At 36.1% G+C, this 140808-nt stretch overlaps 13 protein-coding genes across 17 annotated transcripts; 4 read left to right on the top strand and 9 right to left on the bottom strand.

The window, feature by feature from the left end:
• The first annotated feature begins 12303 nt into the window (after positions 1-12303).
• Positions 12304-19338, top strand: LOC143470497 (aromatic-L-amino-acid decarboxylase-like). The gene is made up of 12 exons (XM_076968667.1): positions 12304-12387; positions 12469-12622; positions 12931-13139; positions 16392-16512; positions 16618-16776; positions 16940-17058; positions 17605-17671; positions 17812-17906; positions 18032-18099; positions 18174-18264; positions 18482-18703; positions 18926-19338. Exons 1-12 carry the CDS (start codon positions 12331-12333, stop codon positions 19151-19153), a joined length of 1590 nt encoding a protein of 529 aa, XP_076824782.1. The 5' UTR covers positions 12304-12330; the 3' UTR covers positions 19154-19338.
• Positions 19339-22938: 3600 nt separating this feature from the next.
• Positions 22939-25974, top strand: LOC143470783 (aromatic-L-amino-acid decarboxylase-like). The gene is made up of 10 exons (XM_076969052.1): positions 22939-23142; positions 23325-23445; positions 23598-23756; positions 24246-24364; positions 24523-24604; positions 24720-24814; positions 24915-24982; positions 25101-25191; positions 25385-25606; positions 25813-25974. Exons 1-9 carry the CDS (start codon positions 22939-22941, stop codon positions 25502-25504), a joined length of 1059 nt encoding a protein of 352 aa, XP_076825167.1. The 3' UTR covers positions 25505-25606; positions 25813-25974.
• A 3458-nt stretch (positions 25975-29432) lies between these two features.
• On the top strand, positions 29433-38629 carry LOC143470615 (potassium channel, subfamily K, member 16-like). Its single transcript, XM_076968868.1, has 7 exons — positions 29433-29450; positions 35190-35427; positions 36272-36392; positions 36503-36657; positions 36761-36941; positions 37119-37241; positions 37824-38629. The coding sequence occupies exons 2-7, from the start codon at positions 35227-35229 to the stop codon at positions 38051-38053; spliced, it is 1011 nt and encodes a 336-aa protein (XP_076824983.1). The 5' UTR covers positions 29433-29450; positions 35190-35226; the 3' UTR covers positions 38054-38629.
• Positions 38630-41409: 2780 nt separating this feature from the next.
• Positions 41410-45827, bottom strand: LOC143470561 (dopamine beta-hydroxylase-like). Its single transcript, XM_076968776.1, has 9 exons — positions 45648-45827; positions 44214-44398; positions 43739-43928; positions 43292-43560; positions 42980-43105; positions 42511-42780; positions 42092-42271; positions 41767-41954; positions 41410-41641 (listed from the first exon to the last, which is right to left on the bottom strand). The coding sequence occupies exons 1-9, from the start codon at positions 45727-45729 to the stop codon at positions 41410-41412; spliced, it is 1722 nt and encodes a 573-aa protein (XP_076824891.1). The 5' UTR covers positions 45730-45827.
• A 4925-nt stretch (positions 45828-50752) lies between these two features.
• LOC143471043 (agmatinase, mitochondrial-like) lies at positions 50753-56623 on the bottom strand. Its single transcript, XM_076969371.1, has 10 exons — positions 55770-56623; positions 55399-55548; positions 55093-55201; positions 54856-54943; positions 54408-54522; positions 53372-53420; positions 53080-53275; positions 52862-52962; positions 52472-52635; positions 50753-51332 (listed from the first exon to the last, which is right to left on the bottom strand). The coding sequence occupies exons 1-10, from the start codon at positions 55804-55806 to the stop codon at positions 51256-51258; spliced, it is 1086 nt and encodes a 361-aa protein (XP_076825486.1). The 5' UTR covers positions 55807-56623; the 3' UTR covers positions 50753-51255.
• Positions 56624-59436: 2813 nt separating this feature from the next.
• LOC143470914 (cadherin-8-like) lies at positions 59437-78134 on the bottom strand. The gene is made up of 17 exons (XM_076969207.1): positions 77951-78134; positions 66844-67154; positions 66438-66590; positions 65306-65444; positions 64871-65061; positions 64587-64719; positions 63929-64077; positions 63626-63797; positions 63467-63539; positions 63218-63345; positions 62724-62854; positions 62466-62589; positions 61306-61431; positions 61047-61163; positions 60695-60893; positions 60395-60581; positions 59437-60263 (listed from the first exon to the last, which is right to left on the bottom strand). The coding sequence occupies exons 2-17, from the start codon at positions 67051-67053 to the stop codon at positions 60006-60008; spliced, it is 2490 nt and encodes an 829-aa protein (XP_076825322.1). The 5' UTR covers positions 67054-67154; positions 77951-78134; the 3' UTR covers positions 59437-60005.
• A 1479-nt stretch (positions 78135-79613) lies between these two features.
• Positions 79614-90128, bottom strand: LOC143470373 (solute carrier family 23 member 2-like). Its single transcript, XM_076968471.1, has 13 exons — positions 89852-90128; positions 89356-89484; positions 87892-88058; positions 87591-87777; positions 86737-86918; positions 86068-86188; positions 85776-85912; positions 84430-84597; positions 82200-82320; positions 81912-82084; positions 80650-80831; positions 80206-80335; positions 79614-80076 (listed from the first exon to the last, which is right to left on the bottom strand). The coding sequence occupies exons 1-13, from the start codon at positions 89873-89875 to the stop codon at positions 79986-79988; spliced, it is 1812 nt and encodes a 603-aa protein (XP_076824586.1). The 5' UTR covers positions 89876-90128; the 3' UTR covers positions 79614-79985.
• Positions 90129-91952: 1824 nt separating this feature from the next.
• LOC143470553 (elastase-1-like) lies at positions 91953-95840 on the bottom strand. Of its 2 annotated transcripts, none has more exons than XM_076968767.1 (10): positions 95701-95840; positions 95511-95578; positions 95339-95372; positions 95181-95209; positions 94930-95007; positions 94659-94845; positions 94187-94345; positions 92912-93048; positions 92712-92833; positions 91953-92611 (listed from the first exon to the last, which is right to left on the bottom strand). In XM_076968767.1, exons 1-10 carry the CDS (start codon positions 95796-95798, stop codon positions 92387-92389), a joined length of 1137 nt encoding a protein of 378 aa, XP_076824882.1. In that variant the 5' UTR covers positions 95799-95840; the 3' UTR covers positions 91953-92386. The 2 variants fall into 2 exon arrangements, with proteins under 2 accessions (XP_076824882.1, XP_076824883.1); XM_076968768.1 differs by having other exon boundaries at positions 95523-95578.
• A 2460-nt stretch (positions 95841-98300) lies between these two features.
• LOC143470371 (solute carrier family 23 member 1-like) lies at positions 98301-109042 on the bottom strand. The gene is made up of 13 exons (XM_076968468.1): positions 108810-109042; positions 106810-106962; positions 106011-106177; positions 104061-104247; positions 102688-102869; positions 101931-102051; positions 101690-101826; positions 100800-100967; positions 100608-100728; positions 100322-100494; positions 99986-100167; positions 99043-99172; positions 98301-98910 (listed from the first exon to the last, which is right to left on the bottom strand). The coding sequence occupies exons 1-13, from the start codon at positions 108891-108893 to the stop codon at positions 98820-98822; spliced, it is 1896 nt and encodes a 631-aa protein (XP_076824583.1). The 5' UTR covers positions 108894-109042; the 3' UTR covers positions 98301-98819.
• A 2547-nt stretch (positions 109043-111589) lies between these two features.
• LOC143470372 (solute carrier family 23 member 1-like) lies at positions 111590-117678 on the bottom strand. Of its 2 annotated transcripts, XM_076968469.1 has the most exons (13): positions 117380-117674; positions 116519-116671; positions 116202-116368; positions 115810-115996; positions 115474-115655; positions 113909-114029; positions 113698-113834; positions 113451-113618; positions 113220-113340; positions 112968-113140; positions 112565-112746; positions 112179-112308; positions 111590-111968 (listed from the first exon to the last, which is right to left on the bottom strand). In XM_076968469.1, the coding sequence occupies exons 1-13, from the start codon at positions 117401-117403 to the stop codon at positions 111881-111883; spliced, it is 1833 nt and encodes a 610-aa protein (XP_076824584.1). In that variant the 5' UTR covers positions 117404-117674; the 3' UTR covers positions 111590-111880. The 2 variants fall into 2 exon arrangements, with proteins under 2 accessions (XP_076824584.1, XP_076824585.1); XM_076968470.1 differs by lacking the exon at positions 111590-111968 and having other exon boundaries at positions 112565-112730; positions 112969-113140; positions 117380-117678.
• A 4801-nt stretch (positions 117679-122479) lies between these two features.
• Positions 122480-133124, top strand: LOC143470508 (myeloperoxidase-like). Of its 2 annotated transcripts, none has more exons than XM_076968681.1 (24): positions 122480-122708; positions 123359-123530; positions 123964-124051; positions 124233-124398; positions 124639-124789; positions 125167-125269; positions 125357-125513; positions 125628-125682; positions 125884-125990; positions 126852-127013; positions 127177-127323; positions 127502-127603; positions 127807-127956; positions 128103-128230; positions 129624-129737; positions 129863-130026; positions 130163-130296; positions 130422-130590; positions 130705-130874; positions 131096-131311; positions 131467-131697; positions 132201-132325; positions 132550-132688; positions 132849-133124. In XM_076968681.1, the coding sequence occupies exons 1-23, from the start codon at positions 122636-122638 to the stop codon at positions 132679-132681; spliced, it is 3216 nt and encodes a 1071-aa protein (XP_076824796.1). In that variant the 5' UTR covers positions 122480-122635; the 3' UTR covers positions 132682-132688; positions 132849-133124. The 2 variants fall into 2 exon arrangements, with proteins under 2 accessions (XP_076824796.1, XP_076824795.1); XM_076968680.1 differs by having other exon boundaries at positions 122487-122708; positions 132550-132714.
• A 593-nt stretch (positions 133125-133717) lies between these two features.
• LOC143470509 (uncharacterized) lies at positions 133718-135713 on the bottom strand. Its single transcript, XM_076968683.1, has 3 exons — positions 135163-135713; positions 134519-134565; positions 133718-134419 (listed from the first exon to the last, which is right to left on the bottom strand). Exons 1-3 carry the CDS (start codon positions 135222-135224, stop codon positions 134226-134228), a joined length of 303 nt encoding a protein of 100 aa, XP_076824798.1. The 5' UTR covers positions 135225-135713; the 3' UTR covers positions 133718-134225.
• Positions 135714-137823: 2110 nt separating this feature from the next.
• Positions 137824-139467, bottom strand: LOC143471334 (perlucin-like protein). Of its 2 annotated transcripts, none has more exons than XM_076969785.1 (5): positions 139309-139467; positions 139141-139218; positions 139023-139070; positions 138734-138908; positions 137824-138352 (listed from the first exon to the last, which is right to left on the bottom strand). In XM_076969785.1, exons 1-5 carry the CDS (start codon positions 139403-139405, stop codon positions 138097-138099), a joined length of 654 nt encoding a protein of 217 aa, XP_076825900.1. In that variant the 5' UTR covers positions 139406-139467; the 3' UTR covers positions 137824-138096. The 2 variants fall into 2 exon arrangements, with proteins under 2 accessions (XP_076825900.1, XP_076825901.1); XM_076969786.1 differs by having other exon boundaries at positions 139165-139218; positions 139309-139466.
• Between the last annotated feature and the right edge of the window lie 1341 nt (positions 139468-140808).

The following is a 140808-nucleotide window of genomic DNA, read 5'->3' as shown; positions in this document are numbered from 1 at the left end:
GTACGAATCAAATAAAAGTACAATAATGTCATTAGAAAGTCATGCCTCTACACTCCCTTCGATTACAGTATTTGTGATAAATAGTGGAGGCACCAACTATGGCGTATACAGTATACACACTAGTGATTAGGATAACTATGTTACAATAACATATTACAATGCACAATAACCGTCAATGTCACCGTCAAAGTCAATTTTGCCCAAAGAACATATTGTAAGAGATCCCTGATTCAACAATATAGCCGTTATATGACATTTCAATTCCACAAAAATCCTGCGGTTCAATGTCATTTTTATTTTGTGACTTGCATCAGCAATTTTATTGCAAAAAGTGACAAACAAAGATAAAAGTCATTGTAACATATTATTCTATTTTATTCAGCACTTCTGCGGTATAGGAAGCCGGTGTGAGCGCAAAACGCTTTTAAGAGGGTGCGGATAAATTTTTTTCTGTGACGCATCCTGATGAAAATCGATATAATATGGATGGGAATTACATAAGCATTGTCGTTTTCCAGAACTCGCCGATCACAATCCAATTTTTATTGTATAACCAAACGCATTTAATAAAAATGCTTTTTGCCGCTGGTCACCTGTCAATAATGAAACAAATTAATAAGGTTCAGTCAAAAGCATATTTAAAGAATATCCAAAAATTATGTCTTCACATTTCAAGGAACCAAACTGGAGCAAAGATAGCTTAGCGTTTTACGTTTCGTATATGAGGTTTGACAAAATAAGACATTTAAGCTTGTGGCGCGTTGTGTTGTGGGGATGGCGGTGTGGCTTGCTTGTAGGTTGGCCTAAAGCCAAGACTAATAGTCTTACTGTTAGACTCCGAGATAATTGTCTTTGACTCCGTTGCGTTTACTGTCTCTAAAATGTTTCTTCAAATCAACACCAGCTTCATAAGGTCTAATTGTTATATTGTCCGAATAGGTTGTATCAATTAGAAACATTTATACCATCTTTCCACATTTAAACCAAGCTATAACTCGAATTCAGTAATCATTCCAATTCCGAATAATTCAGCAATAACTTCAATTCAGCAGAACAGAAGCAATAACTCCCAGAGAAGAGAGCGATTTAGACCAAACATTAGGTTTTATACTCCCATATTTTGACCAATGGGCGAGTGCCAAACTAGCCATACAATGACACGTATCTACGTCCATGTTACATTCTAAGCTTTTATCACAAAGAATTAAAATCGATTTTGCACCGGGTACAGAAAACCACTTGACACACTTAACTACGTCACATGTCGATTTGGAACTACGATTGAATACGGATTACTAGGATTAGATTACTAGGATTACTAGATTACTATACATTCAAATTTGTATAGAATTTAACCGGAGACACAAAAATTGCTTAACAAATGCCAATTATAGAACTTGTTTAATTTGCTTATATCCAAACGCCACAGTGTCACGTATGAAGTGCTCATATATAAGACTAAGGGTATTATTTCTTAGGAAAATGCCCTAAAATTATATAGAATGCTAATAATTATATGTGGTTAGTGGAAACTGCAGTGTCTTATGACCAGGGTTGCAAGCAAGTCACTTTTTTCTGACTCGAGTTGTGTTGTGTTGTTAAGTTGTGATTCAAATGAAGTCGAGTCAATTTGTGTTGTTGTGACTCGAGTCGAGTTGATTTAAACTGTGACTTGAGTAAAGTCGAGTCAATGCCTTTAACCTAAAAAATATTCTGAGATCACATTGTGCGTTGCATTCAACTGTTTAACAACTGCTTACGAAATTAGCCTAGTTGATACTTATCACAGAGAGTTGTAATTGCATAAAAAAATACCCAGTTTTATTATCTAAAGCTGTCTTTATCGCCATCACAATTGTCATAGCGCAGAGGTGGGCAAACTTGTTCAATGAAAGAGTCACTTGCGGAAAACTATAAACACCAGCGAGCCGCAAAATCAGTAATGATTGTCAATTTGGTTATTATATTATTAGTAGTTATTTTGGGATATTAGTTTTCAGCTAGTAGACCCATAAAGAACATGTCGGCGAGGCGCACTTTGACCACCTTTGCCATAGAGCAGGGGTCGGCAACCTTTTGCACTTAAAGAGCCATTTTAACCGATATTCCACAAAATAAAAATCACTGGGAGCCGCAAAACTATTTTCACAATAAAACGAAAACGACACTCTGTAACAAAACTGTCATGTGTCGCATTTATAAAAGCAGTTAATTCAGTAAGATTTAATTAATGTGATTACTATAATGTGCTCAGTGAGATAAAGACGCGAGTGTTCTTCTGTTTGTTTCTACTGCAGCAATAAAATTAATAAGAGCCGCATCAGAAGGATGAAAGAGCCGCATGCGGCTCCGGAGCCGCAGGTTGCCGACCCCTGCCATAGAGTATAGAATCTATACCTGAAAACGATGTCGGATTCTATGTCTATTGTTACGTCATAAACGAAATTCTGGCATAAATAGAAAAAATATACAGAAACGTTCATAAACGGTACTCTTGGTAGCCTTTACAATTTTTTTGGAATTTTACGATTCGACTAGAAGAGCCACAAAAAACATGCCGGAGAGCCGCAGTTTGCCCACCCCTGTCATAGCGTGACTCGAGTCATTACAGCACTGCTTATGACGTCACTATGCGGTACAGTAGTATAGCAACATATTTACTTAAAATATCACAGTAAAACATCTTATGGATAGGTTAAGAACCCCTGCTTTATAGCCGGATTATACTCGACAAGTTGCTGTCAACGATTTGTATTTTCCGACGGTACTCATATAATCATCAAAAGGGTACTGTAAAACAAATGTTCACAAACAGCCTAGCTCAAAAAGTGTCCGTCCTTTGTCACTGTCATACTGTCTCTGCCTCGCAGAAACGCACAAAAGTTGAGCTTAATTACTAGCAATCAGCGCAAGTCAGGCGCGTGGGCAGGAATTAGTGCACGCTTTAGGCCAGTGTTTCTCAAACTTTTTGCGATCGCGTACCACTCGTTCGTTTTTTTTGCTACACTGCGTACCACCTGGCTCCTGAATGACTTATTTTACTCAAATGTACCGGTATTTATTAGTTATTACCGTTATTACTATACCATAACACCAATGAATAGCAAGAAAACACAATTTAATTTGATAGAAGCAACTGTTTCTTCTGCACAAGCTTGTCTATCCGGGGCAACACATTACTCACAGCACATCGAAAATCATGTTCAGCGGTACGCGGTACCACTTAAAAAGCTCTCGCGTACCACTAGTGGTACGCGTACCACAGTTTGAGAACCACTGCTTTAGGCGATACAAATAAATACCATGCGCGCAATTAAAACGCATTTCGACTCCCAAACATTGCGATTGTCATTAATGTGAGTATTTTCTTACGAAATGTGAGGAAAATAATAAATCGAATGTGAAGACTACTTACGTTGAATGTAAAAGTATAAAACATAACTTGTATTTATCGGCTAAGTATGAGGTAAATGAAAAGACAAGCATTTAAACGTTTATTTATTTTCAAGGCACACTAATATTTTGCTTACTGTTCGACTCAGGTATGCTCTATCCGTATCTTTTGCAAAATAGTCTAGTGGGGTCTATTTACTGGAAAAGAGTCTTTCTCTCGCTATACTTTGAGTATCGTGTACTTTGTACTATGTCCCTGCTCGCTCAGTTTTTTCTTTGCTAAAATCAATACAAAATTTAGTTGCTGAAAATTTTATAGAAATCCGACAATCAGAAAGATTTGTGTTTGTGTGTTTACACGTAAAATTTATGTTTGATTCAGTGATTCATTCTCTTTTGCTTGTCCTTAAACCTTTGGTTTTGATCGTACTGTTCTTCTGGCTAGAAGACTCAAGCTGCAATAAGTTGTTATCGTGGACAACATATAGAAGGAAAAAATTGATTGTCCTATTTGAAATTATTAAAATCTACAACACTGTTGCACGTAAGCGGAATGAATGTACAATATATATCTTGAAGCTTTATTTTGATCCTTAGTAGCAATTGAGATGGTAATAAACTCATCTACAAGCAATCAAGAGTCATGACATATATCTAATGGTACAGAGTTAATTATTAACAGTTTTATCATTAGCAGCCTGTTGTATGAAAGTTTTAAATAAATTTTGTAACAAGTAATATACTGTAAATTAAAAAAAATTCAAACAAATTTAAATTAATGAATAAATGTTTTTAAAAAGTTATATTACTTTAACTGAACTCATAGAAATTAAAACAAACTCATATAAAGTAAACTAAATATGTATCAAATCGTCGAAAATAAATCAATAGGTCAAACACATTCATAAAAATTTATGTAAATTTGAAGAAAGCATTGTACAAAAACAAGCAATTGCATCAAATCAACATCAATTTATAAAAACTCCAAAAAATTCAAATAATTTGCATACAAACAACTGATGTGCAAAAAACTTGAAATACATGTATATTTCAAATAATCTTGTAGTTCAAATAAGCTTATGTAAATTTTAATAATTTCTTACTAACCGAAAATATTATAAAACTAAATTTAAATTAATTTAAATCAATTTATACAAATTCGAAAAAATAAATACCAAATAAAATCAATTGGAACACAGAACTAAATTTTAACTTGGGCGGAGAATACAATTGCATAATTTCTCAAACTCCTTTTCTAAAAATTAAAATTGAAGTTAAATTTAAATAAATTTTACATTTGAAGAAAAAAAAACTCATTCATGTATATACTAGTACATTTTTTACTTATGACGTTTTTGTATTTTTTTTAAGTTGTTACAAAAGTTTGTGAAATTATTTTACTTATCTCGCTGACAAGCTGAATATGCTCAAACGACTGCAGTAAAGTACGATAAATTAATTTTCTTCTTAACTGATACATTATTGATTATTTATTCATTACTAATTCAAATTAAGTAGATTTTTTATGGAATACAAACCTGTGTAATACCAATAGTACCAATTGCAAATGTCACGTGATAACTTTCTTAAGTTTTCCAATTTCATTAATTCCAATTCCAATTCCAAAAATGTTAGCTTTTTATACGCTTAAGTTTTTCAAAGATTGCAAAATATCTTTCAGAATGTATTTCCGGTTATATGCATTTTGTGTTTTATTGATTGTTCTCAATATTTCCGTTTTAATCCTGTCTTCATTTCAATTTTGTAAAAGTTTTGTAAATTCATTTGGACTTACAAAAAATCATTTAGTTCAAGAGTTCCCAACCTTTTTACGATCTCGTACCACTGGGGCGCCCTGTATTGTCAACACCTACCACTTCTTGCAGCACCATTAATTTGATCGAATCTTAGTTTATTCAGAAGAATAATATATCTTATTATCATTACCTGCATTATTTTACACCACATTACTTGCATGCCTGCATTTACGCTGCGCACCTACCTGCATTACTACCAGTGCTTTCATAGAAATACTATGAAGCTATTAGAGAAGTAACGCTTGTGAGCAATCATTTGACCTAATATCTATAACGCTTATGAGAAGTAACGCTCTCTGTTGCAATGACCTGTATTTTAGGATCGTATTGTTACGAATCCATAGGAATTCATAGAAAATAGGGTTTCAGGAAAACTTATTGATTTCGAAACAAAACCCGATAAGTAAATTAGAAAGCTGTGAATCTAGGTTTTTGTGAAAAAAATGGAACTTTTTCGCGTTCCAGCTGGAAGACCTTCGCGTACCACTATAGTAGTACGCGTACCAATGGTTGGGAATTCCTGATTTACTTGTTTTTTGAATTTGTTTAATTTTGTTTTATTTTGTCTGCCATTAATTCATTTATTTAAATTTTTACAAATTATTAAAAGTTTATGTAAATCAATTGCAATCTGCTTCAATTGTTTTAACGATAAATGAACTTATTTCAATTTTTATAAATGCATTATATTTTGATTTTTGTATAACTAACTTTTTATTATTTAAATTTATTTGAGTTTATATAAAATTATTTAAAGTAGATTCAAAATTATTTAGTTTTCTATGAATTTATTCAAATGTACGAAAATTGAAATGAAATCGTTTTTATTTTTATCATTTTTTTAGAACTTGTGATAAGTTTTTAAATTTACATGATTTGGTATAAATTTGCATGAATTTATCCAAATTAACTATACTTTGTATAAGTTTTTAAAATATATTTAAACTATGATACTGGATAAAATTTGATTTAACTAAAATATAAATTTGTTAAGTTTATATAAGAATTTGCATAAATTACTTTAAACCTTGACTTTTATGCCATTTTACCTGTTCTCATGTGGTTATTTATTCAGTTACTTATTCAAAACGAGAAGTTGGTTAACATTTGCCTGTTTACTTCTTTGCCAATAAATAAGTTAACTGTTATTTTACATGGTTGAAGAAGGTATCAAAAATGCACTAAATATGATAAAAATATTCCATTTAAGGTTCTAGGGAGTATGAATAAACCTAAATTTTTTATATTTCTTTTCTCCGCAAAAGCTAGACTTAATCAACAGTTTCGTTAACTAAGTTTGGGTTAAAAATAATATGTTTGCCACCAGGCATAATTTCAATAAGAAAAGGTGCTCAGCTGGTGAATTAATTCTTTCATGAACCAACTTTTCGCAAACCCATGCGGGTGAGCTTCGTCAGGGCAAATTACAATAATTGAGAATAAGAAATGTTTTTCAAAAACTACAAACATATAACATTACCTAGATACGAGCAATAATTAAGAAACCATTATGATGTATGGTATTATGACGTATAAGAAATGCAAAATTATATAATAAAGCAAAGCCAAAAAACTAGCAGTTAAAGGCAAACAAGCAAATACATATAACAGGTTTAAGTAAAGCATTGTGAGTATGTAGATCAGGGGTGACGAACCTATTCGATGACGCGGGCCACTTTGTCAGTTACGGCTGAGCAAGCGGGCCGCACAATTTTTTTAACATTTTGCATAATAATTAGCATTCAAGCACAACCGCTTCATTTGGCAGATTTTTAGCTGCTCCCGCGGCCGCAAAAAATACATCGATTGAGTGCGGCAATCTATTGAAGACATACTGCTGCGACTCGATTGTGCTATCAGCTTTTGATATCGCATTGCGCAAAGATTAGAAACAGGTGAAAGAAAGTTCAAGACTGCTGGTCTCACCGGACGCTTCGTTCAAGACTGCTGGTCTCCCGGACGCAAAATTTAACCCTAAATTCCGGACATGTCCGGAATTTTCCGGACGGTATGGCAACCCTTTTCCTATAAGTCCTATATGCCTTGCATGTATGGGCGTTTGTCAAATCGTTTGGTGGGCCGCACAAAATTGTTTGGCGGGCCGCATGCGGCCCGCGGGCCGCAGGTTCGTCACCTCTGATGTAGATGGCAATAGTGTGTCCTTTTTATCGTTTATTACATCTTGTTTCGAGTTAATATAAAATGGTTCGGTAAGTTTTCTTTTCCAGTAGTTTGATTCGAAATTAAGTACATTCTCCATTCTATTCTCCAAATCCCAATGTGATCTTTTTCCAAGGCATGTTTTCTCTTTTCGTATAGAAATTTTTTTTTGTCAGATTAATGTTCTTTCTTTCTCGTAGCAAAGGATCATTTTTTCAGCTATTTATGTACCATTGCAGCTTTTACAAAGAATTTCGTAAATGACACCTTGTTTACTTCCCTCTGGTATAGAATCTTTGGGAGAGGAAAGGATGTCAACAATCTTCAAAGCTGGTTTGAAAGCAGTCTTAATTTTGTGATCACCTAGAAGTCGTTTTAGCTTTTCGGCGATGAGAGGGATATACGAAAGAACAACAAAATCTTAGAATGCTTTGAAATTATCTGAACTTTGTTTAATTTTTTGTGGGCTTGTGTTTAATATCCAATCCGGGCAACTATTCAGTCGTAAGGAATCCTTTACAGCTTTTCTTTCCTTCTTTCTTTCTTTCTTTCTTTCTTTCTTTCTTTCCTTCTTTCTGTCTTTATTTTAGGTCGAAAGTGATTTTGCTTGGTGTAAGAGAGTTTTCACCATCGAGCGTTTGTGCTTTGGTGGATGCATTGAATGAAAGTTGAGATACCTGTTGTTGCTATGAATAGGTTTCTTGTAGACCTTTGAAGTGAGCAGACCTAACTTATTTCGGGAAATATGTGAATCTAAAAAAGCAATTGAACAAATTTATTCCTTTTCCAACGTGAATTTTATAGAAGTTTCCATACAGTTAAGGTATTGGTGAAAACATTCAAGATCTTCTTCTTTTAAAATCAGAAAGGAGTCATCAACGTAGCTTTTCCATATTTTGGGCTGGCGAAAATATGTCGAAATAGCTCTGTTCGCTACGCTTTCCATAGCTAAGTTTGCAGTAATCATTGGCACAGGCGATCTCATGGCAGTACCAAAATTTTTTTTGAAATGTTGTCCTCTGAAAGTAAAGTTGGTGGCTTCCAGACATATCTGCAAACCTTCACATATGTCATCGGATATTAATTTTGTGCGCTCACACAAATGTATATCTTCAATAAGTCGCCTTTTAGCAATATCTATGGCTAAGTCCGTAGGTACAGTATGCTGGTAAAGAGCGAGATAACATCAAAAGATACCATTATTTTGTCACAGGCGGTGTGTAGGTTAGTAATCTCATTTACAAAATCCGTGGAATTGTTGACATGGTATTTGCTTTGTCCAGTTAGTGGCAAAATGATACCGGCTATTTTCTTTGATAAATTATATGTTGGAGAACCAATGAAAGAAATGATAGGCCGCAAAGGAGTATCAGGTTTGTGGATTTTCGGCAACTCATGCAGACGCGAAGCAGAAGCATCAGAACTTTCTACCGATAATGTTTCCGCAGAGGAAAATATTTCCAGATTAGGAGCAGAGAGTTTACAAATTAATTTGTTAAAAATCTTTGCAGTAATCTTTGTAGGGTCTTGTTTCAGTTTAAGGTATATTTTAAAGTTGGATAACATTACCTAAAGTTTGCTTTCATAGTCAACAGAATCTATGATAGCGATTGTATTGCCTTTGTCAGCTTTTAAAATAACGATGTCCTTGTTGCTTTTAAGTTAATTTTATCTACACTATGTTGTGGCCGACCCTGCCCACAGTCACAGTCAGAGTCACAGTCACAAAAGGTTCAGTTATCTTTCCATGTTTGTTTTATAAAGTTTGATTTTGTAATTTTTGAAATATTGTCATATTTTCATAATTTTGCTCTCTCTCCGCTTTGAAGCGCATCGTTTTCGTTTACTCATTTACGCAACACTAACTCGACTAACTATTCTCTTGTGTTCTCTTCTCGCGGTCAACTGATTTTCCGCACAGCGAGGGCGCGGCGTAACAAGAAAAACTTCTAGAAAATGCATCACTTGTAGAAATACGTAACTTACACTAAATGTACGTTCTTTAGTTTTTCAATTATGATGTATACAGGAAGCCAGATGTTTTTGCTACTAACCTGTAAAAACCGATCAGTTTACGACGTATAGTTTTCGAGTAATTAACGATTAAAAATTTGTGTGCAGTGTCGGCCACACATAGTTAAAACAGTAATGTCGCGCACCCGGTTTAGATATGATTAAGCGGCTTTTTCTTCTATATTTAGAGAAGGCTTATTTGCGTTAGTTAAGTTGGTGGCTTCCAGACATATTTGAAGACCCTCACATATGTCATCGTTCGTTAATTTTGTGCACTGACACAAATAAATATCTTCACTAAGTCGCTTGCTATGAGAAAGAAAGAACATAAATCTGACATAAAAAAACTTTCTATACGAAAAGAGTTCTTTGAGTAAACATGCCTTGGAAAAAGAACACATAATAGATTGGGAGAATAGAATGGAGAATGTACTTAATTTCGAATCAGACTACTGGAAAAGAAAATGAATAAAATCGTTTTATATTAACTCGAAACAAGATGTAATAAACGATAAAAAGGACACACTATTGTCACCTATATACTCGCAATGCTTTACTTAAACCTGTTATATGTATTTACTTGTTTGCCTTAAACTGCTAGTTTTTTCCTTACTTTACTATGTAATTTTGCGTTTCTTACGTCGTAATAACATACAATGGCTTCTTAGTTATTGCTCGTATCTAGGTAATGTTATATGTTTGTAGTTTTTGAAAAATATTTCTTATTCTAAATTATTGTAATTTGCCCTGACGAAGCTCACCCGCATAGATTTGCGAAAAGTTGGTTCATAAAAGAATTAATTCACCAGCTGATCTCCTTCTGTTATTGAAATTGAAGAATTGTTTGGTTAGGAATTCATCTCATTACGTATTTCGATTATCCGGCGTTGAGAGTAAAAAGTGCAAGGGAGCAAAAACTGAAGAGAGATCTAATTTGCTTCCTGATACTTTTGACAAGAGCTGTTTTTGGTCATCGGGTCAAGTCATTGGACTCATTGTTATTGCATACAATTCTGCAAGTCAACTATTAGGTCTATGCCAAAATATACCAATACATAAGAAACTGTCTAAAGGAGCAACTATAAATACTTACTTTGAAAGCTAAATTACAAATTATTTTATATATTCAATAAAGTCATGACGGTGGGAAACATAGTGTAGAAAGAATGGTATTGGTTTAAATAAATATGCAGTTTGTTTGGCAATTTACACCGTAACTGAAAGTATTGGAGCAACAAACTAACAGCTACGTATTATGTTTCAAAAAAGAGACACAGTGGAAGTCACTAAGCTTTCAATACCGGGATGAATGTTATTTTTAGAAAGCCAACAGAGTCATTAATGTCTGCTTCTTGTGACGCAAATTTTTCCAATAAAAATCGACAAAATAGATCGGAGCTAAATAACCATCGTCGTATTCCAGAATCTTTCGGTCACAATCCCATCGTTATTGAACAAACAAAGGTTTTATCTCTTGCCGCTGTACAGCTGTCTTAAACAAAACATAGACCACGTAGATTCAATCGAAAACGTAATTTAAGGTTATCCCAAAATTATGCATCCTCATTTTAAGCAACCGACTTGAAAGCACGGCGTTCTTATGTCTTTATTATTACCTATAATGAGATTTTTAAGCTTGCTGCGAGCTGTGTAGCCTAAAATCTAAGAAGTACTTAAGGCTGTATTTCTTCAGAAAATAATGAAGCGAAAGTGTCAGTTAACTTTTGTTAGACAAAAAATGAGAGAGTTTTAGCGAACATCGCTGTGTGTAATAAACTCCTATGAGATAAATGTGTAAACGCTGCCGAAAGTAAATCCATTGTTGATCAAAAAATACCGTTTTTCAAGCGCAGAAAACATTAACGCAAATACTGGATGTGCTTCCATTTTTACTATTCAGAAATGTTTTTGAAACCATGGCTGGTTTAGAATATTTAAAAGAACAATTAAAAACTGAAATTAAAATGAAAAGACAATTAAAATCAATTTTTACTATTCTCGTATAGTGATTTAATTTGGTTCTTTGCGTCCTTGCAAGGAATAAGCATTTAAAAATTGAATACGCAATTGCATTGCATATTATGTTTTCAAATATTATGACATTCATGACTATACTTTGACTATACCTCGTATAAATGTAACCGTAAGAGGGTCATAGTAGTCATAGGAGGCATATTTATGTCAAAAATAGAAAAGGAGTACAATTAAAAAACTATCAACACTAGGTAAACAAATTTTATTACAGATCGACAAGGGTACACATAAATGTACTAATAACGGAATAATCTCATGACGCAGGAAATTGCGGATTAAGAATAGAAATTTTTTTATACTTTTGATATTTTGCAATAGTTTTGATATATATAACATTGAGTATAGCATTGTACAAAACAAAAAAAATTGCACAAACTTTTGATTAAATTTATAACTACGGATCAGCATCTATATATTATACCATTTTTGGGAATAAAGTGGTTACCAGTGGTGGTCTGTAACGAAGTAGTTTTACTATGAGTTACTAGTTTACAAATTAGTCTACTTAAATAGATTTTTTCTACTTTGGCTACATACTTAGCTACAGTTTTGTCCATGGGTACTTCTACTTTTTCTTAAATAATTTTTAGGCCAAAGTACCGTAATTGAGTAGGTTTACCTAATACTAAGCTAAAAACTAGTCAGTGTTTTAGTTCAAAGATAATTTACTTAATTTTTTAAGGAAGGCTTACACATAATCAATGATCAATTAATTCTTACTGGTCGATTTGTTGTGGTCGAATATTTTCGTTTAATTATTTATATGAGGGATTGCTAAACTTCCCACAACCTATAATGTATATTTTTAATATTGGTCTTGAAAAAGTGGGTCATAGCAAAGTTGTTTTCTTTCTATTTTTTTATCATGAATATTTTAACGATTGTCAGAACCAACATTAGGCAAACTGTGTAAATGATGAATCCAACAGTGGTAACTAAGGAACCCAACAAAGAGAGTGACCATCTCGCGGTATGCAAGCTTTCTTATTAATAAAAGCCTTTGCAGATTTGATGTAATTTGGTTAACAAATACAATCTAATATCGTTCCAGGATATGTTCCCTCACCTTACTTCAGAAAATTTTCCACCGATGGGATTGGAAACTTCAGAATTCCGCAAAGCCGCTCATCGTATAATAGACTGGACCATTGATTACCACGAGAGTTTAAAATGCGGCAGGCTTCCTATACCTGCAGTAAAACCTGGTAAATACTAAACACCCGATCAACGCACTTGTCAATGTTGTGATGCTTTTAATGTAGGTAATGTCAACAAAGTTATAATATTTTTCTTGCTAATTGTTTTCGTTTTGTGTCAGTATACCGGTACTCATAAGCCTGTCAAATTTCAAAAAGTGTATTTGCAATAAATTACTTAATATTTTCAATGCAATACGGAATATTATAACATTTTTTTGCCTTAGAATTCGTTTCGCCATTTAAACGTTAATAGTTTAATGAAATATTGGTTAACCTAATAAATAAATAAATCATTCTTATTCGACGATGTACAGGTTTTATGAAAGAACGATTACCTAATGCTGGACCAGCCCAGAAAGAATCTTGGGAAACTGTTTTCGGTGACGTTGAAAACGTTGTTTTGGATGGTGCATTGCACTGGTTGTCTTCAAACTACTTTGGTTATTTTCCAACTGGCATAAGTTATCCATCCATGCTTGGCGACATGCTCTGCACCTCAACTGCAAACATTGGTTTTTCGTGGGTAAGAAAAATGGGATTGTATAGTTACAGTATGTTCAATTGTAAAGTTATGAATTATGTTTTACTTCTTTTTCCAGCAGTATTTTATGTTCGGATAACGATTTTTGTGTTTGGTAGTTTTATTGGGACTACCATTTTATTGGAGGTACAAAAAAATTCAGAAAATGATTGTTTTTCGTGATGATCACGTGAAGGGTTTTCTTTCAAGCCTAGAGGCCTTCCAATATATATATATATATCTATACATAATCTAGTCTTCTAAACTCCATTTGTCCATTTGATGGAACACTGTCTTGCTTGTTTGTTGATTTCGACTAGGTCGGCGATGGAACACGGTTCTTTCAGCATTTGGCACGTCAAACGTTATTTGATTGCGTCCTTCGCAGTATTTCATTTGCAAAGAACGTTAGATTCAACGTGGGTGAAGCCCATTTCCTCATTGAACGCTTGCTTCGTTCAACACCGGATAGTAAGCGGTTTTGGCTTCGCCAGGTCTTCCGTTTTGCTTTGCCTCCTAGAGGGAGGCACTCTTCTGGCTTATTGAGCATCTTCAGTATTGGGGTAGAGAATTCAAGTCTTTTATACCAAGCTTGAAACCTCCACGATCTGGAGGATTAGTCCAGTGCTTAGGTGCACTGCAGGAAACTCTTTCTTGATTTTAGTTGCGCAGAAGTTGGTTGGTGTAGAGTGTGGGGAGAGTCAAAAGTCATGATTTTGTCTCAGGCGTTCCTTTCTGTTTACGGCTTCTTTTCGAATATTTGGAGGAGCAATGCCAACAGAGAGGTGGAGGTTGCTGGTAGGCTTGAGGCATCTTGTGTTCAAACGGCAACTATCGTTCAGCACAGGATCTAATGTTTTTGTGTGTGTACCCTGGGCTGGCATACTCTGCGGCTGGGTAAAACATAGCAAGTGCAATGATTGGTAGCACTCGTGGTGTAGCTGTCCACTGCAAGGAAGTCAACTTCCACAGGATGTTATTGAGAGTTGAGACTTGGCCTGTAGTCCTTTAAGGTGCTCCTTAAACGTTAGGCTGCGGTCCAGCGTCACTCCAAAATAGGTTGGATATTGACAATGTTGAAGAGTTTGTTCGCCCCACTGTATCTTGAACGTGTCACTTACTTGTTAGTTTTTATGATGGAAAGCACAGACCTGGGTGTTCGCGGGATTAACCTTCAGGTGTTCCGCATCATAGTAGCATTGGAGTTGTTCAAGGGCATCGGGCAAGGTCTTCGCAATATCAGCCAAGTCTCTGCTCTGGTGAGCGATGCAGAGGTCATCTGTGAACATAATCGTTTATAGTGCGTTCATTTCTTGGCTGGTGTAAATTTGTTGGTATAGATTTTATAGTGGAGCAGTGCAAGAACGTTCCCAGATTTACTTCCTAGTAAAACTTAGTAAAATCTATTTAACTTATTTCCTACTTCACTCAGTTGTTCAGAATTTTTTTACCCAATAAAACATTCGTAAGTTGATTGTTTTTATCTATGCCTTACTGTGATATTGTTTGAGAGTGGAATTTGATTTGAATATAGTCGAGTTCATTTTCTAACTAGAAAAGCGCCCAAGATTTGGCATCGCCACCAAGTTGATTGCAATGTTCTCAAAACACATTTTAAAGCAATTCATCTTCTTCAACCTGTTCAAACTCTGTGTTTGGATCTACCTCATCCAAGGTGCCTTAATGGCATCGAGGTAGAACCCGTCCTCTGTAGGTCACCATCAGTTTTCACGGGTAGTTTTCCATTAAAACTGCGCATCGTCTCTTAAATTTCTCCAAGGGTTTTTCAAAATTTATAATTCTTCAAACACATGCCGCAGAAAAGTAGTGATTATAGTGTATCTGTAAGTCATGGTCTCTGAATATTTCTTAGCGATCGCCGAAATCAAACCATAAAAAACTTGCGTATTCATGATGATATTTAAAGCAGGTAGATAAGCCTTTTAAATCAATAACTTCACCTTTGTTAGGTATTACGTAGCATGAGCAAATTTTTAGATTTTCCTCATCTTCTTTCTTTTCTATGAAAAGAGAGACGAAATTCTTATACAGTAGACTCCGCTTATTATGAAAATCTTGGGACCAGACTATTTTAGTCATAATACTCAAATAGTCTCAATAAACGAAACTTCTACACTACCGTTTAACTACATCAGGATCGATGCAGTAGGCACAAAATGAAAAAAAAGCTAATTCATCATTTATTTCATTAACGTTAAGCATCAAAGTGGACATTAGTAGGCGATTTGATAATAAACATGCACGGCACAATTGTCACAGTCAAGTTGCATAATTGACACGAAAAATTGATCGACAAATTTGCAAAAGATGGAAAAAATGGTCCTAATATCCGAAGACTGGTCATAGTAAACGGAAAATATTTTATGGCAAAATTCGGGACCATACCAAAATCGACAATTTCATCATATAAAGCGGGTGGTCATATTAAGCGGATTCTGCTGGTATTTTAGAAATATCTTACTTGTAATCACTTGGACATACTTTCAGTAAGTGTAAGCAGCTTACTTCACATATGATAAGCATAATTTGTTTACTTTTTAACCTCAACTGAAGAGAATACGTCGGCTTTGTAAATTGATCTACATCTAAATTTTGATACCTGTACCTATTTTGTCTTATGGTTACTAGATTTTAATTTGAAAAGTTTTAGAAATAGATTTATGTTAAAACCATTTATTTTATATAATACTTACATACTAATACAATACTTTACTTTATATAACAGATTTTAACTCATCACAGATGTCATTACATGATGTAAATAGCATTAGTAGGTTGTTTGGTCACATAATCTTTCATAAATGGTTTTGTAAAAATTACCTTTGTTTGCCTTAACAATTATGTCATGATGGTTGATGAGGTAACTTTCGTTTGCAGCTTTTTGATATTGTTTCAAAACTTTACTTTTGTAATTGGTCTAAGATTTCAGTAAAAAGCATTAATCTTGTTAAAGTTAATTTATCAGCTATATATCTGATACATATATTTACATACACTACATAGTTTTAATTTTATACTATCTCTCTGTGTAGTAGGCCTACGCTATACGTATTGTAAATATTCTAATAACAATTGCATTGCAAAAACAATTGCATTGCATTGGTTTTGGTTTATATTATTACAGATTTGATTTACAACTTTTAGAAAAACATTTATCATTTCTCTTCAAAATGGTTCAGATTTGTCAGCATTATAATTTATGGAAATAAAAACGAAACTATGATTGATTTCAAGGCATCTTCACCGAGTTGCACTGAACTTGAAACTGTTATGATGGACTGGCTCGCAAAAGCGCTCAATCTCCCTGATTTCTTTCTTCACAACGGACGGGGGCCCGGAGGTGGTGTAATTCAAGGTGGGTAAACTCAGTCGTAACAGGACTCGACAAACGACTTTCATTGGTTATACGTAACGGATGACAATCCTAAAAACTCTCTGAATTATGAACGCTTTATTACAGGAAGTGCCAGTGAAGCTACTTTAATAACAATGTTAGCGGCCCGGAATAAAGTCACCCAAGAGGAACGGTCACGTGATCCGAAGCAAAGCATTCATGAAATAACAGCCCGTATGGTGGCCTATGCGTCCAAATACAGCCACTCGTCTGTAGAGAGGGCAAGTAAGTAACCAAGTGGTTTCGTACGAGCAAACAAGGTGAAAATACCTATTATTTTAATTTTAATTCAACAAATTAATAAGATGTAGCAACTTACTTTTTAATAAAAAAGGTAGTTCAGAAATAAAGGTAACTTAGAAAGCATAATTTCTTTAATGTACTATAGGTAAAGTTGCTCTGGTAAATATAAGACTTTTGGATGTTGATGAAAACATTTCCTTACGTGGTTCAATTTTACGAAACGCCATAGAAGAAGATAGAAGACAAGGAAAAATTCCAATGTTTGTAAGAACCAAAAAGCTAAGTGTTTCTAAAATTGATCGCTGGCATTTTCTGCTATTTCGTTCGAAGTCCTATTGTTACTTTAATTTTTACTTGCTTAAACATTTTTAGAGAGTTGTCATCGAAATCCCATGTCATTTAAAAATTAGCGGGGCTTATTTGCTGCTGCTATTATCTTACATATTTTTAAATAATTAGTCGGGTCAGGAACGTAACAACATTCCTCACAGTGCCTTCATATTAAAATGCTTTGGTATAAATCCTGTTTGAAATCAACCCTTGGTAATTAAATTTCCGAGGATATCTTTTAGAAAACAATAAAAAAAGTGTATATTTTTTAATCATGGAAGATATGTAAAAAACGTTTATAAGGACTTCTCAAAATCGTTCAATCTTTTCTAATTTTCGACTCCTTTGCCAATAAATGTGACCGAAAAAAGGTGCAAACATATATTGAAATATAAACGCCCGTTCCATTTTCGTTCCAAGTCTCCTTTCCTCTGCTGTTCTGTATGTGTTATGTTGATTAATTGAATCTTAAGCTTTTAGGTATGTGCCACCATCGGAACTACTGCCTGTTGTGCTTACGACAATATTCTGGAATTGGGTTCAATTTGTAAGTCTAAAGATATAAAGTTACTTGCCAATAGAAACGAGATATTGATTTGGTTTGTAATAAAACCACTGGATAAATATTTGTTTAACCTGTTAAGCTTTAACTTGAATTGATAAAAAGTGTTGTGTTTTAAACTATAGGTCAAAACGAAAATATTTGGTTGCATGTTGATGCAGCTTACGCAGGTAGCGCCCTCTTGTGTCCTGAATATCGATATATAGCACAAGGTCTACAGGTTCGAATTTTTACGCCATTATTATGTGGTACTATCTGTTGCAAATGGGTACTGTAAAAGTTACTTTTATTTATGCAACATTGCTTAAAATGCAATAAAACGACGACGCTGTTTAACTTGTTTAGAGCATCACGTCATTCAACTTTAACCCCCATAAATGGATGATGGTCAATTTTGACTGCTCCGTGCTATGGTAAACGTAAAATGTACCGTTTAAAATAAAGTTTAGATGCAGACACAAATAATGATGTTTTTTGAATACCTCAGGGTGCGCAACAGTCTGGACATCATAAATTCTTTGAATGTCAACCCCGTATATCTTCAGCATAAAGACCAAACAAAAGCAATCGACTACAGGGTAAGTTTGCTGCAGAAATTTCAAATACGCTTATTTGACTATTTACAGTATAAAAATGACAGCATCGTTTATGATGTGATGTTGATGATGATTAATTTCATTTTTTAAATCTTCATATATTTTCCACTTATATGGACAACTTTGCATTTTTGTCCGAGGTACAGTAAGTTCATTAACCACAGCATATTACGAAATTAAAATTTTCCTTTATTTCCAGCATTGGCAAATATCTCTTGGCAGACGACTTCGGTCGATTAAGTTATGGTTCGTCATGCGCATGATTGGGTTGGAAGGTTTGCAACATCATATCAGAAAAGGTGTGAGTCAGGCGAAGTACTTTGAATTGTTGGTTCGGTCCGATGGAAGATTTGAAGTTGTATTTCCAGTAACGCTTGGGCTTGTTTGTTTCCGTTTGCTTTCACCGGATTCAACGCTTGAGGTAAACTTGGCAAAAATATAGCGTCATGATGTAAAACTAGTTTTAACTTGTTTAACTTTTCTCGCAAGAACGTATGTTCCTTGTTTTGATGTACCTTATTTATCTGTATGATTCTTTATAGCAAATTTTCATATGTTAGCCTGGAACATGGCTGCCAATATGTCAAGATTTAGCAAGCTACTACTACCAGAGTTTTTGAATTTCAACATGTTTTATTTTCAGAAAACAAATGAACTAAACTCGAAGTTGTGCGAAGAAATACAAAGGGATCGCCGATACGTGCTCACACCGTCGTCTGTCAATGACGTTTACTTTCTACGTTTTTCAGGAGGAATGAACTTCTGCGATGTAGAAAGTGTCAAAGGGTGCTGGGAGCATATGCGGGAGAAGGCGGACTTAGTTTTACATCATTGTGGAGATTTAAAGCCAAAAATAAATTCGAAAGTTTAGAATATAGAGTGAGGGAATATAGATGCATTTACATACTAGTTTATTTTCATATTTTTACCTTTGGTAAATACCGACAAGTTTATGTTTACATATTGAAACTCTGTTAATGATTTAGCAGTAAAAATCCATCATTTATAAGAAGGAAAAAGTTTGGACAAATGAATATTTTTATTCTGTAAATAAAGATACAAGCATTTAAAAATTTTGTGTGTTTGTGTTTGTTGTTCTGGTGACGTGCCAATATTAACCGTTTCGCACGTGAGACATCCTCGGAAAAATCCGTTACAAACCCGATATAAGTAAGCTATAGTGTAGGCAGAAAAATGAATGGCAAGATATTAGCCTAACTGTAAGTTGACAACCACCGATGCTTGACAACCGCATGTGAGTTTTCCAAAAATAAATTTCACCACCTTACCACTTATAAATAAATAGTTTGCGGTTGACACAATGTTTAATTTTTGTTTTTTGTCTAATTGAAGTGTTGTAGCTTCAAAAATAACCAACACGTATTTGTTATGTTTGCAATTTATCTGCCACTATAAGGCTTGCCATGGAAAGCGGAAGGTAATTCAAGGTACTCGCGACATCACACGATAACAGTTAAGTTATATTCAATCGAATGCAGAGCTTATAGGCAACAAATTTCCAACAGTCGCCACTTCTTTCTCCAGTGATGTTGACTGGTCACGATTGAATGGAACTTAGTGTAGACTTAGGTCCTCCAACGTCACTTGACGCATTGGGCGACGAGATTTCTCCATCGATTCCGATCAGCAGCAACTTTCCGGCTCTTTTTCGTTGTTATGCCCATCGCGATAAGAGCCTCCTGAAAGGTGCTTGGACAATACTCTTTCATTATTCCGATCATGATCTTCTCATTACTTCCTCGTTGGTAATTTTGCCATTCCAAGTTATTCCAAAAATTTTTTTAGTCCTCCTCTTCGGAACACATTTGCCATATTTGAGATCCTGTTCGGTTTTTCATTTCAAGTTTCCTTTCACGTTTCACTTGCGTACGTGGCTACAGGGATAATAATTGACTAATTGTGCTGTACAGCTTCAGCTTGGCGGGTAAACCGACGGATTTCGATTTTCTGGCTGGCTGCATCATTTTCTAAAATGCCCTAGTTGCTTTACCCATTTTACAGTTTAACGTAAGTTTCTGTGTCTCTGTTATTATTGGAGATACAACTACCAAAGTAGGTAAACTTGTCGACATACTCAATGTTGTGCTGGTGCTATGAGGTTGGTTGTTGGCTGGTTTCGGTGCAGTGCATTGCTTTTATTTTTTTTTAACACAGGTAGGAGATCTACAGAAGGTATTTAAGTTGTTCGTTTGTTCACATTTGGCATGCGACCTTAAACTTCCATGCAGGCTACCTGGAAGAGGAAGTTCCAAGCTAAAAACAACACTATATGACAATCAGCCGTATATTATTCCTGACAACTTGAAATATATTTGTTTACTTTTACTGGATATATTTTTAATAACCAACAGCATAGGCCAAGGCGTGTTGCTCAGATTTAATCTTTTGGTTTCTTTTTTATGGCGTCATATACGTTCGAGCTCGATTCGGGTAAGCCTACTCACAAAGGTTAAATTCGAAAGCCTTACTAGGCCTATACCGTATTATCACTTTTTACGTATTTCCACATCCTTACAGGTAACTGTGAACTATAACTAAAAATTTCATGAAATTTTGGTGCGAGGGGCACACAGCTGTGGAAAAATGGCATGACTAAAATTGGAATTTATTTATCCAGTTTATCTTCATTCTTTTAATTTATTTTTATGAGTGTCAACAGCAGTTTGATAATTGCATGTAACAGGATATTGAAAATCGAGGAAGGTCAGATATGACGACAAAACTTGAAAAGTTTTTCAGCAAAACGCTTAAAGATTAAAATGTTATGTTTTTTAATTGAACCAAATATACTTATTAGAAAGGATAAAGTCAATAAAAATTACATAACTACAATATCCTCGTTTTGCAGAACCTGCTCATCTCAATCCAATCCTTAGTAAACTAATTAGTGTATTTTTGAAATGTCTTCGTATTACCCCTATGCAGCTGGCATAGACAAAACCTAGGTTAGTAGAGTCATTCGTATAAGGGATATCATAAAGTTAAAGATGTTTTTCAGTCAATCCAGCTTTAGTACTAAGTTAAAGTTTTATTTCTCTGTTACCTGTACATGATTAGAAGCTGATGTATAGGTTGCAGCCCAGGGTTCTTAACTAAGAAAAAAATTTTGAAGTTTGAAGTTTGTAAAGATTTTGAAGTAACACCCGTCAGTGTGTCGGAGTAATTATTTGAAAATATTTGTTAGTTTTTAATTACGTTTAGGTTACTTTTGGTGTAATATTTTATTTGGTGTCATTGTGTTTATTATTACCACGGAGATTTTATGTAAATTGTCAGCGCAGTGGCCTCAAACTCTTAATCCTGCCGTCAACCCAGCGCAGTTGGAGTGTGTTGTGATACAAGAAAGCCATTTAGTCAGATACTAGTTTGTTTCAGAAGAAAGAAAACTTTACTTTTATTTTAGGCATAGTACTTAAAAATTTGGATATTATTAAATAATTAATATTCGCAAATAATACTAATAATTAATTAGAGTCTTTGAAGTCTTGCAAGAAGTGAGGTCAGAAAATAACAGTTTTCATCAGAAGTGATTGCATTTTATCACAGAGGTTCCTCGTGATTTCGAATATGAATATCTAGGCCAAAATACTTCAAAAAGTTGCATAGTTTAACTTTTTGGCAAGGATCATATATCTATTTAAACAGCAATTAGAAAGTGAAAAGTCAGCATCAAATATCTTAATACGACAAACTTATGATTGCTGGATGCTCATTACTTAATATTTGTTTGTTCTATCTTTTAAATAATAACGTTATTAAATTATAGTATATATATTATTATATAGTCTGCAATAATTACATCCGATAATTTTTTTTATATTTGGCAACACGTTTGAAACGTTTACTACGTAGTTTTATAAAATGATTCTGCCAGCCAATCTAATACAAAAACTTTTCTAATGTGAAAATAATCCGCTTTTCCGTGGAGAAATTTAAAGTTGTTCTGTTTTTGCATAGTCAGTATTAATGATAGCAACTTATTAAGCTGCTTTTTGCTTTATTCGATCTTTGATCGCTACACAATGGATTTAGTAATTGAAAAAAAAGGAACTCATAAAGAAGGATGAAGAACAATCTGTAAGTGCCTATCTATTAAAGAAAGTGATAACTAAGCTATATAAACTTATACATATTTGATAAAAATTACTTCCGTGTGATGTTGTTGAATTCCAGGTTTTTCTCCCTCACTGTAACTCAGAAAAAATTTTCCTCCAATGGGATTGGAAACACCCGAATTTCGCGAAGCGGCTCATCGCATAATAGACCGAATAATAATCGATTACCATGAAGAGCTGCAATGCGGTGGAGTCACAATACCAGCAGTTGAACCAGGTAAGTGACCGACATCGACACCGTTAATTAATTACCTCTCAATATACATGTGGTACTTTGACATGTATATGGTAGAAACACTTCTAAATTGAAAAGCTGGAGTTTCTTTTGTTTCTTGCGAATGCATACGCTCATAAATGTATTAAAGAATTTAAAAAGTCTGCAACTTACTGTACTTAAAAGTTCTACCACTCGACAGCATCAATATCTGCAACACTTTCAAGGCCAAAAACTTTGTTTTGCAGTAATCATTCAAAAATCTGTCTTCTAAATACTGATTAAGTACTGACCCTTACAGGTTTTATGAAAGAGCGTTTACCAAACGTTGGACCGGAAAAAAAAGAATCCTGGCAAACAGTTTTTGACGACGTTGAAAACGTTGTAATAGATGGCACAGTGCATTGGTTATCGTCAAATTATTTTGGTTATTTTCCATCTGGAGTAAGTTATCCATCCATGCTTGGCGACATTCTGTGTTCCTCGACAGCAAACATTGGTTTCTCGTGGGTAGGAAAGTTTGGAGTTGTGATACTATAAGTTTTACATATTTGTACACAACTGCTGTCTTCCGACTATTTGAACTACGGTTGTAATAAATCCATTAATCATGACAAGTTAAAGTGGTTTAGGCTTCACTTTAGGTAAACATGAAACATATGAGAACGAACGGAACAGTATTTTGTTTGTAGGCATCTTCACCGAGTTGCACTGAACTTGAAACTGTTATGATGGACTGGCTCGCAAAAGCGCTCAATCTCCCTGATTTCTTTCTTCACAACAGACGGGGGCCTGGAGGTGGTGTAATTCAAGGTGGGAATGAGCTTATTTATTAGACAACTCCGAATAATGTAGTCCAGCGTAGTCATTTACTCATTTCATCATATGCATTATGCAGTACGATTATATACGCATAATAATCAGCAGCAACATTCACGTTTTTCACCATGAAAATGTAATAACAGGGAATGCCAGTGAATCTACTCTAATAACGCTGCTGGAGGCACGCAACAAAGTAATCCAAGAGGAGCTATCACGTGATCCAAAGCAAAGCATCCATGAAATAACAGCACGCATGGTGGCCTATGCATCCAGATACAGCCACTCATCGGTAGAGAGGGCAAGTAAGTTGCTTTATTTTGAAATGCAGCTTTGTTAGTTCTTAAACCTTATTTCCAAACGATCGAATTTCGATTGACGCATTGTAGGCGTTAGTTAAATTGTTTTAAGAATTGGTTCGCAAACTTTCCTCTGCAAACAAACCAAACGTTTGAAGACAAGCCAAAGCGGTAAAATGTAGCGAAGATAACTAAAGTAGCTGACCGTAATATAACTAATTATATGATAAGATATACCAAGTACCAAGACATTCCCAATGTACTTAATGTAAGATAAGTTGAATTAAACGATCACTTCAACTTGGGGTTAGTAAGCTACCCCTGCTTCTATATAATTTCTTCTATCGTAATAGATATTCGGAGGATTGCAGCTATAAAAGTTGGTACGAACCAGTAAATTTAGTAAAAACTTCTGAAACGATTTTTATAAGTAATCCTTTTTCAAGTAGCGAAGCAAACTTAGAGCTACCTTACTTGTTTGTGCAAATTTCATAGGTAAAGTGGCGTTAGTAACTATGCGACTTTTGGATGTCGATGAACATATTTCCGTCAATGGTTCTATTTTGCAAGAAGCCATTGAAGAAGATCGAAAGCAACGGAAAATACCCATGTTTGTAAGCATGAAAAGCTGCTCTCCTTAATATTTATGGTTTGAAATCTTCTTTGGCATGATTTAAAAAGATTATTTTATTTTGCCAATGAAACAACATGTCTTTATGTTTGTGTCGATAATGTTATCCTTGTAAAATCACAGACAAGATATGATTTTTAGGTATGTGCTACCATAGGGACTACATCATGTTGCACCTACGACAATCTTATGGAATTGAGGCCCATCTATACGTTTAAAACATGTTAACTTACCTGCCTATCCAAAGAGATACAGTAAAAAATTTTGATTAAATAATTTGTGAAAGACTTTACAGATGCTATGGTAAGATTTTACTTATGTTTCATATTTTAACTCAGGTGAGAAGGAAAATATTTGGTTGCATGTTGATGCAGCGTACGCAGGTAGCGCCCTCTTGTGTCCTGCGTATCGATATATAGCACAAGGTCTTCAGGTTGGAAGATTTCAATTATTCATTGTCATCTCTACTATCTACTATCTGCGGAAACGATGCGGCAAAGTGCAATAATGAAAATAGTCATGCTTGTTTTTAGCACGTCTCGTCGTTTAATTTTAATCCCCAAAAGTGGATGATGGTGAACCACGACCGCTCCGCATTATGGTATTTTTAATGTTTACTCTTAAATATGTCATTTGTATAAGAAAGCTACTTCTCGGGTGTTATTTTAATTAAATATTTTACAAGATGACAAATTATCGTCTTTTTAATCATGCTAAAGGGTGCGTAACAGCATCGACATTATGAATTCTATCAACCTCAACCCGGTTTATTCGCAGCAGGAAGAACAATCACAAACAATCGATTACAAGGTAACTTTGGTGCAAAACGTTTTATAATAAGTTAGAATGACGTATGCAAATGATATAGCCATTATGATAAAATTAACATTTTTTTCTTTTTCATGTGTTTGTGATAATTGTCACTTTGTTCAATCTTGCATTTCTTGTTTAAATTTTATCCTTAACAAAGCATTTTTCATCCCATATTTTTTAATATTTTCAGCATTGGCAACTACCATTGGACAGACGCTTTCGTTCGATTAAGTTGTGGTTCGTCATGCGCATGGTTGGGTTGGAAGGTTTGCAGCATCACATCAGAAAAGGTGTGAGTCAGGCGAAGTAGTTTGAGAAGCTACTTCGGTCTGACGGGCAATTTGAAGTTGTATTTCCAGTAACGCTTGGACTTGCTTGTTTCCGTTTACTTTCTTCTGATGCCACACTTAAGGTGAAACACGTTAGCCTGAATCAAAGCATTATAATGCAAAACAAGTTTTCTTTCTTTATTGATTACAGATTCTTTAACACTTTTGTTTAGCGTCTTGAGTTTTTTCATCAAATGATGAGTTACCTTTTTTTTACTAAATGTTTAGCATCGTTTCAGTCTATTATTTTTAACTTTGAATTTGTGTCTTATGTTTTGCTTGTATGCAGGATATAAATGAATTGAACTCGAAACTTCACGATGAAATAGAAAAGGACCGTGTATACGTGCTCACACCGTCGCGTGTTAATGATGTTTACTTTTTGCGCTTTTGCGGGGGAATGAACTTCTGCAATGCAAAAAGTGTCAAAAGATGTTGGAAGTATGTTCAGCAAAAGGCAGACTTCGTTTTGAATTTGGTGGGGATTTAGAAATCAAATGGCATAGAGTCATAGACAATGACAACTGCAGTAATAAAAGATTATGTTGTAGATAATACAAAACTAAAAAGGTGCATAACAGTGTATTGATAAAGCAAGACCTGGTACCTCAAAACCACTTATGTATGGACGCTAAATCCATCCTCATTGCCTTAAAAAAGTTTGCGCAAAGCCGTATTATTTTTGAACGATTACGGAAGTGAATTTAAGCATGACAAAAAATTTCCTAAATTGAACGGTATATTTCATAATTGCATTTCCTAGTTTTTATTTTGTAAATACAAGACAGCATTCATAATGTTTCATGTACTTTTGAAAAGTCAGGATTAGTCATCAAAGAGAAACACACTTCTTATATTTATAAAAATTTTACGTATTCGTCATGGGGAAAGTTCATTTTTTATTACTTGAAACTTTTGCGCAAACTTATAACGTCACATGTTAAAACCTGTATGCAAGACCCAATGGAGAAAAGAAGTACACGTTTTAGTTCACATATGCAAAAGGACTATTTCTCTCTAAGTATTATATATGTCATGCAGCCCGCCATTAAGGAAAGGATCGCCATTAGGAAAAGCGACCAAGGGGAAAAACAGCCAAGTTTTTAATTTTAGTTATTTAAGTTGAAGTAATACTTGGATTAGACCAAGGGTCGGCAACCTACGGCCCGGCCTGCGAAATCGTCCGGCCCGAGACATAAAAATGGTGCGAAGGCGGTAGATTAGTATCTCGTACTAAGTACGAGATTGTCTGTAGACTAGACTAGTCGTTATAGATACAAAGAGAGATGCACACGAGCTTGAATTACTGAATTTTCCTCACGCTTTTCCGACATTCGTTCTCTACAAAATAAATTCAGGCTATTCAGTACTCCTTTTGATGTGGACGCCAATACCATTCCCGAAAAATTTCAAATGGAACTTATTCAAGTGTGAATACATATATTTTGCTCTTTTTGTGATTGGTATGATTGAGATTGCAGCAATGTAGCGTAATATACTGAAGTGAGTGTGAATTATAGTATTAATGAAAATTCCGGCCCGCCAAAGAGTTGTACACTCGACATTTGGCCCGTGACTAGCAAAAGGTTGCCGACCCCTGGATTAGACGATAAGGTTTTCACTTAAAATGAAAAATAAGACTTAAAACAAGGGTTGACAACATTTATGATGCAAATACGTATCAGGAAATATGATTACTGGTACACGTGTTTAACTATGCATGTAACGACAAATGAAGTAGCATTGTACTGAAGTTGACCGAGGTTTTTGTTATGCATTAGCTCTGATAGCTAGTTGTTGCACTTTGTGTGAAATTGGTGTAGCCTACACTCTGCGACCTCAAAAGTCGTCGGGGGAACCGGAGTTTGGAAAGCCCATAACCATCTAATTATTGTAATCGTTCATCTTTAACCCTATTTACACTATGTTGTGGTCTCTCCTGCACAAGGGATCGCGTCAATTGACCGTGAACAAATTAACCGGCGACAATTGGTTGTGATCAACTGACCGGCAACATATTGGCCGGCGATCAAATTAACCTTACAATTGTATGAAATAAGTAGTACAAATTAGCATTGTTGTTTATTCAAATTATATGATTTAAGTGATAATTAGGGCAACCAAAAGTCAATATGGTCAATTTTTAAACCTGATCAGAATGCTATCAAACAAGCACAAAACAAATTTCAGCTTTGTACGACGTGTAGTATAGAAGTTATTAGGTCAATATAAAGTCAAAATGTTACGTTACGTCAAAATACGGTCAGGTTCTAGGTCTAGGTCAATTTACGTCACGGTCAGTTGTCCCCGGTTAGTTTGTTCGCGGTCAATTTCCCACGGTTAATTGTCGTAGAACCTCCTGCACACAGTCTCAGCAAAACGTGGCGTAGACCTACAGTTGAATTGATTGCTGTAGAAATTTGAAGTTTGGTGACTTTTCCTAATAAAGGTTCAGCTATTTGCCCATGTTTGTTTTATAAAGTTGGATTTTGTAATTTTTGAACTATTGTCATATTTTCATAACTGTCATATTGTCGTTTGCTCTCTCTTCGCATTGAAGCGCATCGTTTTCGCTTACTCATTCACGCACAACTAACTCGACTAACTATTCTCTTGTGTTCTCTTCTTGCGGTCAACTGATTTTCCACACAGCGAGGACGCGGCGTAACAAGAAAAACTTCTAGAAACTTGTAGAAATACTCAACTTATACTCAATACACTTTCATTAGTTTTACACTTATGATGTATACAGGAAGCCAGATGTTTTTGCTACTAACCTGTAAAAATTCGATCAGTTACGACGTATAGTTTTCGAGTAATTAACGATTAAAAATGTGTGTGCAGTGTCGGCCACACTTAGGTAAAATAGTGATGTCGCGCACCCGGTTTAGATAGGGTTAACAACGACCTATTGATGGTGAAAAAGGTCTTGGCTTTGTTTAAGATTGTTCACTTTGAGGGATCACTACTGTCAATATCGTCAGAGAGGTTTTGTCCCAGTGGCCAGATTTTAAACAATAGTGAATACCATACTTGTTTTATGAAAGCGTTAATTATCTTACGCTCCATTGCGTACGGAATTGTTCTTGAAATCGCTTGAGTACAGCACAGAAACAATAAAAACTCGGTACAACACAGCAAGGCTGAAAGTAAGCAAAGGGCTTGTATTCTGGAATCAGTTCGTAATTATACGTGTTAACTGAGAAGCTGAGCGCGTTGTGTGCTTTAGGTTACATTGCGAATAAGGTTAAAGGATTAACAACGTTTTTTTACTAAATCCACAATCTAAACGAATGACATTTCACATGCTTCCGGGTTTCTTCCAGTCTTATTATGTCACGCGTCTAAACTACAAGTCAGATAATTTCTACGCGAAACTGAAATGAGTTGTCACACGATTTTTACGCCTGGCGGCATAAGGTTTAATAGGGCATCAGTTTCCCGTTGAATATATTGGAACGGCAAGACAAAACGATGCTGTGTACAGTGAGTAGACTCGTTAAGGTACTTAAATAATTAATTAATCAAATCGACGTCTTTCTCTATACTTTAGAATTAACGTCACTTTTGGGCTATGCAGAAAATTAGTTAGTTTCAGGTAGTTTTGGTTTAGTTATTGGAGTTGTTAATAACTACCGCGATTGTCCTAATTTTTATCCAACGACAGCTCGGGCAGTGTATCTCACACTAGCTCGCACTGCGAAGGGTTTTGTAGTCGACTGTCACAGAAACCGATTTCAGGTTGTACCTAGTATCAATCTTCTTTTTGTGTTTACTACACAAAAACCAGAAGTAGTTAACGTTGTCATAGACAGTATAGCCTAGTAAAAAATGTGGAAATATTTTGCAATACCTTTAAAGAAACTTGGGACGCGCTTGAGCAAACAAAGCCTTTTCACGGCAAACTGAACTGGGCAGGGCTCAATGGTATGTATAAGCCAGTCACTAGACTCCATCTTACCTTGTGTTCTTTTTGCTTTCTATGTAGTGCACTAGCAATACGAGATAGATGTTCTAGAATCTCGAATCTAGATCACTGCGCAGCGAACTTCTACTCTATTTACAACTCAGATAGTAAAGTGTGGTAGTTCTAGTAAAGCAAATATAGCGTTATTGTCTTCCTTTTTCAACGTGCTAAAGTTTTAAGATCATAGATTTGTGAAAACGCGAGTTAAATGAAAATGCAACCGTTTGCTGACGAATGATTAAATACATGTTATTTGCTGTATGATTTGTACGATCTTTGAAGGCGTACTAGCTTTTAGATATGCAAGTATGCATCATTGTACCAGCTGGGTAGTGTGCGTCATTTGAATTTATGGAGCTGCCAAGATTTAAATGAACCATCTGTGTTTGTATCTCGCTATCACGTTGATTTATTTGTGAGTTCTATCGATTTGCTTACCAGGTTTTTATTTGGCATCGCCCAATAGTTATGATAAACGACCAATACTATAAAATTACGCACACTTTCCAAATACAGAAACATTATCACGTAAATGCGAGCAAGAACAGCTTATCTGCATAGGAAACGTTCTGAGCAGTAGGCGCCACATTATATGAACTGCGGCGTTTAAATAAAATTTTAGAATGAGGCCTTGTAGGCTAAATACATTATCTGCATACTACTAAAGGTTGTAAAACAGTTTTTGTATACGTCCTCCCGGAAATTACGTCATATCACAAATAGAAGCATTTTATAAAGCCACCGTTATCGCTGAATAGGCTCAAATGATTGCGTGGTTGGTCATACTTTCATGCTCGAGCTTGCGGTAAATATTGCAATAAAAGATCGGAAGGTGTGGTTTTGATGACACGTTCTGCTTCACACAAAGGTTTATTTTATAATGAGATCATTAGCCCGTCACAACGGACCTTAGCGACCATTTCGATATTAATTCGATCAGCTTCATACGTTAAAATGTTGGACAGTTATCACTATGCACGGTATGTTACCATCTGCGTAAGTAAATAATTCAATCGTCATGTATCGCACTATCTCGTCGCGCTTGTAGGTATTGCCGGAATGCGTGTTTGGCATTTACTAGTTTATCAAGTATGCGATTTCATGACATCACTAGGCCTGACCAGGGCCGGATTAAGACGAAACTGGGCCTGATGCTGCAGCGCAAAAACAGGCCTATTTTTTCTAGGCATTGGTACATATGCATTCGACACTCTGACTCCACCGTACACGCGTAATCAGACCGACCAAAGAGCCTTTATTGCTTTCGACGCAGTCAGCCAAATTTTAATGAACATGAACAATAATAACGACGTGTTATCGTAAAAACTCGAGAGTAACATCAGGCTATGTAACACCAACACAATTCAATACCAATATTGCCTGAAAAGCGGAGTTAATGAAGAAAAGGCTAATCCAGATCAACTTAACGTTGGCATATTGTCAATGCTGCGCTAGTGCTGCTTACTTATACTACTGTTTTTCGAGCCTTAGCAAGCGCGAAATCTTCGATCATGTCAGTGCAGTCAAGGCTGCTCAGCACCTCATGTTCAATGCTCATAAGCGCCAGCATGTTTAGCCTTTCCTCCCTCATCGAGGACCGCAGCTCTCCTTTGACTATTCCCAGTTTTGAGAAGCTCCGCTCGCCGGAGGCATTAGACACCATCAAGCACAGATAGATGCGCAAAGCAATCTCGACGTTTGGAAATGTTTGAGAAAGGTTCAACGACGACAAAACCTTGTACATGGTAAGCTCTGCTGACTCGTTCACACTCACCGATTTCTGGGTGCGCATAAATGCAGCAAACTGTATGAGCTCAGCCACCAGCGTGTCTTCCAAGTCATCTGGATACGAGGAAACGAGATTTTGAGCTTTATTCTCGATCTGCTTTATGCTCAATGACGTTAGCTCCGAAAGAAATCCGAATGTTGTAGATATATCCTCATACGCCTTCATTCGCTTTTCCAGTTCAGCTAACAGTCTGTCGATCATGACCAGATATATATGGGTTTTGAATGTTTCCCTAGGGGTGAGGTTTTCTTCGTTTGCAGCTCCTTCATCAGGCATTCGCTTTCGCTTACGGCCTCGACGTTCTTCAGCCTTGTATTCGCCGTGAGGAACCTTTTCGATCGCCATCTGCTCATACACGTCAAATCTGTCCCGTGCAAATTGAATCGTGTCGACCAGTGATGCCAATAAACTAGTTGCCGTATTCAGACTGACTGTAGGGTCTTGGAGGCTAATGCTCGTACTGTTGAGACGGCATAGGATATCGTTCCAGGCAGTCGCCATAACTGCTGTCTCAAGTTCGTCCATCCTGCGCGAAAATCCGTCGGCCTGGTTTCTCGTATCGGCCTTCTGCTCCTTATCTGCCGCAAGCTCATCCAGGACTTCTTGAATGCTCTTCCACCCTTCTACTAGCGCTTTGACAGCATCTGCACGTTCACACCATCGGGTTCCAGACAAACCTTTGAGCGTTAATGTGCAGCGATTCTTCAGTTTCTGCCAGCGATATGTCGATTCAGACAGGAAAACGTATAGTCCATTGACAAAATGAAAAAACCTGGTACAGCCAGCGCAGCTATTAACAGCCTGGTCTCCTACCAGGTTTAAACTGTGGTTGCAGCATGGAATAAAAGCAGCATATTTACATTCTCGCTTCACAATTGCCTGGACACCGTTGTACCGTCCTGACATGTTTGACGCATTGTCATACGACTGGCCTCTGCAGTTAGTAACATCCAAGCCATTTTCCTTCAGAAAGTTCAGAAGTATGCTAGCCATGTGCGTAGCGGTGTGTCTCATCATAGGCAAGAATGTCAGGAACCGTTCAACTGGACCCAACGGCAGAACATATCGAATAACAATCGTTAGCTGGTCGAGGTGTGATACGTCAGGTGTAGAGTCAATCGAGACAGAGAAATACTTCGCCTTCTTGGCTTCTTTCAGGATGGTGTCCTGCACCTTTTGTCCCATGAGCTGCACCAGCTCCTCGCAAATTGTGGATGACAAATAAGAAATGTGACCTTTCCCGCAGTTCGCATATTTTCTAATATGGCTAGCCAGCAGAGTATCGTACTCCGCCAACAACTCAATGATGCCAAGGTAGTTACCATTATGAGGGGAACCTATGATCTCATCCGCGCCCCTTATAGCAAGGCCACGCTTAGCTAGGAATATCAGAACGTCGATGAGCCGCTTTACAATCTGGCGCCAGTAACACCGCTCTTCCTCGACCTGTTTAGCGGCTAGGTAGTCAACACGACCGGCCTCCCTCTGTCGGCTCGCAAAAGACAACATAGCCTTGCGATGACCATCGCTGCTTTCATGCATTTTTATTCTGGATTCGCCTGTCCTCCAATTGTCGAAACCGCCGGATACGAACTTGGTTGCTTGAACAGCATTACCACCGAACAACTTGCATGCAAAGCAGAACACCTTCCCGGTCGAAGGCGAGTAGCACAACCATTGTCTATAGGATTTTTCACCATTGAGCGGATGCGTACGCACGAAGAAGGTCTTAGTGCATCGACGTTGGAATGATTCACCTAGGTATTGTCTGGCGCTCTCTTCAAACATCGATTCAGTGTGTTGGCAGTGTTTTGAACCTTTCTTGGCCCAATATTCCCGAGTGTCGGCGTTGATTTTACCCCACTGTCCTAAATCATTGGTGATATCCTCCAGCGTTTGCGCCAGTGCTTCGCCAGTGATAGCGTCTCCTTTCACCTCTGCTCTCTCCGCTGAACTTTCCCGCTCTTTATCCTCTCTTTCCTCATCAGGTTCATCTTGCTTGGCCTGGTCTTCAGGAGCGCTCGAATTCGCAATCGCATCCGACGCAGGCAATTGAGACGAAGCTGCTCGCATTCCAAAGTATGAACTCAGTTTTGGAATTTTCGCCAGAAGCTTTTCTTGTTCTGCTGCTTCTTTCCTTTTCTTTTTCGCTTTATCCCATCCACTGAGTTGAGACGCCATAGCAAGCGTGCACAAAACGCAGCTAAATTTGTAAATTGTGGAACCGTAAAATTTATCGCATTAACTTGAAATCTTCCGTTACAATAAACACAACGCCGTATATTTAGCCTACGTCACAGTGCAAAAAAAAAACATTAGCAATTGTCTTAGAATTAAGGCAGTCGCTAGCGTCCAAGTGAACCCCAATGCTTTCCATCATTTTTTGTTATAAACTGACACTGGTTTCCATCATTTTTTGTTGTGAACCGGTAGTTGTTTGCACGGTGTTAGCTTGTGAATCGGCAATGAAACAACATTGAACTCAACAATAATGATTGCTAACTCTTTTCCCAACCATAATGAGTACTAATCTTACTGCCTTAACCTAATCTATTCCTAAGGTTTAGCCTAACTCAGTGGTTCTCAACCGCCGGTCCGCGAAGTACCGTATCTTACTTTCTGCCAAGCTAATTTTAATCTGGAATCATAAGCATTGCAAAGTTGATACTTCCTGTAAAACTCATTTTACGCTTGGCCGATTCACAGCAGTAGGCTAAAACTGGCATAGCCTATCTCTCCTTCGTTGATACAGCAGAACTGTTTAATAATAAAGGTTAACCTTCCGATGACCTAGATTTTGTGCCGTTTATGATTGTTTCGTCATAAACTGCGTCTAGCTTTCAAAAAGTTTTGTAATACAAGGTCATTCTTCACTTTTCAGATGCTGCAATAGCTTGTCCTGTTAAACTACAGAAGGATTAATATGGAATCAACGAACCAACAAGTGTATTTTAACAAGAAGGAAAAAACTAAGACTTCTGAAACAAATAATTCTCAAAATGGAAATGAACCAAGTATCAGTAGGTGCAAATGTAAACTACGAAAAGGGCATATGCAGATAAGTTGAGTGTCACAGAGGGAAGTAAGAAACGAAAAGGGGAATTTGTCAGGCAATACAATAAAAATACTTGGAGCTTGGTTTTACAATAGTTCCGGGTAGTGAACAATCGTCACGGCCCTAATGTTTGGTGTGCTCCCAAATTCTGCCAAATGACGTTATGAAACCTTCTAAAGTTGTTCGTCACTTTCATTCAAAGCACAACAATCTTGAAGGCAAGCCACTTGAATATTTTGGACGAATATTCTCTGATATGAACGATTAAAAAAAGCAAATGAAAAGATGACGACTACCGAAAAATCCTTTCTTCATGAATCCTATCTAGTTTCTCTACGAATAGTTAAAACCAAAAAAAGCATACACGATTGGGGAAGAGTTAATAAAGCCGTGCATCTTATCTGCGGCTGAAGTAATGAAGGGCCCTGAAACAGCTCGAAAAGTGTTATAATTTTTCATCTTAAATAAGTAGTCTATGCCAAAATCTTGCTTTATCTTACGTGCCTAGGCGTAACACTGTGCCTAGGCGTGCGAAAGTCGGACTACAAATTTCATAATAAGAATTATTTGTGGGTTAATTAAGCAAAAGAAAACTGTTCAGCGTCCGGAAAATTCACGTCTGTTTTCGTCTGGGCCTATTTCAGGAATGGGCCTAATGCTGCAGCATCAATAGCATCCACCTTAATCCTGCACTGGGCCTGACCATGCTTGCTCGGGTTTAATATTTGTAAATTTTGCTGTGTGATGTACTTTAAGATTTATTTAACATCTGGTCCTGTGGTGATACCCTAACTACATGATTAACTGTATACTGTATAAGTAAATTTAATAAAGCACTTACTTATTCTCACAAAGGGTATTTATTTGCGGTAAGAAATATTTTTCATCCCAAATGCGGTGGCGGATTCTGTTCGGCCTAGTCTCGTTTTATGTCGTCTATCTGCTGATTGGGGCAGGGGTCTTCTATGCTTTGGAGTACACCCACGAGGAAAACAGATGCCAGGAGTACTTGGAAAATTTAGCTCAGTACAATTTGACACAAGCCAGAAGCACAGGAAACGTTAGTGTTGAAGATTTACGAAATTTTATTCAAGTGAGTTGTTGCTATGTGTTTTGTTGTTGTTGTTGTGTGTGCTTTGATATTGAAGTTTAGTTGATTTTGATGGATACAGTTTATGCTAAACAACAGCTTAAATGAATTAAATCAGCATACGGAATTTTTAATTTCATTAATAATGGTTTCAAACTAAAATTAGGTGTGGTGAGTCATATTGGTTGTATTGGGGTGACCATATCAATTCTATCAAAGGATAAATAATTCGCACTATAACAAATTCAAAAACATTAAAATAAGACCATCAACAAATGAAAATTGGAATAAAATCAACAGCATAACTATTGAGTTATCTACAAAAAAGATTCTTGAACGTATTTTTAGTGGCATTGTTGAAACCCTAGTAACTTACCGTATTTCAATGATATTATTACATTGTGTATATTACATTGTGTCATTCTTATAAGTAGGCATTCTTTTTTATTAGCCGCTAGCTTTTATAGGCGCTGTAACAACCTATTTGTATAGTCGCTGTACTCGTTAAAAACCAACAACGTTTGTCTTTCTCAGTTTGAGAGTGTAATATATGAACGAAATTGTAAAGAGATATTCATGCTTTAACGTAATTACCAGAACTACACATTGTCATTGGCAGTTGAATTACGTAGATGTTTTGTTCAAAATTTTTTATGCAATGCGTTTTTCAGCTAATGGTTAAAAACTTCCTTTGTCGATAACAGTTTTTGGCGATAAAGATTTTTAACCAAATCAATTCTTCCAGCCCTATTTCTAGAGCAGTTAGTGTACTCGTAATTTTACCGTATAGTTTCATATTTGTTTCATAAGTAGGTTTCTTACTGATTTACACTTATCTTTTATATAGCTTGTGCTCAAGGCCCCACAATATGGTGTACAATTTGACTCAACATCGACTCCCAGTTGCGCACACAACTGGTATTACCAAAACGCAATTTTCTTTGCTGGCACCGTAATAACTACTATCGGTGAATGAAAATTATTTTTCTATTTAAACACATTATAGCAATGATATAAAAAATTATTTTATATACAGATAGTTTTTTTCTCGAAATTTTTATCTTACATGCTGTAATAGGTTACGGAAATATATCACCTAACACTCGTGGTGGACAGACGTTTTGCATATTTTTTGCCATTGTTGGACTACCCCTGTTCGCCGTCATGTTTGGAGCGATCGGGGACAAGTTTGCTGCCTTCTTCAAAAAGCTTGATCGCAGAATGAAAAGCAAGGTACGGTTGAGCTTTTTGCTACAAATTCTTCAACCAGGCTTGATTTGATGATTTTGTGCAAACATTAAGTTTTTTTTAAGTAATTAGTATTTTCCAAACACAGGGAAGAAATACAAAGTTACGTAAAACAGTTGTTCTGTTGGCAACAACCTCATTCATGATAATATTTTTCCTTCTCGTTCCATCTGTCATCTTTGTAGCGGTTGAGGAATGGACTTATCACGAAGCTTTTTATTATTCCTTCATTAGTTTGACGACAATTGGCTTTGGCGACTTTGTTGCCGGTAAGTAAAACTGGTAAAGTTTTGTTTTCCATAATACGCAAGTAACCATACGGGATTATTGATCTCTGTGTGCACATAATTTACTTACGAGAAAGCGGTGTGAATTGTAGGAGAATACAAACATGACAATATTTTTTAAAATATTTCATAGACTGCTTGTTATCAATTATCCTATAGGTTCCAATCCCGACCTCACGTACCCCAGTATCTACAGAATTTGTGTCTATTTTTGGATTCTCTTCGGCCTCGCTTTCATGGCAGCTGTTATAAGTTTGTTTTCTGATTTGATCAAAGGCTCGGGTAAAAATTCTTATAAAATTGTTTCTACTATACGGAAATTGGATTTTAGTATATTAGTGTAGCGTAGTAGTCTAGTATAGTATAATTGTGGGTCCGTAGTAATTTATCTTATTGCTAAATTTAGTCACTATTTTAAGATGTTTGTTTCATTTTTCATACCAAACAAATCTCAAGTGTTAAATTTCTGACTACGTTTTAGACGTGGCCAGAATGTCATCGACCCACTATTTCAATAATGTTCAGTGAAGCGTGGAAAATGTTGGTCGCTTGATTAATGTGTGATTTCTATTTATATAACAGAGGAAAGCCGCTTTGAAACCGATGCACTAAAATATTTTTATTTACTATTCCGAAAATTCTTGAGCAATGGCTACCAACAAAATTTTTCTCCTCCATTTCTTTGTTCAAATATTTAGAAACGTAAATTAGTGAAAAATATGATAACTGACATGCCCTTGTACTACGGCGTGTACTATATCATACCATATGTGCTCTTGTAGATAAAACTTAACTTAATACCAAATTGCTATAAAGTAGGATATAATTTGCCGCGAAGCTATAAAATTTTGCTCACTTCAACAGCGAACAAAGCGTCAAAGAAACCGTCGGAAACAAAGTTGGACGGAGAAGACGTGGACGAGGCATCAGGCAACCCAGGTGCTGACATAGACAACGTTTCATTGAAAGTACCCAATGGAGCTAAACCGTTTATTAAAGTTGTTGACGACAAAGTAACCTCAGATGGCGACTCAGAGACAAAAGTCTCAAATGAAGATGCAAAAACACACGCTGCTCTAACGACGATTAGCTGAAAGTTTTATGCAGTTATATCCTCCTTTACGAATGTATTTCGATATTTTATTATCATACCAAATTTTATAATATAATATTGCGTAACACTATTTAAATTAAATGTTTTATGTGCTCGAAACTCGAATATGATTGGTAAGACTTTTGATACTTTTGTGTCAGCATTTTACTTACAACAATATTTTTGAACTTTATATCGATTTCTTCACAATTGTTTTTAATGTTGTAGTTGCAATGTATTAAAACGTACTTTGATGAACAAGATTAATACAATGTTATCATTTACTGACGTTTTTCAGAAATTAAAATCGCTTAATCCGTTGAAGGCGAAATGAAACTTGTTTTCTCTGTTTGCTATTTAATGAAACATCAAAATTTTTCCAGTGCTAGGTGACAATTTTAAGTGCTATTTTTCTGTTTATTCTGTTATTTGACGACAAAATTTTGCGGCAAAATTTTTGCGATACTCTCACGTTGTATATAATCTATGGTATACAGCCGTCATTTTATTGTTATCCATATTTTCACCAGGCTTATTCGCTTTGTTTTACAAGGTATATATTAACAAAAACCCATAAGTGCTTGCTTACTTGACGAAAATGTATCCGACTTCTAAAAACTGTGGTTTTTATCGTATAAACAAGTCGTCGCCATCGGCCTTTGCTTCACCCACTTTATGGAGACCTCGACGAATATTCCTGGTCAATAGGTATCACTAAGTCTGTCATTTAGTAAATTAATTGGCACGTCATATAACTATTCCGTATAGGGGAAACATACTACCTGGAATTGGTTTACTAAGTGTGTTTTAACTGTAATCAACAAAATGTCATGAAGTTGAGGTCTCAAGCGAGTACTTTGGCTGCCTGTTTTTGATAATTAGAAATCGCTGTATATGTCACAAAATTTTCAATATCGTCTTGTAACAAGGTGGCCACAGCAGCAATACAACTATATAGCAAGAAACCTTTATCCAAGTTTTTAGAATTTCAATGATCCCGTCAACAAACATCACTTATAAGAGATGCAGTAATTTAAATAAAGATCATATAGCGATTTAGTTTTCTAACCGTCAGCTTCCAGAAGCATTTCCCTTCACAGGTGGATTTTGGATTTTACGTTGTGGTTTACATTTTTGCGGCTGCAGTTAGGTATGACGGAGAAAATTACGTTAGATGCAACTTCGTGTGTTGAATTTAATTATTTGTGGGTTTTGTTATTGTTGAATCGAATCGACATTCTGAGTTTGAAACGATTCGTTTTTATTTTGTGTTTAGAAATACGATATACATTACAATATACGTACGTACGAACGGTAAACTTTACAAAACGTAACTTTCCACTTCAAGTTGGTCAATAGCAGCGAACAACTCAGCGCAATCAACACTGAAGAAATTGCCATTGTTGCTGTCCTGCAATAATTAAGCTGCATAATGTCAAGCTGGTGACCAAATTATTTAATAATTAATTGCGTCGAGGTCAATTTATTTGTGTCCTTGATACTCTTACTGTTACTGCTCATGGTTGGGTTCCGTTCGTGGGGATTCTTGGCGTGGAGAAAAACATCTCACGAAAAAATATTTATTATGAATTAAGTATTTTTTCTCAATGTGCTACATAAGCGGTCAACTGTTTCAAGTGGACAGTGTTGTCCATTTTGTTCTCGTGATACTTCGCTTTCTTAAAATCGATTATCTGTTTAGGATCCGGTTTAACTGTCCAAGAACATTTTTTCCTATTTTTGCAATGCTAGATACAGATGGTAAAACATTCTTCTTTCATGGTATATACTGTATCTAACAACTTGGTATAATGATTTAGCCAAACTTCGTGTCATGCTGTATATATATATAGCATGACAGTTGCCATTCGTGTTTATTTACGCGAAATTGGAGTAATATTTTTAGCTCGGTGAGAACTTTTATGCTAGCATTGCCTGTAACATTGTTTATTGTACTTCGATCGTCAATGGTTTATCAGTTCATTTTTAGTCGTATTCGTTGCAGTCAAAAAACTGCCATTAACCGTTTTAGCAATTTTAACTGAACAAACGTATTTGCTTTGTTTTGCAACGCAAAGAAAAAATGGGCAACAACCGATAAAAGGTCAGGCCAACTTGACAAACAATTAACTAAATGGATCTTCATTTATCAAACGTTTACGTGTACACACTACCCTGTACAGTTTAAAAAAAAACTAATTAACATTATTAAGTGAACAAAAGATGGTCGTCGCCAGTGGTGTTTATTCGCTTCGTTATAGAAAACTCGGCAAACATCTTGGGTCAAGAGTTATCGTTGGTCGCGTTGCTCGGCAGCGATATAACTGCTGATACCGGGCTGGTTCTTGACCCTATATGGCTTAGGTCAACATGACTACCGCATAGGAAGCAACGTATACCAGAAGTAATCCATCAATCATGTTATTTCTCGTCAAAAACGCCATGGAGACGAAACAATCAAGTCAGTTGTTATTAGCATGCGCTAATGAATGAAAAAAAGTGACAAAGCCGAAAAGGTTTAAAACGTACTCAAAAATAATAATTAAGGTAATAATTGTTTGCAACAACTAGCACAGCCACTAAAGCCATAGGTTATTCTGTAACCGGATCGGGTATTCTGTAAGCGTTTTTGTTAGCCTTAATTGATCTACAAGACTGTACTTATTAAAGATCTAAGTAAGCTTATTTATTTGGATATACGATATCTTGTTCTTTCAGCCCGTAGGTAGCCTATACCGTAGGTAGCCTATACAGGAGTAACCCTAGCCATGCAATACAAGTCACAAGCTTAAAATAATTTTTGTGTGGTGTGACTATCCCCACGAATGGTTACATCATGTATATGGTATATATGCATGGGTGCCCATGTTGATCCCATCAACAAAACAAGCTCTCCAAGGTTACAAAATAATAACAGCTAAGCAAGCTTAAAACAAGACCATCATCGTGTAGAGTAAATTACAGAAATGTACGTGAACATATTATAGTTTTATGAAAATATTCAAGCACATTTGTAGACTGCTATTTATATATATTGCGAAAATATTAATACACTGATTAATTGTTGATATAGTAATTATTATATTAAGTTATTGTCTGTTTTTGCTTTTAGTACGCTTCGCGTCCCTAACCTCACGCTACCCTATGAGCTCAGTGAAGGCCGCACGGAACATACTGTCCTTGCAATGGTAAGCAAGCAAACGCCTCCACATTCCAACGATAAGTGGATGAGAAAAGCTAATCATAAGACATTGAACATCAATACGGAAATTACATGGAACTTTATTTTCGCAAAATAATCTATTGGGAAAAAACAAATTTTGGTTTTATTGCTTAAAACGAATTCTTGTCGCTACACTAATGTGTGCAGTTGTTTGTTGGTTGTATCTTTTCGACCGGTGTAACTGGTTGTTCAACATTGCGCCATTTTCCCGGCCATTGTTCACGATTGGGTTTCATGCAGTGAACATCAATGGACGATTTGCCATAAAGTGATTTTAACAAAGCAACTGATCCATGATTCCAGGATACATTTTCGTATTCTTTTTTGATTGATTCATGTTTGCAACTCATACACGTTCCTTTGATGCTGCAACGATATCAAAGATGCTTAAGAAATTCCACGAGTCGTCTATAGTTAACTTTTACATTTAAGAAAATGCAGAAAATGCAGAACATGCGAAAGTGAGATTGTGACCACTTCCAACTTTGCACCTTTTCAAAAAAAAGAAAAATTCCATCAGGGAGATTTCTGACGCGGAACTTTTGCAAACTTCCAGCTTGGTAGCAGGATAGTAATGAAGATAAGTGATACACATTTCTTCACGAATGCCCAAACCACCGAATGTTACATTTGTTCTCTTCTCTGTACTAAACTCGCAACTTGTTACGAGAACGTCACCCTGTGCAACACATGACGTAAGACAATGAGATGTTTTACAGCATATTTTAAGTTTAAAGCCGCCATGCATTGAGAAATATACGAATTAAACTACCAGAAATATAAGTATAGCCTGCATAAAGTGTAATGTTCATTTACCGGCAAAACTTTTATTGGAGGGTTAACATGCCGCATGTCTTCGAACCATGTTGAATAGTGGTCATCACGACTTATCTCTTTCACGGTGTTTTCCCTAATGCGATACGTTCTTGCTTTACGGCCAGCAAGATGAGTGTGCAATACAGAGCCAAAGATGTTGATACCTTCTTTCGGAAAGGCCTGTGAAGAAGTAGTCAATGATATTTCAGCAGTTTTAAAATTATGTTGGACAGCCTTAGGGTTTTGCTTTTCGGTGGCAATCATTTCTTTATAAAAAACAGTATTCTAAGGTAAATCATAGTGTTGTGTATTTGAAACTATGCATTTTTGCAAGTAATGTATTATACAAAAAGTGTTATACTACGTGCTACAGAACAAAATTCAGATCTCTTTATACAGCGCTGTATATTAAGTCCTACCAACGACGTGCATTTGGATGGACAGTACCCTGACCATGCAAACGTGCTTTGTCCCGGAGGAATGACCATATTTGGTGTATAAATTAATCCATTCTCGACCACACCAACTTCATGTTCACGCAAGCGTGTCGTATAATGAAATCGAATTCCAGATCGATCCACGACCCCCTCAAGGTGAGCTTGATTGTTGTAATGCATTTCCAATCTTACATAACGAGATTTGGATGCGGAGTAAAATGTCAAACCAGCTTCGTTTGGATAGAAAAATGCCTGAAGATATAAAATATTTAGATATTAACCGGAAAAATTTTGATTATCAAAAATATTATAACTGTCATTTCTATGTACAAAACTTGTTGCTTAGTCTACATAAATGCTTTATTTTTGTGTTCATTTATTCCTAAGTCATTTATAATGCTGATTATATGTATAAACGATATATATTATCATATGTAATTGTTCTCTAAACCTCCATGCCAAAAGCCCAAGCTGCAAGCACATGACTACATCTATCAATTTGAGGGTTAAGTTTGCCTTCTTCGCATGTTCCGCTGAAATAAGGGATTTCCCCATCTTGAATATCACACCCAAATACCTGCGGTACATGGCAAGTTGTTGTTTAATTAGAGTATTGTTGTATATTTGTCATTTTGCTATTAATAATGCCTATTGCCTTTTTCTATTCTAATCTAATTAATCCCATTCAAAAAGAGCTCTTTTCTCAAAGATCACAAAGCGTTTATAGACAATTCGTTCAAATTTAGCTGCATTTGTGCTTTACCTCAATATGATGAACAATGCCTTTGCTTTCAGCTGAAATAAAACTCTCGTATCCAATTCCATGAACTCGTGTGTCGAAATCCGGTAACCGATGCATTGAACACCAATAAGTAGTTCCTTGCTTTGGAATTGTAATGTTTGGTGTGAGAATTTCAAACCATTTTGAATCTTTTTCTTTCGTGTATGAAAATGGAGTTTTCAATATTTGAACACGATAAAGATCCTTTTCGAAATTTTCCAAAGTGATTTTCTCAGCAGTTCCTTCTTTGTCTAGAAACACAAAACGATTATAATTATCAGGACAGCATGTCAGGTATCACGTATATTATTTTGGATTTTGTAGGATCTAAAACGTTCATGAATGGCCTTCTAGAATAGTAAACGATAGTCTGTTTTTGAATTTGCGATTAGTGGTGTAGAACGGTCATAACTTATGTTCAAAACTTACCTTTTGGTAAGCCAAAAATGGTCAATACGTTTGTTGTTCCATTGTCAAGTTGATAGTCATGGGAATCGCAGGTTGAAAAAAGTCGCTGAAACCTAACGGCGATATGATTCGTAGACACGCTTGTATCCAGAAGTTCGTAATCCTGTTGTTCGATGCAAGATAAAGAAGCTTGGTCGTTGCTCCAACAATCCTAAAGTTATAAGATTTCATCTAAGTGTTTGCTTTAAAAAAGCCTATTTACATGATATGATTTTAAACACTATACAAATTTAAAAATGTACTCACCACTGTAAGTAACCCACAAAACAATTCACAATTTCGTTGTGATCAGGTTATTAATTACAAATTACACAACTATAGTGAACTCAAAGCAAGATGTTTTACGATGCTGGTAATCTTTATATCATCGCTTTGTTACTTATATCTATTCAGACACATGTGAAGTTTCTAGTACAATCCACCTAACATAAATTACCCGAACAACTACTCTTTGGCCAAATTGCTGTACAAGTAAAAGGTCCGCTTGGTACACACTTCCATCACCAGAAATCCCAAATCCAAAAGCATGTTCGGTTAAAAAGGTTGCGGATAAATTTAAAGCAAACGTTGCCGTTTTTGTTTCGTAGTCCACATTCCACTGAAGGTCGCCTGATTTTGTGCCTGTCATAGCAAGCAAACAAACAAGTTACTTTGCAAACATAAATGTGCAAACAAAACTAATTCTAGCTCTTCTAAGAATATAATTTATGTATCTTAAGCTGTGTATAGTTTTTCTAATCTGTTTTCTCATTTACTTTGATATTAATTTTCAAACAAAACTATAACCTACTGACAGGAAACACGAAGAGAACAATATAATCAATAAACCTATATTTACCATGCTGCCTTCTGTTATACAGTATAGCTTTATATATAGTTATAATTAGGGCAACCAGTTTTTTTACCTAAAAAGTTTAAATTTTGACCTTATTTTGACCTAAAAATTTTAACTTTTGACCTTATTTTGACCTAAAAAGTTTAAATTTTGACCTTATTTTGAAAAACGCTATACTGATAGTCTCTACACCAGGGGTTCCCAACCTTTTTATGTTCTCGTACCACTTAGCCACCACGGATTGTCAACACGTACCACTATTTTCAAAACAACTAATTTGATCCAATATTCGCACAGCAGCATTGTATTAATAACAATGACAGCAGGGAGCAAGATCGACAAAAGTAGCTTACTGAGTGCAGAGAATTTAGTACGGAAAGAAATAAAAGTGTTGTTCGCATATTTTAGCAACTAAAAATTAAATTGTTATACTACTATACTGTATATCGCATGCAACGGAGAGCTGCTCGCGTACCACCTGAAAAGCTCCCGCGTACCACTAGTGGTACGCTTACCACCGGTTGGGAACCCCTGCTCTACACTTACAACAGCAACTTTCTAATCTAAAGCTGCATTTAAAATTGACAAAACGCTTTTCTAGTGTTGACTTTTTTTCGTTTCTGCGTATTAAGTTTGACAACCTGCAGTTTCAAACGCAATGCCTTCACATCGTGACGTCACCAGACGCGCTGAAAGGCCTTCCCTCTCTTTGTGGCTTTGGTTCTAAGTATAATTTGAGGCACTGGAATTGTTTGCGGTACAAGAAAAGAGAAAAACGGAAGAATAATATTATAAAATGATTACAAAATTACAAGTTTAATAGATTTTGACCTAAAAAGAAGACCTAAAGAAACAATTTGACCGTATTTTGACCTAACGTAACATTTTGACTTTATTTGACCTAATAACTTCTATACCACATGTCGTACAAAGCTGAAATTTGTTTTGTGCATGTTTGATAGCATTCTGAGCAGGTTAAAAAAAATTGACCATATTGACTTTTGGTTGCCCTAGTTATAATATAGTATAGCTTACCTTTGTGAAATAGCTCAACATTATAAGCTGCAACCGCGTTGATAATGGGCAGCGCAAAACTTACCAAGACTACATTAAACATGTTTTCAAGAAGAAGAACTCAGCAAACTTTGCGATTAGTTTTTGTTTTCTCTGAAATTAATAGCTTAGACTGGGCCTCAGTTACTATAGAAAATATATGTTACATGTTCCTCATAAAATGTCTTTTATAGTCAAAATATTTGATACACTCTTAATAATTATTAAATTTGCACCGACATATGACGAGTGTTAGAAGGAAAGTGGAAAAAGCCGCTTTACACAATAAGTATCGAAAAACCCGCTTTTAATATGTTTAGTATAGAGCTATAGAGCTCTTGTTTTACTAAAAAAACTACAAATTGAAGAATTAGAGCTGACGCAAGTAGGTAAAAAAACATTTTGTCATTTGATTTTAAATCTGAAGATTTAATAAAACTCCCTGATGACGTACAAGGACTCATGATCAATGGCTTGGCTTTATATAGCAGTTTTACATCTTACATATCTACCGCTCAGTATAGACCTTGTTTTGTAAAAACTAACTATGTAGTTTTGTCAAACGTGCGCATAGGAGGACGCATACCTGTAAATTGTGCTTCGAATAAGATAATAGTTAATCTACACATCGCGTTTACTAACAACAGATATATTTAGCATATACACCGTAGAATATAATACAGTAAATTCCGCTTAACATGACTACCCACATTATATGACCACTTTGGTACAGCCCAGAATTTTGCCACATAAAGCTCCCCGTTTACCATGACCAGTCTTCGGATATTATGACCACTGTTGCGTCTTTTTCGGAGTTTTTTTGTCAACTTTTCGTGTCAATTTTGCAACTTGTCAGTGACAATTGTGCCGCCTGTATTCTCGACTCTCCTGCTGACGTTCACTTTAATATTATTGCTTAACGTTAATGAAATAAATGATGAGTTCAAAATTTTGTGATTTTGTGCCTAACTGTATCGATCCTAGTCTGATTAAACGAAACTGTAGCAGTCAGGGATTTTATGATCAAAAAAGTCTGGTCCCAAGGTTGTCGTAATAAGCAGAGTCTACTGGTATTAGCGTTATAAGTACTATAGCTAATTCAGACATGAAAGTAGGTAAGATGGTCCGCTAGGTGTATACGGTTTATTAAACTTATAAATAAGGCCGGTCAAATGATGATGCAAAACTACAAATTGTTATCCGCATTCATTTTGTTTTTTCGATTGCTGATCTCTGTAAATTACAAAGACATTTTGCTTAAGCCTAGTTTATTGTCTATGCACAATTTTGCTTTGATAAAATTTTGTGTGCTATTAAGATGTGATTTGCATGTCTAGGAGTTGTACCATGGTTGGAAGTTGTGCTGAACTTAATTCTTTGCCATCAACAGTGAGGCAAAAAAAGATGATCGCGCTTTCTCACATGATGTCCACTGAAAGCGATAACGCTTGAGAAATTGAGTTCACTTTTATAAAAAAAGATTTTAATCTTCAAAAATCTCTCAAAATGAAAGCTCAAAATAAAAAGTAACTTTTCGACAATTGGCCCATTGTCTTTGTATATTTATATATATTGCTCTTTTGCCTTTTCTTAATGTCCATGTTGACATTTGTTTATGTTAAAAATATTCAACATAGTATTACAATTCGCAAAGGAGAATGATCACTTGTAACTTAATCGTAATGGTGGCTCCATGATTCCGTAAAATAATAAATTTAAAGTTTTTGTAACGAGCGTTTCAGTTAGTGGTCTATATTTTCCGCCTGCCAAAATTTAAGCAGCTAGAAAGGTTAGGCTTTCAGGTGCTTGGGTCGCTGGGGATCGTTCCCTAAGTCGCCCCTACGGTAACTGGATGTCCCCACTTACCCTCCCCCTAGAGCTGAGCTCTATGTAACCGACATATACGCATTGAGCTGACAAACTGATATTTTTTGTTGCGGTAGGCCTTGTATTGCTGTTATATAAATGTACAATAAGTATATACCAGTAGGCCTATAAAACAAACTATAATTTTAAGCAAGACGTCCCAAAAATCCTCCTTGGTAAGTTTACCATATACGTGAAGTTATAATTCACACAGCCATAAAGTGAAAGTCTACTGTAGCTAATGAACAAATGTGAGGTGAATGGAAATAAAATACCGACCAAAACATAATACAGTGGCAAACAAACATAGGCATTAAATCTATTTCCTGGCAGTTAATGAGTGATAAACGTTTATTAGGAGTCTTTTGTAAAGAAATTAACATACTTCTAATTTACATTGGTAAAAGTTTTATTCACAGAAGACAGAAGTGGTGCGCGATAGCACATTTTTTATTTACTGTTTTAACACATAAAGTCACGCCTAGATACTGCTGGTACAATTGTTGGTTCGAGGTTTCAGTTCGGTCGGCATAACTGGTCGCAGAACATTACGCCATTTCCCCGGCCACTGCTCCATGTTGGGTTTGAGGCATTGAAGGTCTAACGAAGATCTGTCTATCTGATATCTGTCTATCTGATATCTGAGATCTGTCTATCTGATCGAAGGTCTAACGAAGATAGTAATTGTAACAAAGCAACTGATCCTTTATTCCAGGATATGTTTTCAAATTCCTCTTTGATTGATCTCTGTTTGCAATTCGTACACTTTCCTTTGATACTGCAATGATATCAAGCATGCAATAACACCATTTAGCGCTTTTAGGCCCTACATGCTTAAACGTCACAAGTTTTAAACAAAAACGTGCCTTTGTAAGTCATTTAGCCACTGACTTACCTTTTGAGAAGAAAGAAAAATTCCATGACAGAGGCTCTTGAAGCAGAACTTTTACAGACTTTCAACTCGGTAGCAGGGTAATAATGCAGGTAGTCAACGCACATTTCATTTCCAGTGCCCACTCCTCCAAACGTTACATTTGTTCTTTTCTTGGTATTATACTGGCAACTTGTTACGAGACTATCTCCTTGTGTAGAACACATTAAAACTGAGACGGTGAAGACTTGCGTTTTTCGCATTTAAATTTACAATGAATTGGCAAAGAACAAAATCAATTATAGTTTATATACCAATTTACTGTAGTTATGGCCTATAATTTTCATAAAATGCAGTATTTGCTTACCGGGAGAACTTTTATTGGATTAACATGTCGCATTTCTTCAAACCATGTTACGTGATTGTCACTACTTATTTCTTTCAGAGTGTTTCCTCTAATACGGTAGGTTCTTGCGTTAAGACCAGTAAGATGATGATGTAACAAAGAGCTAAATACGTTGATGCCATTTTTTGGAAAAGTCTGTCAAAGACATTTTGACGATATTTTAACAATACTTTAAACCATAATTTATAGCTTTAGATAAGGGCATTATAATATGTTGGTGGCTTTCATTACCATAGAATTAATATCTTTGCCATAGCATATAAGATCTGTTGCTAAACTTAAGCGAGGCATTTTATCAAATGTGATGGGTTACAATTTAATGAAGAAGTTGTCAACAGTTTTATATAAATCACCGGGCCTACCAGCGATGTGCATTCGGACGGACAGTAACCTGACCACCCAATTTTCTTTGTCCTGGAGGAATGGCCATATGTGGTGTGTAAACAACTCCGGTCCGCATGACTCCAACTTCATGTTCACGCAAGCGTGTCGTGTAGTAGAACCGCATTCCAGACTGATCTACGACACCTTCAACGTGGGCTGGATTTTTGTAATGTATTAGCAACCTTACGTAGCGAGATTTGGATGCAGAGTAAAATGTCAAACCAGCTTCTTTTGGATAGAAAAATTCCTGGGAAATAAAATGTCAAAGTTCAACGCAAGAACAATTGTAGTCTTTCAAAAATATTATGAGATTTGCTGTTAGTCGTCAACGTATTTGTGCTATTTCGAATTATTTCACAAATATGGTGAATTTATAGTTACGGGTACAAAAATGCAGCAAATCGTGCAAGAATACGGTGGAGATGAAGTATTGTGTAAACTAATGTTTAACGTTTGTGTGTTGTACTTTTTGTACATGTACAGTATAATACTCGTTGATTTCTTTTTTCCAACCTCGGCCCCAAACTTCCATGCTGCAAGCAAATAGCTACATCTATCGATCTGAGAGGCAAGTTTGCCTTCAGCACACATCCCATTGAAAGATGGAATTTTCCCGTCACGGACGTCGTACAGCAAACTACTGTGTCAATCGATTTGGCAACTCTCAATAAAAACAGTACAACTATGCCTGAAAATTTTCAACAGCAATAAAATTGACAAAGGACTGTTTGTATAATATTTACTTTTGAATTCAAGGAGCCTATGAAAAAGATTTATGGTGATAAACTAGACTAACTAAAAAAAACAAGAAAACTTCACTAGGTCGCTAGTGTCAGATTTTAGGACAAAAGTATAAAGTTTTGAACAAACAGACTTTGTTCAAAACAAAAGTACATAACGTGATCAAAGAATACTACAATTTGAGAAAATAGTCCTGAAAGTTATTGAGATATAAGCGTTCAAAAATATTTCGAGTCGCAAGAGACCGAGTTGGGCGTTTAAGGATTAACCGGTAGTTAAGTGTACCTTTTTTCAGGATACTACCAAAAAGAAAAGTAAAAAACATTAGTACTTTTATAATTAATTCTAAGGAAGAAGACGTGGACATTTAACATTATCTAAGATGATTATCTATTATAACATCATCTAAGATAAATTTAAGATGAAGGTGTCATGTCAGAATGTTTGTCAGGTTGTCATCTCGCGATTACAAGACAACTGTTGGCGACTTCTCTGCAATTTATACTTTTTGTAAAATCCACAGAACATTGATTAGAAGCGCAGGAGTATCATGTCAGTAAACTTCGGGATCCCGTAACCAAACAACATCGAAAAAATCAGTCTGCTGTTATGACATCATACAACAAAAAAATTTGATCGAATCTATATAAACTCTTCAAAGACATGTCTTTTGTTGAAAAAATACCTGTTGCTGGACTGTCAAACATCTCTGTTATTTAATCTCATAGTGTGCGTTACGTGCCATAAACCTAAAAGCACCTTACAGTGTTTACAACTTTGCATTCATCTATGAAACAATAATTACTGATTTTACAAAGGTTTCCTTCTATAATTAAACTACCATATATTTTTGAGAGATTCTCCCCGAAGGCAACAAAAACAAGATTCCACTGTAGAATCAAGACATTACATAGACACATTGTTTGTAATGCACGTTGCAATTATTGATAGAAACAACAAACAAATAAAACATAATTTCATTTCAATGATTTATACACCATGATTGTTTGCATAACGTACAACTAACATCAACAAAATATGAAGATTAAAAAAAGTATCGAATCAAATAACAGATGAAACTTGTTTTTGCATATGCAACCGTCCTTAATAAAAAAGTTTTTTGCTTAAGAATATTCAAATATAATGTTAAATGGAAACAACAGTAAACTGATACAAGGAATTACATACTTTGATAGACATATGCCACCGTCATGATGAAAAAATATGATTAGAATTGTGAATAACAGAGCACCAACTAAAACAACCGGTTCTTAAGGTATCACCATCACTGTAAGCACTACGAGCAGTTCACTTTAAATACTTTAGTGGGCATGTTTCACACCTGGCAGCACACACAACATCTCAAACATAAGATTTGCTGCAGTTAAAGCTGTGACACCTGAAAAAAACATCAAACTTATTAGCTAACTTCAAAAGTTAATACTGTGATAATACAATCATCTTATTCATTACAAAGCAATTATGAATACCAATGCTGTGAGATGCAGGAAGTAAGGTGGAACTTAAAAAGCACATTCCTTGTTAAGTATCAGTGAATTGAGACCTTAAAGACTTAAATTCGTTCTCAAATAGCACAAAATGAATTTAGGCCAAAAACAATTCTATACAAAAAATATATAAACCAAATCTGGAGCAACTCCCCTCTTTAAATACAGAAGTTCTCAACCTGTGGTACATGTACCACTATACTGGTATATAAGCAGCTTTCAGGTCATAAGCAAAGTAAAGTTCAGGGTCAGATAAATTTATGAAAATCTCATTTTATTTTGAGTCTGAAAACCCAAACTGTCTTATTCCGGCTATTTGCCCAGGCATGTTTTCCAACATGCTGTAAGCAATGTTTTAAATGCAAAAACCAGTTGTTGAAAAAGAAACAGTTGCAGCACTCACATTAAACTATGGTATTTGATAATTAATTTATAAATTTAATGTAAATATAAAACATACTTGATTCATTGTCATTGTTGTAGCAATCATAACTACAAGGTATGTTTTTATCAAATTAGGTGGCAGGTAACGACCACCAAAAAATAGGTAGGAGGTGCCGTTTAGAAAAAGGTTGAGAACCAGTACAGTCTAGAACATATGCAACAGCCAACAGAATTTTAAACTTTAATTAAGGAAATGAAAAATCACAAAAAGGTCTGCAAAAATTAAAGGGATAAGTTTAACTTAACCCACGGAAAACTAATGCTTCAAATAAATTTTTACAGTATACTACACAAGTACTTCAACGTTTCTTATTGCAGGACAATTGCTGATGAAGCTGAATAAATAGGTCTAATCAGTGTGTACCATGTACAAAGCTTTTGAGCCTATAACAAGCATGCAGTTGCCAAAACTTGTTTTTTCGCCAATTGCCATTTAGTTCATAAGAAAATTGACATTGTTTGAGGAATGCAATACTAATTACCATGTGTTTTTACTTACTATATTTTCTTTTTATCAGTACACTGGGTAATTGAAAGGAACAACTTCTAAAAGCAGAAAGATTAAATTTTTAAAACCTATACTTACCCCCATGATCATAAGGTGGTGAAACTTCAACCAAATCACATCCAACAATTTTCAAGCCTTTGCACCCTCTAATGATTTCCAAACCTTGGGCTGAAGTCAGACCCCCTATTTCTGGGGTACCTGTACCTGGAGCATAAGCTGGGTCCAATCCATCAATGTCAAAGCTACAACATTAAGATAAAAAGATTATGGTACAAACTTACAGTACAAAGTAACAACTAACAACTGATGTGCACACACTCAAGTTTCAGTGTAATACAATATTACTTGTTCAAGACCCAGCAAATACACTTGAAGAGAAAATTAACAATTATAAGATTTACTAATTGCTATCATGTATTCGCAATATTATCATGCGTAATTTTGATTTTTGAGAAGTCATAAAAGTACCTTATGTACACTGGACCAGAACCCATCTGTTCACTAACTTCTTTCATTAATGGTTCTAGCGATTTATGCCAACAATCTTCTGCGGTTACAATGCGAAACCCCTAAAGTTTTTAAAATAAATGGAAAAATATTGTAAAAATGTTTAAAGGAAGCTTTTGAAAATCCCTGCCAGACTGTAAAAACAGTATTGAGCAATTAAAAGTTATCCACAAACTAACTTGATCTCGTTGGTAATCATGAGCATCAACTTTATATGAAGAGCCCCTCAGGCCTATCTGTACCACTCTCTTACAATCCAACAATCCTTCTTCCACAGCTCTTCGAAATGGTGTCCCATGAGCAATCTTTTCTCCAAGCATGGTGTCACTCACATCTCCGTGTGCATCAACATGAACCAATCCCACTGGACCATACCTTAAACATAAACATATTGCATGCATGCACGTGATGTGTAACTTGACATTAACCAAAATACAACATAAAAAACAATACAAAGTTCTGTGATCTTACTTGGCAGCAATAGCTTGTAAAATGGGATAACTAATCGTGTGATCTCCACCTAAAGGTGTTGAATATTATAGTTTGGTAGACTGGCAAATAAATTTTGTTATTGCTTAGTGGATCTCAGTGGTAAGATCCTCAGATCAGGAAAGATTATTTTGTCTATGCCTGAACCAAAGAGAACACATTCATACATGTAATTGTACCTACCCTGAAATACATACACTTGTAGCACAAGAAAGGAGTGCAAAAATGAAAACATATGAAACTATGAGATTTTAGGCAATAAAGTGGAATAAAATTCATATGTCCACTAATTATGAGACAAGGACTCATACTATCTAGATTGGAGTACTGTTAGGCGTCGTTTATCCAAACTTCAAAAACCAGAAGCCTCGCTATTCGATATGAAACTGATGGAAAAAAATATTTTCTGACAAATTTTATCCTTATCTTCCAGAAACCTCGTTGTTTGTCTATAACCAAACAATTTTGGAAAAGATATGCCAATTCAACAGAAAGAGATCATGAAAAGTGTTATGTATTTACATATTAAGTTTTCAGACTAGTCACACAATAATGTGTGAATTACGCCCAGTCACTGACCAGGTTTCCAAATTCTTTCACCTGAATCAGTCATTCTGGACGCAAGTGGGTATTCAACATAGCCTTTTTTGATCTGAATCTAGTGTAATCCTACTCCTAAATACATGCGATTTTTGTAAATTGATTCAATAAAGTAAAACTATGAGTGCTTTGTATCTTTAGGTCGACAGTTTCTCTAAGTCGACTATGCTTTCTGCTTCTTTTCCTGTGTCGACAAAGGTAAATTCTTCTTTTTCAGCTCACTGTGAGTATTTTGTTGTAAAAACCTCTCACTGTAATATATTCTACTAATTTTGATTAGCTGAATACTTCATCATAACCGACATTCTTGTAGCGAAACAAGGTGGTACAGATTAAATGGGATTACATGCAAAGTAAAGACCAGCAAAAAGTTCATGCAAAAATGACGTAAACAAACATTTTGCAAGCAGAGTCTTACCTGCAGCAATTGGAATACAACCATTAGATATAATTTTGGAAAAGTTCTCTTTTATGCTTCTACATGTATCGGGTAAATTGTAGAGATTTACCCAAACATCACCAACATCAGCAACCTAAAAGATTTATAATCCATTAGCATAATGAACATTAACTGAAGAGCTCAGCTTTCATAAAATATATGCCCATTCTATAAAAGAGTAGGAATGGCAGGTAAGGGTAGGCACATAGTTTTTCTGGACGGAAAAAACATTTTCAAGTAAAATGCAAATGATAAACTGTGGAAATTAATTTCTATATCATATCTGGCAATATTTTTGCCTTGTTTTGCAAACAGTACATTTGGTCAATGTGATAGCTGTATACCAAGGACAATCTAGTAAACAGAAGGTTAAGGGATATATAAGGAATATAAACTCTTAAGAAATATAATGAAAAGGTGTTTACACCTGCAAAGAATCATATGGACTTGCTCCAGTGTATGAGTTACATTCTCGGATAAGTGCAGATTCACAACGAATTTGACGTGGCCCAAACCTTTAAAAACATTATATAAGATGCAATTACACTGAAATGAAACTGGACTACAACAGCAACTAAGAAATAGCCAACATATATATACATACAAACATATTTTCAGTTAACTTAAAATGGAAAATTTAGAGTCTTTTCATATCAGCATATACCTGGTACCAGTTCTATTAGATGTACCAGTGTCAATCGGAACACCAACAAAACAAGCATCTAAGCCTTCAGATGTAGCAGCAACTGGCAATCTCATCATACTTGCTATCCCTTGAAAAACAAGATTGTGGTTAAAATGTAAATTTATGAATTTTACAAGCTAAAGAAATATATTTACATTTACTCAGTCATCACTATCATTCAGTTTCTATGACCTGTGAAACTACTTTTATAACTATTTAAAAATAGCTCAGCAAACGACATTACACTAGTGGTTATGGTATACTGTTCAAACAAGGCCTACCAACCTCCAGCCCTAGCCATGTCCATCCCACTCAATGGAATATTGAACTTTTTCCATTTTGAAGAGCTTGTGCTAATGGACATGACTTGAGAAGCTGCCACATTGTGACCTTTTAATAAATGCTTGAGAGGATGGAATTTTTGCCACAAACCATCTGGAAAAAAGTAATAGTTAGTTGCAGCTCACAAGTAGAGAAAAGTTGGCCAAGATTAACACAGCTTTAAACCATATTCTAATAATATGTAACTATTTTTTGTTGTTTTTTAAGATGAGGTAGTCATGTTACCGAGATTCAACAGTACACAAAAACCAACAGCTGGCTCCACAGCCGAAGGTTCCACACAACTGTTTAAGTTAAAACCAGTGAGGACTTACCTTTTAATCCAAAGCGACAAATGCAGGTTTGATACATGACCAAAATTGAGATCAAATGCACAAGTGAAGATTTTAATGTAATCCTATATGATTTATATGTAACATGAAAAAGTAAAAGTAAATGTAAAAATGGGCAAGCTACCTACAATGTGGGTTTAATTCATGTAGTAGTAGCAGTACTTTTCTAATAAAAAAAACTAATGAAAAGATTTAGCCTATAACAAAATATTGGCAAGACAAGTAATGTACCAATAATCAGATCACAGAAAGACCTTATCACCTAGCATGCATAAATTTATAATTGCAGTTAGCATAGTGAAAGATTTTGTTTTAGTTTTATTTCATGGAAACTTGATTAACAACTTAACGTTTAACCAAAGGGCGTTAAACTAAACAGCAAAATACTGACAGTCATTTTATCATTGTAAAGATTGGCATAAAATACCTCAAAAAATAGTGCAGTATGCCATCATTTACTATCATAGGGTACAACTTCAAACTAGGAATGTTCCAGGGATTCCCCAGATTTCACATTTTTGGGTAATTTAAAAATCTATATACATACTATTTTAGTGCCGTGTTTCATTTATAGTACTACAACTCAGTCTACTTTGAGAGGGCCTCGAGCGTGTCATTATAAACAAAGATGACAGGGAACACCTAAATTAGGGTTGCCCAAAGTTTTGAGTGTATGAGCGGCATTACACTATTCTTGTGGCTTGGTAAGCTGCAAACAACTCTGTTCAACCACTTCATCTCAAAATTTCTAATTAAAAAATTTTGCTTGTTAGCCAATAGCACACCGAATCGGTCATCTTATTATTTCCTCGCTTTTTGACTGTTCAAAAAAGAGAATTGTTAAAAAATTGCTTGTGCAGGCTACAATTTGAGCAGCCCTTACCTAGATCTAACTTCTATAATTAGTGGTTTATAAAGCAACTGCATTACTGAGTCCACCTTCTTTTCCATTCTAACAAAGATATACAATCGTATATTACTACTTACTATGGCATTATCTGACAAAGTATCACCAATCAACCAGATCTAATTCTGATTAATGATAAATGGCTCTTAGATAACTCAGGATTAGGCCACTTCCACTTCGAAATGTTTGTAGAGTTAACATTTATAAGGGAACTTACATCAAAAATACTTTTTACTGACAAATTAATAGCATTGTTACTAGAGTCTAAGGAAATGTACACCGACTGCAGCTACTCCACTAACTCACCTTTAGCTTCATGCTTATGCAGTTTTAAATTTACTCTTATTTTTTAATCAGTGATTAATTCGTACTTATACACCTTTTAACTTCACCACTTTTTTGTAATCACTGCAGTCGGATCTTACTTATAAACACTTATTTACCTTTACATGCTCAGAATTTTATTAACTTGCACTTTTTTATCTTTTGTTAACATTGCTGTAAGTGTGCTATTTTACAAATGTTTTACTGTCTATGACATAATTGGTTTTTTATAAGGGCGACCCTACTTTACACACCCACACTACCTCGTTTGCAGTTTCTATCAAAACTTTTATTAACGCTTTCTCTGTTGCATCATATGCCACTCTACATCTATTTTACCTTTTTATTGATTGTTCTCTAAATAACCACTAATTGCAAAATTAAAGTCCAGTACTCTCTACTGTGTTGTAAATATTGTTTTTCAGAACACAAGCAGAAGAACCTTGGATTAAAAAAAGTGTCTCATTCACATTCTGGCAAAGAAGACCCAACCATGAAAAATGTAGTTTCAAGATCACTTGCTCCAACATACAACCGAGCATCAGATATTTTCATCTCTTCTTGGTACCTACACCACTGTCAATGGAAACACCTTCAAACAAGCACCCAGCAGCAGAGATCCGTTGGCACTATAGTGCTCTGGAGGTTACGTCACGACTCACGAGTCATGGGTTCAATTTCTGATCAAACTTAAATTCTCGGTAATGACGTACAGATAAATTATACAACCCTGAGCTGGTGTGACCATTATATATACTGATGTAATGCAATGCAATTTCTCTCTTTCACTTGTCACTACTGCGCAATGTAACAGCAGCAAGCTTTGACCAAAAGTGTAAGCCTTTGTGTCTGACAATAAATAAAAATGGTAACTTTATCATTTAGTATTTTATATGTACAGACAGAATTTAAGCAACTAACAGCAATAGTCACGCCGTTTGAGAAATGGGAACTCATACCATCGCAGCAGAAGCAAAACAAGTTATCATCTTCAATAGTACCTCGCTCATATTGTAACAATAGCCACCAGAGTAGTCGGCCTTTGTGACGAAGATGTTTGTTGTGTAATACTTCATACAAGTAATACTAGAACGAACAAATACTAGTCATTGTGGAAAATGTAGCACATGCACGCATGAGGTTTGCGATGTACGGTGCATATTATACCACACAGATGGAAAATAATATATACTTCCTGGTTTGAGAAATCTACTTTGCGAAGCGTTGCGTTACGTGTCGCCTATGCATGACTTCCTGTGTATCGTTATAAATCGTGACGTGAGTTATTCTTTCATTTATAGCTATTCATTGCGTCACAGTCTACGAAGTCGACCCTAGAAAGTGGTCGACTTTATTATGTAGCTGTCCCAATGTTCTATCTAAATGTATTCGTTCAAAGAAGCTTCAAATATAATCAGATTATACAGTTGTCATTCCCGTGTTATTATTGCTGAAGTCTATCAAAGTTCACTGTTAAGATATACACAAGTAAACAGACTTTGTAGTGAAGTGGGCAAACCTTACAGGTTAAGGTACCATACACCACTTTTCATTACAGGTTCATCAACGTGCATGTCGAGCTTCCTTATCGTGATGCCAATTTATAATAAATAATAAAAAAATAGTTATTTGAACGCAAATTTACAATAAATAAACAAATAAATGCGGCTTCAGTGCCCGCCATCGCGCAAGAACTCGCATCTTTGAACGATCGAATTCTCGTCGAAAACTGCTGTACTTTCCAGACGGGTATAGCCCACGTTAGCCTGGCCTACAGGGTAATTTCCAGCGTTTCCTATTCCTCACGACTTGGAAGTGGTGTTGAATTTTGAAGAACAACATGACAACTCGAAAAGGTAAGTTTGGCCTAGCCATCATAGAAGAAAATAAAATCTATGGAGCATGTCTGGAGTTCAACTCTAAATTGGGGATTTCCCGAACTAGGGATAACTAATCTATCATCATAGATATCTTATGCTTACAGTATGGTCATATTTCCGATGTGTATGGGTATAGTAAACTATAGTTATAGTATAATAACAATTTTTATCCTCACACTGGGGAAAATTTTGCACGACTTAAACCCGAAAAACATTCTTGAAGAAAATTAAAATGTATGGCATGAGTAGGAAAAAATAAAGAACTTAACTGTTCTAACTTGACAAAAAACTTTGCACAGTTTTATGCCAATCTCAATCTGTGGCTCACTGACAATGGAACAGCTACTGGTTTGCGACCTCCCCTGATTTTGCATTGAGTTAAACTTGCGTTAGACGCAAAAATTAATGAACCTCTTTTCCATTTTTTGATTGTTTGGTTTACAAAGAGTTATTTCTAGAGTAGCAAAGTTTTGTTTTGTTGTTAAAAAAGTTGGATGCCGATCGCATTAGACTGAAACCTTCTAATGACCAAACAAAATGATAGAAAGACATGATTTATCATACTCATACAATAACAGTTTGTAACTTAAGCCAAATCCAAACAAGCGATAAATTCAGATAATAAACTTACAAAGATAAATGGCATAAAACAAACTGCGAAAAACAGTGTAAAAATCTATAAACGTAAATTGTGAAAAACAGTGGTGTAAAAGTTTCAAACACGGTTCAAAAAATGTTAAAGAAAAATCCGACAGGCTGCAAGCTAAGTCAAACAACGTGGATTCGGATACATGAAATTTGATCAAAAGCCTGACCATACACGTAACCGGCATCTTTGAAGAGATGGCACAAGCTATCTAAATGAAAAACCAACAGAAAATGAAACATCATGATGGAACGTAGTCCAAATTAAGCTGTAGGCTACTATTGACACATGACACGTTCTTTTATAGTCAGTATGCTGGTATACATTGTACAGATGACTGTACTATGACTATGACACTGTTATATACACTGTCAGAGTCATTATCTAGTTCCCCTTCCGCTAACGGCTAACCAGCTCAATGAACAATCGAAAACACTCATCAAAAGCGGTGGGTGATTTTTTTAACAAGGACTGATTCTTCTAGGCCGATTGAGAGTTGTTCTTCCAAGCTGGGAGCTAAGAACAGACAACACATCGTCGTTGGCGTTGCTTTCATCATCGGAAAAGTGAGCACGTCCGGCTCCGTATATGTTGGAAAGTCGGCTAAATCGGGGGCCCCATTGCTGTAAGTAATCGTAATTTTGATCTTCGTCGACTGAACTAGTGCAAAGGCTGCTCAGTGAACCAGCTTCCGAGCCCTCGCCTTCATACGCGTACACCTGCAAAAATGACGGAAATTTTGAGATAAAAAGTTTAATAACTAAGCGTGACGCGAACATAGGATTTGGTAATTGGGATAGATGGGCTACAACGAATTTACGCGATTGGACAATATTCATAGGTAGCTTACTTGCAAAGAGTCGTAAGCAAGTTTTAGATCATCGGAATCTTCTTCTGTTTTTCTATCAACAATAAAATCCCGGACATCCTGGCTCGCGACGTTACGTCTTTTACCGGTTGAAAAATCGTACGGTGTCAGCATGCCTACTTTGGTCGAAGATGAACTCGGGTAATTTTGAATTATTTTCACTTGTGACCTGTTGCAAAAGTAAGAATTTCATATAAACAATGGCTTTTTTCGTTGTCAGCGGGAACTGCCAACCGATGAAGCTTTCTTAGTTTTGAACAAAGGGAAATTACGTGAGCATACCCGGATGTGCTGCTGCAGTAGTCTTTCTGCAAGGCGCTTAGATCAAAGGCGGCTGTGTCTTCCTCTCCTCCCCCCTCCTCGTTGTAGTCGATGATGTTCTCTCTTACCTCATCATCACATGTGCTAATGCTTGATTTGATCAGAGTATCTTCTCTTGCACGTCTTCTGCGTCGAACAGTGATGAGGGCAACGACAAAAACTAAAAATAAACCGAGTAACCTTTAAATATCCAATTCCAAAGGCAAAGTTTTTGCCACAAGTTTCAATAATAAAACCGAGCAAGTACATTACTTTGATATCATGCAGACGTTTGATAGCGTGGAATTTGTTAGGAATGTTTCATTTGACTTACCAAGCAAAATAACAAAAACGCAAAGCAATACAATGAGAACTTCCATCTGAATTCCGGCGACTTGCGCAAGGGCATCACATAAGGGTTTCCCTTCGTCAGAACAGTGGCACACTTTAACTGATAGGAATGGAGAAACAGTGATTTAACGAGTTTATGCAACCAACACGCATGCCAAAGACAAAGCTTAATTAGAATTAAAATTTTGCTTTTATGTTTTATTGTCGTTTAGAACTTTTAGAAAAAAATATAGCCAACTTACCTGTTACATAGTAAGTTGCATTGTTTGTTGGTTTTCCGCTATCCTGAACAAAAATAGGAACTTGGTACTCTTCAGCGCTATAGGACTCGAAATCGTTATGCACCGTATGCAGGGTGGCTGTGCTATCTGTAATCATACAAGGAACGTGAGTTACAAAAAGGTCAGCAAACTAAAATTGAAGAAACTCATTAAAAGACTTCGAGTTATTCAGAGCTTCCATTTGTCAGGAGGAAGAATTTTTGCGGAAAATAACCACGAGAACGTGACCGGGGGGAGGGAGTAATAGATACATTTTTATTAATCAATTAACGCATGTTTTAATTGTAGATACTTTTTGGTGAAATAAAAATTGGCTTAATTCAAAAGCGGAACCTGAATGTTGTGAGCATGTGATCATGGCATAAAGATTGTGGCATACCACCCGTAATGTTCAACTGTTTTTGGAGGCTGATGCCTATTTTACCTTAATTTAATTTAAAGTTCCTGGAGTTACCTTACCAATGGAAGAGCCATTTGCAGAAAATACAAGTACCAGAGAGCCTCAAAATTATTACAATACAAAAACGGTAAAACAAAAACGGTTTCGTTTTGCAGTGTATTTAAGTAGACTAAACTGAGCTAAAGCTTACTGTCTTAGCAATGAAATTGCGTTGACTTGTTTTTAATTAACTCTTCGGATTCTATGTCTACTGTTACGTCATAAACCAAAGGCTGGCGTAAATAAAGAAAAGAAAAAGAGAGAAACGCTCATAAACGGTACTCTTGGTAGCCTTTGCAATTTTTTGGAATTTTACGATTCGACTAGAAGAGCCACAAAAAACAGGCCGGCGAGCCGCAGTTTGCCCACCACTGGTCTATGCTATATTTGTTGGCATGTGCATTACAAAAGGAGACTCCTGTCTTGCCAGGATCGATGACGCAGTTTCGAGTTACTTATCTGAAATTTTGAATTAAGCGAGGTCAAATTATTAAGCTTCAACTGGATTTGCTTTCACTTTTATGCAACAATAATAATCAGTTTAAGTCCCATTTTTCCTTTAGATTTATTTAATTCATCGTGTAATTACCTTTATTACTATCTATGAGTAACCGAGCTTATCAGCGTGAACCATATTCGTACTTGGAAAGCATTAATAACCCTGTGCAATACGATCGCTTACCTCCATTGTCAACCAGTTTAAAATGCCGCTTATAAACGGGGTCATTTGTACTGCGGAAGTGAAACGGGGGTCCATTCTTATCCGGGTCGTCCAAGTCAGTCATCTCTATGGTAGGTTTCAGAGCCTGGCAAAAAAATCATTTTTTGGCAATTCATCAAACAAATGGATAAAGTGAACTTAGGTATAGTCGATAAACTATATCAACAAATAAAGTTAAAAATATTTTTAAATTCGTTTGAGATTTTTAGAAGTTAATACCTGTGTTTTATCTTCCAAGTTATTGCATAAAACAACCTCCAATTTTTCACCGCCCAATGGTATTGGTGGATGATCATTGACGTCATTAACTTGTATGACGACTTTCGCTTTGCCTGCCACATCCAGACGATCTGAAAAAACCAAGGTTCGTCTTGATGATGGACGACGAGCAAGAGTGTGGATTGAAAACTAAACACGACATGTTTCGGGCTATCTGAGCTAGTTTAAATTTGTACAAGTAACTAGAGTTGAAAACTGGCCAAATGTTTAAGATCCGACCATGGTAATTATTCTTCAATCTAGATTTAGGTCTGAAAAGTTAAATTTACCCAATGAATCAAATATGTGGAGTGTACAAGCACAACAAAATAAACCAGCTAAATAATCCACGATTGATATTGATAACAATATTTTACAAAATATATCTATGAAAGGCCGCAAATTTGTACTAACTTAAGCCCATACCCGGACTAAAACAAAACGGCCCGACTTACCCGGGCTTCCAGCTTTTACTGTGACAATATATTGGTCCTTGCTTTCCCGATCTAGTTTCCCCGCAACCGATATCATTCCTGAAGTTGGACCGATAATAAATTTATTGCTTGTGTCGTCAATAAAGTACCTAGAAGATGACGAAAAGAAGAAAATGTTAATCGACGTTCATTCGAAATCTGAAGAAAACGTGTTGCATTGCAAGAAGTCGAGGGGTTTGAGTTGATTTGAAATTTCGAAGTAGGACCCACCTAAATGTATCGCCTTCAGGGTCTGTGGCTTTGACAGCTTGTATTGGAAACATTTTCTTTGCATCTTCACTAACTGTTAAATAAATGAGATTTTATTGAATACTCCCTTAACTGATTGTGCTCTACTAAAGTTAAGATTTTACAGTAAATCGCTCAAACCTGAAAAAGTATATTGAGATTTTTCAAAAATTGGTGATTCGTTCACATCGATGACGCTTATGACGACGTCAGCATAATCCTCAAGTGGCGTTCCCAGATAACTGAGAACGGTGTTTCTAACTTTGATTCGAATGTGGTATTCGTGATTTTTTGTGCTTTCGTAGTCCAATGGCTGTGAAAAGGGCATAAAGCTTGGAAATGACCAGATTGCATAATTTATCAGAAGACAGCGCCATCTCATCACAAAAAATCTGTACACTTATGTTTTGTTTAGGAATTGAAAGAGTTAAAGATTCCTACTACCTGTGCGACTTTTATTACACCATGATTGCCGATTGTTTCCATGGAAAATTTCGACGAATCAGCCCCTTCGAGGATTGTGTAAACGTTTCTCGCGTTATCTCGCAGGTCGGTATCCTTTGCGTGGACTCTCATGACCACGAAACCAATATCTACAGTAGGGAAACATACTTATGTATAAATTTTTTTAATTTAAACTATACTTGTTCGTTAGATAATACTAAACATGCGCTTAATCTGCAAGTAATTAAAATATTGGTACGATAAAATGTGATAATTGTGTAGCAGATTAGATAACGTGCATATCTGTATATCCTCCGCTTAGTATAAATGACAAGACAATAGGTTTAGACCTTGCGTGTTCCTTCATGAAGAGTGTTGCGGTAGTTTCATTGAAAGTTTGTGGTTTTAAATGTTATTTTTTGCGCTAGTCTTTGCTGATTTTTCTACTTTAGCTAAATCCCTTAGCAAATTTTAACATTTATTTTACCAGATCACCAATTTTTATTTTACCTTTGCAAAGATTTTGTTTTTACGCATAACCATGCATGCTCATGCAGTTCTTTGGCAAAATATATATTTTTGTTCAACATCCAACTGATTACTGACTGATTCAGAAATTTTATACACTTAGTATCTATAAATGACGAGTTAAGCATACCCGAGTCCTCCGATATTGCTGGTATGTAGGGTTTCCTAATGAACATGGGGCCGTTGTCGTTGACATCAGTCACCGACACAGTGAGTGTGGTAGTTGCTGATCTTCCGTTATCTTCGTACGGATCATCACGTGCCTAAACGTGATCGGTCATTATAATATCGATGCAAAGCATAAGAAACTGATGCCCACACAAATTCGATTGAAGTATAGCAATATACATAACTCACACCAAAACGCATGGGATTTGCAATAGTAAATGTAGCTAATTGCACGTCATACCATACCTCGATTACAAGCTCGTACGTATCCGCAGTTTCCCTATCCAAGTTGGATGTCGTTATTTTAATCTCGCCAGTGTCAGGAATGATCATAAATTTTGTGCTTCCGTCAGAGGGCAGCAGACGGTATACCAATTGACCAAATGGCCCAGCAGGATCGTCAGCGTCGGTGGCAGTGATTGTTGTGACAAGCTGACCTAAACGATGATGGTAGGATTAAAACGCATTGTTCAGTTTGTTAAAAATACAGTAAGTTAAATGAACTGTCAACAAATAATACGAGCAGTTCGAATAGCAATTTTACTTAAATATGTGTTGGTCCACAGACCACTACTACATTGCTCAGCTACCGGGAATTCATGTGTTAAAAGTCACGGGCAAACAAAAACATTTGATGGAACAAACTAAATAGAATTCTAACGTTAGTCATTTTATAATTACCTGATCTCGATCGTTCTTTGACAGTGGCATAATGGCTAGCCAAAGAAAAAATCGGATCGTTGTCATTTCTATCTTGAAGTACTATCTTTATAGTACTAGACGGTTCGACCTCTACCCCATTCGAATCTCTCGCTGATACCTATAGTACATAATCACAAAATATGTCAAATAAATTAGATTGTGAAAATTGAATGGCTGTTTCAAGGATTCCTTGTTACTATGCAGTTACCAATGCTGAAAACGACGCTGACATTAGAAATTAGTTTATCCAGCAAAGACTGGCATATGGCATAGGCAAGGTGTTTTTCTATATATAAATTCAATTGAAGGATAAAAGGGAAAACGAAGAAATAGCGTTTCCTTCGCATAAACGAGCTAAAAATTTGACATTCAATTGAAAACAGCAGGCTGCTGGCGACTAGACAATTTTACGCCATTTAAATTAAAGTTCCTAATCTTCTTAGACAAAACCGCTCAAGAAATGTGCGGAGGGCGACAAATCTCCCACCGCAACGCCCTCTGAGAAATGTTTAATTTGATTTTCCTTGTGCTGGTCGACTGCCGGCTCCTAGTATGTGCCAGATCCAAGTGGACTAATTCAGTATTTATGGTTGGGGGAATCTTGCGGGTTACGCTGTGACCGTTGCAAAGCATAACATGATGGCGAAACTGTCCACTCCATATGTGCAGAGTATAACAACATAAAAATTGTTCAACAATTTCATGTGAAATTTCATTTAGTCTTTTTATACTGCATAACCTGTCGATATTCGGCATAACACGGCAAGCCCCAGTTCTATGCTAAGCGAAACAAAACAAACGTGTAACCTGACTTCAGTCCTATTTTTATATCAATCCTTATTCACTGTGAAGTTACGTATAGCCTACCAATTGTCGTTTGTTTTCACCGGTACGCGGAATAAATTATGAGTGCATCTATAACGGTTACACTATCATGATTTTGCAACATTTATAGGTGGTCCCAATATGTTCCAAAACTATACCTATTGAGTCCCCTGACACAAAAACATTTTCAAAAACATAACATTGCCGACTGCGGTACAATATAGGCCTAAACATTTTTGACAGTGACATCCGTACAAGCAATAATCGAATAAAAGTAATTATTTACCGTAAGCAAATAGGAACTCTGCACTTCTCTGTCCAATGCATGCTTTAATATCAAATCACCACTGTTTTCATTGACTTGAAATGTCAAACCAACACCTTGGCCTTCGATACTGTACTTTACATTTCCGGTGTCGTTGTCGAAAGAAGAATGTAGCTGACATAATAAAACATTCGCGACTTAAATTTAAAGCAATGTGTATTGCTGGAGATATACTGTATTAGTGTATATATATGCATGATAGAAAGCTCATAGGTTGCAACTATTGGTCAAGAAAAATTTACTTCCTATAAATCCAATTTTAAGTTTTACAAATAAATACTAAAGAGTGGTTAAACTAAGCTCTGATTACGTCATGAGATTTCTCTATGTTGCTTATTATGAAGTTCTATGTTTTATGTAATCTCACCGTGGTTATCAGCTGAGGCCCAGGCATGTTTTCCAAAATTGAAAATGTTTGAAATTCCCATCTCTTCTGTCTGCTCAATATACGCTCTTGGTATATTACTGTGGCGTCATGTCGAGAGGCAAGCTGCTTTATTTCCCTTCCAATTGAGCTGCTATCTACAGCCCATAATACGCACAACGAAACCAGCACGTATCCCACGATACGGGACATGTTCAATGCTTTTTTGACAAAAATAAATCTATCGCCGTCAAACCTAAAACTAATTTGATTTTGATGTCCAAACACGTGCTTCTCTACCTACTCTTCGCGAGCTGGAAAGAAAAGAAAAAGTTAGTGGATGAACATGAAATAATCTGTAACGTGAAACGGTAAGTGTTAATGCAAACAAACTTAAGGTGAATTAGAAATCATTCTTGCTGTTTGATCTTGTTTAAAAAGGTCGCAAGACCGTCAAACCAATCAAGTTGAGAGCGGCAGAAGCATATCCCAAATTTTAGCTTATCAAACAAGCTAGAAAAGGACCTAATACTTTTTTCGATTAAATACTGGCTAATTTTTCTTCGAATGAAAACAAACAAACCTACTGAAAAACGCGTCAGCAAAAAGCAATGACAAAAGTTAAATTATTATAAAATAAACTTTTATATAACTTCGAAGATAAAGGACATCCTCTTGGGTTAAGTTTACAAATTCGTTGTTACAAATATATACAAAGTAGACAAGCACACAAATGTGCGTCTTGTAAATTACAAACAACATGTGAGATAGGAGTTTAAGAAAACAACGGTCGCGAATAAACCGATACAAAATACGCACTTGTACAATCTGCATTGCCGATATTTTTAGGACGAAGTGACATCTGTTCAAGTGGCGTAGATAAATAATAGACACGCCACGACGCTTAAGCAACAATATACTTGCATAAATCGCCCATTCTGCCATTCTTCACGGGAGTGACCTTAAATCACTGACCCAAATCGATCATATTGACGTCAGGGTAATAAATAGCGAACAAAAGTAACGCAAAGACATGACCTTAATCTCACGCGGTACGACAAAAGTGATTGTGAATTAACTTTAGATAAAGATGTCAGGGAACTTCCTATATTGTTTCAAGCCTTCAACATCGGCCGCTCGTGTTCGAAAAAAATTAATGTTTTATAAAAGAAAGATCCCTTTTATCAAGGCTAAGCTTCGGTTTGAAAGGACGAGATTAAAGCAAACCAGACAGATTTCCTCCTCTTTAATAAAGCGCGATATAATTTGGCCATCTGACAGCATTGGAGATATTTCCAAACACTCAACTACTGCATAACAAAACAACATGAACTGAATTATATCTTTAATTCTTTACACATTTAAAAAACCAATGAACTTCGATATGTGTTGTCGGCACCTTTCAATTTCTTTAATTGTGAAATGCAATAACGTCCTCATTGCTATACTCAGTAATTCGAGTCTAACGTAATATATTCCCAGTTTAGAATTACCGGGACCGAAAACCAGTGGCCACAACACACATGGTTGAGGCTATGTTTTCACTCGCACACGTGTTAACATATATTTCTTTTCCCACGCAGGTTTTCTGTATTGGTGTGTGAACAACGACCAGGCGTTAACTAATGGGAAAACGTTGAGAAAAATAGTAGTGACGGATGGGAAAATCAAATATACGCAGCGGGAATTCGAACCGGTTACGGTGGGATATTTTGAGACAATCGACAACAAACTGCACACTAGTTACAGTGATGTATGTCGTAATCGTAATGGACCGAAAAATATACATCAAATTACCTTAACAAACTGCAAAATTTTTATTAACTTGTGCTACGCATTGTGTTCCAGAACACAGTTATTTCGAAATCGATATGTATGACGTCATAATCTAAAATGAAGGCGGGCTCAAAAAAGTATGAACACCCAACTAAAGTGACAAATTGTTTGCATTAAAAATACAGCTTGATTACTCCTAGAAGCCATTAACATAGTCAAATGTAACGCAACAGAATATAATACACTTCCGAACAGTCTCAAAGGGAAAAATCGATTTTTATTGTTGCATCCCGATAGCAAACGCTCGTTCTTGTTAAATTAAATGTTAAGATAAATTTAAATTCGCGAAGGTTCATCACCCCTGCGAAATTCGGGATAATAAACACAAAATCCGACAAGTAAATCACGTTCGTTTTTAAAAATAAATCACCTAGAGGTATTCGCTTTCCTTCTATACACAGCATCGCAAGAGCAACAGGGAAAGCAAGCAAAAGCTACGGCCTAAAAACTCTTTCATCTTATAGTCTAATCCAAAAAATAACAAAACCGAGGTCCAAACCTGGTCTTGCCATGTACATTCACAGGCAGTACACAAACCTAATACTTCAAAGCATTCACTACAAAGCAAAGCAGCCGACTTAGATAAAGATACTTGAGCATTCAAAGACATGTCGGGAAAATATTGTTAATTACTTGTTTAGTTAACTGATGGCAACGCTTTGTATGTTTTAATAAACATATTTGCGGATATTTGAATGAAGTTTCAGTAATTTTTGCATATTTTTAACAAAAGACTTCCCGAGATACACCACATGAAATGCCACATTGCCTGATCGTTGATGTTTTGTTCAAATTAATACCGTTCATTGATACAGTATAAAAACTAATAACTAGGGCGATTATTTTTTGACCTAAAAAATGAAAATTTTGACCTAAAAAATGAAAATTTTTGACTTAAAAATTGAAACTTTTAATAAATTTTGACATTAAAAAACATATTTTGACAAATTTTGACGTATGAAGAACTCAAATAGGTAAATTACGCATTATTATACTAAAAGTTAAAATTTATTGTAGTAAAGAAGGGCAAAAATCTGAACACAGATCTAGCCTATGCTGAAAAGGGAAATAAGCTAATTACAAATCACTGGCATAAAACTGCAGCTAAGACACATCAAAAACTGTTCAATACATTTGTCTAAACTAAAGATATATGAATTATCTAAAGCAAATCCGAAGCAAGAGCTGCACCTAACCTACAGCTGCCGCAAAATGACTTAGGACCTACCTAAAATTTTACACGTTTTGATGTGTGTTGAGAATCACACCATATCAACCTAATTATTTCCCTTAATGCTTTATGATTCACAATAAGTATACAATGGGCCATTTACAACAGTATAAAGTAAGCTACAAGATGTAAATTGAAAATTTCACTGACAGTGCAACCTCTATGACACCACGACAATGCTGTTTGTAAACAATTTTGACTTCTTAAACAATTTTGACAATTTGACCTAACGCTATAATTTTTCACCATTTTTTCACTTTTTTTGAAAAATAATAATCGCCCTACTAATAAATTTCACTAAGTAATCATTTTCATATCATAATCGTCTCGTCATACCTGTCGTACGTTTAACAACAGTCTTATCTATATTGCTTTGTAAAATAGGTACGATACCAGTAGCACAGTATGCTGCAAGGTCACTGTTGTTAACTACTGTCAAAATCGTTTCATTAACACCGTTAATTATCTTGTTACATGCACCGGCGAGGAGACTTCATCACACATCTGAGTTCCTGAACTCAATTAAGCTACCGTCGGGGCGAAAATGCGATAATAATTTCCAAAACCCTGGCTACAGTCGCCATTAACGCCTCACTGTTGTCTTAACGAAAACAGTAACAACATATTCTGACAAGGCGATGGTAAACTTTAAACTACGCTAATCTACCCTGGTTGCTAATTCTACTCATCTACGGAGAACACACTTTGAAATGCTTTCTCTGATCCAACAGACATCACTAAACTCGCTTTCGTTTTTCACTCTCTCACTTGCCTCAGCGGGGAATCTTTTTTCTTCTGGGTTGTAATTACGATTCAAGCGAAGACAATAAACTCACTCGGGGTTCCCTATTCCCATGTTACGATGAGGCAACAAAGTTACAGCTTACCATCGTAAACGCGCTCTCCAGCTACTACGGGGTAGACAACTTTACCTGACTTGTTCTCAAGCTGGGATCTTTTGGTTACTTTTGCCACCAGCGCATAGCCGAAAATGCATTCTCTGCTGGCGTTTGATTGTGCAAGATACGTCGCTAAGATTGATCGAGACTGTCCCTTTATGTAGCAATGATTACAGTATCCAAAACCATTTAATCCTTGGCATTGTTTTATAGCGGTCAGCGCAAGACACGTCTTACCACGTGGTGATGTTTTTACATGGTGGTGTAAAATAAAACAATAGGTCGACTTGCAAATGTAACTGTATATCCCACAAGACAGGAAACAAAATTATCGTAACGAGTCTGGACAAAACGCCATTAGCAGCATTTTTGTTCTTAAATGACAGCAATGGAGGTCTGGTTTTTAAAGTCTTAAACGGACAAGCTCACGTCGCTCTCGGTGGCTACATACGAACGAAATACGACCCTGGGCCTATGTTTTGATTGCGCGGCTTTACGCAAGCGCTACTCAAGAACGTCAAGCTTTCTAAATGATGACGTAATCAAACACTTTGTCTGAACCGATGTGAATCACAATGGCCACATGTGTAGGTTGTGGATTAAATGGATTTGACTCGATTTCCTATTGACATAGTTTAGTGTTATGTGTACAACTCTATTTTGTGAAAAAGTGATGTCAATATTTTTACCATGTTCTATAACAACTTCAAAACATAACTTTGCGAAGGAAAACTTTCAACTTGATGGTAATAAACGGGTGTGATACATTGTTGTACTTCGTAACGCTGCACTAAACTTGGTTTGCTTTTACATGTTCAACTGAACAATGCGCCTGAATATTAAAAACACCTAATTTACTTATTTTAAATTTTCTCATTAAAATTAGGATCTCGTTAAAAAAAAAGAAAAATCACATTACTAGTAATATGTAAATCATCAACTTCAATAATTGATAGGCAAATATAGTCCTATTTTTCATAATAAATCCTTAATAAGAAACTGAAATTACAAAATTTTTTCGTTTGCACGCTGACGTTTACGATTGGTTTTTTGCTATGCTAGTTTTAAACGCGACACGCTTAAAACTCTGGGATTATATTCAAAACTTTGCAAGAATTAGAATAAGTTAAGCAACTCTTTCAGAAACTTATAAAATACTACCAAATTCGCACAAACTTATCAATTCAAGATATTATAAAAAGTTAGCTGCTATAGAAGGTCTAACACAAGGTTTCCTATAAAAGCCATGTTTATTTTTTATAACTACATGTTTTGTGAGCAAATTTATTAATCTGAGCTTTGCGGTGGAAATACGGCGATGTCTTATATTTCTTCTTTTGTATTGATTGTACATAAGTCAATTTGGAAGATTTTTTAATTTGTTTTTGTCACATAAATTATTCGCCGATTAAACATGCTGTATTACCTCAACTGCATGGCGCTTCTGACCTATTTGTACATTTAATGGTTGTGACCAGGATAATTTTGAAGGCAAACAATCTGACAAATTACGGTATCAATATCGGGTAAATGAGTTTATGCTGTTTTTCGTCGCACTTTCTTCAACGTATCAAAGGGTTCACTTCGACAAAGTATGACCTAATGACTTTTGTCGAAAACATGAAGTATTGAGCGTTGTGTGATCACATATCTATGATCTAAACCCTTCGGTAATTCAACACCGTTTCAGTTCTCCATTGTATCAAATGCAATCCATCAAATGCGTCGCAGAACGTGAAAGTTTCACACAGTAAGTGATCGGTGTCATAGCTATTAACCAGTTTACTCATCACGAAGTATCAAAAGACGTATCACCGTTGTTCATTTAATGCCAGCGTAACCTAACCCTAGCAGCGATATAATAAATCAGTTTCGAAGCAGCTAACGACTCAAGCGTGACCGTCATGCCGCTGGAAAATAAAGGTTTTGCGCAGAAGAAATTAAAAAGAAGCCAACATTTAGCATCAGTTGACACCGCCGTTATTACGTTACATATATAGGCATTATAGCGTAAGACAGATTTAATGTTTCTGAGGAGTAGCTTTCAGCAGACAGATGTCTTTTTGGAATGGAGGAACCCACGGGTACATTTGCTGGCTCGTTTCTTATCGGAAGATCGCTGGATTGAATCAAGTAAAATGTCCCAAGCTGGTTTTTGTCAGAGGGGAGTCGTCTAAGTTTTTTGCGATTAAACTTTGACTCATAAAATATTGTTTCAGTTATCATATCTCCGCAGCACATTTGGCCCTTCTCTGGACGCCTGTAGCGCTGGCACAGTGGGCGATCGATCACACGTGACGAAAACAATACGTAATGGGTGAATTTTTACTTTACTTTACTTTGTCCGTAATGTAGGGTTAAATCACGTCGCATATATCAAAACCCTGTTGTCGGAACTACGACATTAGACAAGGTTTAAAAATATCCAAACAAAGGCTTACACTGGCCAGACTTGGAGACTCGAATGACATAAACCAGAACACCTCGGAAGAAAGTCATTATTGAAAGGGTTTCAAACCATATTTAGTGAGGTGCGCGTCACTTTAAAAGGAAGAGGTTGTTATGGAGTTTTTCCATCGTACACGCGCACTGTGGTTCTCCATTATGCAGCAGTAAACAAAAAACAACAAATTACAAAACGGAGCAGGACAAGAAAATGACATCGAAACAAGCAAAAGTGTCATGTTTCTCCTGAAAAGAAAATCAATTATAGTGTCTGATTAAAAAATGTCAAGTTGCAAGCTTAGCAAACATTGTCGGAATATTCTATATTATATCATCCACAAAACACTTCGAAATCGGTGTCGATTACAAATGAACCCTTTTGCGAAACTTCCAAAACCCACGCCTTAGCGCAAGAACCACTGAGTCAAATAATGTATTACCAACGCCTGGATTAACCCAGGTAGGCAAAGGGGACTTCAGTTAATCCCTGCGCTCCTTCAGCGACGCTTGGCAAAGACGGGAAAAAGGCAAAATGCGTTCAACCTAGCGAGTGATTCACGCGTTCTGTTAGCATTGTTAATCCCCGCGGAATACCAACGCTGTTTCATGTCATCGCTTGACTAGTCTGGCTGGACTCCCCCTTTCAAGTATTCGTCGCTATCAAACTCGACGGTTTTCTCTCCACTATGTCGAAACCTTCCCTGCGACCTAAGAGCACTCGCACTAATCCAACTGGTCCAATGCAGTTAGTTTTTACAAAGAAGCCAACGTTTTAATATTTTTAGTCCGTCTGTCATCGGGAGATAAAAACTAAAACCAGATTTCAAATGAATTAAGCCACTGTAACGATGAATATAATATTTAAGCTTGGATTATTGTGGTTGTCGGCACTATATATATTTATATCTAGTAAACATAGCAAAACTTGCATGCAGGCGCACATCACGTTTTCAGCATAATATAAACTATTTGGAGAAACGGAATGTGTTGATTATTATTAATCCTTCTGTATGTCCGCGCTAAGCAAAACGTTGAGCAAAAATTTAAAGCTTGCAGTTTACTAGAATACTTTTGTAAAATGGCTTCGAATATGAATGAAAATTCTTTTTCAGGAAACAAAATTCAGCAGGGAATGGGTGACGTAAATTATGACGTAGCTCTGCCCACCCCAATGCTCACTTACAAGTGGAAGTGTTTTATATCACTGCAAATCACTTTAAGCGGTTAGAGATTGTATGTAGGCAACCGGTTTTTTCATTAACGTTAGTTTAACACAGGCATGCACAACATACGGCCCGCGGGCCGCATGCGGCCCGCGAAACCTTTTCATGCGGCCCACGAGATATTCCGTGATTTCGCTCATTCAGGCATTTTCTCCACGGTTACAGTTACATAATCAACGAATCCGATGCTTTACCGCCGCTAAGCGTTAAAAACAACTAGATACTGTAGTCAGTGTAGTGCGAGAGGCAACCGTCTCTTGACAGTAACCATATTCTCAACGATATCTCTTATTCAACGGTTAATCGGTCACATTATATAAAGTAGGCTACACGTTAGTTACAACAACGTTAGCACGCGGCCCGCGAAAAATATTTTTTCGCTAAAACGGCCCGTGTACTGTTTTGAGTTGTGCATGCCTGGTTTAACACAATAATGCTCTATACTTTGTGAAGCCTATAGATGACATTGGAATCACGTAACTTCCGGTGAGACATTCGTAAAATGAATTTTTCAACACAACTTATGTAACATTTGGAACGGGAACGAAATTCGTATGGAAACGTTCATATCAAGTTAATGAGGGTTTGTTCGTCGTTCGTCGCTCCAGTTTTCATCAGCAAGTTAATACCATCACAGTGTTCATGTTATTCTCTTTAAGTCTTCTGTTTAGAGTTTAGACTAAGTTACTTTTTCCCGTGCGTTAACGCATGTTACTGGAAACTAGCACTGTTTTCCCTCCCCATCGCGCTGATGAGCACAAATAAAACGATTAACTGAACGTTCGAGAAGACAGATTTATTCTTATTGCATTGATTGATTGACGTGGCAAGCTACATTTTAATAACTAACGTTATCAGCGTTGTATTTAAAAACGTCTGAGTGCTATTGATCTCAAATGCTTTTAAAAGAGCGCATGGCTGAATATTTCTGGGCTCGACCAAGGTGTAATTTACAATCAGGATACATTCTGCAGCAAAGAGATGCCAAGTAATTCTTGAATTGCAATAGAAATAATTCATAAAATAATAAACATGACCCGTTAAAAACTGTGGCCGGGTAAAAATGAGCTTAGTTTCTAAACAGCTGTATAGGGCTATACATCCAAATTACAGACAAATTCAGTTTCGATCGGCTTCCTATTTGCAGGCACAATGGCACACAGTACCCAATATACAGTCTTTAGCAAATTAAATGAATTTTTTATAAAATGTTTAGGATCGTTGGCAGTGTCAAAAGATTTCCAGAGAACGTCATCCAATAAGATTATGTTTTGTTGCCAATGCTTAGTAAAAACGCCTTTCATTCTCAGAAAGTTCTCCAACCGTGGTGAATTGCTTATTGAAGTTAGATAATTAATCGTTTTACGTAAAAAGCCTTCTAAATTGAGTATTTGGTTGGCATATTTCACTTCTAGCGTTATCCCTAAATCGGGTGCTAATATTTTTCGTTTTTACAGCGAGAGTGTTAATCGTAATTAGCTAATGTAACCTTCACCGGCCACTTAAACTTCAAGATTAAAAGCTCATAAATGGATGTAATGATATATGCGATTTAAAAAGCCAACTGACATTTCGCTTAACCTTCGCGTCAACGTTGATCGCTGCGTATTGATTAAAACATATCATTTTCTTAAACCCAAAATTTTTAATCAACGATATGCTGGAAAAAAACTTTATTTCATAATATTATTGACTCAATCAAAACGATTCGAAAACCATTTGATTAAACGTCTTACTTAGTTTACAGTAAGTCTACTGGCTATGGGAACATATTATAAAATCTACTCGACCTTGCTTAAACGGCGATTTACATCCACCGATTATGACGTTGAACAAAAACATTTTTATAACAAAACCCTTCATAAACAACGGTAAAGGCTCTTTCCGAAGAACTTATAAACTCTTTGCTGTAGTATCAGCGTCGGTTCAATTGAAATCTAAGAACTTTTCTGTTCACGACTTGGCACACGTATTCTATAGTTTTATATTTTTAAATGCATCATGAAAAACATTACACGGTTTTTCTTTAGACATTTTGTTTGTATATAGTTTTGTTTTTGTCATTGCCCAAAAAACGGCCGGTTTGACTTTTTCTCGGTAAACTTTTATGCAAATCCAATTTATGTTGTTTCAACTGTAGAACTCTGCCAGTAACTTTTACCAGCATAAATACATGCTCACGTTCAGGAAACCACAAGGGCTGAGTTTTGATTGTTCTAGCCCAGAGTTGTAAGCGGATGATGAACTTCATTATATTATCCTTGAGCCTATAAGCGGGCCCCAAACATTCATGCTCAAATATTTTATCTCAAAATTTCTGATTCAACGTCTTCGCTCATCAAATCTGTTATATTATATATTTCCTTATTTCATGACATTTCAAGCTAGCAAATCTATTTCAACAAACCGCCAATCGTTTCAGAAAATTAAAATCAGTTACATCAACCCCAAATGCGAGACTGGCCGAGAGCCACAAAAACTTTTCGTGCCGGCCGCACTTTGGGCAACCCTGTTCATAATCCGTGTATTTTATGTGTTTTTGCTATGGGCCACGAGAGGAGAAAAGAATAACGTAAACCACGTATGGTGCTTCAATATTTCATACTTGAAAATTATTTTGGTATAGAGTCAATAGCCAATAACTCAAACGTTTGATGCATTTTGATGCAATTTTTATCCATGCGACTTTATTATATAAAAAGCAACTGAACTGTAGTATGAAGGGCAACCATTATAGCACAATGCAACGGAATACGTGCAAAATGAAGAAATAAAATTTCACAAAGGAAACTGCAGCGCTGCAATTCCAGCTAATATTACAAAGCAGTTAAAATAGTCCAAAGAAAGCAAACTATTTTATTTTGTTGACATGCATATCGAATTCCGTTAAAGAACGTCCATTATTCACAAATAGCCTACCATTGCCTCCTTTGACGATTAAAGAAAATCTTTCAAATTATTTTGGCCTTGTATAGCTCTGACTTTGAACGACGTTACGGTGTGTACTAAAACGCACCCTTAGGAATAAAGTCAAAGTTCTAAAAAATGTATGTACTTCCACAATAAAGGTTAGAGTCACATATATAAATCAGACGCTTTTAAAAACCACTAGATGATTATACGATCTTTCCCTCAGCCATGTGGGACACTACGCAAATTTTGTATCCAGCAGTGATCTTGATCAAGGCGCCTATTACAGTCTCCTATTCCCTAAAGACAAATTATGCTGCTTTCCTTATCCGTCAGTATGACTATTGCTATTTTTCACTAACGTCTTAGTATTACTAGATACGTAGGAGGTTTAACGTTGTCCTTTATGCGTCAACCAATGTTGGATAATGTAACCTGAGCATCTATCAGCATTAACGGCTAGTAGATTTCTTCGTCTTGATAAAAACACACCTTGGAAAAAACCTTATACACACAGTTACGTAACAAAGTTGCGCTAAAAATGTTTAAGGCAAATTTGGACTTACCTATTTCAAATTTGGCTTGTGGTGTTGCTGTAATTCAAATTCCAGCAGAACTAAGCAGCACCGGCTTCAACCAGCATTTGATGCTCGCAAATATGTTTGAAGTTTCGTCTCTTCTTGCATCAGAGTAATCTTAATCGGGTATGAAAACCAAACCTAGACTTCACATCGTGTTAATAACGCTGATGAAATGCTTGGTATTCCCTATTGGATATCTTGTGCGCGAGTTTAACATTCGGCTTACGATCAATCGATAGATACGTCTGAAACCTTCTTTAAAAGCTGTTTTCTCTATGGAAATAATTACTTTTCATTTTTTTTCATAGACCATGTTTGATTGCCATGAGACTTTCAGCAATAACTGCTTTTATTGAACAATAGCCTACTATCGGGCATCGGCCGAATTATCCCAAAGGAAAAACCTTTTCTCTTATTGTTATTTTCGGAATAAAGTCGAATTCGATATTTGTGAACCAAGCCGTATTGAATATTACATGCGTGTGTTTGGCTTGCCCTTAGTGTATATTGAATTTTGTTTTATCTATACCCATTTTAAATTTTCGTTTGATCGTGCATATAAACAGAATTGCACTTGAAATCCGTTCAACATTAAAATGTTAAAGTAACATCTTAAAAAGAATAAATAACTCATGTTCACGGGTAATTGGTAAACGTAACACAACCAAAACATTTGGTGTAACTTGAAATGAATTTTTTTTGTTCCTGAACGTGTTCGAAGCGGCAAAATGAAGCATATTTTTAAGCATTTTAAACGCTTGTTGTTGAAAGAAACTGCTCTTTTGCTTTCTGTATGGCTTGGTTTCAGATATTACTTGACTTGATTTCATTCGAGTCTTATTTGCCAAATGACTCGACTTGACTCGAATCTCTTATTTGCCAAATGACTCGTCTTGACTCGAATCACTTCTTTCAAAAGACTCGACGTTACTTGAATCTTATAAATCCAAAATGACTTAACTTGACTTGCCAGTCGAGTTTGATGACTTGGTTTCGACTTCATCTCTAGCTGTAGTATTTGTTTAAAATATTGCAAGTGAACTGTACTGTATTAATGAAATATTTAGCCAGGAAATCATTACATTGAGATGGGCTTGAAACATTAAAGTATGCCATTTATGGCAATGTTTCCTTCTTAAAAACAAAGAAATAAATAGAAAATAACCTAAATACAACGCGGTTTTCTCGACCATCTGTGACGTCGTACTGTCGAAAGTATCTAGGCATTTCGTCAAACTTATGAAGTGGTCTATTGCGAGAAATCAGAGATGTAATATTTCATATACAATAATTGTTACAAGTGTTTGTAAATAACTTCTTTGTACTTATCGCTAACTAACTTATCGCCTCTGTTGCGATAAGTGATCCAATGTTGTCAGTTTATTGAGAACCCGGGAAAAAACGTCATAAAGCTCTTTGGTAACTGCTGAAATTGTTAAATACTTAGCGCACATTGTGGAAAAATCGTCAAGATTTTTTGAACACTTGATGACACAAAGCAATTCACAAAAATGCCAAGTTGTTTGGTCTCACAACTGTTCCAAACAGATGAACATGTTTGTGTAAGATTTTACTAGATCGAAGTGTTCACGTAACTCGTTCACAGTAACAGAGAACTAAAAACAAATACAATATTATAATTAATTCTGTGGACTGTTTACTATATTTGTAAATGTCTATATATAAACAATTGATTAAAAGCTTACTGATTTTAATTTTGGATAATATGATATTAATGATAATATAGTTTAATGACTTTGGACAGTTTGGAGTAATATAAATAAAAAATGCCAAGACAGCCGCCTTTGATATAGGCTCACAAACGGCATTCTAAGGAATAAAATGAAAGTGCCTACATGCTGATAGAACGATAAGAACGACCACGCATTGCATTGTGTAAAAAACGTTGTTGCATAAAGACGAGATCCCAAGTAGGCCTATTAAAACTTTTGTGAAAAAATTAAAATGACAATTACCAAATTTTAATAATGAAGGAAATGATGAACGTGCCAGACACGTTTTATAGCCTTGAAATCGCAGTTCCGCTGTTATCGTCATCGCATTTGCTATTATTTCCAAATTCCGGCAAAATAGGAAAATACCGTGAAAACCTGAAAAAGTTGTACCAAATTTATAAACTGTTTATGGAACGTGTGCTGTGCATTAGTTTAATATCAGTATCTTGAGTTTTAGGTTACTGCATCAATCTATATATTTTGTAAAGTGACTGCTGAGTGCACCTGCAGCAATTTGTGGGGAATGGCAAATTATAGCATTCTTTTTCAGCTTTTTTTAATTCTTCTTCTTGCATGCCTTCCGTACTATATCTGTTCGTTCTCCATGCCAGCAATCCTCGTTCATTTTCTGTACCTATAAGCAAAAGTTGTTTGGGAGAGATACACATTTTAGTTTTAGAAAGGTCAAGTAATTCGAAAAAAATTTTGCAGTTGTTTTTTACTAATATTGGTTAAATAAAGTCGAAACAATCTTAAATCAAAACTTGTCTTACACATGTTTAGTTGCTACGATTGCAGGATATAAGACGATTTTAACTTGCGTATAATAACATGCTTTAATTATTATTATTTGTAAGTTATAACTTTTTCTTCCTAAGCAGGAATACACTTGAAGGTATCGTTGATCATAAACACTTTCCTTTACTTAACCTTTTCAAACAAATATACCTGGGATGGTGTTATCAAAGAAAAACGCAAGAAATCCCCCAACCAGCATGGAAGTTTGCAAGAGCACAGTGATGATCTGGTCAAGCTCTATAACTGAGGTCTGGATGACTCCGGGGTTAGCCTTCATCCATTCAGGAACAGCCAAACCCATAAAGAGAGATGCACCAACGATGAAGAGATTTCTATTAGAAAATATGAAAGATTTTGCATTGAAATACACTACTTTTGTAAGTTTTATTTTTATATCTTAGACTTTGTATTGTATTGTTTCACACTGCAGTTTAGAAAAACAGTTGTGACTATGCAATAATCATTTATATTAGGGAAGAGTATACACTATATATTAGCTAGCCTATTAGCTATACAATATAATTCTGAATGAAATATGTTGAAGCATTAGCGGAGGGGCTTCACTGTATTCACTGCTGTCAGCCCAATGAATATTTTACAATTTACCGTCAATGATTGAGAATAGACGTGCAGAGCATACCGAGTTTATATATCATTTTTTTGTGAATAAGTGTTTCCTCGCCAATGTAAGTCTGTCGACCTGTATTGCAAGTAAAGGTGCATGGGCAACTGCAATTTTTGCAATTTGAGGTCCCGCTAGTAGGGTTCTACGACAATTAACCGTGGGAAATTGACCGCGAACAAACTCACCGGGGACAATTGACCGGGGGACAACTGACCGTGACGTAAATTTACCTAGAACCAACTGACCTTAAATCATATTATCACTTAAATCATATAATTTGAATAAACAACAATGCTAATTTGCGTAAAAAATAAAAATAAAATGCGTAGCGGTTGATTTGTGTCGCCGGCCAATTTGTTGCCGGTCAGTTGACCACGACCAATTGTCGCCGGTGAATTTGTTCACGGTCAATTGATGTGATCCCCGCTAGTAGTGCTATAGGTCAGAACATATTTGACCTCACTACTTGCGACTTCATTAGATCTTTGAAGATTTAGAAGAAAAACAGCAAACGCTAAAATTGGCATTAGAGTTTAATTAGAATTTTTGATAATCATACTTCTCAAAACCTTCAAATAGTCACTTGAAAAGTCAAGAATAGTGGGACCGATAAAAAATTTTTGAAAAAAGTAATTCGGTGTCTGAAAAAGTACCACAGTACACTAATTCGTTACTATAGCCCTATAATATACTTCTGTTTGCAGGAAGCTCTGCAAAAATTTAAAAAAAGTGTGCAGCAAAATTAAGTTGCTGATAATATGATAAACTATAGCTCACAACGCTACACCTAGGAGAATTAAAGTCAATATATTGTAAGTTGCTGAGGCCAACAGCAGTGATCATTCCGAATGCTACACAGAACAATCCTCCAATGACAGGATCGGGAATTGTCACAAAAATGCTTCCAAATTTGCTTAACATCCCAAGAATCAAAAACAAAACTCCAGCAACTTGCAAAACCTAATAAATAACACAACCGATAAATCTTAATTTGATAAATCGCACAAAGCTTTAAAGAACTCGTACAGCTTTGTGTCGGTAATTTATCAAAATAAAATGTTATAAAGCGCCCTACTCTTCTACTTCCAACTCTTGTTATCCCGATGGCGCCAATGTTTTCACTAAATGATGTAGTAGCCGTTCCTGTACCAATTACACCTGCCAGAATGCACCCAATGCCTTCTACAAAAATACCTCTGCGGACAATAAGCATTTGTATATACGTTATGCTACAGCCAAAGATATAGGATATGTTCATCTTGATTGAAGTGAATTACACTGGTCAACAAATTTTTTTTTATTTTTTGTTGCATGAGATTTTTTAACTGATTCTACACAATCTTCGGATGCTGATTTCAAATCTGCAATCAGTTTCTTGATGCATGCTCTAGTTTTTATGCAATCGAAAATTCAAATTTTTTCGTTTCTGGCTCATATTTAGTGTGCGCTGTCTGTATGGTACAGTACCAGTGTTTCAGATAGAAGCTTTCATCTCTTTTAAGTTGTAGCCTACTGCTGTTTAAGGGCGTTTGAAGAAGCTAAGCAGTTTGATTATAAAGAGGTATTGCGGATAGACGCTGTAGGATAGGTTATAAGCTCTATTTTACACTCGTAAATGCAAAAATAAACCCGATTCATTTTGTTATATCTGTGGTGTGTACACGCTTTTTTTCGTCAAAGATGAAATATAACATCGTTCGTGAAGCCTGCCTACAGAGCTTACTTTGGCATCCATCTTGGCGATCAAGATAAGAAATGGTCTCCACATATTGTGTGCCATAACTGCGAAGAAATGCTCAGAGACTGAACAAAAGGAAAGCGGAAGAGTCTGCCTTTTTGCATTCCAATGGTGTGGCGTGAACCCCAAGATCACACGACTGACTGCTACTTTTGCATGGTAAATGTGAAAGGTGTTGGCAGGAAGAGCCGACTAATGCTTTCTTATCCAAGTATACCATCAGCTATACGACCTGTTCCGCACTCTGATAGATTCCCTCCTCCAGTCTTTAGTGGTTTTACATTTTCTGAAGATGAGGAAATTGAATCGGAAAGGGAAGAGCTTATGGAAATGGAGTATAAAAGAACAGATACAGAATCTGAGCACTCTTCTTGTGAAACCAGAGTAGCTGTTCAGCAGTTTAATCAATCAAAACTGAATGACTTAGTACGTGATTTAGATTTGTCCAAGCAAGAAGCTCAGCTCTTAGCCTCCAGACTCAAGGAAAAACAGGTTCTAGATTAATCTGTAAAGGTTTCCTTTTTTCGAAAAAGAGAAGAACTCTTTCTTCCCTATTTTTCAGAGGAAAATATGCTGGTATATTGCAACGATATACCTGGTCTTCTCGAACAACTGGGTATCTCCTCGTATGATCCAGAACAATGGCGATTGTTTTTGGACAGTTCCGAGCGCAGCCTCAAGTGTGTCCTTTTACACAATGGAAATGTTTATGAAGCTGTTCCAGTTGGTCACTCCACTGTCTTAAAGGAACGGCATGATGACATCAGAATTGTTATGGATTTGCTCAGATAACATGAGCACAACTGGATAATTTGTGTTAACCTCAAAATGGTTAGTTTTCTGCTAGGTCAGCAAAGAGGATACACTAAATTTCTATGTTATCTATGCATGTGGGACAGCAGAGCACGTGAAAAACATTGGACACAGAAGGAGCGGCCCTTACGTGAAACATTTCAAGTTGGCATGCCTAATGTAACACACAACCCAATCGTAAGCAGAGACAAAATTGTTTTTCCGCCCCTGCACATTAAACTAGGTCTCATGACACAGTTTGTTAAAGCTCTAAATCCTGACAACGAGTCCTTTCATCATCTTCTTTACACTTTCCCTGCTTTGTCATATGATAAAATTAAAGCAGCAAACGCAAAAAGCGTACAAACGCAGAAGTTATTGGATTGCCATCATTCTTTTCAATGTCATTTTACAAAAAAAAAATCGCTTATTAGCCTACATGTATTTACCAGCAAAAATGTTCTTTGTTACATTTTTTCAAACATTTGGAGCCTAATAATCTGTAAATACAAATGCTAGTGGTAACACAATAATTTCTGGGAACCTATTTTTGTTTTGAGGTTGGTTATTCGACTATAAGCAAGAACGTCATTTGACAAATCATGTAATTTTCAGAAAATTTGAATTTAGTAAATAAAAAATAAAAAATCTCAATTTGCAAAAAATCTAGACCTTGCAGAAAAAAAATAAGGTCAGATTCGGATTCAGCGCCCCCAAATTAGGTAAGAACAAGTGTTGGTAGAAATGCAACAAAATTTTTGTTGACCAGTGTTACCGATTAATTGCGTGCTGAGGCGGATTGGGAGCACCAGATAGTCTTGCGCATGCGTAGTAGTCACCAATTGACTCTATAAAACCAGCAACAACTCCAGCTAACATTCCCACTACACCGGCAACAGTAACAGTTGGCAAACCCCATTGACCGGGATAAGGAAAATAAAACCTGCAAGGAATATAATTTTATAAGCTTGCAAACCATAAAGTTATTTCGGGCTTATGCTAATTAAAGGTACATTTCAATGTTTTAACTTAACGGGTCAATGCTTTAATTCATAAAAGCCACAAGGTAAAGTAAAATTGAGTTCTTATTTTCTTGCAATTGCTTTTTATTGCCATCACCTTGCCAACAAAAAAGTAAATAGCGGTAAGTTTTAGCCTACATTTTAAACAAACGAAATAGGTGTTAACATTATTACGTTGTAGCTGTAGAGAAAAGTGATCTATATGTATGTTTGTTTTCTTATGTAAAGGAATTATATGGTCTGTCCACGCGTTTGCATTTTAAAGCGTTTAAAACGTTGTAATATTATACGTGATTGTTTAAATGTTTAAACGTTACACGTTTAAAAGAATTCACCAAGACCCAACTAAAAACGATTTGTAAAAGAAATCAGAAAAAAGAGCTCCTGGAACAAATTTGCTGTATATGGTATTGGTATCCGATACAGAAAATACGGCTGGTCACAAATTAACTGTCTAGTCGCAATGGCTATTGCTTTTATAAAGTTTCAAAAAGCAACTTTAAAATTCAATGACTTCTAAAAAACGTCACCGGCGCAAACGTGAGTCTGAACTCCTATCAGAGTCATATGAGTACGTTTGTTGTTTGTTGTTGGAAAAATGTTTGTTTCTTTTTTGGTAGAAAAAACGTATTTCTTCCAATCGTCCTTATTTTGGGTTTCAGAACGTTGGAAGCCCTGCTTATAATACAAAAATCTTGCCAACCTGAACCGATTCGAGTCGAGTCAAGACTTTTTAAATATTGACTCGAGTCAAATCAAATTTTTCACGTAGCCTTCTGAAAAGAGACTCATATCAAGTGAGGTGTTTGCAAAACGTGATCCGAGTTGGATTCGAGTAATTTTGCTGGAGAAAGTTATTGGCAATGGCGTCAACCATTTTACAAACCGTTTTATAAACATCAGTTAAATGTTACACAATGCATTTGTATATTTATAATTGCCTACACCAACAGACACAAAGCAGCTCAATAGAAAATACAAATTGGTGTTTACTTTTTCACACAAAATTCTGTTTTTAGCATTATACTTTTGGTTTCCATTTTACATCAGCAAGCACTTTGATACAGTAATAAAGTTAAATAAAACGTTTTTGTCTTACCACGGTGAGTTAGTCAAAACGTTTGATCTTATATCTGTCCTTGCACGATATGAAGGATGGTCAGGATTGTCAGGAAAGACGCCGGTTTCAGTAAAAATAAGACTCAGCATCCAACCAGATATCAATGCACATAGAACCTAAGATGTCAATGTAAAGTGTTACTTCATAAAGGGCTAAAAGGTCATCCAAATACGAAAGCAAACCTTTTAGATCTGATATTATTCAAACCATGTGTAGACGTTATAACAGACTAGATAGTATGCTTATGTCGACATAAGCCTTACTGACTTACTGGAAACATTTTAAAAAATGGAACTTTGACAGTATGACATTTCCTAGATGTAGAATAGATTGGAAGTGGTATGTAGATGTTTTTCAAGTATTGGGAACATAAAACCACTACAAAGGCAGTGCTGTAAATTGAAGGAATAACTCTGATTACCATCTATCTAGAAATGCAATTTACAATAACTTTTTCATTTGTTTATATTATTAATTTATGATATGAAGAGGCAGTGATTCGTAATTACAAACGTTAACTTTGTTTTTTCATCAGTCACTACAGGTACTTTGATCTTAAAAACAACAAACGCTGCGCTTATAAATGTTTGCAAACATCTTACAGGTTTTAAAATCATAGGCTTTTTATGCTTCACGCACATATAATAAAGTGAAAGTGGCTGTATAACGCAGCCCTAGGCCTACTCCCAAAAACGGCTCCATTGCTACGTTTTGAAGACCAGGAGATGTACGTTGCACAAACGACCTTGTGTGACATAAGGGTCCTTGTTAAAAATTACGATACTGTACATTGAATAATGCAATAGCTTACAGAACTGCAATAATGCGATATTATAATCTACACATATACATCTAAACTTGGAAACGAATACGCGATTATTAAAATATGACGCTGGTTTAGCAGTTTCTGGTCGCTCACTTGGTATAAAACCTGACTTACAACATTGCGATGCCCCACTGTGGCTCAGCGTTATATGATGCTGTAGAGAACAAGTCAAGACCAATTAATGCTACAGCTGGTGCAATGGTGAGAGGTCCGATGTAGCGAAGAAGAAAACCTATCGCACCGCTGAACCCGAGAATAACTTGCAGAGATGATGCAACTGCAATAGCCCCCTGCACCTGTAAATATCTGGTAATAACTTGAGGAATATTTTGGGTCAAATTTCAGACATTTTTAGTGCAATTATTTAATTGCGTCAACAAGTTAGATACAAAATGGCACCGTGGCATTTTAGCTTCACTAATACAGAAGTATGACTGGGCAATTTGGCATATTTATTTGCGATATTGTTTTGCAATGTATATTCTCATCTTACCCAGTACCACTGCTGATATGCTTATTTATCATTATTTGTGTTACACTATTTGCATTTGCTTATACTTATACGTGTTTTTGTCAACTGTTTCAACGGTGACGAAACCATGCAAGAAATCAAGGTATTTGTTGTATGTCTAACGGATGTAAAATGTTTCGCGTTTGATCTGCACGAAGGTACAGAGTTGAATTACTGAATCGGTTGTAGTTGTTCCTTACATAACTTCATGCTTCGTGAATACTGCCTTCACGTCCCCAGTACGTGAAGGCATCGTGCAAAACTCAAACAAAAGTCGTGACTGCGAGCTGGACAGACAAAAAACAAACAAAGCTTTCATCTAATTACACAAGAATTTTGCTGGTCGGCGACTTTATTTACTTTTGGCCACACATTTACGAGCTTGGGCTTGATATCACAAGAACAATCTTTGCAATAACCACAAAACGGGGCGTATTGTCGTGTCTGAATTATATACCTCTCTCATCCGTCGTTGCCAAACCTCAGTACCATCAACGATGCTGCCATCCGTGTCATTGTATAAAGTCTTGCTGCTGTTCATGAACCCCTCAGGAAGAGGAGCTGGACATTGGTTGTGTGGAAGAGCCAGAATGGCCAAGGTTGGAGGAAGGAAGCTGAAGGTGCCACCCTGCATGATTGGCAGCCTGGAATGACATTTTGTACTCGCATTAACCTTTGTAGGCAACGGCTACCCTATATCAATACTACAATAATTTTGATCAGTATAATTGATTTTACGAGCAAATGATTTTTCAAACCTTATCCCCAAAGTTGTTTGTAGAAGAGTACAAAGACCAGAGACAAAAAACAAGCTTGAGATGAGCAGTGCGCGAGCCACATTGCCTTCTTCGTCATTTTCAATGCACAGGCTTGGTGCAATGAGAAGTGGAAGACCGATGACAGAACCAATTGCCACCAGGTAATGCTGCAAACGGTGCAAAACTTACAGTGTATTGCAATATGTGTTGTTGGTGACCGCAGCGGTACAGTTGCTTTTTACTTCTAAACTTACCGTCTTGTTTCAAATGTTTTTGGAAACTAATTTTTGTGGTCTAACGAAATAGAAGGCGTGCGATTGTTTGATTATAATTATTAGACTTTAAAGAGTATTTTGCCCTAAAAACTTAACGTGACAAAAGAAAATTTACCTCATTACACTGATAAAAACACGCTAGCCAACTCGATTGTCGAGGTTGATGGTTGTGTAAACAAAGCTGAAACGACGTCATGCCAAGAACGCCGATCGGTTACATGTTATGTAATGACAAACTAAGTTGAAAACATGCTTGCCAACTTACAACGCGACCGTGTTTGTTAAGTAGCGGGTTGTTGACTTGCTAACTCAAAAAGTAAGGGTTTGACTTTAAAATCCTATTACTTTTAAGCTATATTTGAACCAGTGTAAGTACGCTGTTATGCCGACATTGCAATTTTACAATTCATATTAAATTCTTGTGGTTTTAATGATTTCTTTGAGCTATCGCGTTTGTCTAGGTCAGGGGTGGGCAAACTTTTTGTACTGAGGGCCGCATTAGAAAAAATGTTGCAGCCGGCGGGCCGCACACTCTTATTACAAAGTAGGAAAATTTACCCGGTGTGTAAATAAACGCATATTCATATTAAACACAATTTTTGCATTTCACACTTAGTTACGTTTAAACTTTAAAGCTACGCAATCTTCATCACAAAGGCCTACGGTAGCCGCTACCGTATTTGTATTTTATGATCAAACAATTAAATCAAACAATGCGTGAGAAGTGTACGGCTAGTTGCTGAAAGCATGTTGCAATGCATGCGCGACTGACGTGTGTGTGTTTACGCACTGAAAGTGAAGAGAAAAACACACTCGTAAAGGGAATAATATTTTGTCATGTAACCTGTTTAATTAAAACAATAAGTGATGAGTAGGAGTTTCTGCAAGTGCCGGCGGGCCGCATGCGGCCCGCGGGCCGTAGTTTGCCCACCCCTGGTCTAGGTCATCGCATAATATTTGCGGATAGGCTATTTGCTATTAATCAGAATAACGAGTGGGAAATGTAGGCCTCCTAGATAAAAGCACAAAAGTTTTTAAAAACCATCTTTATTTATTGAATGGCGGATGCAGCAAAAAACTACATTATCTAGCAAAGATTTTACATTTTCAACAGAACCTCAAAGGTATCACTGATGATAAGTGGGTTATTGCTTTTATCACCCACCACATAACTTTAATAATAATTTACCTGTAATCCAAGTACAAAACAGGTGTACCATGCTGGGGTGTCTTCAATGCTATACAGCAGGTTGTGATCGGTTTCACTTTCCTTGGTTGGGGAATTGCTCGTTCTAGAACTTTGTTCGCTTTTCGCATCCTAAAACCATTGTTCGTAACAGCTTTGTGCAACTTTCATTTTATGAGTTAGTTCCACCGATTTTTATTTCATTTATGTATCTGATTGCTTTTGACATTTCATGACGTTTAAGGATCATAACATATGATATTTGAAAATTACTAAGGTTAACATATTTGATAAATAGCATATTTTCTATAGTCTATACTTATTAGAATTTCTATTACAGACTTCACAGCAATTTCTGCTGTTGTATTGTGATAAAAATATGATCAATTTAGTCACAGCAGCCAGATTCAAGCAGATTTGCAGCTGAGGAAAGTATAGGCCTAGAAACACTTAACATAAATTCTATTGGTTGTCTGTGATAACATCGTTTATTACTTACGTTTTCAAAGGCAAAGTTTTCCATTTTTTAAGCTTACAGAACAACACCTTTACACTGAATAGAAAAATGCAAATTTTGTTTAGTGACAAATGCACATTTTTAATGATTTTGTTGCCGACTCGTCTGCCTTTAAATTGCTTTCTTTAAGATTACGTGAGGTCCCTATTTTGGCAAGTCAGCAACTTTTGTACTTTCTTTCAATAAGAAGATACAACGCATTCAATATTTTCATCTGACAGCTGGGGCTGAAACTTCTGATAAACATTTCTCATTTTACATAACTCATTTTGCATTTACTATCCGAATGTTTTCGCTTAGTAAACCCTTATGAAATTCACGGAACGTCCGGTACATAGCACCTAGTGTATCATATCGACCTTACTTCTACTATAATAAAAATTTTTGTTTGGTCGACAAGGGCATCATGTTAATTCTGATTAAGTATTATGGTAGAAGCTTTGTCATTGTCAAGTTTTGTGAACTGTGTTACTAAACAGGTTTCTACTCGTGCTAAATCTTTCTGCTAAAATAAACGTTTTTGCTTTTCGAAAGGCAAACCACAAAGTGAGACAGGTAGGCAAATAAACAAATCGATTGGAGTATACATGATATGTACATAGCGTAATTTCGGGTAGGATGCGCATGTTTTCGTTGATCCTCCGTAGTTTATTTCCAACTTGGTCTAAGTATACGCAACAGGAAGAGTAAACTGAAGGAAGAGACTTCTATCAATGCGTTGTACCGGATTGAAAATTGCATTGTTCAACATAAATATTTCAGATTTTTAAAATGACGTCATTATGATCTGGGGGCTATAATGAAATGACCAATGAAGTTGAATTACAACAAAGAATACATTTTTATCTCAAAACTTTAGATATATTTTTACAATGATGCTTACTTACAAATCACGCTTAGTTTTTCGTTATTCTGTCTCAGCTTTTCATCGCTGTCAAGTCTGCTCTGTATAGCCCATTCAACAACAACGTTGCACGCCAGTGATGCTTTATTTTCATTCACAAAGACATGGAAGCACTGAAAGTGTCCAAGAACGCTGTAGACTGTCGAGACCTGTTCTAATTTCAGTTTGAATTATTTGGATGAGCAATATAATTCCAATTGATAAACTGTTTGTGTCATGTGATAAACAATGTATCAAATTTTAAAAACTTTTGTAACTCAACCCCCTTTCAGCGCAATCCTAAATAAAGTTGGTAGTTAGTTGATCCTATAACCATCAGATCCTTGAAACACCTTCGAAATTCATGATTTTTTTAATTAGTAAAGTTGATTTCAAGTAATTACAACTACATTTTGGCCTATATAGTTTGCCTTTTTTGGCCAAAATGAATGAAACTAACTTGATTTTTGCGTATCTTGAATCATTTGCCAAGCATAAAAACCTTTTTTATTTTTTATTGTTGAGGTTTTTCATACCCAGATAAAATCTATTAATATTTAGGGATATAGTTAGCTATATATACTTTTAAAAAGCACGTAACTTGCATAAAACTGAAATATAATTGCTTGGATATTTTTCCAGGGTGTTTAACACTTTCTTCCCGCATAAAAATAACTTAAGTTCAACTACTGTAAATGTAGACTTTCTATATATTCCGCACCTGACAATTGCAACCCAAAATTCAAACAAATCGAAACATAAAGAGAAAAATTGTTGCCCATGGTCTATCGATATTTTACTGCTATCTACGCATAATACACATCAGGCGTCGTTTAATCACAAGGCATTTATAGACATTGCAGAGGTTTCTACCTGAGGTAATGTAATACGAATGTAACAACATTTGTTAAAGTAAGTTTTATATTTTATCCACCGTTGACTTTGTTTGATAAGTAACATTTCATTATTTTTTTAGTTAACATTTAACTGTATCGTTTTTATTTCACCGTCTTTTTATACATCTCTTGTTATTTTTTAACTGATTTTTGAGTTATTTTATGTTTTTTTTATATCGGCCTGCTGTTCACACCTTGCTTATATAAAACGCTGTATCTTTTGTTCGGGAGGGACGTTTTTATTAGCTAGTGCTGTTGTGTTATACAGTGGGTGTGAGAGTACAAGTGTGACATATTTAACTTAAAAGTTTATTTGGTGCCTGGATTCACCCTTAGTGCGGCATAGGGCCTGGCTTGTACTAAAGAGTAAAAATGATTTCCGTTAGACGAAAAAACGTCGATTAGCTCTTCATGAATTGCGCAAATTTGTTTGTAAATGATGAACACGATTATTGTATAAAGACAACATATATAAGCAGCTGATATATAGACAAGTTTTTCTAACAGCTGCTGGTGTTTACATCCATACAACATACATTTCAAACTCAAACATTTGTACGCTGAACGCTTTCCATTTAAATGATAAGATTTGAAGTCGCGTTTTAAAGTGCCCTCCATATTAAAACCAAACCTTTTCATCTTGCACTTTATTCTCAACACTTTATTTAAAAAAATGGAAATATAACTGTCGTCTGATAGGCTGTAAAACAATGTTGTGGTTGTTCTTCAATTTCTTTCTTAACACAGCTCTCCCTCGTCAGTACGATACAAAAGTCCATCAACACCTATACGTGGAGTACTTTGGTGCCTTCCCTTAAACGTGAGGTTGGAAAGTACAGAGAAGGTGTTCTTTCCTTTGCAACCTTTGTCGTGGGTATTTTGAGAAAATATTCCGACGACATAGTAAGAAGAGCAAGATTCGTTGGAAGTTCCGCGACACACTACCGGGCTTCCGCTGTCGCCCTGGCAACAAATACGTACTGATAAAAAAAATAAACCAAAAAAATGCCAAGACAACAATATATCCAAATCAAGTACTTAATTAACAAAACGTTTAGCTTACTACGCATCCAACCGATCCGCTTTGGTCAAGTAGCTGGATGCAGCCATGCACATATTTAAAGCCATCGCCGCAATTCGTGAAGGTTACACGCGTCTTCCTAAGATTTAGGCTGTATGGATTTTCTAAACATATTTGTGTAAAATAAAAACGGCATTTTTACTGGCGTAGCAAATTTTTAATATACTATCGCTTCAACGTACTTGAATCCGTTCCACCATGACCTAAAGCGTAGCATTCATTTGTGTTGTAACCAGTTTTACTGAAAGTGAGTGGAGGAAGGCATGCGAAGTGCGCCCCGCTAACAGGCACTTTCAGAAGCATGATGGCGTAGTCGTGTCTTCAGAAAAAAACATGAAAGCTCAGTAAATGGGGATAATTTAGTGTTAACTTGATTTATTTTTGTTTATCCAATAGGTTACTATAGTCAACACATCACTCAAAAACTATCAAAGCAATACCATCATTTACAACTACAGTACTTCCTCGATTATCCGTCCCTCGTTAAACCGGCATTCGATTATCCGGCCGAGTGATCAATGACTTTGGGAGGTGACAACCTGTTCAGTGTACACTGAACTGGTAGGAAAAAATCAGAAAATAATTTTCTACTTGGTTCTTTTCTCCTTGTAGCCACTGCAGTGAACACATTGTGAACCGGTAGTAAAATGAACCGCAAAATTATGAGCAGCTCCTGCTATAATACTAAGGCCCATTCTCATTAAAAATCTTACTGTACTTGTAGCTCATTGTTCAAAACTAGATCAACACTGATCAATGACCTGTATACCACCTAAAAGAAAAATCTATCACACAATCATTTCAATTATGTCATCACAAGCAATAATTGGTGTGCCCAAACTCTGTTAAGGTTCGGTTTAACTTCTTTGTGACGTAACAAGTTAACGTGAAGTTAAAGTGACGTAACTTCTTTTTCTGTACATTACTGTATTTGTTCATTACTTATTTGTATTATCTGTTTCTATTTCTATGATGTAAAAATACAAATTCAATTATCCGTTTTTTTTGCTTATCCGGTCAGATTTTTGAAAATATTGACCCAACTTGACCGGATAATCGAGGAAGTACTGTATAACGAATAGCCTACACGTTGTAGATTTATAGCCAGGCCTGCGAAGTAGCCTAAGAATATATATAACAGCCATTAGCGTATTTGGGGGCCGGGGTCATCGGACCATGGCTCTCCTTCCAACGAACCCAATTTTGGGCCTTTTTACATCTTCATTCTTCTCGGTTCATCGCATACATCAAAAATTGGCAGCTATTTAGCTATTATAGCTTAAGTTTGATTATCAAAATAAATTTCGTTTCAAATCGTTTAAAAATGGTTTTTGAGGCATAAAACATTATTTTAAGCCCGCCCCCTTCAACGCAATTCTAAATACATCACTGATATTTATATTTTAATTTTAGATCTTACGTGTAGCAATATTTTAATTCTAGATAAATATTTATACTCGAAAGTCTTTCCGTCTCTACCAAACTGATTTGCGATTCTGACTTGAGTTATTTCATGAAAAGCGGGATCGCTTTGTTCAGCGTAGTTGCCGGTTCTAGGCTGAGGTATTTTCACGCCAATAGTCACTTTGTATTTTCCATTTGCACACGACCACTTGCTGCAATCAGATAAAAAATTGTTTGTAACTCTGCATGCGTTATCACGTTATTATTACGGAGAAAGTTAAAAATCAAGGTGAATCTTAAACTTTAAAACACAGTATGGCCTAATTGTAAAGCTTTTATGCAATATTTTGTCTTAAAGGTTTTAGATATACAATAAATAATTTAGTACAAAACAAAACAATAAAATTTTGAAGTTTAGGGTCAAGTATCTTGTTTTACAGCATATGCTACCACTATACAACTCAGCAATTGTGCAATACTGCTACAGCGATTGTTGCAAATTTTTTTAACTCCAATTTCACCTACTTGTTCTCGACAGGTCCCTTGCAGTTTGTCGTCTTCGAACAGTTTTCAAGGCAATGAGCGGCAGTTAGAACACGGTCGTTTGTTAAAAGAACTCCTCCGCATTTATGGATATAAAGAGATTCATCTTCGTCACTTCTTTTCCATACAGACACATGCCACGGGAATTCGCCATGAGCATCTTCGCTTTCTACAATATATTAACCATTCATCATGCTACGGAAAATTTATTTTACTATTTTATGACAAAATGACATTTTGCAGTTTAACCAACCCCTAACACGTTTGGCGAGTGTTCTTTTTGTTCTTGAGCAACATGTAGATCCACATTGCGCCGTACTAACGCCAAACCCTGTACATAGGATAGTGCATGTTATGTAACTTTCTCATAAATCTGTCGTAATATGCTGCCATATTGTAGGCCTAAATACATTACACAGTGACTTGCTTGCTGGGATTGCACAAATATCGCAAACTAAATAAATATTCTTACATTTAATAGACCGGTGAAAGCAAATTGCTTACCTGATGGACATTGTTGTATAGTCCGTGACCTAAATGTAGAGTTTAATGGGTCAAGATGGTAATAAACAGAAACGTTTTGTTTAACTTTAAAAACAACGTATTTACTGTAATACATAGAAATGGGTAAGAAAGATGTGATGGTGGCTGTATGTACCTACCGTTTGAGGAGTACGTTTTCAAGGTTTGAGTTTTCTGCAAAAAAGTTATCTTTTGGTTACAAGAATGTTTAAAATGTACCATAACGCTAAATAATTTTTAAGCTACAATTCACTGTCGAATTATGACAACGAGCAAATTATAACGCATCAGCCAAAGTAAGCTGTAGCCTACCTCTCAGCGTACTTTCAAACTGGAAATCATCAACTTCGAGTCGTTTTTGAATGGTGGCTAAATCATCTCTGCGTTTATAAATTGTTTATTGCATTTAATAGGTCATGATACATAAAACTTTTCAAATTACTGTACATAAAACAAAAAACTCTAATTTAACAATTATTCATTTCACGATAATATAGTTTACCTTGTAATCAGCTCGCTATATACACTACAAAAAAATGCCATCACCACCAGCGGTAGGTAACCATGATGGAATCGCGATGAGTGTACTTCTAGACCCATTCGTAAAGATTATCTTGCACTAGCTGAAATTTACTAAGTGAAATTACTGCAAAACAACTACTTATGTAGGCAAAATCGACAACAGCTAAGATAGCAACAGGAAAATTTTTATAATTGGAACACCACATAAAGAGATTAAAGGAGACAATAAATAACTGACATATCCCGTGAAGGAAATGCGGTTTGGTGAGCTCTAAAAACATGATCTTGAACGGGAAGAGCCGAGTGTCAACAGCAATTATTTTTAATCAAATGCGTTTGTCGAGCATGTCCTGAACCGATCCTCCTGATTCTTGCGGCAATTGCTTGAAATATAGTACGCCTATACAGCCTACAAAGCGGTTACTAACATTACAAACACATTTCTTTATAAATATGTTTTTGTTTGAAAATAGAACTGGGGGCTTGATAAATTTATTTGATGTATGAAATCAGATCCTGAAGATTCTGATAGAGGTGGTTTCGTATCTTAGCCTTTTGTCCAAGCGGTATATTTGCTTTTGTAACCTGTATGGAAATTGCCAGTGGTTTGCATGTCACTTCCTATTTTGCCGTTGTTATAACAATTTTAACAATTGACGAAACGAGCGCATACTAACGTATATTTAAATTGTGCTACAATTTAATAATATTATTATAATAATCTTTTTAACAATATTAAAATTTTAGATTTTCTAGAGAAATGAGATTAAAATAGTCTTTACATTAGGCTAAGCATCATCCTAGTCATTGCAAAATATAACCGGGATTTCATTGTTTATAAAGCATTCTGTAAATTGCAATAATTAACCTACTGCATGATTGGCCTTGCGTCAAAAAGAATATCCAACATGTTTATCGCACGAACTACTCGCCGTGCTGAGATTCTGAGTGTGAGACCCTCTACTACTCTTTTCTTTGTCTCTCTCCAGACTTCACTTCCAACAAAGCAAAACCAACTATCATAGAGGAGCTTAATGCTCGCAAAGCATAAAACATTATAAGCAGTCTTTAACTGGCTGGTAAACTCGCCACGTACCGGTGTCTCCGAGCTCTATCGCTGCTCAGCTGGTGGCCATAAAATAAAGAAACATCTAACGCTGACAACGACAACACCTCTCAACGAAGTTTGTATTAGATAAGGACCGTAGCCGTACTTACTTCACAATGAGGTTTGTAATGCCATTTCCTATCAACATCTACTTTGGACAACGTGATTAATCTTGTTTTGCTTTTACAACTCGCGCAAACAGTGAACAACTCCGTATCTGCAACGGCAATGCTCAATCTGCATTGCTAGGAGTAGGCTCTTTAGAACCTTTTTCTCCATCATGCTTGAGAACCAGAACGACAAGCAATGTTTCGTATTTCACGATCAGCCAACTATGTTCTTGACTTTGGTCATTGTTTTATAACAATGCTGTCTGAAGCTTTCATGTCATACCATCGTACTTAATCCTATCGTATTGCAGTGGTTATTATAGCAATGCAATATAGCCGATGAGGAGTCGCCAAGGAAAAAAGCAACGATCAAAAAGACGTGGAAACACGTATGGTCCTCAGGAATTGAATCCGTGATAAAGGGCTTATTTCCCAATTATGTTCCTCTTCGTAAATACGTTAGTCTTAGCAAGTTCTTTTGGAGTCATCGACGTATGCAGCTGGCTTCCTTTCTTCAAGAAGAAGATCGATTTTGAGTTCACCGCGGTCCTAGATCAAGCGTTTAAAGATTTTGAATCGAAGCAAGAGAGGAATAGGATGATAGCTTTTTGAATCTCCTGGCGGCGTCTGAGGTTTTAGGAGGACTAGGAAGAAGACTCTTCTCAAGTTTTGTGTTATAACAAGCAGGAAGCTATATGCAGCCAAGACTTCATGGCAGTACCAGCATAGGATGTGACCTGCGGGCCGATGTTGTCTGGGCTCGAAGCTTCGCCTGGGTTTATTTGCTGGAGGGTGACGGTAAACTCGTTTAGAGAAAACTTGCCAGAGATATGTTCGCCGTTAGGTGTCGCGACCTTTTATAAGCCAGGCGGCTAAGCAGCGTTGTATCTGAGGTCATAAACGTAATTTAGAATTTTAAGGTTTTAACCTAATATAATTTAGATTTTTGAGGTCATTTAACTTGATGATAAAAGCTTAGAAAACCTACGCATTGCATGTGACGACGTAGAGCACGCGGAGCGCCTTCGGTATCATTCAGGTGAATCAAGTCAAATTACAATAAAAATTTCTGGAAATACATGTACAAGTTATGTTTGATTTCCTAACATGTCTCAATTTGGTCACGTGATTCCAATGAACTCGTTTAACCTCATAAGTCAAATGACCTCAAAAATCTAAATTATATTAGGTTAAAACCTTAAAATTCTAAATTACGTTTATGACCTCAGATACAATACTACTCGGCTGCTTTGCCACAAGTCTAAATAATTTGCGTTCCTTGCTTTTATGCATCTGGTTGTTTACTAACGTATTAGCAGCGATTCGGTTCGGAGCCACCGATAATAACTTTGGTTGTCAAAACAGTTTTTATAGCTTTATTTTACCAACAGAGTATTCTAAATACAACAAAATTTGACGAAAATGTATTTATTGAAACGATAACAACTATATCAAACTTTATGGATAAAACAATTTGCAATGATGTTGAAGCACAGAGTTGGTAATACTTTCGTGAAAAATGAAAATGGCAAATACTATGCGGGCATATAAACTAATGCATGATATTCCCAAAAAGCTATACATCTCATAGCAGTGGATTTTGACTTTTTATTCTCCGAGACCCCCTTTCAAACTCAGTTTTACAGTTTAGCTGGAGTGGCAAAAGTAGCTACCAGACCAGATCCTGCACATAGCTCATCAGTCATCAGTCATCACTCATCAGGTTATGCAAAAAAGGAAAAAATCACTTGCACATTGTTGGCTTGGTAAAACGTGATTAATAATAATATACGACGAAACATTGATGGTTTATAAAAAAATATATGCCATAAAGTTTCAATTAGAGTAAGGTTCTAGGCCCTCTGGTGGAAAATCACTGTCTTATAGCCTTGAAATCACAGCCCCGTTGTGCTCTGCGTTGTAGTTCCTGTCGTTGTCGAATTCAGGCGAGATTGGAAAATACCGCGAAAATCTATTGCGTAAATTAGCAAGATTTACTTAAGGATTTGTGATTTGTATCTGCAAACCTGTGCGTTGGTATATCTCTATCAAAGTTAGATTGAATACAGTTAAGCTTCAATAAATTGAATGTTTAGTGTAATACCTGCAGCAATTTGTCGGAAATGGCAAGCTATAACATTCCGTTTCAGCGTTTTTCAATTCTTCCTCTTCCATATCTTCCAGACCGTGATTGTGTTTTTTCCATGCTAGCAGTCCACGCTCTTTTTCTGTACCTTGAAACAAATAACGTTCAGAAAAAAAATTGAGTGCCAATCTAACACCCATCAATCAATCCTTTTATTTTTCATCAAAAGCGCGGGGGAAAAATCAAGCTATAGTTGCTACTAGCGTGCACCAATGAACAGTAAAAAATGACGTTTTAAGCCGACAAGCCTTATCGGCTTAAAACGTGCTCAAAAGTAATTAAGGTAATAATTGCTGGTAATGACCACCACGATCACTTAACCCTAAACCCATCAGTCCCATGCTCCCACAGCTGACCATCTATAAATTTATTTGAACCCGGTTTAGATGGTTCTATTTCAGTGCACTTATCATTTTGCTGTAAAATGCAAAACTTAAATGAGCGATTGATTTCATTAACAAATAAATACCACAAAATCAATTAGTTTGCATAAATTTAAAATAGGCCACGATGTTTTCTTAGCCTTATGTTTACGCTTTAAAGTAACCTATTTTTATATAGACCAATGGACAACAATTCCTGGCAAACGTGCTGCAAGATAAGGTAGGCTAACGTTCCAGCTACTTAAAACACAAACCACACCATTTAGGCCAACTCTTTCACGAGTCTAAAAGGTTTTTGAAAACCAGGACAAAAGACGTTCAAAAACTTTTTAGGAATCTTAATTGTTCTGATGAGACCACAAGTTGTGTGATGTTCATTTGGGTGCAGTTTTGACCCAATCCCCATCTTTTGTTCTGTTAAATCATCGTGTGGTGTTACATAGATTTAAAATGACATTTGATACTTTCATAAAGCAAAACAAAAAATCGCTTTCAAGTTTTCAAATACTCAAAATAACCTGGGATGGTGTTGTCAAAGAAAAACGCAAGAAATCCCCCAACCAGCATGGAAGTTTGCAAGAGCACAGTGATGATCTGGTCAAGCCCTGTAACTGAGGTCTGGATGACACCGGGGTTAGCTTTCATCCATTCAGGAACAGCCAAACCCACAAAGAGAGATGCACCAACGATGAAGAGATTTCTATTGGAACAAAACATTGAGCAAAATTTTGAATGACGTGCAATCTAAACCTGTGAGCATTATTTCTTTCATGCCGGTCGATAGGAAATCATTGTTTTCTTAAAAAACACCGTCACGTCGCTTCGACTTGAAATGACACAGCTCGAAATAAAACCTGGGACAGTTGAAATCGACATATTGTAAATTGCTGAGGCCAACCGCAGTGATCATTCCGAAGGCGATAAAGAACAATCCTCCAATAACCGGGTCAGGAATTGTCACAAAAATGCTTCCAAATTTAGTTAACATCCCAAGGACTACAGATAAACCCCCTGCAACTTGCAAAACCTGAAATTGGTAAATCGCAAGAAATTATAATTTTGCAGGACCAATATTCTATAATATGGATAATTGGGTATTGGTTTCAAGCTTCAACAGAATATGCAGTAGCTATGTCTTACTCTTCTACTTCCAACTCTCGTTATCCCAATTGCTCCTATGTTTTCACTGAAGGATGTGGTGGCTGTTCCTGTACCAATAACACCCGCCAGAAAGCAACCAATGCCTTCAGTAAAAATACCTCTGCGAACAAGAAGCACAGCTATAATTAAGGTTGTTATACAAAACACATACAGTGTTGAGCTAAAGGTTACCGGTTGATTGCGTGCTGAGGCGGATTGGGAGCACCAGATAATCTTGCGCATGCGTAGTAGTCACCGATAGACTCTATGAATCCGGCCAAAACTCCAGCAAACATTCCTACCACTCCAGCAACGGTAACAGTTGGCAAACCCCATTGACCGGGATAAGGAAAATAAAACCTGTAGCAGCATTGATTCGGATTCTTGTTTAAAATATAGTTTAATAATATTGCACAAAGTGCAAATTGCCGACGACTTTACTTCTTTTAGCGAAGTGATGCGACAGCCTGATAGGGTTAGTGTTACTATGTCAGTAACGTTTTTGTTTACAAATATTGCAGTATACGGTAGTTTTCTTTGATCAAGCCCTATACGCTGTGTTACGTCATATGCCTGTACGATGAGATAATTTTGTTTTCTGTTTAATGTTCCTGTTCAGCCATGGGGTGTTTAACTGTTTGCTTAATTGTTAGTACGAATGCAAAGAGTTGTTTTAATCTGTAAAAATCCCGGCCAGTTAACTATTCTAGGGTTAGTTTATAGAAGCTTATGTTACAGTGTCTGTTTACTTGCATGGAGATGTCATTGTAATGTTGAAGCGAAATCTGTTAAATAATTAAAGACAACCTGGCGTTTGGTAAGTTCTATTCAAAATTATTATTGTTTGTATCAGTGTATGTACTGTAGCTGGCCATCGGTTTTCAAAATGAATATATTATGTTCTCTGTAGCTAGCTTATTGTCGTGCCGTTTTAGAAAACCACGAAATGACACTACACAACGTGATAGTATTGGTTTATGGCTGCAGTCCGTAATAAAGTTGAGTGTCCATCAGCCTGAGTAGTGCGATTTTAAGTGTGCCGATAGGCCAGGCTAGTCATTAAGGCCGGCTTAAGTTCTTACCAAGGTGAGTTGATCATGACACTTGTTCTTAGATCTGTTCTTGCACGATGAGAAGGATCGGCTGTGTCGGCAGTAAAGACGCCGGTTTCAGTAAAAATTAGACTCAGTATCCAACCAGATATCAATGCAAATAAAACCTAAAACGTTAACGAAAAACTAAGTACCTTAAAACATGTCGAAGATGAACAACCTAGTTTTTCTGTTTATAATAATGTCGTCGCATATCAATCTACTGACTCACTGGAAACATTTTGAAAATAGGAACTCTGACAGTATGACATTTCCTGGATTTGCTGTAGATTGGAAATGGTATGTAGATGTTTTTCAAGTATTGGGAACATAAAACCACTACAAAGGCAGTGCTGCAGAGTAAGCAAATATTTAAGTATGCAGTAGGACATGGTATTAGTTTATTGAAAATAAGCAGAAAATTATACCTAGTTACCAAATTTTTTTGGTACAATTTATGAAAAGGCGATCCTGTTTGTTCATTTGCAAGTCGGGCCCCACTGATTCAACAGTAAAACATATGATGCTAATAATATCTTCTTTAAATCAGTAAAATTCCAGGATTTACGCAGAATCTTACTGATTTAAAATTTATACGCTTTACAATTAAACATTGAGTTTGGGTAACCGACTGAGGGCGGTAAATTGGAGGACGATTCAACGCTAATGACATGGAACATATTGCAATTTCGTTGGAATCGATAAATTTATAAGATTAAAGATAGATCTAAGTTTGGTGACGCAATATTCAGCCTTACATTGCCTTATTTGTGGCAGAGTGGGGGATAAACTGTTGCAGAAGAATTTCAACGTGTTTGTTAATCGTATTATATTTTATTAAATTTAGTTGATCTAAGGATTGATAGTATGTCTATAACCGCTTCTTTATAGCTTTGGGACAAAGGCCCATTTACTTTTGCAAGCAACGCTAGGTATGGAAACGTTCAGGAAATTTAAAGTAATTTACAATAAATTAAAGCCAGACTTACAACATTGCGATGCCCCACTGAGGCTCAGCGTGAGATGATGCTGTAGAGAACAAGTCAAGACCAATTAATGCCACAGCTGGTGCAATGGTGAGAGGTCCGATGTAGCGAAGAAGAAAACCTATCGCACCGCTGAACCCGAGGACAACTTGTAGAATTGATGAAACAGCAATAGCCCCCTGCACCTGTAAAACAATAAATATGACCTAAAGAAAGTCTATCCCCTATTTCGAAACTAACTCATTTGAGTAGGTTGATGGTTACATTGCTCCTAAATCCTAACCAACAGTTGTTGTATTACGTGAATTCTGGACATATTTAGGCTATGAGTTAATATTTTATAAAAATACTGCTGATGCGATTAATAATTATTATACAATCAAATTGCCTCTTTGAGTAATGACAATTCACAGGCCAACAAGTTTTTTTTTAAAAGACGCAATATGTTAAATCGTTTTCGTGTAAATTTGAGGCGTAGAACCCAAAAATACACATAGTTTTAGTGATTTGGCTCTGTAGTTTTTGAGATATTGGACGTAGCGCATTTTCGTAAATTCTTATGAAAATTATGACCCTTCACAAAACTAATGTTACTATAGTTCGGAGAAAAAATATCTCAACAATGCATTAAGCATAGTCGCATCCCCCTCAGATTGCTTCAAATCAAGCTTGGCTTGATAAAGCACTTGATTAAAGTTTTAAAGAGAAACTGTTGAATGCATCATTTGCTTGTATGTCTTACTTTACTTTGTGTAACTACAAGTAAAAGTAAAAAAAAAAGTTTGATGAATTACAATTAGGAAACTTCATTAAAAAGGCGTTTTTGACTTTGCATCATGAATGAAGATGAAACTAATGCTTAGCGATTTTGCATCAGTGATGAAGAAAGAACGAGATACTTGCATTCATCATAGTTTTACTTAGCCGGTAGGGAACATGTAAATCGTTTGAATTGCAACTTTTTTTGCAGAGGAGCATCTATCTAACTCTAATCCAATAAAATTATGTACGTATAGACGGGTAACTAAAAAAGTAGAAAATGTAAAATATCTCAAAAACTAGAGCCAATCTGAAAAAAATGTTGTCAGTGACCTCAAGGAACCATGATCACTTTACATGCCAAAATTTTTGATGGCCCGGAAAATGAGATATTTCACACCTCAGAATTGGCAGCATGCTTTTTATGATGTAATATTGTCAAAATCTTGGCTTCCTTTAAGTTTAAACCATGCCTATACTCGGCTTGTTTTCTGCATGATGGATTCAAGAACTCACAATTGGCTAAGTGGAACTTAAATGATTTTCTTTTCAAATAAAAATAATTAAGTTTTACAATATCTGAAAACTGAGTGGTCATATGTAGGGTATGCCTATACCTCTCTCATCCGTCGTTGCCAAACTTCAGCACCATCAACGATGCTGCCATCCGTGTCATTGTACAAAGTCTTGCTGCTGTTCATGAAACCCTCAGGAAGAGGAGCTGGACATTGGTTGTGTGGAAGTGCGAGAATGGCCAAGGTTGGAGGGAGATAGCTGAAGGTGGCACCCTGCATGATTGGTAGCCTGGAATAGTCAAAGAATCTTAATGTACTGACATGTATATAGGCTAAGGTCAGTGTAAAAAGTACGCCAATATTAGTAACTTATTGCAGTTAGGACATGCATTACACTTTTTTTGCCATTATTACATTGTATTGTTATACAGACTGCGTGCGTGTGTGTGTCACAATACTGTACATATTCATATAGAATTTCGGTTTGCCATATTTTCGTTTTGCTATCCTTGTGTATTTTTTCTTCCTGTTTGCATTTGAAGATCTAAGTTTTCAGTATTGAGCTGTAGCTGTTGTTAAATTTTGGTTTGGTAACTGCTTGGGCAACAACGTTCAGTCTACGAGCGTTGCTGATTCATTCTTTGCAACGTTAGAATTTTCCATAAGGCTTGATTATTTTATCCTCCAGACAATGACACAATGTGATTTTCTCTTAGAGTAATTCATAAAGTTAATACCTATAGTATATTTGTGCAGTCCGGAAACTGGTTTAGTGAATATTTCCATTCAGGATTTTAGTTTCATATCGGTGTTTAGCCACCGTGAAGCATTTTACTTTTTCCTTGTTTACATGAACCTGATCAAACGATCCTAACTGCGAACTATAGTTTGCATCTGGACAAAAGTTTTATAAGTGTTTTAACTAAGATCACACAGTTGACCGTGAATTTAGAGTTGCCTGTCGACCCTTCCGTAATAGAAATGTTAATGACATACAAAACAATGACTGTTTATATTTGTGTTGCCCTTACTGTTTATGCACCATACCGGTGGTTCTCAAACTTATATAGTTCACGACCCAATTTCACCTTTAAAGATGAAATTGCGACCCGTCTCGATCATACAGATTAATTGCGTTTACCAAAAATGGAAATAACCTATATTGCTGTCCATTTGCTAGATAGACTAAAGGAGCTGTCAAAGACTTAAAACTAAGATCTCTATGATTTTTTGGACGTCCTACCTAGGGCTTTAAAAACATGTTTAGACCAATCAGAATGCAGCATGGTTGGTGTTGTTTTCTAGCCTGGGAATTCCCTAGCAGTTGGCGTGCTTCAATGTCCCAGGTGGCGTGCAGAATTTGGCTAAAAATTAGCATGAAAGTAATTAAAGTTGGGATTTTTAGACCAAAATTTCCAATGTTTATTTTGCACCTCTGTTAAAAACGTTTAAATCATGGTTTGTTTATGACATTTTATGGAATGGCAATCCTAAGCATACTAAATTGACATGCAAAATTTCAGAGAGCCCCATGGAGTATATTTCGAGTAATCAATCTTTTAGTAAATTTGCTGTATAATAAAACAAACAAGATTTTATGGCAATTTTTGGTCTTTGACGCCTCCTAAATTCGTCGCATGCTAATTGGACAAATGGGCTTGTTTATTGTCCGGAAGTAGTTTGACATGTGGTTCATGGTTATACAAGACAAAAGCATGTCGTTGTCCACGTTTAGTGTATTTCTGTATTCGTTTTTAACAAGTATCTTTACGGTGGTCACATTGTGGACCTACTCACAGAGATAAGTGGACGGTAAAGACAACAGGAACTTAATGACCGTTTTCGATAACTCACTTTTCCGTCGGTTTAAATTTTCTAAATCTAAATTTCATTTTTTCTAAATCTTAAAAAATAAGTTATTACTTCTTAAACTTTGTAGGCAGAAGGGCTTACAAACCAACAAAACACCCTTCGCGATTTAAGTTTGGGCTTGAGAATCACTACACTATACCATATAACAATGCCAATCAATTTTTAATTCAATGTTCAAACCTTATCCCCAAAGTTGTTTGAAGAAGAGTACAAAGACCAGAGACAAAAAACACGCTTGAGATGAGCAGTGCGCGCGCCACATTGCCTTCTTCGTCATTTTCAATGCACAGGTGTGGTGCTAGGAGCAGTGGAAGACCGATGATCCCACCAATTGCCACCAAGTAATGCTGCAATCAACACGGAATAACAATGCATTAATCTTTATTTTCCCTTAACGATTATAATACAGGCTTTCTTACAGTGTAAAAGCGCCAACACTTATAGCATTCTGCTTTTTAGCACGTTATTTGGCTCTTGTGTTTTTGGTGTTATTTCATCACGTAAAATAAAGCATGATAAGTACGCCATGTAATGTATGTATGATAGAGTTAGTTAAATATCATGTTGCTCAGAAACCGCTTTAAGAAATTCGTTTGATTTTGTGGCCGTTTTAGACCAATATTTACACTGAATCGAAGCTATAGTCAAAACAGAACTATGGCGTCGTTAGAAATACAATCAATATTTCAGATATACATTCGTTTAGTTTATATAATATTTATCAAGATCAGTGATTGCAATCTTCCAATATCTGATTTTACGTGGAAACAAATGGGAAATCATAACTCGAAATCTTAAAGTACACCAGCTGTTTTCAGACCAACTTTGTTTGACAGAATGCTGATGCAACAAAAACTCTGCAACTGCATTTATGTAGGCTAAATTGTCATTGATAAAAGGCGTGAATAGTAAAATAACCGATTTTGAACATCTCAGTCAATGAAAAAGATGAATGAAAATACTAATAAATGTTGTTTACCTGCAATCCAAGTGCAAAGCAGGTGTACCACGCCGGTGTGTCTTCGATGCTGTAGAGCATACCATCGTTGGTTTCAGCTTCCTTTGGTGTAGGATTTTTTAAGCCACTCAGTTTTGAATTATTGCTTATGTTGTCTTTTTTACAATCCGTATCCTAAAGGTAACTTGGATTTTCATCTGAACCGTACTAAGAGTTAAAAGTTTGAAAATGAATATTTCACCGCACAAGTACACTAAGTTTACGCAGTCCGATGTTTAGGATGTTGGTGGTTATACGTTACGAGGAAGAATAGCTATAAATAGAAGGAAAAAAAACTTAAGAAAAGTTGAACCTTTCTCCGCGCTAATTTTTCTTCGTTCAATGTTGCAATTTTGAAATTTAAAATAAAGATTAAAATAAACATAAAATAAATAGCTGATTCAGTCGATGTCGGTATAGTTACGTAGTGTATGTATACAAATATTTCCAATCCAGTATTCGGAATGCTGCATTTTGTTATTTGTAGTTGCAAATGATGCCATGGGTTATGTCGTTAAATAAACCATAATATATTAGTATTATAATCAATATTATATGTTTATTCGTGATTTACATGTTTTTATTGCGCTACATTTGATATTCATTATGCTAAGGTCATATTTCGAATCTTAGTTAGTCGTTAAGAATTCAACTTTGTTGTCTTCGTTCTCTCAGTTGAATCCTGTGGAGCGATATATAATCTCCCACGCATACAGTAGTTATTAGATCATTGGCGATTTCGTATTTATCAGTACGTCACGCGCTGTGCATCGTCACGTTTAAATTTTCTCCAACTCAAGTTTCCTGCATAGCCAGGGTTGCCATCGGTCTGGACTCAAAAATAAGGACGAACAGGAAGCAAAAGAAGAATACTACCTTAAGCAGTGCACAGCAGGAGAGGGCAATCGATGTTCCAAAAATGAAAAAACGAGATACTATTTGCATGTTCTCAATTTTTGTATCTCTTTGATAAAAAATGGTATACTAAAGGTGTCAAATTACCCAAAATACGAACCTCTGCCCTAAAAATAAGACGAAAATAAGGACATTTCTTAGAAAAAAGGATAAAAATATTTTTCTAAGACACGGACCTTCAAAATAAGGACAAATCTTAGAAATAAGGACGATTATTGCGATTGTCCATAATTATTGCCGTAGTAGGTATATATATTTGTACATTCTGTTAGTATATGCATTATTATTACTCTATTCCTTCTTTCAGCTATTCATTCATGCAGTTGTTCTGATTCCTCTTAGTATAAAGTTATCAAGAATTCTGTAACGTGTACTTATCAATATAACCATTGAAAGAAAAGTTTCTGAGTGGAATTAAGATCTATCAGTCATCTTATCATAAGACGCAAGCGGGTTGCGATTGAAAGTCGATGCTGACGTTCAATATCGTCGGAATTAATCTACTATTCCCACAACAGTAGATCAACCAGGCTGTGAAAAGATATTAACGACTGGAGAATCGAGTCTCATTATTTAGTCGGTTCATTTACTTACCAAGTTTAAAAAACATTGTAACGGTTGGATCAGCTGGACACTTGTGACCAGAAACTCAAGTTTATTACAAGCTTAACACTAATCATTACAGTATCAAAACCACCTTAGTTATTATTTTAAATTGTTTAGATTGTTTGTTTATCTTTTTTAAAGACATTTATTTACTTGGTTGGGTAGAATTGTTTGGATAATTGAGATAAAAACGTAAAGAACCTTCAAAGAAAAATCAAATTCTTTTAGTTACTTGCCTAACGTCCCGCCATTCAGGTATTCATTCTACTTACATGCTAAACAAAATGCTCGTTAATTTTTAAATTAATGAAAATATATTTTCTACTTAAGTAGACCTTGCGATGGAAGGTATTGCTAAGAATTTTAAAACATCCATATTCCAAGAAATAGCCTTAAATTAAAATGAAGAGACCTAAAAACTTTTTATTACTTTTCGAATAATTAAAACATCAATCACTCACGTTGTCGAAAGCGCAGTTTTCCATCTTGTGTTCCTCGTTTTCTGCAATAGAACTGCCCCAGACCCAGCTCAAAGCACTGCACATTTACACTGCTTGAAAAAAAACACAAGTTTTGTATAACCAGGACCTATATGCGTCTGAAACCTGTATATCGATTCTTCTGCTTTTTGAAATTGCCTGTTATGCTGTACGCTGGGCTTCTTTTATAAGCAGAATAATAGCTTTTGCTTTTTCTTGCTACTATCACACTGCACGTAACGCTTCTGTATGCTTACTCCTGTTTATCGTTTTTGGAAAGGAGAAAAGTGGACTGGGTATATAACTATTATAGGATAGCGTTGCAACCGCCCTTATTTGAAATATATCAAACTTTTCCTTGTGATTCAGCGTTTTAATTCGCTCAGTTTGACAGTAATAACTTATGAATGGTATTCATGATATTGCTGTTTCCCCTCACAACAAGCGGTCAAAATCGAATAGAAGATTCAAATAGCTTTTCTAAAGTTATGCACTCGGACAATAGCTCCAGGTTTGGATAAAAGCGACACGCCCACTGTACACATTTTTCACTTATTACGTGTTATTGTTAGTTTATATAAATGGACAATACAACACGCACTGCAACAACTTTAACATGCGCAAGTTAAAAAATAAAAAGAAAGTCAATAGTTTGTTATCTGGTAAATTTCCACATTTTCATAGAAATTGAAGAACGTTTTGCCTACACCTTTGCGTACAATATGCATTGTTGCAATGATTCGGTCGAGTTTAACTGACTTGACTTGATTTAACTCGAATAAAGTTATGTCACATTTTTCAATGACTTTAGTCGAGTAAAGTCAAAAATGACTCCAGTAGCGTTATAATAGATATGACCGTTAAAATTGAGTTTTAGCTAATAAAACCAATACTCCCACAAAACATTACACTTTTCTGAAAGAAAACATCAGACAAACATGACGTATATGGTAACCAACTGGATACAACACCTATAGTGTGACTATACAGTAAAGATAAATTAACTTCTATGGCTCTCAGTAATGCTTCAGCAAGTTTGACAGCGTTTCTCTGTGAACGCTGTCAAACGCTTTATCATATTTAACAAAATCGACGCTCTATATAGATTAGGGTTGCCATACGTCAGAATTTTCCCTGACATGTCAGGGAATTTAGTGTTCAAATCTGCGTCAGGGAGAAATGCTAAAATGTACTTAAAAGTCCGGGAATGTTTAAAATTTTGTTTTAGTCGAAGTCTTTCTTGGTTGCCACCTTTTTTCAAACTTTTTCTAGGTCGCGAACATTCTCAGCTCGTCAAAACTGTCTGCTTTAAATCTGTCTGCAACTCGTTTATGACGTAAGTTGTTTACTACATTTTAAGATAAGATTTAAGATTTTTAAGAAAGAGATAAGATGACCATTGAGAGAATGAAAGGAATTTTAACACTTCAGTACAAAACATGTCTTGTGGAGAATTTTATGTGTTTTTGAAGTCCAACAAGAACTTGTTGAAAAAAATCAGATCTTCGGAAAAGTACGATTGATATGAGAGAGAGTAGAGTATTATTCATAAACTGTTATACGTTCATTACTTGTAATTACTTTGGAGCGTATTTTGTAAAAATTTTGTGTTAATTTTCGTTTTCATAAATTTTACTATATAGAAGAAAACTTGCATTCGTGTATTGCAATGCAACATTTCTTTGCTGTTTTTGTATTGTTTCGTGTTTATCCTTCTTTCACAAAAAAGCAATGGCGGCAATTCAACCGATCAGGGTAATTCTGTTCTGAACTATGCCAGGCACTGAAAGCAGCATCTTATAGTTCTTCTTAGGTATTATTTTTAGGTGGCTTGAAGATATTGTCTTCTCGCCATTGTCCTGGTTTGCGATCTTTTTTCCAAATATTATTGAAAAGACCGTAGAGCATACGTTCCTAGTGCTGAGTTTTTACTTCGGCCTTTGTTGTTTCTGCTTGTATTTCGTTTGAAATGAAATTTTTAGCTTTGAGGTGGCTTTAATTACCTCTTCCTTACTTTGTGGGTCACAATTAGTTTTTGCTGGTGGTATATCTGATGAATCGTCTGCAACAGGTCTTTTATTAGCTTATAAGAATGTTCTATCTATTATTTTTGCCGGTCTGCGCGGTATGCTATTTAGAACACTTCCGTATTTGTTCTTCGCAGTCTGACTGCCATCTGAAACTTAACTGTAAGCCGCTTGGTCAGCATGTAGAGCTCTTTGAGGTTTGCAAATGACGCAAACAAAATCAGTTGATGGCATATATCAAAACGGATGGATAAAATAGATCAGGTAATATCAATTTGCCTGACTTTTTGGCGATGCGTCCGATTATTATATGTATATAAGTAATTGAAATAGTGATTATAACTATAGGGAGGATACAAATAGTCCAACAGCACACAAAGGCAAGTATTACGTCATCTAGTACAGACGGTTTTGTAGTATATTTTGATCAACCCTGTGCCAAATCAGAAATATCCATCGGTCAGCGACGTCACCGTTTGGTTGTATCGGTAAGTGACGTCAAATCAGTTTACCCAAAAGTGGTACTTGCCACTAACTGTAAGTTACTTACCTACGTTATACGTATCAGGATAAAACTTCTTCCAGTTATAAAGGTGGCTTCATTTCATTACTAAAATTCATTTAGTCTCGGTCAGCGGCCTCAAACTTATTTACCAAATTTAGTGAACTTACTAATAAACACAATAAAACTTCATCTTCAAGTAAGGTGCATGGCTTTCTATTACACAAAACAGCCAAAGCTGTCAATAATTATTATTGGTTAAATTGCTATTGTCAACAAAACCTTTGTCAGCAACAACTTACGAAATGCGTATGCTAATAGGCCTACTGACAAGATATTACGCATAGTGCTGTTAGAAAGACGACACGACATTCGAAAGGCGACATTCGGCTTTTGTTGTAGCAAACTTCAACTTCACACATAGTCATATGTACATTCTTCGTAAGCATACGAAGCTAATGCGCACAATAACCAACAACAAACATCACTGTAAGGGCTCTGCTTGCAATGTTGGCATGAAATTGTTAAATTCTTGTCGAAGTTGCGTTATCCTCAGACACTGTTACATTCTGCTGACCAAATTCCGGCAAAATTGGAATAAATCGTGAAAACCTGTAACACAGACCGTTCATGATTTAAAATATTATAAACATAAAGATCAAATGGCTAGATCATATAAATTATAAGGTAAACCAAAGCAACCAATTCATAAATCACATGTTGATTGCAACACACAGTTATGCTTCCAAGTAAAAACATTGACAATATTGATCAGTCAAGATGCATCTTTACCAGCCAAATAATGAAAAACTTGATTTTAACCTGCAACAGTTGGTTGGAAAAGGAAGATTATAGCATTCTGACTCCGCCTTCTTCATTTGGTCCTCATCCATTGGTTCTACCCCATGTTCCGTTGTTCTCCATGCCAAGATACCTCGTTCTTTCTCGGTTCCTTTAAAGATTATGATAAAGTCATAGTTTGAAAAATACCACAACGGTGTAAATACAGTAATCTTTTGAACATTTGTGTGTCGACTTGAGCCTAAACGTTCTGTACGAACAACACCAATTTTAAAGGTTCTCACGAACCCGAGTTTTTTGTTCTTGGGCATGTTGCCCAGTGTTTACTGCATTTTTTTTCATAGAAACGAGGGGTATTCATTTGACTTATTGGAGTATATAATGCAAATCATATATGTAAAGCTTACCGGGAATTGTATTGTCAAAAATGAAAGCTAAAAATCCGCCCACCAACATGGACGTTTGTAACAAAACCGTTATGATTTGGTTGCCCTCCACGGAAGGAGTTTGGATGATTCCGCGATTTGCTTTCATCCATTCCGGTACAGCCAATCCCATAAAAAGGGAAAATCCAATAATAAACAGATTTCTGAAAACAAAAAAGAACCGAATATAAAATTAAGATTTTTAAAAAATGTCCTAAACTCTATAAAGAAATTTAGCAAAGAGTCGACGATTCAAACCGAAACAACGACAAAACAAGTGAAGAACGCAACACTTATTACAAAAGTTATAAATTTGCTATGGACGAAGTGCGTGAAAGGTCGATTTTACGTCCAAAGAGTTTTTAGTCAAAAACGCAAAGCCTACCTTGGCGAGTTCAGATCAACGTATTGTAAGTTACTTATTCCAACAGCTGTAATCATTCCAAAAGCAACACAGAACAATCCTCCAATGATAGGATCAGGAATTGTCACAAAAATGCTTCCAAATTTGCTTAACATCCCAAGAATCACAAACAGACATCCTGCAACTTGCAAAACCTGAAAAGGAACCAGGTATGTTTTTTGTTTTGGGCAAAAAAATATTTTGAAATATCTATAAACTTAGTTGAAACCTAACTCTTCTGCTGCCGACTCTAGTAATTCCTATAGCTCCGATATTTTCGCTAAATGACGTCGTGGCCGTTCCTGTTCCTATCACGCCAGCCAATACGCAACCGAAACCCTCTGTGAAAATGCCCCTAAAAAGAAATAAAACAAATTTGATCAATTTCAATAAATTAAGCAAATATCGTCACAACTTTAATGTTTTCCGTGAGTTTTAACTTTGTTAAGAAGAGTAGGCTTTTACCGGTTGATGGCGTGCTTAGGGGGATTTGGTGCACCTGATAGCCTAGCGCAGGCGTAGTAATCCCCAATGGATTCCATAACTCCAGCGATGACCCCGGCAAACATCCCGATCACTCCGGCAACAGTCACTCGGGGTAAACCCCATTGACCCGGATATGGAAAATAAAACCTAAGCAGAAAATGGAATGGTAACATAACAGAGTATTCCAACGAATCCAACCCGAGATGAATAGAAAAAAATCGCAGACCAAGGAGCATTGCTGATGACATTTGACCTAACATCAGTTCTGGCGCGGTAGTAAGGATGGTTTTTGTCGTTGGGAAATACATTAGTCACGGTGAAGATAAGACTCAGTATCCAACCACAGGCCAGAGCAAAAAGTACCTTAAAAGAAAAGTACGAGGTGACAACATACACTCAATTTTAGCAGTACTGGTAAGAAGCGTAAATATTCTAACAGGAAACATTTTGAATATTGGTGTTCTTCCAATGTGACACTTCTTTGTGGAGGAATAAGCTGGGAGTGGAATCTTCACGTTCTTGAGATACTGCGAGCACAAGACGAGTACAAATGCTGTGCTGAAGCAAAAGACGAAAATAAATGTCATAAAATGCCCAGGACTGAATGAAGCAATGCTGTATTAAACATCAAAACAATGAACAAACTAAAGCTGTGCCGAACACGAGCCCAAGCAGAAACGCCACCATTTTTAAATGCAAAAACCCGAGTTTTATTTCGGCGTTCACTTGAACGTTGTTTACTTTACTGTTTACTTGATGAGTTTAGTGGCCGTGTTAGTTGTTACCAGCAATTATTATCTTAACCATTTTTGAGCATGTTTTAATCCTTTTCGACTTTGTCACTTTCCTGGTTCATTAGCGCAAGCTAATAATAATAACTGGCTTGGTTTTTTTCGTCCACGCCGCGCTTTGTTTTGTAAGAAAATATAATATATTTATAGAAAAATAAAATGATTGATAGATTTTTCGCCCAAAAAAACATGGATTACTGATTGGTGCATATTCCGGTTAGGGTTGGGCCTGCTTATGCTAGACAACGTGTTGGTCCTGTTCGACACTGACGTCAAATGCGGTGAGGCGAAGCGAAAGAGCAATTAGCGTGTTGCTAATTAGCAATTAGCAAGTTGCTGCTAAACAACCGAGAATCGAATAAAGGCGCTGTAATAAATTGTGTATGTCCTCATATAACCACACGTGGAACTATAACGAGCAATGCTGATAAACCTTTGTCTATAAGAGTTAAACTCATAAAATTCAGTGGCAAATTGATGTTCCACCATTGGATACCGGCGATTGTTGTTACTTGTACTCCACCTGTTCTGCTTTAGAGATATAACTGTGCACAGTTACCACGCATATAAATGTAAGGGTATTTTGCAGTGTTGTAGAGTACTTAGCATTTTTACACTTTACGCGCGCAGGTCGCAGCATTTTAACTGATTGTTTCTAACGTTTTTATCAATGTTTGATGATTGTTGGCACCTTTATTCTATATAAAGCTTGGTCTATTTGATGTTCGAGGTCGGTTTTTATGTCATTCATAAAAATGACGGAAAAAACCTTGTAGTGTACTGGCAGTAGCTGAAATTGCGATGCACTGTAAAGTGATAGCATATATCTGGCATAACGGGTGCTATATTTCTGATACATATAAGCGCCACCAAAATTTTTTGGTTGGTTTTTGTTTAGTCTGGGTATTTTGTTGGATAGTGTACCTTGTACGATATCAGTTTATGTTGCTAAGACCTAAATTTTGCAAATTACGTCTGTTAAATGGTTTTATTAAGAACACCAACCTGAGACTACGTTTACGGAGGTAGCCTATCGTAAGCGTATTGATAAAGCCTAATTCCTAGATTTACTTTTATTGTTTTTTTTTTGATGTTTTACGTTTGGCTTGAACTCACACAAATGTTAAGATTATAACTTCGAGTTCTCAAGAGCATTAACTTTTGTCATAGTTCTATGACCCTAGAACATACTAAGGAATTCCAAAACTCACAACATTGCCATCCCCCATTGCGGCGATGCGTTGTAAGAAGCTGCAGAGAAGAGGTCAAGACCAATTAAGGCGACCGCAGGAGCTACAGTAATTGGTCCTATGAACTGAAGTAGAAATCCAATTGCTCCAGAAAACCCCAAGATAACTTGTACCAGGGAAGCAACAGCGATAGCCCCTTGAACCTGGACATAGATGCTTGATAAAAGGCCAATTTCTTTACTACGTCAAGGGCCGGTGCGCTTTTTTGTATTTATAACGTTATTGGAAATGTGTAATAGGAACACTAGGACCAAACTGACACTAATTGATACGTGACATATAGGTTTTTTTCTATACCTCTCTCATCCGTCGTTGCCAAACTTCAGCACCATCAACGATGCTGCCATCCGTGTCATTATACAAAGTTTTACTGCTGTTCATGAACCCCTCAGGAAGAGGAGCTGGACATTGGTTGTGTGGAAGTGCCAGAATGGCCAAGGTTGGAGGAAGGAAGCTGAATGTGCCACCCTGCATGATTGGCAGCCTGGAATGAATGCAACATTTAAAACATATTCTCAAACACGCATATTCTTCAAATAATATTTCCCCTATAGTAATTTTGTATTAAATTGGTCTACCAGCAAGCTTTCCTTATAGGTGTTTAATTGTTTATTGTTAATTCGGAATTTATAGTGCTGGTTTTCTGCAAAATTGTTTTAGTGATCTAAATTCTAAACCCTTTGTTGTACCTAACGCCGAAAGTCGTTTGAAGGATGGTGCAGATCCCGGATACGAAGAATAAACTTGTGATAAGAAGAGCCCTTGCAACATCACCTTCATCATCATTTGCAATACACAGGGGTGAAGCAACGAGTAATGGAAGTCCAATCAGACCCCCAACTGCGACGAGGTAATGCTACAAATACGTACCACTCTTATGAACCCATTAATCTGACAGCAGGTAATTTTATTTGGTTGGTTCTAAGCTAGATACTCTAGATACATTTATTTACATTACTCCATAAACTAATTTATAAGGAATGCAAACTTTGTTTATCAAAATAACCTGTAGGCCGAGAATCACACAAGTATACCACGATGGTGTATCTTCAATACTGTATAGCAGAGCGTCGCCATCTTTTGTTTTTGTTTGATTTTCGATTGGTCGATTTTCTCTAATTTCCACGCCAGTGCAGACTTTTATTCCATCGTCTTGTTCCTGAGTTTGATTGTTTTAGATTAATTACATTTCCAAAAATTATATGGTATGTAAGATAATTTATAAACACATTCAATTTAATATTGAAGAAGTAGTATAAGTACTGTATAGTATAGGCTATAAATATTGTCTACTTTACAACAAGTGCTGATATTTTCAACAATGGAGTTTTACTTTGTGAAGGGCTCTGTTCTTTGTCGCATAATGCTATTATGACGCAGTTGGTAACATGCGGCGTCACTTTGTATATTTTCAGTTTTGAGTGAGTTGTAGTGTTAAAAAAGATTTTGGCAATAACAAATGAAACATTTAAACCTGTTTGCTTAGGATAAATTTATCCACTTCCACAAAAACTGTTTGAAGCCAGCAAACAAGCAAGCACCAAACACGCCAGCATGCGTAGAATACAATTTGAAGATTGTTGAAGCGTGAAATTTTGCAGCATGTTAGGGCTCTTAAAGCGACCAAATAACAATACTTTCATGAAGGCTTTGTTTTCTTAGCAAACTAAAGCAAGGCGTACAGGCCAACTGAAATGTGAATTTGCAATGTGAACGGCGATTTTATTGCAAAAAGGCATTTGATACGACCTTGTGTGACGCTATAGATAGTTTTCAAAGTTGCGATAAATTTCCTTATGATTTTAGGGATGTCATTCTACAAAACTTCTAAAGAATGAACTATGATAAAGAATTATATAGAACTTACCTCTTCATATGCTTTGTTTTCCATCTTGGTCGGTTTGAAGTTTGAGTTAGTCTACTGCTCGGTATATTGCTATATACCTTGTGTATATACGTCACTACTTTATTCGCCTAAATTTGGTTAACTCGCTCGTCAAAGATAAAACAAATAAACACCTTCGTGTTGCACCTTGAAAGGGCAATATACTAGACACAAACTCAATATGTAGGCTTGCAAGTAAAATAGTGTAAATACAAGTATGGGTACCAAATGCTAATCTATTATAATCACTTGTTAAAAGCGTTACATATAACTGCCGCTCGCTAGTTAGCCTTGGGGCTTTTAAAGTTATCTGTGATAATGATAACCAGACCTTTAGCTGAACAATTCTGTCATTTTCTATGCTACTCTTATAGCCTATCAATATAGGTCAATGCCCTGAGGTCAAGTGTTACCCATTGTTTGTGAGAGAACGTTCAATTGATATTACTACAGCACACAATCTGTGAAATGTGAATCGCATGCGGTGTAAACAAAGAGCAGAGTTAGATACCGTAGCTGTAGCCTATGCCTTTAGTGCCTTCAGAGTTGGTAGGCGAAGAGGTTTACTTAAGTTTTCGTACTTCCTTACATTAAACTTATACGACATACATTGCTAAACTGTAATCACTTACAATTTCGATACAATAGTGTTATTAATTTTTCATCTAAAGTAAGCGGTTGTTAAGTTTTTGATTTAACCCGAGTTCAATATCGCCAGGAAAAGTTTTATGACTTCCTCAATTAAAAATTAACACTACCTTGTACATAAAATAATTGCTTTAAAAACTACTTCAGCTAAGCTATTTCCAATAGCGTTAAATAACCGAACAGTCCTCAAGAAATTGTTGCTCAATGTGTTAACTCATCGTAAAAATCCTTAACAAAATTAGACACTAGAGTACTAGACAGTAATGTACAAGATTTGCCCACTCAGCGTCAGGAACGCTTCTATCATCATTGACCAAGCATGAAAAATTATCTCGAGCACCCAAGCTATATGCTGTATATTGTATTTACAGTAAAAACCCTTACCTTAACTTATTGTAAGTCGATCTTATTGCCTTTTTTCTGACCCTGACCTAAAGACAACAAAAAGCTGTTAACACCAAAAAGTTAAGAGCTTCTGCGTTTAAATTTTGTAAATTCTTCTGTACATTTCGTAGTTTTATGTTGACCAAAAAGATTTATATCTTGAATTACATCATGCAAATGTTAATTTCTCTAATTACAATTTTCCAAACAGAGTTTACATTCTGATGCTGTATTATTGCGTGGGTAGATGTCGCTATTAAGCAGACATGATCGTGCATTGACTGTTTCTGCGATAAAAAAACATTTATTGGTATAGGTTGGGCTTAAACGTATAGCCTAAGTGATTTATACCACGGAATTTCGCATTTTTAAACGAAAATGAGAAGAAGTAATTCAACATATCTGCAGAATGTATAGAATGCGGACAAAAGTTTTTATCTTTAATTGAAAAACTTGATACTGTTTGTTTTCATCAAACCCCTTAAAAACACTTCCTGTATACTCGACATGTCATCGCTGAATTTGTGTCCAACAATTTTTAGTCTCAACTGATTTTATCGCACCGATCGACGTTAAAGTATGACGCCATTATATTGTTTGTCACATGCTCTATCATTCTCCATCAATGAGACAAGTTTGTTGACAGGGTGATTGTGCTGTATAGTGCAATATGTGCTATATATATGCTTGATGCTATACCTGATGTTGTGAAAATTGAAGATGATCCCTTGTCATGTATTAAGTTTCTGTTCAACGGTTGAATAGAATTGGCTTTTTTGCTATTTTTCGATTGAATCAAACAATTGAGAAAAACTTTTAGCATAGCTTCCAGCGATTTTAAAACCTCTTGTTAAACTTGTTTAAATGACATCACATATTTAAGCCGGTTTAGCAACACATGTCGTGCTTTCGCTCGAATAATGAGACTCTACTTAAAAAATTGTGTGTTGTGGCGAGATTTGCAGCAAGAAGTCATTTCAGGCCAAAAATCTGATTTTTCCAATGAAAAAGCAAAATGTGAAAAACCGAGTGATTTTTTTATCGTATATGTGAAATTATCCGCTGAGTCATGCTGCTATAATCATTAAGTTGTTTAGTCACTACAACAACGTCATTTACTACCCCATTGTCATACTGATTGAATTTTCAACTTGAGCGATAAATGAATCATCTTCCATATCCTGCTAGTATTAACGTCATTTGCTCGCAAACTTTTTATCATTATATTTTTGGATATATGATTTATTTATGCAACAAGCGTAGTGGTGTCGCTACAGTAGGCTAAATATATCGTTTTACGCAAATAGTGGTTGCGCAGCATTTATGGCATGTCAAAGCAGTTTTAAGGCGGAGAAAACTTTTAGGTTCATTGGCTGTTTGCCACCAAACCTGTTAATCATCAGCTTGCAAAATAAATAAAATGAAAGGGTTTGGACACACTCTTTCAACAAAATATACAAACATTCACATATTTAAGAATCAAACAAAAAATGGTTAGTTTATGGCAAAATTATTAAGTTAAGATGTTATACCTTTCAAAAGAGCTATGCAAAATTTTAGTTACAACAAACATTTTTACATCACCTATACAATAGACTGTTTGAATGTGCATAGCTTTAGCTTAAAGATGTATGATATAGCATTGTTTAGAACTTGCGTGCGTCATGACAAGAACTTTTGGACTTCTACTACTTATGCTATCCGCAATATATTAATTTTGTTTCAAAACAAAGCCGAAAGCTAAGTGTTTGTGACATTATCTACCAAAGCCGGGAACCAGTTTTTCCGCATTTTTTTCTTTCTAACACATTGGCGTATGAGCGAAATCTATAACAAACACATTTAATCATACTTTTCGAGCAATACCTCACCTTTCACCTTACTAGTATCTGACGCCGTCACGTTTTGTTTTTACAAATAACACGATGAAAGGTTGGATATTTAAGAGGATTTCGCCTTGTGTTAATTGTACGTTAAAACCTCCGAAATTCTCATATTTTGTGGTGCAGCTTCTAATGAACTTGTTCAATTATATTAGTCGATCTTGCACCAGGTGGTACTTAAAATGCTTTAATGTGACTCTAAGTTATATTATTGTGGTTTTGGAGCTATCGCAAAGTGATGAAAGCTGCTTGTGCCAGTTACTGAATGATAAAAAGTTGTTCCAAAGTTACAACGAGCTCTATGCGAGTTAATTAAATGTCGTGAAATCAGGTTTTATCAGGTTTAAAAATTAAAATAGCCATCAAATTAAATATAATTTTTTGTTAAATTATTTTTGGGTAAACTGTTACGTACTAAAGCTTCTTAAAACAGAAATCTCTAAATTTCAGTATAGACATGTTTCATGCTTCATATGACTTTCAGGTAGCTTTTGAAACACAAAGTTTAGTTCGATTGGTGGAAAATCTGCTTATTTTACAAATTCATCTTGTGTCGTTGGCAAAAAATATTCAAACGTTAGAAACACTCAAGTACCAGCCAAAGACACTCCCAGTCGGCAATTAAAGCACAAGCTTATGCTTACGAAGGCTGCTTAATCTGTGTATACGTGTGACATAGACCGCAAAACAAGTAAAAAAATACACAAACGAATTTTTCTTTTACTCTTTTTTGTTAAAACGCCTTTTATGTAGTTTTCTAGGTTAAGGTGGAGCTTAACAAGTGTAATCAGCAGACATACGAGTATAAATGACTCAGTAATTTTGTTGCTGTAGCTCGGGTAGCCATGATGTGGACTGTATTGATATCAAATAAGTAGGCATAGAGGTTAAGATTATTAAACAAACGATGAATAGAAACTATTAGCAGTAAACAGCGGGATCATATCAACTGCAAACTAGCAGGATTTTATAGCAAAATAGCCTGTTTTATAGCATTACTTTGGTTGAAGTTGGTTTTGTTGCTAATATGATTTAGGCTCAGCATTTCTGTCGTCAAGTTTACCAAAATATGCAATGTCACTCTTTTGTTTACGAAACCGTAATCGTATTTCCAGACAGGTTTAATTGTTTTCTACTTATACTATTAGTCGAATCAAGCAAGTACAATCGGCCAAATCTCCGAAAGACGGAAAAAATGTAAAGTTAAGGAGAAAATAACGTTAAAGGCTTTTATCTTAACGCGAAAGAGGACAATGGCAGTAACTTGCCTTCTAGCAAGCCAAGTTTTCAATACCGAACAAACGTTGTATTAAAGCTAAATTTGATTTCGTTTGTTGCTTTCTAACGGAACCTGTACCTACCATAAACGCCAATTGTCATTGTGCTTTGTGCTGTTCGTTTTGTGTTTTAATCTAAAATTTCCGGAAGAATTTTAAAGCCAGTGTAATTTTAATGAAAATGAAAACAACTGACTATTGACGTTTAGTGGCGCCTACATTATAATAAAACCGACATGAAATGACACGACAGGCTTCGTTTTTATGAGTAGTTGGCCCACAATCAAAAACAAAATGCAAATGTAGCCGACTGGCTACAACCAATTGCCCAACCGTGAACATCAAAACATTACAAGAAAAATGCGTATGATTATTGGCTTATCACCATAATATTTTTGTAAGTATTCTGAAACCTAAAAACTTAATTCAAACTTTCATGGAAAAAGCGCGTGAAAAAAGGCACAAAAGTTAATTTCATAAAATGCTAGCATAAGAATTTTTTCAGCAGTCTGGCAGTTTTGCCAGCCTATCGTGATCAGAGAGTAGCCTTAACTTTTTTTATCTGCTGACGGCATACAAATGTTATATAACCGGAAAAGTTGTTTTCGGTGTTTAGCAGTATCATAATAATTTTACCTGAAGCAAATGTTAGCTGTTCAGACTTTGTCTTCGACATATTCCGTTGCGTATCCTTCGGCACTTGAAAGCTAAACGTAGCTAAACCGTGGGTTTTATGACAAAGAAGAATCAACATTATTTTATTTAGCTTTTAGAAAGACATTAAGTATAAGCGTTCACAAAATTTTGCGGTTATTTCAACAGATTTTCTTAAAATGGTCTAAAATTTGACAGTTGGTTGAGCAGTTTTTTCAGAGCAAGATGCAAGCATAGCCTTTTTTAATTTAGCCGATTACAAATGACAATTGTATGTCAAAATACGTCGTTCGGAAAATGTTGCGAGAAGTCGACTTTGGAAATATCCTTTATAAAGCAGTTTCTCGGATGCTTGTGTTCAATTAAATCTTTGTCCGTTTAGAGATAAGACCATGGTTGTAAGTGCGATGTTTTCTCATCTGCTGTGGCTCTTAGCTATTTTTACCTTGTTGGATATTACAAGGGGTAAGTAATTTTGCGCCTGATAAATAATTTGTTTTTCCTCTATGCTAAATATGTTCAGAGGAAATGTTTTACCACGAAAACTCTAATTTTTCGTGAATGTATACTGTGTATATGTTATACATATGCGATATATGTATAACATATTATAGGAATTAAAGTAAGCGTTATAACCATACTGCAACTATAATTAACGTCTTTCCATTTTATCTTATGTCCAGCAAATACAAAAACATGTCTAATATTTATGTCGGTCCATTAAGGCAAACTTTGCTAAAATCGCTACGTGCATGCGCTTGGACAAAATTGTTACCACGTGCTAGATTGCAAATGTCTGGCACGTGCTTAACAACTTAATGTACGTATTTGAAATAATGAATTACGTTTGTCCTTACCAGCTTATCGCGTATATTGATAACATTCATCGTTAAGGCAACGCCTTTTCGTACAAGTGTTAATGGAAAGCCGATCGCTAAAACACACCACGTACCACAGATGAGTCGTTAATTAATCCTGCTTAGGAAACATGATTTGACGAAAGTTGACATGTAACTTGAATTATCTGATAATTACAACGTGCTTTCGAGTTGAATGCGTTTTTGACCGTGGCCGAGCTGGTTATATTGTTGTAAGTCATCTCTTGGATTTTAAAGGGATGAAAAGAGAAACAGCATTTATGGTAAAGCAGGGATGGTTTGCGGCAGGAAATGGCTTTCAGTATAAACTCACGTCAAGAAAATTTACTTACCAGCAGGCCAAGGCGGAATGCATCGGGTGGGGCGGTCATTTGGCACAGTATGGAATCCGGGATCGTTTCTTTTTCGAGTAAGACAATTACCGTCTGTCTAAACTGGTTATTTTAATGAACATTACTATATGTCATTAGAGGAGTACAGCTTAGAGGGCAATATACGCACAAGAGAAATTTCATCGGTCTGGTTTCAGTTTTAATTTTAAAGTTTTTACGTGAGCAGACGTGGTGTAATTTAAAGGAGATGTGCGCATGCTATGTTGGCACCAAATTGTATTTACGTCTGTGATAAATGTTGAATTGACTAAACGGTAATTCTTTACAATTTTGTGCTTGGTCCTCCGACGTAAATTACGACGATCACAAAACTGTGTCAAAGGTTAATTAATTGTATTCTTGTGAACGCAATTTACTGCTTAGTAGTAAGATAAATTAAATCGTATAAACTGTTCAGATTTATCATGATGCAAAAAAACAAAATTTATTACATGTTACTCTTTTTTAAAGGAAAGTGTCAGATATGGCTGGAGACGTGGCAGTGTGGATTGGTCTAGATGACTTAAATAAGGAATCAAAGTTCGTTTGGAATGATGGGGTAAGTGAATTAGACGCTTAAATTGCGATTGTTATCAGAGTTACAACTTTGCAATTAGACTTACACACACGCTTTTCTAAAAAGCCTGCATGTAAAAACTTTTTCTTGTTTTCCTCATATTATTTCATAAAAAATTGCCAAAATTAAACCGGTTTTATTTTTATCTTTCGTATAATGATAGATGCCAATCGATATTGGCTGGATGGGCGCTTGGCATTTTCTTGCACCGGACAATGAAAGGAACGAGGACTGTGTGGCCATCACGAGCAAACACTGTGGTTATACGCGAAAATTGGACGACGTGAGATGCAGTGACAGTCATTTCGGACTCTGCGAAATGAGCATCGGTAAACGTGCTTGCAATCAAAAAAGCTTCATTTAAACATATGAAACGTTTTCTTATAAAATCGGCTGCAATTAATCAGCTCATTTTGCGGAAATTAGATTTATTGTTTCAGTTTCCGGATCCGGCTCAAGTGACAGAGCAATGCTTTTTTTTGGCAAGCTTAATTTTTTGATGAAACTTTCTTTGTTCCTTAATGAAACGTTGATGTCAGAAAAATGATGCAAGATTTTGTGTCAAACAGGGTCAACTCCGGATTACCTGGTAACAGAAGTGAAAGGATACACATACGCTTTGATTACGTCAGAAACCATGTATGAAGCAAGTAAGAGAATGTGCGAAAAATGGGGTGGAAAGTTGGCCACGAAACCTCTTTATGACTCCGCACTAGCCAAGTATGTTAACATTTTAATCAATATTTACTGCAAGAACGTTAGTTTTTTTTTGATAAATGCACCTATTTTTTTTCATAAGAAACAGTCTATAAGAAACGTGTAGGCTCATATTTTTTGAAAACCTTTTTTGTTTATGATTTTTTTTGTTACGTTTGCAATCAATTGGTTGTTGTGCTGATCTGATTTTTAAGTATTATGGTAATAGGAAATTTTAGTTAAACTTAAGAAACTCAAAGACAATTTACTAAAAATTCCAGTTCAAAGTTTTATTTAAAATATTCAAAGAACGTTTATTGTTTATGTACAATACGCCGATAATAATACGATAGCTTATAGGTTAAGTAAACGATTACATAACAGTTAATTGTTGCTGGCAGAACAATCGTTAACAACCTATACGGCGATCGCTTGTCAGAGCTGGAAAGTTGGGTTGGTTTGGACGATATTGAATCAGAGGGAACTTTGCTGACAGCGTTAGGAGTAAGTTGTCTTAAAATTAAACACTAAGTTAAATGTCAAGAATTCCATCTGCTTTTTTCTTACCTGTCTCTTTAAATCTATTGACAGAAAGTGGCCTCCGAACGTGACATTAATTGGTCAAGTGCTTTCAACAGCGATCACCTTGATTGTGCGAGTTTTGAACCCCAACAAGGTGGCGCAATAAGACTTCGACCATGCTATTACAAGGCAACAATCCTATGCGAAAAACCTTCTGTTGTTAACGGTAATTATATAGCAGTCCGAGCTAAAAATATTCGCGAGTCTGTACACGGTTATATTGCCTCCATAGTTTTCATATGAGCTAAAACATAAAAATCATTGTTTTAAAACTGTTTAGAACACCAAATGCCGTCGGAATGCTTGGTGAAAACAGAGGAGTGCCAAATCAACCAGTAATCAATTTTACTTGTATCTTACGATATCATGTGGCAGTATATGCCCTTAATGAAGTTATACACTATACAAGCTAACACCTATTCCGTTTATTTCATAACGGTAGCACAATCCACTTTGTGGAAAATTTGTATAATAGTGAGATCTTTCTTACGAGTCTACGAGTAAAACTCAATTAAGGTTCATATGTAATGAAACAGATATCGAAGAATAGATGGAACTTGCAACAATCCAGTCAATCAAGACAGGGGTCGCGTAAACCGGCCTTTTAAAAGAATGCTTCCGGCTAGTTACGAAGACGGTTTAGGTGAGTGGTGGCTTTGTTTTTATGTCTGCATTCTCGTGACACCGCGGCATGGCACAAACGGCGCATGAGGGTACAACATCCAATTTTGAATTTCTGTACAATTTCCACCTGTTTTAAAACTGCAAAAAGCCCAGGTTTTAGCTTAAGTCGTTGTTCTGTTTAGAGATAATGTGATAAACAGAGATAATGGCAATTTTATCCGTGGCTTTTTTTCAAACTGATCATAAGTGATAGGGCTGTGCAAAGCTTCAAGTTCGATCCATGTGCAAGCGCGTTATTATGCAATTACGGTTAACACATTTACTCGTTTCAAGAGACCAAGAATGGTGCAGTTGTAAGCTCACGTTTCAACTATCTTGAAAATATCTTTTCAAAGTTAAAAATATCTTAACATCAGATAAATTAAATCACTTCAAAAGACAAAAAATGTCAAAACAAATTACTTGTCTCCTAATTTGTAAAATGCATTCTGACGCGTGTGGCTTTCATTTTAGCACTCGCCCGCTACAAGCCTGCTTTGTAAAATTGGATGGTTTATTGTGCATGACTGTCCAAGACTGCTGAGCTTAGAATAGGCAGTAAAACATGAACTTTTATGCACAAAAGCTTCTAGGGAGCTTGTGAATTGAACGAAAAATATGCCAGCATGCAAGAATACATTTTTAAAGATTTTTAACTGTGTTTTCATCATTTTGATAACATTTTAGATTTGAAATGATTTTTTTATGCAAACTACGAGTATCACAAACTTTCAGAATGATAATAACAAACTACAACACAATGCAACGTTACGACACCAAAAAAGACAAGATAATAGCCTTATTTAATTACATGACATCACAATTTGTTGTTGCTTTACAGGTGTACCAAGAGGAGGCGTACCCTCAAGACTGCCATCACCTCGGGCTGTGGTGAAAGCAATGAACGATTCGTCTGAACCACATTCTCTCACAAACACCAATCAACTACCATTGTGGGGGCAGTTTTTGGCTCATGATTTGACCAAATTGGGAGAGCTAAAAGGTCGGAACATTTTGGAACAACATATAGTTTTGTATGTGTCGGCTTTTGTGATAACTTAAACACGAAAACGAACACTAATTAAAGAAAACAGTGTTTGAAGTAATTCGCATTTACTATTATTTTGCTTGTATCACTATCTAACTAAAACATGATGTATTTGTAGACGAAAGGGGACACATTGCTTTGAAATGCCCGTGTGGCGACAATAATCCGGAATGCTTTAATATCCCCATACCTGTTGAGGACCCAGTGCGTGTACAAAAAGAATGCTATTCATTTGTGAGGGCCGAAAAAGTTCCTGATTTAAATTGTGAGTTAAATGCTGTCCAGTAAGTCTGTAACATGAAAAGAGTTTTTGTATAACCTTTGAAAGTCGTGTAGGCCTACACCTGTTTCGTTTTTTGAAGTTATTACTTTTAAGGCATCCGTAATAAAAAAAACATTTTGGGCAGTAATGATTAACTGATTAACTTTTGCGTATTTATCAGGTGGTAACAAAGTTCGCGAACAAGAGAACCGAGTAACTTCTTACATAGACGCAAGCAACGTGTATGGAAGCACTGAACAGTTTATCACTAACTTAAGATCTGGTAAAGTTTTTGCGGTATTAGACATTGCTTTAAGTTTTCTGTTTGTTTGCGACAAAACTGCTTATATACGTACATGCTGGCTTACGGATACAGAAACAGTAGCTAAAACTGCCTCTGGCGCTAATACCCAACCTACACCCGTGACTTTACCGTTAATCCATACTGCCAGTCGTATAAAGGAAACCTTATTTTTTTTATTCCAGGCAATGACGGTCAGTTAATTATTGGCAATTATACCTACAATCATTATCATTCTTTGCCTTCTGGAGCACAAGTGCCTGACAATTTAGAGTCTAAATTTGAGTGCGAAGCGCTTCATTTCGATTTCACTTCATTACCTTGCTTTGCAGCAGGTACGGTATACTTATTCAATTACCCAACCATCGTTCCTAAACATTTGTTTTTTGTAACATTGAAAACCAAGTAACTTCTAAAGAACTGAAGTTCAATAACAAGTCAGGAACGATGGATTTAATTTTATGTACTGCCTTCATTTTAGGTGATATAAGGGTGAACGAGCAATCTGCTTTGACGAGCGGTCATATAACCTGGCAGAGAAAACATAACCAGATTGCAGCGGAACTCAAGCAGCTTAATCCCCATTGGAACGATGCTAAACTGTTTGAGGTAAGTCTCTTTATGTGACGTCCTTGTAGGTAAACAACGAACTAAATACGTTTCACACGCTTCAGACAACCCGGTATGTAATCTAAACACAGGATACAAGTGCAGGAAACTTACATGCTGCGCGTACCAGAATGTCAGAAAAGGTAACTCGTGCAGTCGCTTCGTACCTTTTCACGTCTGAGTGTGGTGTAATGTATAGAAACCGATCTTGCTAAAACAAATAAAGTCCTTCAATCTGTCTGATTTAAGTAAACTTATCCAAGCCCACACAGAACGTAGCAAGCGCCAAACATGCCGGTATGCGCAAAATACATTTTTACTGAAGCGTGAAAGTCTGCAACATACTATAGGTCTCTTGAAACGTTTAGTTCATGTGATCTGGGTGAGATAGAAACAGCGTAATTTGTGGTGAGCAGGTTAGACTGTGTATTTGGTGGAGTAAAACAATGATTACTGTGGAGGTAGTTACCTCATAAATCACACTTATGTTGACAGATTGCACAGTCGTTGGGCTAACGTTCGGGCCTATGGCAAATTTTGGTCTCGAATGCATGATTACGTAAAATACAACCACAAATCCTTGAGCCTAGACTTGCTGCCAACATTACACTTATGCAATTTCAAGTTGTTATTTACGTCGTTACAGTTTTAAGAAATCTTAAAACATTACAAAAAGCTTTACTTTGCTTTATATTTAAGCACTTTTCACGCAAGTATAAACATGTAAAACGACTATACACAGCAAAGTACATGTAACCAAAGCACAAAAATATGTTAACAAATAACGCCCAGCCTCTATAAGTCTATATACTCCGGTTTTCGTTTATCTTAGAATATAAAGCCTCGCCTAATGTGCAAGCTGCCATGGTATCAAATTCCTGTAAGCTGATTCTCATGCAAATGCTGTCAGATGCTGTTTGTTCCAAAATCCGAACAACACCGGAAAAAACAATTTTAAACGAAAAACACATTTTGGCATGAAAATTTTCTTTCATTAACATTGTAACATATTTCCGGTCTTGCAAGGAATTCCAATGTCTAATTTGCGATGAAAGGAGATTAATTTCGGAGCCTTGTGATTAAAGAAATGGTGAACTAAATACATTCCATTATACAATACCGGAATGCCAAACTATTACGCATAATTACATTTAGAATGTGTCGTGTTTTGTCACGATTTTTGTTCATGAAGTTACTTTCTTGTAAGTCCGAGACCAAACGGAAGTTTAATCTGCGGTCGGTCCAATGCGATTTAAAATGTTAAAACGAATTAACTGTTGGCGGCTAAAATTCACTTGAATACCACGAAATACGCTTCTGCGTGTTAGACTTTACCAGGCGAAAACTTGTTCCTACGTCTAACAATGTGGACAACGTGATTATTATTTTTCAGGTAACCCGACATATCATAGCAGCAATACACCAGCAAATAACTTACAACGAGTTTCTACCAAACATGCTCGGAGAAGAACAGATGAAAAAGTTTGGCTTGACGCTGACGAAAAAGGTAGCTTTGCTGGAAATGAAAATAATTTTTCTTACTTCAAAATGTTTCTGGTCAAGAAACGTTGGGGTTAGTATGGTAAGCTTTTTCCTGCTTCATAAGATTGTCATCTTTTGTATACTAAATAGGGTTACTGGCTTGGTTTTGATACAAACTATGATGCCACCATCGACATATCTTTTGCTACTGCTGCTTTTCGTCTGGGCCATACTCTTATCAACGCGATGTTTTCTCGACCCAACCCAGATTACTCTGACGACCTTGGCTCTCCTAGTGTTGACTTAAGATCACAGTGAGGAAATGTTTAGTAGAACCGTTTGACTTTGGTTTTATTAGTTAGCCAGCTATAAAGCACATAACTGCAACCTAATCTAGCAGCGAGTATCAAGTATTTTGCTCTTTGCTGATTTAATTTTCTTGTTCGGAAGATTTTTCGACCCAACCGCTGTGTTGAAAATGCATGGTACCGGCGCCGTTCTGCGAGGAATGGTGAGAGATCACGCCATGAAATATGACACTCAATTCCCCGAAGCACTTGTAAATCATCTTTTTGCAAGAGCAGGTTTACTCCCTTGCCCTTATTCCTCTACGATTTCTGCTAAATGCTACGATAGCTGAATAAATCACATGTCAGTACTCACACAACGCTGCTGAAACAGCATTGTTGAATATCATTTTTTGATTTAGGGGAATTCGGAAAGGATTTACCCTCGATCAACTTGCAGAGAGGCAGGGACCATGGTATTCCGTCTTATATGGAACATCGCAGGTTCTGCGGCTTATCGACGGCATTCAAATTTGAAGAAATGGAAGACATGCCGGAACAAAATCGCAAAAACTTGGCCAAAGTATACAGGTATAAGGTGACAAACTGCATAATTACACAACTGGAACCATTTTAATGATCATTATCAGAAGCTAAGCGTTATGCTGCTCATCATTTGCTTTAATCTCTTCTCTGTTTTTGCAGTCATCCTGAGGACATTGATCTCTTTGCTGGAGGAGTGTCGGAAGTTTCCAGAGGAAGCGGAATACCCGGGCCAACTTTCACCTGCTTGCTTGCCTATCAATTCCGTGATTTGAAAAAGGGAGATCGCTTCTGGTTTGAAAACGGAGGCTCCAATGCACGCTTCACTTACAGTAAGACTGTCTAGAGCTGCTCCCTTTGTTCTATTTAATGAATAGATGCTATTTTTATCAGTATAATTAATCTTGCAACCATGAAGTCACTCTTTCTGTTACTCACACACAGCAATGAAAATGGCATTTATTAAATTCGATTTAATTCAAGCCCAATTTGTAATTAGAAATTTTCTCCCGTTGTTTTGTCGTTTTCTTTAATTTATACGTTTTTCTCTCAGGTCAGCTCGAGGTAATCAAGAGTGTAAGTTTAGCCCGTATCCTTTGTGACGTTGGAGAAAATATCACTACCATTCAGCCGAGAGTGATGGAGCAAATTACGCAGCCAGGAAATGCTCGCATTTCTTGCTCCAGTTTAACCGAAATTGACCTCACACCCTTTCGCGAAACAGATGGAAGCTACGAGACCCTGCCTGACCTGGGCAACGACAAAAGTGGTATGGAGTTCAAGTTCAAAATCAAATTTTGTTGTTTATTCTTTACGTTACAAATCAGTGTGCTCCATTGCGCAAACTTGAGATTATTGCTTGTTACGCCTGCAGCTTCTGGTTAGGCTATGATGCAACCGTTTTCAAAACAGACTGTTTTACAGACTACCAGTGGACATCTTGGTTTCCCATTACAATTTACGAGGGAAACACTCTTCCACTTAAGCCAGCGTCCGCAGTCTTGCGATTTCTCCGCGTTTACAGGCCCGATGCTGTTTGCGATAATATTTTAGCAAATGAAATGAGAAAGACCAATGGATTTTATCAGATCCGTTTCAAGTGTCTTCCTGGAACAATTAAGGAGACTGATTACCCTTATGTTGATTCGGAAGAAGGTGCGCATAACATAGATGTAAAATACGTACTAGAATATATAATATGCATTGTAAGTAAAATACGCTATATTCAGTAACTTGCAACCAGCAAGTGTAGACTATAATCTCCCTGCGGTCAGCATTTTGCCTTCGGTTACACATTTTAAAATGTGCAAATGCCGCACTAAAGCTCGTTTGTCTTGAAATAAACTGCACTATATACATGTAGTTGAAATACCCAAGTTTGTTTTGCCTTAAAACTCGCGCAGTCAGCAGAAAACCATAAAACTATTTAGCCAACACCATCACTACATCGTCAGAGCCGGCAAGGTGCTTTTCAGAGCAAATAAGCTATTAACACCTGCGTCATTTACGTTTAAAGTTCTTTTCTGGCAATGACGTCAATATCATGACGAAAGAGTTTGGCAACTTTGTGTGTTTTGATTTGAGGTCAAACATGTTATACAGTATGTTTTAAGACAAACTTGTATCAGCATTGCACTTTAAGCATTGTTGCATCACAGCTTATTGGACAAAGTGGTCTGACCAATCAACACCAACAGCGACCTTTTACGATGATGATGAAAACTTAATTGGCGCTGGAGCATGTCTTTACCCTGTAGCGATTCAAGCGCAAACAGTGGATGGGGTAAGTGTGGAATAAATTTTAACAGTTATTTATGTCGTGAAACATTCAACCATATTTTTATTCAATACTGCAACACTTTATAGAGATAACTGTAGGCTCACAAGTAATTTTGCTTACGCTTGTATACTTTTACTTAATCATAACCAGGTTTAATACACTGTACAAGCCATTATTAAGGTAAGCATTAGCGTTCATATCTGTCACCTTTTGCCTTGCATTTGCAGACTCCTGCTCTAGAAACAGGGGAAGTGTTTGAGATGTTTAATCCTATACACGGACTTCTATGCAAAGGGATTCAACAAGAAGACCAAACATGCGAAGATTACAGAGTGCGCTATCTTTGCTTGAAAGGATAGATGACCTGTAAACTAGTTCTAAAACTTATACAGGTATTCACTAAAATCAGGCTGAAAGTTAAAAACTCAACTATAATAGTTGCTTTAATACTGTTTAAACTTTACTATCCGTATGGAAATCATGTTTAAGCCAATGCTATAGCATTTGTTTTCATTATATTTTACAGGTCAGACCAGTGCCTAAATGACTTGCATTATTACTCCTTATACTTAGACAACAATCATGAGATTTCTTTTGTGTATGTATATGCCATGGCATTTTGGTGAAGAGGCCTGTATACCACAACAGCGCTTAGAGTATATATATTCTCCACTTCAAAGATCTGTCACCTGTTCCCTTTGCGGTTTTTACCTCGTTATTTAATTTTTTTGCCCTGCTGTTTGCGTGGCTTTCTTCTATTAAAACTGTTCCATCACGATAAATAAACACATTATGCAACTTTGCTTTCTGAATTGCAGTGTATTGATAGATGGTTTACAATGCATAGATGTTGGGTTGGAAATGTCTTTCCACAGCTGTTGAAAATTTTCAAAATCAAAATCAAAATCAAACACTCTTTTTGAAAAGAAATATGTCAACGACATCTCGCTACACAAAAATTCGCTCAGCAAATCAAATTTTGCGCTTGAAAACCTTTTCCAAACAACGTTTATTACAACAGGAAACAGCTACTGTGACGTGGGTCCTGATAAATTGATTTATTGTGTTTCGGCAAAAACACCACCGGCGTGAAGCTATAGTTGCCGCGGTTGCCTGATTCTATGCTGAAGTTACTTTATGACGCTTTAAATGGGTAGCCTAGTCGTATTTGACGTAATTATGATGTCACTATGATTTATTACGACTTAAGCAATGTCCACCAATCGCCACAATTGATAGTTGTCCTTGATTTGGCTATCTTCTTTGTCGGCTGATGAGTCTCTCTCTTCTAACCGTGAAGTTTGGTTGTTCCGCTTACATCAATATGTAAATGCAATTTAGCACACACTTACTTATTGATTAGATTGCCTGCAAATAAATGAACACCGCAGCAGCAAACAGAATACACTTTTATTTACAGCTTCCAGTCGCCCGATATTATAATTGTGGTAATTACGTTTGCTTTGAATGCATTTGTTTTACGGTATAAAACTAACTTTTCATTTTTCTTCTCTCTTCTCTCTGCTTCAAAAATGGAATGCATCGCTTATTTATATGATGACGTAACTTCTTTGTAATGCATAAATCTTTCTTCTGTTCATTTCGTTGTTGACTTCGAAAAGTTGCACCGTCTTGGCTAATTTTGGACTCTCAATTCTGACGTATGTGTTTTCCAAATTGTTGTACCAGTTCAATCGAGGTAAGGTCTTTTCTCTTCGTTTCTGATCACGCGGTCTTCACATGATCATTTCCAATGCAGATGTTTTCCACACGTAGGCTTATGACGTAGCATAAAGTCACGTGGTTGTGGTTCGGTTGTCACAACTTATTCAAAATGTAAAAGCTGGTTACTCGTCTTCTGGTTACTTGTGCAGTTATTACGCATATAGCTTCAACTTTGCAGTCAGTGATGGAGAGTAGGGGATGGGAGGCAAGCCGTCACAGTGGTAAGTTGTCGCACCACAAAAATTTCCATTCCAGACAACTTAAGTGTGACAACCGCTGTCGACGATTGCAGCCATCTCTCTTTATATCTTACTAATTGGAATGAAGAGATTGGTGGTAGGAGGGCTGGGTTTCGTTTTGTATATTTGTTCACTAAAAAGCAGTAAAAGTTGAATATCTCAGTTTCAGACAAAAATAAATTACTTGGTGTTTTCTTAGTTGTAGAATAAACCTGTTTCGAAAAATACTCACCTCTGTAGGATGATACGGTAGATACACAATTTTCTTTATCAATTTTCCTGTGGCATGCAAAAGTTTTCAAAATGAAACCCCGGGCAAGTTATCACTGTTATCAGTTAGCAAGCTGCCACTAAGTTACACAATTCAGTAAACACATTCCAAAGCTACTTTCGATTGCGTTGTACATGTTTGTTGAACAACTAACACGCTTTTAACTAAACAGTTTTTGTCTTAAATAAGATTTAACTGCAACTACGGCCTATTCTGTCAAATTTTACAAGCATGTAGAATACGCAATTGGTTATGCATAAAAAAATTGTTGCAAAAAATTTGTTTTTTGAATTTATGGTTAAAGGTTTTACATTATAGAGTACTCAATACTTAGCAGTTAAGTAAAAAATATCTAATTATAAAAGTGCGGTAAATTATCCCAGTGAGTGTGACAACATCTCACTGTATATAACGGGCACGTTATCGCTTAAGAAATGACCTTATTAAAATTTACATTGTTTATCTTCTACGACTAAGTTTGTAAACCTGTTCCCTATAATGAATGTTGCAACGATAAACACTTTCTTACAGTATTGATATAATGAGAAAATATAAATTGCATGAGAAATACTGTTGGTTGATGCAGAACATAAACAACTTGCCACCTTTTGGTCAGGTGTCGAGGAGTTTCCTTCAAAAACGAAGTTCTCCAGGAATCAAGTGTCATTGTCGTTAGGCATCGGTGTCAGAAATCTTATTCAAACAGAATCTAGTAATCATGGTTGCGTTGCTCACACGCCTGACTCTATCGAGAAATTTGATGGCATCTGACAATGTTACACAAACAAATATTCGAACATTACACAATAACTTGATAGATAGGAATTAAAATTAAATGACGAAGATCACAGGAGCTTGAACTGGGCTTGAGTTTGAACTTGAGCTTTAGTTCATTTTGAACAATTAGGATGTCAATTTAGTAATTAAAAGTTCTTTGGTGATGGCAGCAACTTTCCATAATCGCTCCATCTCACCTATCAAGGCTTTTATACAATACCCGGTCATGTCAGCTTTAGTTTGTTGTCACAAATTGCTTATAACAAAGAGCTAAATCCTCTATATACAGTGTACACTCAACCTAGTAAGAAATATCATTACAAGATGTAAACGCCTACCTCCTTCGAACAGCTTCTTTCACTCATCGCCATACACAGACGGTATCATCTGATCTGGTACGAAGGGAAGTAATAAACAACAAATGTTTTTTAGAAATTTTGTGCAGGCTATATCGCCGTTTTCCTGTTGTCTGGGTTGTTTACAACCGAAGCTTCACCGGCACCAGTGGCCACGGCCAACAGAGCATGCTATGACGATTGAAGAATGGCGTTTCACAAGGATTAATCCTGGCCTTTGTGATACTTCTAAAATTCAATCCTCAATTATGTGATCACTGATTGCTTGTTCACCAGAGCAGCTGGCGTTTCGGTGTTTCTCGAACCTCACCAAACACCGTTGTGTTTAGTATTGAAACGCAGCTTGACAATGTGTGTAAGGTAACACTTAATGTCAACATTAACCCTATGGCAGTGTTTGTTAACCTTTTTAGGTCAGAAACTCCTATAACATTCTTTAACAAGCTATGGACCACTTCGCAGAAAACACATTGCAGAATTCGAAATCATATTTTAATCAAAGTGGTGGCAGTCGGAAAGACGACAAAAACAACAAGATACACGCAATGCAAAACTAACTAAACTGTACAACAACAAAAAAATGACAAATGAATCAGAAAAGAAATGGAAGCAATAGAGCGAGCAGCAAACAGTACGCTCTCTGCCCGTTTATGTTAACAGATTTAGTATTGTAGCCATCGTGTATTATTACATCACAAAGTTAGCTTTGCAATTGTCCAATTGGACCCCAGGTGAAGAACTCCCGCCCTAATTAGTTATTAACTTATTATATTATATTATGTATCATATACCTTATTGTGTATTTAGATGCTTAAATTATGATTTTAGTAAGAATTATTACAGTTGAATAAAGCTTATATACTTTGAAATAAATACACATTGACTTTTGTTGCATCATCAAACCCTATACTCATGTTATAACCACCTACTCTTTATTATCTATACACATGACCTGAACCAAACACGTTTTTGCTCCAGTATGCCTACGCGGACGACCTGGCAACCGCATTCAATGAAAATGAGCTATCTCATCTGAACCACTTTTACTGTTAGAACAAACAAGGGTTCATCATAAATCATCAGTTATCAATGTGATTCGTGATTCGTATCATAACTTGAACAAAGAGTGGCAGGAAAGTCATGCCACGCTCAACAAATTCACCATCGACGCCCACTCCCACCCCACCGGGTTATCACTGCTTAGGATGGCCTTGGTATGGTTTAACCGCCTGCGAGCAGGTGTCGTTCGATTCCGCAAATGGGAGTCGCCAAACTCTAGAAGTGTGGCTTGAGGGAGAAAACTACAGACCATGCAATATCCGATTGTTCCAGCTGGCTTGAATACATTGACCACATAACCTGGAAGGTATGGATGACAGCACGACCCAGTGGCTGCTCGACTTGTCTTGTTACGACATCTAGCTATGGTAGCCAAAGGACGATTTATAAATGCGAAGAAGAAAAAGAAGTCAACAATCATCCGGAAACTTGTGCCAAAACACCTGAGATACCGTGGGTTATTGTTTGCGTTGAGCTATTAGTTTCTTCTCAACTCTGAGTTCAAGACTCTATTATTGTACAGACAACTTTTTTGTTATAGAGTTCACTCCAAGTAAGTTCAGCAAGTAAGCAATTTGACATGGATTTTTTTGCAAAAATAATGGGTCTTCCATAATCGTTCCTATATTGAAGCTGGTGCAAATGGATGATGTTGAAATACATCAAACTGAGAGGATTTTTTTCATGGCTCCCTTGCAATTGCTCATTGCGAAGTAACAAGTTCAACGCTTTGCTAAATTAATATGATTTTTGTTGTATTTTAGCATTGCTGTTAGTCCTGAGCATTAAACATAACACGCTTGGCAGTATTTTTTTGCAATGAGGTAGAAGTAACGACTTTCGCAGATAAAATGATTTTGAGTTTTTACTCTTTGTGATTTTTTAAGTATACTTTCAGGTGTTTTATTTATAGATTTATATATGGATTGCAGCTTTTTACATTGCAGAAAAAAGGCTTTTTACAGCAAATTTCTCAACTAGAATAGAAATTCCAGCAAAATTGTAGTAAAATTCTATTTCTACTCTAAAAGTCCAGTCCAAAACAGAACCTGAAACATAACTTATTACAGCTCGTTTCCAGAAGTTTGTTAATATTTGGTAACTGATGTCAACACACTTGTGAACCAGCAGAATAGCCTCTAGGCTACACCTACAAGTTTAAAGATGCACAGGTTTGCAAGTCCAAAATGAATGTTGATTGATTGTGAAGCTTGCTGGGCTTTTACAAAGTGTATACAATATATAAACACGCAAAATATTTGTACAAAATACTGCGTGCACAACTTGAATAGAAAGAAACTCAATGAGTTTTCGAATGTCTATACTCTATAGAGTTTAAATGAAGTTTTAGAGCGTAACTTTTTTCTCGCACAAACCAGTTAAAGTAGAGGAGCAGGCTCCGTCGTTTAGTTTATAAGCATAAATTCTCGGTCGAACCAGCACACAGTCTTCGTTTCCAGCGTTGTTAGGTTCTCCGTTCGCCCAGTTGACGTTTGATGCGCTGGAGCCGTCAAGCCAAACGAAGGTTCCTTCTCGGGAAATATCGTTCATTCCGATCCAAACATCAGGAGCGCCTTCGTTCAACAAAACGTTTCCAATGTTTCTTTGAAAACAAAAATGTCTCGTAACACCATCTTTTGTGAAACAGACACATTTTCAACTAGTCTCCATGCGTTTATCTTAACGCTGGAATAATCCAATAATTTTTTGAGGATTAACAGAAGTTTTTTGGCAAATTTCTCGATTTGTTTCAATACTTTACTGCCCAGTCTTTAAAAAAGGCCCAAAAACTTTGAAATTAACGACAAAGATGCCTATTTTTAATCTGCTATCTCCTGTGTTGTGGATATGTTAAGGTGTACAATATTACTGGGTAGAATTCCATCCTTTGCAATTTTTACAAAACCTAAAACGCTCTTTGTGAAGGTTATTATACAGACTTCATTGCTTGGACTTAGTATGAGGCCCGATGTCTTAAACTTACGTTCTTGTCTCGTAGTCTTTCATGCCATGCACTGCTAGGTCACCTCCTTTTGATTGACAGATGTAGCGACTGTCATGCCAGCTGTTTGCAGTAGTCGTTAGTTGATACTGATAGACGACATTAGGATTTCCTGAGTCAACCACACTAAACCACTTTGGATCATGAAGGGCTTTAACTGGAAGGTTATATTGGCAATTATCTTTTCTTTATCTGCAGTATACTGATCTGATATAACACTTAAAATATACGCTTAAAATAGTAGCAAGGAAACTGATGCTTGTTGACCTACCGTAATTGAACAAGACTTGTAAGTCAGCATTGTAAGTCGTGAGCCGCTCTGCAACATATGAAAACAAACATAAAAAACGAAGGTCGCGACAACTAAATCACACAAGTGGTGTTCATACGTATCTCATTTGTAGTTGGCTTACGTTCCACAAGCTCCTCTACTTCTTGGTCGAAATCGAGCAATTTAGTAAAGTTTTCTATTGAATGAAACAACTCAAATTAGTTCAAATGAAATCTATATTCAAAGTTTAACACAACGGTGGTAGTAGACCCATCCGTAAGTTTACCTTCTGTTGCTGGAACTGTGGTCTGGTTGACAGGCAACAGGTAAGATTCTTTTATGGAGAGCCCAAGGAAAATCGCTAACATAAGCATCATCCTCATTGCTCGTTAGAAGTGCTTCAAAATATTCTTGTTATAAACTCAATCTCTAGCTGATCTGTTACTGTGGCGCACAGAGTCGTTTATATACTTTTTGAGCGATAAGAATGGAAGTAAATATTTTTTCAAAGCTTTTGCAATCATTAGCACTTAGTATTTGGCCAGTAGAGTCGTCTTGTTATTCCAATCTAGTAATATGCTAATCTTTCAGACAAAGCAAATGTTTTTTAAAATTTATAGCAGGGAGCGTAAAAAGTTTCCCTCTCGCTGGTTAATCAAACGGGCTTTGGCAAACATACACCTCGCGATAAATATATTGTGACAGAATGAATGACCAAGGTTTAATAGGATTTATCTCGGAAATAAAAAGTACAAATATACTTAAACGTGTAGAAAACATGTTTTTGTTGATAAAAAATTTCGTGTGTTGATTGTTTTCTGTGTTTTAATTTAAGTAATTTAAAAAAACAAAAACTTATTATTGTTTTTCAGACGTTGTTTCTATCCTTTAAACTTATAGAATGTAGGTTGCTGTTTATGAAAAAATATAATCCATAAAAATGTTTGTTAACCCAACCTTTTGCAAACGTGCTAATATATGCAGGGGTGTAATGCTACTCCACAGCATGCGTTCTTGATAACTTGTATTTTTCTTTAATAACTTTCTTCATTGATAAAATACACAAATTTAATCTTTATTTGCTTTAAACTTATCTTTGTGATATGATAATCGTTAATTAGTGAATGTTATCAGAAGCTGTGACATGTATATTGAAACAACATAAGAAATGGCAGATTTTATCAGGCCCTACAAAGCTCCGGCACCTTAAACATTGTCAATGCACCCCTGATTATTATGTAAAGTATAATGTTGGATAAATCTGCTTGTGGAGACTTGTCTAGAAGCGTGCTTATATTTTTACTGTACTATAAGCTTACTATAATTTGGCATCAACATGCTTGCAAATGACGGTATTGTTCAAAATAAAAACGAAATTAAGTCACACAAGAAAGAACGAGTTATGTGTTTGATTGCAAGTGCTTATGATTAAAACAAAAGCAAAATTTTTAAATTGTGATGATGATTCCGAAAACATTTTGATCCTGAAAACATTTTGTTAAGTAAACAAGCAAAATATCAATTTACAGTAATTACTGTATTTAAATTTTTGCCATGTTAAAGATTCTATAAATTGTTTCAGATAATTATAATCCCTGTAAATGTTATTGTCATTCCACAAAATTATTTCATTTACATGCAACACAGAAAGCGTTATGGATATCGAATATGCTTTATATTTCTATTAGTTATCACGGCTCCAGAGTCAGGTAATCAGGTAGGTAATTTTAATCAGAGCTTCTATTGTTGCAATTTTTGTCAGAATATTGAATACATGGCAGACTGA

This window comes from Clavelina lepadiformis, chromosome 9 (assembly GCF_947623445.1).
Source record: "Clavelina lepadiformis chromosome 9, kaClaLepa1.1, whole genome shotgun sequence".
Classification (NCBI taxonomy): Eukaryota; Metazoa; Chordata; class Ascidiacea; order Aplousobranchia; family Clavelinidae; genus Clavelina; species Clavelina lepadiformis.
Note: the sequence above shows the minus strand (reverse complement) of the source record. Positions and strands in the feature narration are given on the sequence as shown.

Excerpts from the sequence above, each read along its gene's own strand:
- LOC143470509 (XM_076968683.1), bottom strand. The coding sequence starts at position 135,224 with ATGACACTTGATTCCTGGAGAACTTCGTTTTTGAAGGAAACTCCTCGA. Across the intron at positions 134,566-135,162 it reads CCTCGACACCTGACCAAAAG|GAAAATTGATAAAGAAAATT; the intron begins GTGGCAAGTTGT and ends TGCATGCCACAG. Across the intron at positions 134,420-134,518 it reads TACCGTATCATCCTACAGAG|TGAACAAATATACAAAACGA; the intron begins GTGAGTATTTTT and ends ACTGCTTTTTAG.
- LOC143470553 (XM_076968767.1), bottom strand. The coding sequence starts at position 95,798 with ATGGGTCTAGAAGTACACTCATCGCGATTCCATCATGGTTACCTACCG. Across the intron at positions 93,049-94,186 it reads AGAGACGGAAAGACTTTCGA|ACACGACTACGCCATCATGC; the intron begins GTATAAATATTT and ends TTTTTTCTGAAG. Across the intron at positions 92,612-92,711 it reads GCGGATCGGTTGGATGCGTA|GGCGACAGCGGAAGCCCGGT; the intron begins GTAAGCTAAACG and ends ATTTGTTGCCAG.
- LOC143470783 (XM_076969052.1), top strand. The coding sequence starts at position 22,939 with ATGAAAGAGCGTTTACCAAACGTTGGACCGGAAAAAAAAGAATCCTGG. Across the intron at positions 23,143-23,324 it reads CAAACATTGGTTTCTCGTGG|GCATCTTCACCGAGTTGCAC; the intron begins GTAGGAAAGTTT and ends TTTTGTTTGTAG. Across the intron at positions 25,192-25,384 it reads CACAAACAATCGATTACAAG|CATTGGCAACTACCATTGGA; the intron begins GTAACTTTGGTG and ends TAATATTTTCAG.
- LOC143470508 (XM_076968681.1), top strand. The coding sequence starts at position 122,636 with ATGGTTGTAAGTGCGATGTTTTCTCATCTGCTGTGGCTCTTAGCTATT. Across the intron at positions 125,991-126,851 it reads TAGTTACGAAGACGGTTTAG|GTGTACCAAGAGGAGGCGTA; the intron begins GTGAGTGGTGGC and ends GTTGCTTTACAG. Across the intron at positions 130,027-130,162 it reads AGTGTTGACTTAAGATCACA|ATTTTTCGACCCAACCGCTG; the intron begins GTGAGGAAATGT and ends CTTGTTCGGAAG.
- LOC143470372 (XM_076968469.1), bottom strand. The coding sequence starts at position 117,403 with ATGGAAAACAAAGCATATGAAGAG. Across the intron at positions 115,656-115,809 it reads GGCAACGACGGATGAGAGAG|GTTCAAGGGGCTATCGCTGT; the intron begins GTATAGAAAAAA and ends ATCTATGTCCAG. Across the intron at positions 114,030-115,473 it reads CAATGGGGGATGGCAATGTT|CACAGCATTTGTACTCGTCT; the intron begins GTGAGTTTTGGA and ends CTTTTGCTTCAG.
- LOC143470615 (XM_076968868.1), top strand. The coding sequence starts at position 35,227 with ATGCGGTGGCGGATTCTGTTCGGCCTAGTCTCGTTTTATGTCGTCTAT. Across the intron at positions 36,658-36,760 it reads ATCGCAGAATGAAAAGCAAG|GGAAGAAATACAAAGTTACG; the intron begins GTACGGTTGAGC and ends TTCCAAACACAG. Across the intron at positions 37,242-37,823 it reads TGATTTGATCAAAGGCTCGG|CGAACAAAGCGTCAAAGAAA; the intron begins GTAAAAATTCTT and ends TCACTTCAACAG.
- LOC143470914 (XM_076969207.1), bottom strand. The coding sequence starts at position 67,053 with ATGTCCCGTATCGTGGGATACGTGCTGGTTTCGTTGTGCGTATTATGG. Across the intron at positions 65,445-66,437 it reads AGAGTTCCTATTTGCTTACG|GTATCAGCGAGAGATTCGAA; the intron begins GTAAATAATTAC and ends TATGTACTATAG. Across the intron at positions 60,582-60,694 it reads TACTGCAGCAGCACATCCGG|GTCACAAGTGAAAATAATTC; the intron begins GTATGCTCACGT and ends CTTTTGCAACAG.
- LOC143471334 (XM_076969785.1), bottom strand. The coding sequence starts at position 139,405 with ATGAGGATGATGCTTATGTTAGCGATTTTCCTTGGGCTCTCCATAAAA. Across the intron at positions 139,071-139,140 it reads GCCAACTACAAATGAGATAC|AGCGGCTCACGACTTACAAT; the intron begins GTATGAACACCA and ends CATATGTTGCAG. Across the intron at positions 138,909-139,022 it reads ACAAGTCTTGTTCAATTACG|TTAAAGCCCTTCATGATCCA; the intron begins GTAGGTCAACAA and ends ATAACCTTCCAG.
- LOC143471043 (XM_076969371.1), bottom strand. The coding sequence starts at position 55,806 with ATGTATCAAACCTGCATTTGTCGCTTTGGATTAAAAG. Across the intron at positions 55,202-55,398 it reads GGACATGGCTAGGGCTGGAG|GGATAGCAAGTATGATGAGA; the intron begins GTTGGTAGGCCT and ends TTGTTTTTCAAG. Across the intron at positions 52,636-52,861 it reads TCTGGTCCAGTGTACATAAG|CTTTGACATTGATGGATTGG; the intron begins GTACTTTTATGA and ends TTAATGTTGTAG.
- LOC143470497 (XM_076968667.1), top strand. The coding sequence starts at position 12,331 with ATGATGAATCCAACAGTGGTAACTAAGGAACCCAACAAAGAGAGTGAC. Across the intron at positions 18,100-18,173 it reads TTTGACTGCTCCGTGCTATG|GGTGCGCAACAGTCTGGACA; the intron begins GTAAACGTAAAA and ends TGAATACCTCAG. Across the intron at positions 18,704-18,925 it reads CACCGGATTCAACGCTTGAG|AAAACAAATGAACTAAACTC; the intron begins GTAAACTTGGCA and ends TTTTATTTTCAG.
- LOC143470371 (XM_076968468.1), bottom strand. The coding sequence starts at position 108,893 with ATGTGCAGTGCTTTGAGCTGGGTCTGGGGCAGTTCTATTGCAGAAAAC. Across the intron at positions 100,968-101,689 it reads GTCATGATCAACTCACCTTG|GTTTTATTTTCCTTATCCCG; the intron begins GTAAGAACTTAA and ends ATGCTGCTACAG. Across the intron at positions 100,168-100,321 it reads GTCGATTTCAACTGTCCCAG|AAATCTCTTCATCGTTGGTG; the intron begins GTTTTATTTCGA and ends TTGTTCCAATAG.
- LOC143470373 (XM_076968471.1), bottom strand. The coding sequence starts at position 89,875 with ATGGAAAACTTTGCCTTTGAAAAC. Across the intron at positions 87,778-87,891 it reads CAAACAACTTTGGGGATAAG|GCTGCCAATCATGCAGGGTG; the intron begins GTTTGAAAAATC and ends ATGTCATTCCAG. Across the intron at positions 80,336-80,649 it reads CTTTGATAACACCATCCCAG|GTACAGAAAATGAACGAGGA; the intron begins GTATATTTGTTT and ends TTTTGCTTATAG.
- LOC143470561 (XM_076968776.1), bottom strand. The coding sequence starts at position 45,729 with ATGTTTAATGTAGTCTTGGTAAGTTTTGCGCTGCCCATTATCAACGCG. Across the intron at positions 43,106-43,291 it reads GCATTGTTCATCATATTGAG|GTATTTGGGTGTGATATTCA; the intron begins GTAAAGCACAAA and ends CATGTACCGCAG. Across the intron at positions 41,642-41,766 it reads TTTTTCTTTTTTTTGAAAAG|CATCAAAGGAACGTGTATGA; the intron begins GTGCAAAGTTGG and ends ATATCGTTGCAG.